At 42.5% G+C, this 137,050-nt stretch overlaps 5 protein-coding genes across 9 annotated transcripts in view; 2 read left to right on the forward strand and 3 right to left on the reverse strand.

Annotated features, from left to right (window-relative positions):
* The first annotated feature begins 3,913 nt into the window (after positions 1 to 3,913).
* On the forward strand, positions 3,914 to 49,835 carry RASGRP3 (RAS guanyl releasing protein 3). Its single transcript, XM_054279810.1, has 17 exons — positions 3,914 to 3,982; positions 21,024 to 21,216; positions 22,756 to 22,858; positions 23,490 to 23,552; positions 24,707 to 24,838; positions 25,825 to 25,972; positions 27,521 to 27,694; positions 28,109 to 28,225; positions 28,526 to 28,801; positions 34,338 to 34,415; positions 38,303 to 38,419; positions 40,646 to 40,761; positions 41,516 to 41,663; positions 45,105 to 45,141; positions 47,601 to 47,726; positions 48,243 to 48,607; positions 49,120 to 49,835. Exons 2-17 carry the CDS (start codon positions 21,147 to 21,149, stop codon positions 49,126 to 49,128), a joined length of 2,079 nt encoding a protein of 692 aa, XP_054135785.1. The 5' UTR covers positions 3,914 to 3,982; positions 21,024 to 21,146; the 3' UTR covers positions 49,129 to 49,835.
* Positions 49,836 to 57,361: 7,526 nt separating this feature from the next.
* On the reverse strand, positions 57,362 to 74,353 carry FAM98A (family with sequence similarity 98 member A). 2 transcript variants are annotated; one of them, XM_054279615.1, is made up of 9 exons: positions 74,335 to 74,353; positions 73,889 to 73,967; positions 70,865 to 71,013; positions 69,271 to 69,405; positions 66,180 to 66,364; positions 64,671 to 64,751; positions 63,202 to 63,318; positions 60,647 to 60,814; positions 57,362 to 59,220 (listed from the first exon to the last, which is right to left on the reverse strand). In XM_054279615.1, the coding sequence occupies exons 2-9, from the start codon at positions 73,939 to 73,941 to the stop codon at positions 58,474 to 58,476; spliced, it is 1,635 nt and encodes a 544-aa protein (XP_054135590.1). In that variant the 5' UTR covers positions 73,942 to 73,967; positions 74,335 to 74,353; the 3' UTR covers positions 57,362 to 58,473. The 2 variants fall into 2 exon arrangements, with proteins under 2 accessions (XP_054135590.1, XP_054135588.1); XM_054279613.1 differs by lacking the exon at positions 74,335 to 74,353 and adding an exon at positions 74,162 to 74,242.
* Positions 74,354 to 86,877: 12,524 nt separating this feature from the next.
* On the reverse strand, positions 86,878 to 112,468 carry ZNF318 (zinc finger protein 318). The gene is made up of 10 exons (XM_054279334.1): positions 112,112 to 112,468; positions 107,012 to 107,157; positions 101,541 to 102,177; positions 98,879 to 100,300; positions 96,379 to 96,478; positions 95,365 to 95,651; positions 91,978 to 92,181; positions 91,408 to 91,507; positions 90,286 to 90,404; positions 86,878 to 89,890 (listed from the first exon to the last, which is right to left on the reverse strand). Exons 1-10 carry the CDS (start codon positions 112,466 to 112,468, stop codon positions 87,146 to 87,148), a joined length of 6,117 nt encoding a protein of 2,038 aa, XP_054135309.1. The 3' UTR covers positions 86,878 to 87,145.
* A 6,639-nt stretch (positions 112,469 to 119,107) lies between these two features.
* On the forward strand, positions 119,108 to 135,591 carry ABCC10 (ATP binding cassette subfamily C member 10). Its single transcript, XM_054280048.1, has 22 exons — positions 119,108 to 119,233; positions 119,792 to 119,988; positions 120,916 to 122,284; positions 123,533 to 123,760; positions 123,959 to 124,115; positions 124,813 to 124,952; positions 125,405 to 125,484; positions 125,623 to 125,794; positions 126,791 to 126,889; positions 127,106 to 127,295; positions 127,670 to 127,747; positions 128,129 to 128,320; positions 128,619 to 128,754; positions 129,125 to 129,320; positions 130,024 to 130,367; positions 130,518 to 130,687; positions 130,996 to 131,156; positions 131,575 to 131,828; positions 132,111 to 132,256; positions 132,709 to 132,806; positions 132,996 to 133,108; positions 135,081 to 135,591. Exons 2-22 carry the CDS (start codon positions 119,828 to 119,830, stop codon positions 135,214 to 135,216), a joined length of 4,620 nt encoding a protein of 1,539 aa, XP_054136023.1. The 5' UTR covers positions 119,108 to 119,233; positions 119,792 to 119,827; the 3' UTR covers positions 135,217 to 135,591.
* A 1,257-nt stretch (positions 135,592 to 136,848) lies between these two features.
* Positions 136,849 to 137,050, reverse strand: part of DLK2 (delta like non-canonical Notch ligand 2) — a 14,176-nt gene continuing 13,974 nt past the window's right edge. For all 4 annotated transcript variants that reach the window (XM_054280390.1, XM_054280391.1, XM_054280392.1 and 1 more), the window contains one exon: positions 136,849 to 137,050. This exon is cut by the window's right edge and continues 1,425 nt beyond it. The gene's annotated coding sequence lies outside the window, so the exon portion shown is untranslated.

The raw sequence follows: 137,050 nt of genomic DNA on the forward strand, positions 1-137,050 counted from the left end.
TCCTTTAGCTGGAAGCTGTGTGTAAGAGCTGTTGCACTATTTACAGCAGCCCCTTTAATCAGACTTAGGTATTTATAAAGCATCCTGTCTGGTGAAGGCTTCCATGGTCTGCTTTCATTCACTTCAGCTGATAGTGAAGGCTATATAATGTCTGGGGCAGTGAGGCAGACCAGCAAACCAGGCAGTTTCTCTGTTAGGTTTGAGTTCTGTATGTTCCAAAATGCTGAAGTCTAATATAGTGCAGCCATTTAGGAAACAAACCCAGCACAGAGACTTGCAGTTAGTAAAACCTGACATTTATGTCCACTGGGAGTCTTACACCTGTTCCATAAATTCCAGAAGGTCATGTTAACAGAAAAGAGACATTTTCAGGCGACCCACAAAACAAAGGTCCATAACTGTCATATGCAGAAAATAACTCTATAGCTCAAAATTCTGCACAGTATCAAAGCACTGATGCTGAGATAAGCTCTCTATCTGTGATCAATTTCTAAATTAAAACACCTACAGTTAATTAAATAAACATAAATAAGACATAGCCAAGTGCATTAAAAAAAAAAAAGAGAGAAACAGTTTTTAAAAAGCCATGAAATAAAGCCTCTCCTACCATAAGGAGAGGCTCTGGACTCATTTATCCTGCATCAGTAAAAGCAAAAATCTTCCTGATCTCAACCCAAACCCAAACAGACAACTGTTCCATTTTTTAGTTCCTTGAGGCTATTCTAAAAGCTATCCATACTATGAGACACTAAAAATTTTACCTTACTCATCCCTATCACAATTCAGTGCCTTATTCTGTACTTATTTTTTGTTGCTCCTTTTCAGTATTTCTCATGTCTCATTTCATCATGACTGAGAAATCTGTGTTCATCTCTCTGTGTTTATTTGAGTCACTAATCATAGAATGTTTTGAGTTGTAAGGAACCCACAAGGATCATCCTGTCCTACTCACAAATGAATGTCCATGGAGAAAGAAATGTACCCTTTTCAATCCAGTCTTCATCTGTTTTCTCAGCAGAAAGAGAAGGCAGAATACTGTTGTATTCCACACAGCAAAGCTTTTGTCATATCTAAGATGCTATCTGATAGATGTAAGAACACAACACTTAATGTTTTGTAGCTGCATTAACTACCTGATCTTCTTTTGTATGTCGGTATTTCTTTTAAAAATAGGAAAAAAAAAGAAAAAAAGGAAAACCTCCACAAAATTTTAAAGACCTTTATTTTCAGGAATTATTTCCCTGATCTGTTTCACAATGACTTAAAATTGCCTGTCTAGCATGAGGATAGAAAACTTTATCCCACCTAAACCACAGTTTACAGCAGTATTTACAGAGCCATGAAAATTAATTTATTTGTCTACTGATTTCAGAAAGTACAAAGGCCACTTTTCTTTTTAGGGAGTGTATCCCAAGTTGTTTGGGGAATATTGCCATTCAGTCATTGTCATCAAATTATGTTCCTATGTGGATCATGACTACAAAATAGAGCCAGCTATTCAGTGCAGAGTGATGACATTGTACTCTGTGCTATTTCAAATGGCCCAGGTACCACCAGTATTTAATCAATTATATGAACGGTTGCTGATAAATGTAAAAGAGTGCAGATGATATGGCATAGTCAGAGAAATGGGCAAAGTAATAAAAATTGTATTTGTGGGCAAATAGATTATTTTGGAACACACTTCAGTCATGTTTTCTTCAGTATCAACAAAAAGTAATTTTGCTCAAAGTTGTAAAGAAATTTAGGATTTAATTTAATTTTAAAGTTGCACGTAAAATTCTGTTACCCTTGATCTCAGTGCATTTTAGGGGAAATGAAATGGCATTTATCAAGGATAACTGATTTGGTCAATGGGCTGTGCCTTAAAGCACAGTGAGTGCCTTCTCCTTTCCCTGAGCGAGGCCAGGTGTTTATATCCAGTTTTGTGATCCATGGCCAGGGTCTGCTGGAACTTCCAACTCAGTTCTGCCATGGCAGCTCTCACTCCCTTTTGGAAATTGCCATTCCTCCAGCGGCCTAAATTTAAATGAACTCATTCCTCATGGGTTTATTTTTCATTTTTAAATTCATAGTTTTTTAGAGCCTCCTCAGCAGCTGTGCTGGGTCACAGAGCCTATGCCCTGGGACAGTCTCCTGGAGTCTCCCAGGACAGCATGAGGAGCAGCTTGCTCAGGTGCTGCCCAGCCTGAGTGCGCATCAGGACACACCTGCAGCAAACACTCCCTGTTTCCAGGCCTCCCTCCTCCCTCTGCACTGACCTCACTCAGGCCAAGAGGAGGCCAGGCCTCAAGCCTTTTGAGGAGGAACCCCAACCCCACAGCTCCTTTGCCCCCCAGGCTGGGACAGGAGCCTCCCCACAGCTGGATACACCCATGCCTGGCCCGGAGAGTTCCTTCAGGGCGGGAGGTTGTTCTCTGGAAACTTGTTTCCCCGGAGAAATGGGAGAAGCTCACAAAGGCAGTCGTGGGTAATTAGCACAAGGGCTTCTTCCCTGCTCCAGGCTACGCTGGCAGCACTGCTGGCTGCATGGTTTTGTAACCATGTGCTGCTTTATATAACATGAAGAGCTGGGTAAGGTCAAAGGAAGCGACCCGAGTTACCCTTTGCCACTGCAGACTTCATCTTCAGGGATTTGCTGGCTTTCATTGGATTCTGACAAATGTGCCAACTAGATATGCTATTCTATTTTAACAATTTTAAAAACAGGCAGCTGACTCTGAGAAATTCCCTTAATTTGCCCAAATCTTGGTTGCAGCACTATCTATTGGTGCAGTTTGTATTTCAGAAAAATGCCCTACACCCTTTGTAATCCAATGAATCCATGCCGTCTTGCAGGATCTGGATTGCTTACCAAACATCAAAATACCATTACCACATCATATACTGATGGACAATTGCCTGTGTACCTTTAATCTTGCCAGTCTGCAGTACTGCCAGGATTTCAGCACAGTATATCCTATATGTGGGATGGGAATTTCAGAAATTTAGAAAATGATCTTTTGCACCTCACCCTTGAAGTACCATTGACTGTACGCCTTTGTCCTTAAATACCTAAAAATCTTTAAATGTGTGACCAAGCTAAAGGGAGTTAAGTGTAAAGTCTCAGTTGAATTTCAGTAATGTGTGACTACATATCAGCCTGGAAAATTCCATCAAAACCTGTTCCTTTCTTGACTTCAGCATTTCTCCTTCATTTGTCCTACATCTGGGAACATGGGGATAAGGATGCTTTTTTTTGCTCTCTCTATTTAGACTGATAGTCCTCGCCTCAAAGGGTCTGTCTCAGCCTGACTATACAATGTCTGGCAAAATGCAGCCACGCAATCCATGATGTAAAAATGCCAGATGCCAAAATTAAACTATCAGTACTCATCACTCTACCATCCAAACATAAAAGACTGTAATGTTACCCTTAAGAACAAGTAATCCCCAAAGGTGGGATTGTTCATCTGTTTTGCATGATCACTGGAGTGGCCTGGTGTTAAAGACACTAGGAATGCAACAGTATTTTAAATTTTACTGTTCCTGTTTAAATTGCTGTATTAAAAGGAATTTAATTTTTTCTGACTTCAGCAAAGTCTGAAGTCAGAAAAAACCTGAAGCAATCAACAGGGATGTGTTTAACTTTCCACTTGTGCTGCCCCTACTGTCGATTAAGGCTTATCTACTGTTTGGTGTTAGTCATTAAAAAACCCTACCAACAAAAAAACAGAAGTTATGGAGCACACAGCGCCGTGTTCCACTCAAATGCTCCAGCAAAGGCTGCTATTATGAAAAGGATTTTCTAATAGGGGGAATAATGATCTTCAGATTCTAACCTCCTGGCACGGCAGTGAGATTTATCAGGAGGGGCATGTGACTAGTTAAGACACACAGCCCCAGCTTGAAGGAAACAGCTGCTCATTTCATGCTTTAGCACTTGGCAGCTGGACAAGGAAGGGTGATGTTTGTGTTGAATACCTCTGCAGAACCAAGTACAGTAAGTGATTTTCCCTGGTTTTGATTTTTTTTTTTCCTAAACTGTCACTGCTTTCCCATTTTCATCCTAGACTTTTCATAAAAATACTTGAAAGAGTGAAGCATATTTTTGAAATTTCATTGATAAGCAGTCATTCATGCTCAGATTGCCTGCATTTTTCTGACCTGTGATTAACAGCATTGTTTTTGGAACAAGGCAGGTATGGTGTTTCGCCCTCGTGCTGGCCAGGAAGGGACTATGGTGCTCACTTACTCAGATGATGGAGTGAGGAGGCTGTTTGTGATGATTGCATTTTCCTTTCTCTGTAGAGCTAGTCAATAGGTAGTGATGCAACTTGAGTATAGAGAAATCTCAGTGTTTGGCTTAAAAGTAACAGTGTAAGGAATTGAAGGAGGTACTCCCTCAAAACAGTGTGATCAATCTGAGTAAAATTGCTTGTTACTTTCTGAGGGTGAAAGGAGAGCTTATTTTAACAGGAAAAGGTACAAGTAGAGAAATGCAGGAAGAGTGAAGATGTACTGATTAAGATACTATTGAGCCATTCTGAATTATAATCCATAATTAGACTGTGAAGATTGAAAAATTGCAAAAACCAGGGAAGGAGTCTCCTAAATTTCTCCAAGTTGTTAATTCAATTTATTTTTGGGTACTTGCATGTTTTGTGGTTTTGCTTCATGAATGATTGATGTCCCTGTCTGATAATTTTTGACTCTTACAGTCTGAAGTTTTCTTTCAAAACCAGAGTGTAGGATACATAAAAAGGAACTTTTGATCAATTATTTACATAGAGATGAATCAGGTTTCTTTGGAGGAAGACTTAGGAGCAGGTGGATGAGTGATGGATCTTGATATGTGATAAGATTAAGGGGCTCCGGGCAAGGTTAAAGAGCAGAGCAGTGGGGTCCTGTAGAGGAAGGTGTAAGAGTAAACACTGACAGGTTGCATGCAGTCTCTCCTTTAAAGGTGGGGAGAATAAGCTTTTCAAATATTTCTTTCATAAGAAAGTGAAACATTGCTTCTTTTTGAAGACTTCTCTTTTAAACTATAGTTTATGATTTTGACAGTTAATTGGTAATTTTATGGGAAAATGTCAATCGGTTTCAATTCTTCACAAAACCAGAAGTCTGTGTGGCTTCCTGCCTGTTTGTGTCTCCAAGGGTAGACTGCCTTTGAACCAAGAGCTGAAACGCTCTCAGCACACTGCAGCCCTCCCACAGGCATACTGTGGAACACCATTAGCAGAGCAGAGCCACAGGTCCTGAGGTCCTGGTGCTGCCCTGGGCACCTTGGCCGCAATGGGGCCCTCCAGCCTGTCCACATCTCCATTCCATCTGGGGCAGGGAGAATAACTTGTTTCCTGTCACTTTTTATTACTGATCCCACAATAAGTTTATTTTTCTTCAGAACTGTAGGAATTCTGATTTTAAGTAAGATTATGCCGTGGTGTGCTTGTTTCCAGACGCTGCATTTTGTATTTATAATGAGTGCTCTGTGTTAAGCAAACTGTCCAGGACTTGTTGCAAACCTAAGTTAAGCCCCAAATCCACCAGAAAACAGACATGAGCTCAGTCCATACCTGCTGTAACTTCTTCCTCCCTGCTTCTCCAGAACCACTGTGCCAGGGCTGGTGCAGCAGGTGGATGTAAATCCATACGGCTCTGCACCATCTGGATTGTGAGCCAGCTTTGTGTGCCCCTTGTGCAGCTGATTAATTCTCCACAGAGCTGGGAGTTAACTGTAATATAAAAGAGGCAAAATCATGATTGCAAAGTAAACATGAGATAACTGCACTACTGAGCTTGCCTTCAGGTAATAATGTCTGAAAACATCTTCTTACAGTGATAGCTGAACTGTCTCAAAGAAATGTGGTGGGAGAGCTCAGTTTTGTGCCTCTTTACTGTTGGTTATAAAGGTAATTTGCAATCAAGGAGAATAACTCATCACTTGGATCTGCAAAGTTTAAGACAAAAAACCCTGCTCTATTTACAGCTTCCAGCTGTCATTACTGTATCTGATTCTGATACAGTAATGTAAATTCAGGACTCATCATGAGACTTAAATTCTCTGTCCACAAAATGAAGGAAACCCGATCATCACAAGATTCTCAAGAGTGTAACTGTTTCAATCCTTATCACTAACTCACTTTGACATGAATATTTGCTGTTAAACACAGCTAGTGTACTTTGAGAAATAAGTGCAGTCATCAGGCTCTCCCCATTTTTTGGCTTTTCTCATGAATTCTAACTGCAATACCTGTCACTGCAACACCAGATATGGAACACCACTGGGCCACACACTGATTTTGCACTAGAGCAGAAAACACAACCTCTGTACTACCACCTTTTTACATTATTTTATAATTTCCTGATCTCATAAAAAACAATGCTCAGCTTCTTGAATATACCCCCCCCCCCCCCATTATGTTCATGTAAGTCAGGCAGGTCTGCATAGGCATGAAGCACAGTAATTAAATTTCAGCATTCTTTGCTCTGCCCTTGGATTGCCCCTTGATGGATTTCTAGAAAGCCCAATATAAAACTGAAAGTTCATCCTGGATTGGTTTTTATTACATTGTGCAGGAGCCTGGGTAACAGTGGGGACACTGCTGTCCCTGCGCAGAAGCTCAGTGCAGACCCTCTGAGAGCGTTGTAAGGGTCCTGTTAAATCTTGTCCCTTTGCTCTGAGGAAATGCTCAGGGCAGCCTGGCAGCTCTCTGAATGGGTATATTTCTGCTCTAGAGCAAAACATGCAGCTGAGAGGCAGCTGCAGTTGTGTTAGCCCCTCTCTCTAGTTGAAAATGCCATTGTACCAAGGAGCCACTCCCAGGATATTCCTGAATAAAGAGAGGAAACTACTTTTAAAAATACTGTAAGGGCACTTGTGTCATTTTCTTTTTTTCTAAGCTACCCAGGCCTGGTTACAATACATTGGTACAGGTACTCTAAACAACTTGCACTGAGTGTTTTCTTTTAACATATTTATGGCATATTCACTTTTCACTGCTGAATTTGATAAATTTGTTTTCAAGCTGGCCCTTCCTTACAAGTCAGAAATAGCAAGGTTCTACCCCTAAGAGTTTGAATCAGAAGCCTGAAACAAATTCTCAAGTTTTCTGGTTTTAGCTCTTCATTGCTTTTCTCTGTTTTTTCTATTCAATGTGAATAGCTGGTGAAGTAGTACTTTTTCATTAATTGGTTTTCTTATTGGTATAACATATCTAAAAACCACCTGACCACCAGAATAGAGGTGTTGTAACAGGGGGGGGAACTTTTCTCTTGTAATAAATGCAAAAGATTAACAGCTACAAGCACCAGCAACATCAACACCACAGATTTGGTGAGTCCAGTTCAGCCACAAAGACTAATCCTGCAAATACATAGGTATTTGCTGGGCTGAATTCATGAGAGATCCCATCAGAAAGCTCAGCTAACCCCTAAGTGTGTATGAGGTCAGGATCAACATGTGGGTGTGTGGAAATACCCACAGAGCTGATGTTTACAGCTCAGCAGAAAATACAATTACCCCTGAGAACTACTGTGGTTGTTTTGGTGGCCATCTGCTGTCTCACTTCTCTGAATAACTGCTCCCCTTGACCACATTCAAATAAGTGAAATGGTTTGGCTCTCCCTACAGAGTACTCTCCCACCTGTGATTTATGCATATGCTCCTTACTAATGATCTGGAGTTTCTCAGGCAAGGGGAGTGGGCCTCAGCATCTTGAGAACCTGCCAGGCATAATAATTTGTGCAAAATTAGTGAGACCTGAGCTATTCTTGTCCAGATACCTCATATATTTAGCTCCTGCAAAGAGAAAATAACTGTATCACCTTAAATTAACACAAATTTAATAATTCAGGAGTATGTCTGCTTTGGACTACCACAAAAGTCTTACCAAGCTTAATATACAGTAGCTGATATATACATATATTGATATTCCACATTATATGTATCAATACATTTCCATATACAACTCCTTCCACTCCTGTTAAAACTGCTTCTCTTTTCAACCTCTTCTATGGAAACCTGTTCCACTCAGAGCAGCGATGGGATTGTGCAAGGGGGTCTGGAGTGTGCGCAGGAACAGAATCTCCAAGATGAACAAGGATTTTCCATTATTTCTGAAGTATATTTTACTCTTCATGCCTGAAACAGGTTGAAGATTTCAACACAGAAATCAGTCTTAGAGACTGGAATTAAAGTCATACATGACATGGTCAAATAGACTGAACATGGCTCGTATGGGGGATATTTGCATGCTTGCCAAACATGTTGATAAGGCTGCCTTTGACACATAATCAAGGTTCATATATTTTTTGTCATAATGCTGTGTTCTTGTACATGTTTTTTAGAAAGATGAACATTTCTCCAGCTTAAACTCTGAATTTTCCTAATCTGAAGTAGCACTATTACAGAAAGGCTTCTATTCATAACTCATAATTCACTTAGATTCACTCAGTCCATAATCTTGGTGCTGGTTCATGTGGCACACACTGGTAAATTGGTTGTTTCACAGCAACTCATTGTTCGAGCCCAGAGCTTGTTTGGAAATTTCTGGTGTTGCCAGTGGGAAGTAAAAAAAACCCAGCTTATGCAAATGCATAATTGATTACAGTGGGGAAAATTACATCAGAAAAAGTTTGCTGAATTAGGGCTTGAGTCAATTCACTATCTGGATATATAGTGATTTATCCTCCAAATCAAAATAGCCATGACATTCCAGCCTTATCACACTGTTCATGAAGTAGCTTCCTTAAAAGACTAAAAATCTCCTCTGCTAAAGATGTCTTGCCTGCTTTAGCTTGGTTACTCATGTTCTACATTGCTGAATTCATGAACACATACTTCCTGGAACAGCTGCCACCCTTCCTAAAACTCTTGGTTTCCAGGCCCTGCCCTAATGACTGTCTGTATATATTTATCTTAAATGGGAATTGGGGCAGGAACTAGAATTCACCTTTTCCCCTCCTCTTGAGTGAATGCTCATCCCCTTAAATTACAGAGTCATGCTCTTGCTTGCTTGCTCCCTGCAGACCAAAGAAACTTCATTATTTCAAGTAATATGAGGTTCTGAGGATGATAAATCTCCTCTGTAGTCTCAGCCAAGATAGGGTGAGGTCTGCAATCCTTCCATGAACGGGAAGAGTTGATCCTGTGCCTCTCATAGCTTTAAGGAGTGTTCATAGCTCTTGGAAAAATGAATCTGGGCATCATGATTGCACCTATGTCGCGTGGGATTGACATGTTAGGTGTTAGGTAAAGGATGCTTAACACAGACAAGGCAGAGGACTTTCATGTGTACAGATCCCAAAAGGATTTAGGAGTGACCTAAGTAGGGAGCTTCTTGATGTTACTAACTCAGACTTAAATATTAAAAGTGCAGAGAGTGGTTACAAGCTCTAGACAGTTGCCTTCTGGGGTGAGGAGAAGTGAGAGACCAGGCTGAGAAACATACCCCTAGATCAGGCTGTAGAACTAAAAGAGAGCCAGGATTTGGGCTCTTAATCCTCCTTTTGGATCTAGTTCTCAGCTTACATTGCAGAACTAAAATAAGAGTCGTGGTGTTCAGATTAATGTATCTTAAGTTTGCCTCATGTCTGTGTTTCAAAACCATCTCCTTTTTGAATACTCAAACTGATTAAATTATATTGAATTAGAAATGGGTGGAAAATTGGACTTGAGCATGGTTACCTGGTATACTAATGCTTATAGAATTATAGTTTGCTCCTGTAAGTAAGCTTGAAAAAGACCAAGGTGTTATGAAAACTTGACTGCAACAACAGCCAGTGTTTCAATGATAAATACTGTGAGAAGAAGAACAAGTCCCTAAGCCTCTAAATCAGCTTTTAAATCAATATCTTCCCAGCTCCTTGATCCTTTAATTCCTTCTCCTTACTTGATCATATTTTTCACTTGATATTAGCTTTACTACCTACACACAGGATTTATTTTTTTTTTTTTTTAGAATTATTGGAGTTTAGCAGATCTGTAAGGAAATTCTGATAAGGTCCTTATATTTGATAACTATATGCTAAGGAGTAAAGAGTTATGGGTGTCTTCTATGAATTCAAAACAAACAGGTTTGGATTAATTCAATAAGAGTCTTTCAAGTTGCTTGGGATGGTCTGACCTGGACACTGCAACGTTGTAATATTGCCAATTGACTGGCAGGGTTTAATCCACCACTCCACAAGTGTTCTGGGTGCAGTATGTGATTCTCAGCTGTTACAGCTGCAGCAACTGCTCTTCCTGCTTTTCAAATAATGGTGAATCCCTAGCATACATGAGCTTTAAAGAATTGCAGTGTTGGATCTTAAGACATGAGCTTCGCAAACTTAACCAATGGGTTTTGATAAGGTTTGTTTTCCTGAAGTCCTATGGTAGTAGCTTGTTCTGTGGCTGTGGAAGGGGATATTTGTGTAGCTGCAATCCTGTGATAGATATTCTTTCATACAATAAATATATAACTGTCAAAATAGTATTAGCAAAATAAATATCAAAGTTGCTTGTTTGAAGTGTTACTTATTAAAGCAGGAACTGTGAGACTCTTTTCCTCTTTTTTCTGTGAGATTTTATTTTCACACTGCTCCTTCCCCTTTTTCAAGTTGTCTTGCTGTTCTGTGTATTTTTATATACAATACAATCTTAGGTTACTCTTTTTAAAGAAGGCGTTTAACTTGTTGGCTGCAAGCTGTCTTATTGTTAGGAAGGTATGTGGTTATTAATAAAGCTCACTCTGGCCCAAGAGCTTGGATATAGGAATATAGGGGACACTGTTCTCATATCCTGTACTGTGGTGACACTGCTCTCATATCCTGTACTCTGTAGACTTCTTGTATCATAAACAGCTTTAGAGGTTTGCTGTTTCTTCATGTATGTGCAAACCAGTGCATGTTTCTTAGTAGATTGCTTTGTGAGGAAACAAAGTTTTGTCAGCTCAGTGATGGTTGCTTTCTTATCTCTGAAAAAAAGAGTACAAAATCTAGTCAGACACTGAAACCAGGTAATAATCTCTTTGCTGCTCTTCTCTGTTGGAGGCTTAGTATTTAGAAAAATTCTGAAGTAGCCCAAGAAACAGTGTATGCCTGTGTTTAAAATGTTCTCTTTTCACCATTAAGAAATCTGAAGCTGCTGTTGTTCCTGCCGTCTTCCCAAGGGAAACTCAAAAATAATAACCAGAGGTGAAAAGCTGCTTACATATTTTGATGCCCAGCATCAGCTGACAGAATTCCAAAAAGAAAGATACTGGATCTCTCCTGACTTCAGGGCTGTGGTTTCACTCTACAGCTGCTTGCCTGAGTCCTGAGGCATTGGTGACTTCTGCAGCTGCAAAACCACGCAAGCCAGGCACCCTGCTTCATGTGAGTGTGCAGGAGAGAGAATTTGCATGGGCCCCAAGGGTCACACAGCAGGTCTGTGTGCCCCATGCCTGTCTGTAACCTCTCCCCAGTGCTGTTTTCATTGGCATTCTCTCCCTACAGAGCAATGCTCCCAATGGATGGCAGCTGCCACCAGGGACTGAGAAGGGTTGCTGGCCATTAGCAGCTGGCCCAGCCACACTCCTCGTGTGGGACCTATTAACAGGTCTGTGGGAAATAGCAGTTCCATGTGAACCACTTTCTGTGCTCATCAAAGGGAAAACAAAGGATTATCCCATTACAAATGCACAGTAACAGCCAAAGGAGTGAAAGCAGCCAAAGCTCTGTCCTGTCCTCTGTCCTTTTAACTCTGTCTTGCTCCATCTCAGACATCCAGTTTCCCATTACTTAAGTCTCTGAAAGCCTCTTCCTGCCTTTATTGTTTTACCAGTTGCTGCCTTCAATTTACTGCGCTGATAAGTACTTCCCAGGCTGTAAATATGCAGTCGAGACATTTGTGAAGCCAATCTAGGTTTTGATTGCAGTCACAGGAGGAAAGGTCAGCAGCAAAACTGCTCTCACTGCACTGGGAGGCCACTCCTCACACTAGGGTAGGTATAGACTGTGAATTCATTGGGAGAGATGTGAGGGAATGTAGGGGTTAACAGGACTGAAGCAGAAGAAATGAAACTCCCCTTTTCACAAGGTGATACCCTTGTTTTTAGTGGATGTACAGTAACTGCAGTTGTTCTTCAGTTTGGGAAAGGCCAGAAACCAGAAAGAGTGAGAAATCAAATATGATCATCATTGCTGGAAATGATAGCAGGTAAGCAGGAGGTGTTGAATTCTCCCCAGTGGCATCTGTGACTGCAGAGAATGATTTTGTCTTACCTTCATACAACCTAGCTGCAGAGATAGCCAGTGGAAGAGGGGGAGCGTTTTAAAATTTTACTTTTTGGGACACTTAGCTATAATCTCTACAGTCTGGGTGGCCAGCAGAAGCCTGTGGAGCTTGGTGTGCTTGAGAAGCTCCATATGTGTCTGCAATTCCTGTGGCATCATCACAAAGGGTGGCACCGATGTTTGCAGGGTGGCTGTCTCCCACTGTGGGGCACAGAAAGTACTGTTCCATGAGTAATTAGTCTACAATGGGAAACAACTGGAAATTAAAGAATTATATGGAGTGAAAAAAGCTTTTTCTAAGGGAAAAAATTATTTAGAAGCTATGGGTTTATTAGACAAGAACTTGATACCTTGATAACTTATTGAATTTTAATATGAGTTACATGCTCTTTATGACTCCTCTTTGCCTTAAAATTAATTGAAAAGTTGTGTGAAACTAAAAGCAGTGCTGATTTCTAAAACTGTCCTCGCTCTTGGAATATTTCACAGCTTCAAAGAAGTCACTACATAGGGACTATGCTGCTACTGAAAAATTTTGCCTTAGTTAAAAATAAGACATAGCAAGTGTTGTGGTAGATTTTCAAGCTGAACATACAAGAAAGTCTAGGCAGATAGGGCCTAGGATTTCTTAGTAATCTAATTAATAAATGTGATTTTGCTGGCTTGTCTTGAAGAGAACATATCTGGTTAAGGTAAACAATAATAAATAAGGTAATAACAATAAGGTAAACAATAATAAAATATTAAAATATTTTGTGACAGATATATTATTATATTATTACCATTGCTCAGATGGTAATAAATATTCTGGGGGGTTGTCTTTCTGACAAACTGAAGGGTTGATTACTTCCCCAGATGTTTTTTAAAATAACTAAAATAATTGGTTTCTACTTCGGCTGGACCAGGCTCATTATAGGCATGTAACAGTGTAAGGAGTTGTGACTATAAGATGTATTTTAACTCTGACTTGACTAGGCTAACAAAGCAAACTTACTCTTGAAAGATGCTCTATGCAAGTCTGTGAATAGCAAAGGTAATTGCCAGGAGTTTCTCAGAAGGCAGTAATATAACTTGTAGGAGGCATTGATGGTGTCTTGCTTGGCTTCTGAAAAAAGATCAAGTTCAAGTGAGTGAAACTCTTACTGCTGTTGCTGTCCTCTCCCTCAGTGCTGGAGATCTCTAATGTGTCTGAAGCACAAAGATTCCCAGAAAAGCTGCATCCCCTGGTGTCACACATGTTAATCAAATGTCTGATATTGGTAATTTGACTTTACTGGGAGTAGCAAAATAATTTTCATGACAAATATACTGAGAAATATGGCTGGGAGTTTTCTTCTTTTGAAAACAAACTAAAGTCTTCCTTAGCTCTCTCTTTTGACCTGGTGCATTCTGGGCAACTCTACTACCTTGACCCATGGAAAGTGGAAGTTGCCATCAGCATAGTATTGGAACAAACCAAGGATGTCTGCTCAGATTTTCCTGCCATTTATTAGCTGGAGTTAAATTACAGAGGCAAATACCAACAAAGTAAATACAGGAAACAAATATAGAAGTGGATGGGACAAACCTAAAGAATGGTAGATAACCAATTCCATAAAATGCTAGTATTGCAATTGAGAATGTAATCTTTGTTGTTTTTATAAATCCAGTTATTAAGCTGTTATTTTAGATGAATTATAATGAAGAAAACCTGGGGGTGGTGGTGGTGGTAGAGGTGTTAAGTTGTCTCTGAAATCTTCTTGGTTATGTTTCACAGGAAGAATGCTAAACAAAATGCTACCTAAGCAGCTCAAGCCTTAATCAATTACTGATTACTGATTTTCTGATTACTGATTACTGACTTTCTGATTACTGAGATTCTGATTTGGTCTTGTGACTGTCCATTGGCATTCCTCATGATTTCTGTAAGCTTCTTTTTTATCTTAGGTCAGCATGTATTGTACTCCATATGCTAATTTATCACCTTGTACCAGACACCATGGTCTTCTGTGTGTGGGTCTGAACTAACACCTGGGTAATCCATGGGAGTGGATCCATATATCCACTTGGTCTCTTACCTGTGGCCCCATTAATTTAACCTCTGTTTCCATAGAAGACTAGATGTCTAGGGCTTGAAATGGCTTGTATTACCCTTCTATGTTCATTGGGCGACTTGTGAAAGTAAATATTAAGCTTAGTGGAGCCTTCTCTCAAAATTAAGCATAATAAAACATATTTTGAGAATTTGTAACTTGAATATTTTTGTGCTAAGGCACAAATGCTCATCCCTCAGAGGCTAAAGTGGATGCAAATAGCGAGGGTTTGGCAGCAGAGAGTCTGCAGGACTGGGCTCTGTGGATGAAGGCCAGGGGCTGCCCTGTGTCAGACACAGCCACCTCCAGCTGTGTTTGCAAGGGACCCCATGCAGCTGAGACCATCAGCCAAGCTCATGGCACCTCTGGAAAAACATATTGAAGAAAAGGCAGAAAATTCTGAGGAGGGAAAACACGGAAAAAACAAGGGAATGGACAGGAGGAGGGAAGAAGAGAGGGAATAATAAGGTCAGAGGAGTGCTCTGTGGAAAAGCAGGTACTTCCCTGAAGAGCCTCTGGCCCATTGATAAGTTCATGGAAGGGCAAGTGCACTTCTGAAGGGACTGTGGCCCACAGAGGACCCATGCTGGAGCCCAGGACAGAGTGAGAAGGGAGCAGCAGTGGTGAGACACTGCTGAGGACAGACCCTGACCTTGTGCACTGCTGGCTGTCTCTCCAAAGGATTTGCTCCAGCTGGCCACCAGCAGAGTACCTGTCCCATCTTCTTTTCAGTCACAGACATCCCACTCTGTTGTTCAGTGTCTTTTAAAGTTCCCCTTTGATGCAAAAACAACAACAAAAAGTGAATCGAAGCAATAGGCTGCAGATAGGTGCTGTGGTTTATTGTGTAACTACAATCTGAAGGTGTGCAACAAAGGTGAATGAGCCCTGGGAAGTCAGAGGAGCCCAGGACTCCCATATTCCATTTTCATTCCTCTCCTGCCCACAGCAAGACTTGTATCTTGCATTCAGGGAGCAGTGCCACAATGTGTCCCTTGTTCTGTGTCCCTGCTCCATACAACAAAGGTCACTGGAGAGCCAGATGCGCCATCCTGCAGCAGCTGCACGCGGTGCTGAGGTCATGGGCTGGGCACAGGCAGTGGCACTGGGCTGCCTGACAGCCCAGCATCTCTGCCCTGCCCTGTGCCACACCCTGGAGATACCTGAGCCCCTGTGCCCCTTGCTCGGAGTTTTCTAGAAACAGAGCTGTGTGCACTGTAATGAATAAACTGGTCCTGCCCAGCTACAAGAAATACAGAACTGCTGGGACAGAGCCAACTCCAGGAGCCACACAGTAGGCAACCTAAGCTCTGTGCTGCCTTGAGCCCAAACAGATGTCTTGCTTGCATCTGTGAGGCAAAGGTGCAGTCCCAGCTGGGATTCTTATTATGGTAATTACACTGATACTTGTGGAGACTAACAACAGGAAAGGGTCTTACTGTGAGAGCCTCCATTACATCTACAGGGTAGCAGGTGACCTCTGTCCTCCAGAGCTTGCCCTGGATGTGATTAAGACAGAATAATGGAAAGAGGTGTAGCAAGGGAAGGTGCCCTTAAACTTTCTCATGAGACTCATGATTTCTTCTCAACTTCTTTTTCTGCATGCTGCTACTGATTAGATTTCCCTGTTGATCTGCTCCCACTTAGCAGTTCTCCAGCGGCCAGGTGGAAGCTGTTTAATGCAAGCATTCACTGATGTGTTGTGTAGGCTTGGAGGAGGGGAGGTCTGGCTTATTTAAAGCCCCAAGAATGTCCTAATCTTGTAAAGAATACAAGTCTTATGTGTGCAGGCATCTGGAATGTTTATGGATAAACTGGGACCCATAGAGGTGCCTCTGTATCAAGGTGGGACTCTTTGCATGTGCCTCTATTTATTGTCTTTAATTAGAAGGAAAATAGCCCACTTTTAATAAATGGGGAAAATACTATACGTACATTTAATTTGGCCTGAGTAAAAAGCTGCTTGAATTTAATTTAGCTGAATAAATATTACCCTGTATGTCAAATTTAAGCCTATTTAAAACTGACTTATTGATTTAGCTTGCACCTGTAACCGATACAATTTGCCTGAAATCCACACGTGGAGTGCCCACCCATGGATTTGTACAGGCTTGACATTTTAATATTATTTAAACTGCTGTAGGTCGTGGGTGTGGACCCCCCCTTAAAATAGCCTGCAGCGGTAAAAGTTAAGTCTTTTGGTTTTACCAATTTAAACCTTGGCTTCATGCTGCCCACCCTGTTTACATCACTTGGTGCTTTTGCATGAGATCACAAGTTTGCTGCCAGGGTATCCTTTTTCTTCTAAAAACTAATGTATTGCTCCTGACCACATCTGTCTCAAGAGCTCACAGCCTCCATACTTGTTTCAAGTAATATAGCAGGACAGTCCACAACAGCATCATCTCAACACTTCCAAAATGTTGAACACAAAATGCAATTACACTGCACAAAGTGCTGAGGAAACCCATCTGCTCAGATGAACCATGTGCATGTGGCTGGTGGCACTTGAGCTGATGGCAGGACTTGGGAGGAGCTCTGTGTTTTGTAGTTCAGTCCATGGCAAGCTTCTAACCTCTGAGCACATCACTGCAGTTGTTTCTGCTTTCTCCCTAGGGAGGAAGTGCACATCCCATGATAGAAATATTGCATAAAATAAAGCATGACATGCCTGACACCATGACTTGGTTCATAGGGATATTATGGTTGTTTCTATTGCCTAAATGAAGGAGAAAAAACTGGTGGCTTTGAGCGAGTGCTAAGGTCTGTGTTGGTGGCATTGCTGCTGTGGCAGCCTTCACCTATTCCTGATTATCCCTTCCCAGCATGGGGTGGGTTACCAGCAAGACTTGCAGGGGAGATTGCCATTCCAAGTGACCTGGTAAAGAAATGAGAATGAGGGTAGAAATTCTCAAAGTTATCTTTATTTGAAAGTCCAACTGTACTTTTGGCAATCAATTTGTTAATAATTGCCACATATCTCAAACGTTTTAAAATTTTTACTTGTAGAAATACTTTGTGATGATTCTATTTTATTTGTAATTTTGTGTCCTTCTTGCAGTGAACTGTTGACAGAATATAGCTTATTTAATTTGTGTAGATGAAATTTGAAGTTGTATTTTACTCATCCATCTCTGCAGGTGCTGGTGTGGGGTTGGATACCATGGTGGCATGGTTATAGACAATTCCTTTATTGTTTTAGTAGAACAGCAGTGCTTGATCACACAAGGAATGATGTAATGCTTGTGGGTTTTGGAGTCTGCAGTCAGGAGATGTGATATCAGGTTTTGACTCAGACCCAGCCAGCCGGTTCTTCACTTGGTGGAAATGCCTTATTCTTCTTTAAGAAGCATTATTATAGTAATGTTCTGACCTTTAGTGATCTGATAGGCTGTTTGGGAGGACAGGATCTGTCAGGATCCAGGTGTCTGCTACTTAAGTAGTTGTTGTGAAATTGAAGAAAAACACCAAACCTTCAATTTTACCCACAGCAATATTTGTTGATTACCATATGGCTGCCTTTATACTGTTGTCAGTGGAAGACAGAGATGATGCTCTCCTGTGCTATATTTTACATATGATGGGAATACCAACAAGATTTAAAAGCCAGTTCAAATCTCTTCCATTCCTATATTTCATACTCAACAATTTTCTAAGCTTAGACAGAAAATACAATAGTTTTTCCCCATTTAATTTTTGAAGCAGTGACTAAAAATATTTTGAAATGGAAATTATTTTATTTTTATCCTCTTGAAAGAAAACCTAAGTCAGATAAATCTGGAAGAGCTAGATAGCTGGCTTTGTGGAAATTACACCAGGTATTTAAGCACTTAGAGAAGGACTTGGGTATGGTCAAAAAGGAAAAATGTGCCCAAAGTGGGATTCTAGCAAAAGTTAAGTGTACAAGGTTGTGACCTTGAAAAAACACTGCCCAGCTGCTGGTTAACTCTGAAAGCAAACCAAACAAATGCTCTGCTTACTTTTTTATTTTTTCACTTTAAATACATAAACAGTCTTGGGAGGAAAGACTAACCCTAGGGTAACCATAGCTCTTGTGGCCTGACCAGCAGCTGAGAGAGTCACACATCTCTCTGCATTCTCCTGCTCACGTCACACCGCTTTGGGTTTCAGTGTTGGCCAGGAAGGGTTGAGGCTGCCCAGCCCAGCCCCAGAGCCAGCCTGTTGGACACCACCACCTGCTACACAGGCTTGGAGCCAAGGACCTCTGTGTACTCACTCACCTTTTCCTTAACTGCAGGCTCTGTTTGCTGTTGTGTGACGGGATTAGTTTAGTCTCCCCTCAGTTCATTGCAAGTAGCATCTCTGTGTGATTCCTAGAAAAGCAGACATGTTCTTTCAAGAGGGGGTTCTGCACCACCAAATTCAGAGGAGAGCGCTTCCTTCCACCCAGGAGGGGTGGGATCTAATGCTTGCACCTCTCTGATGAAGTTTCTTGTTGGCTGGCTTGGGCTGAGGCATCGTGTGTGCACTGCCTGGTAGAAACTCCCTGTTCCATGAGCTGTGCTTACATCCTCCAGGACCCTCTCAGCTTCAGGGGAGAGAGTGTCGTGTCTAAATCCCTTGCTGGATGAGACCAGAAAGAACCTGGCTGTAGGAACACATCTAAAAGTAATACTACAGAGCCATAGGGTTGTTCAGGTTGGAAAATACAATTTTAGGATCGTCAAATCCAACCATTAACAAAACACTGCCCAATCCATCACCAAACCATGTCCCTAAGTGCCACATCTACATGTCTTTTACATGCTTCCAGGGATGGTGACTCAGCCACTTCCCTGGGCAGCCTGTGCTTGGCCAGCCTTCCAGTGAAGTTTTCCCTAATATCCAATCTAAATTTCTCCCCTGGTGGGACTTGAGACCATTTCCTCTCATTCTGTTCCTTGTTCCCTGGGAGAAGAGGCCAACCCCAGGCTGCTGCCAGCTCCTTTCAGGCAGTTGTACAGAGTGGTAAGATGTCCCCTCAGTCTACTTGTTTCCAGACTAAATACTGCCAGCTCTTTCAGCTGCTCCTCATAGGACTTGCATCCTTGGCTGAATATTTGGAAGTTCTTCCAAGCACAACACTGCTGCATGCTTCAAACAGGCTCAGCACTGCAGGACTCTGGGTCCAGTGCAGGACACTTTCCAGGGGCTGGGATGCAGTGCACTGTGCTGCCAGGGCACCCCTGGCCAGTCAGTGGTGCCCTGAATGGAGATGAGGCGCAGGTGGCAGCCAGCACAGGCCAGCAGTGAGCAGCTCACATGTGCCAAGGCTGCCTGGGAGCTTGAGACGCTTCACTGATGGAGCTGCAGGCCAGTCTGGGCATCATCAGCAGTGCAGACCTACCCTGAATGAGAAGGGATTTCTCCTCTCCCTGGGAGCTGGTAGTTGTGTCAGGATGTGTTGGCCCTGCTTTTGCTGGAGAAGGAGCACTCCTGCCTGTGCTGTGGGTGTGAGCTGCCTGGCTGGAGTGGCACCAGCAGGGATGGTGAAGCTGCCACTGCCTGGTGTCCTTGGGTGGCCGGGCCTCAGTGACATTTGCAGGGCTGCAAGCAGAAACACAGCTCAGTGTGTCGCTCTGTGTCCACTGTAACCCTGGCCAGTGGCAAGGGGATCAGGGTGGTTTTGTAAAAAGGGTGAGGAATGTCAATCCTACCAGGACTGGCTTTGCTGTGTGAGATCTGTGTTACACTGGGTTTGGAGAACTTGGTATTTGTGGGTGAATTAAAGCATATATATATATATATATATATATGTATATATATATGTGTGTGTGTGTATATATATATATATATATATATATATAGAGTGATTTGCATGACCAGCTTTAAAAAGTTGATGTTATGGGCAATGATTTCTGAAAATTAATTTCCCAAATTCCTCTAGTTTCACTTCAAGGACTGTTTTAGTTCTACTCTTGGCTTTTTGTTTTCTGATAAGTCGCTGGATGTACTTGTTTGTCACATTTCAAACACTTGGTGTGATCAGGCAGTAGTGGGGCTTAGTCACAGATAGATAATAAAGTACTGACTTGTTCTTTAAATATAACCTGAAAAATTACTCCTGAAAACTTGTATTTATAACTTGTGTTTATATAATATTCTGTGGATCTTCAGGTAAAAGGATATTTGATGTTTAAATGCATTGTAGATGTACAATAAAATTTAGATGTTTCTCTATGTGTTTAGGTCTCTGTGACTGCCCAGCTACTGTGGGAAGATTTATTTTACTTTAAAAAGCTGATCTTAAGGTCCTTTGAAAAATTGTCTCCTTGTTTAATGTTTGCTATGAACTTCATTAAACACTTTATGTGGTCTGTGCCAATTAAGACCATTAGCATTATCATGAACCAGTAACCTCAGGGGGAAAAATGGTTATGCTTAAAAACATAAAAGCAGGGGTATTAACAAAAAGTGACTTATCAAGTGTAAATAGAGGGACTTGAACAAAATGTGCGTCACTGTACATGCAGGCCCTCATTTGCCATCTGGTGTCTGTTTTATGACCCTAGCTATGGATTTATTTTGTGCTAGTGGACAAACAATTGGACAATGCTTAGAAACACAAGCTGGAATGCAGGGAAAGCTTATGGCAATCTTTCACATGCTCTCTATCATGTGGGGAAAAAAGCAGTTTATAGAAAAGATGAGTTGAAGTGTAAGCATTCTTCCATATAGTCATATAATTATGATTTCTTTTACTTTCTTCAGATTTTCATTGAAGTCCAGCTAAGAATGCAACCAACAAAATAAAGTGAAAAAGCTGGGCATTTGAAGAAGCATCCTTCTACTTGGTGAAAATGTCTCTTATTTTTTGACAACGATTAAAAGACAATGGGGTCAAACACTCTTGGAAAGGCTGCAACATTAGATGAGCTTTTGAACACTTGTATTGAAATGTTTGGTATGCTCTTTCAATATTTTATCTTGTTGTTATTGAAATTAATCTTTTAATATAAATCCTGCTGTTCTCTGGTTTAGCCAGTCTTTCTCTTGGCTAAGAACATTTCTGTTCTGTAAAATTTTCCATGTTTTAATTTGGCCCAGAATTATGCAAGCCAGAATTTTAATCACATGCATACTTTATTAAATTTTCTTAATACAGATAATGCACAATTGTGGGTATGGTGGTTTCCACAATGCTGGCCTCTACCAAGAGAAATGTTTAGATGAATTATTCAAGGAGTTATTTCTGGCATTGATCTTTGTCTTGAGTGGTTACACAGCTGTGACTTTGACCAGTCATTTTTTTAAAGGTTTTCCAAATAATCATGCAATAATTGGTAAGAATATGACCTAAGGCTCATATAATCTTTTTACTCATATTAAAATGTGATGTACCAGGTCTGAGGGAGAGAAGTGATGAAAAAGACCTTGATCCATAACACCATTAATCATGACATATATCACATTACAGTCAAATGAGTTCATGGATGGGCTCAAGTGTTTTCAAACAGGACTTTGATTCACAAAGCTACATTTAGATTCCCTGGAGATGCAGGGCCGATTTTGATTGGAAGGAAGGACTAATTTTGTATGCCATGTGGAGAGAAATAAGCATCTAAAGGCAAGAGAGATGGACCAATTGATGGATGGACAGACCTTGCTACCAGCTGCAGTGAATCCCATACATCCATTTCTGTAGGCCACCATCAAACTGGTTGCTCTAGAACTTCATTTAAGTATTAGCAGAGCCCATGCACTTGCTGTCTGTTGGAAATAGTGTCTCCTTTTGTGTACACACTCTCTTGACAAGCACAGTCCATGTGTGGCTCCTGTTTTCATACACCACATCATCTACTGTCTTCAAAAAAAGTGACAGACAGAATAGTCCAACATTGCAGGTGCTGAAGAAGACTGATGGTCAGCCAGTCTGCCAGGGAATAACTCTGTGTAGTTTCAGTGCCTTCACTGCAAAGACACAAGGGTCTCTGTTAGGCAGCTGGAGATGTGACCTTGGGCACATATTTGAGGTGCTAGGTGCTGCTTTAACATTTAACATTGAATTCCTTGAAACAGATCCATTTTTAAAAATAATTTAACCGCTGACTTAAAGCTATAAAGCTGCAATAAAATAAATATTTGATATAGTTGTACATAAATCATCCTCCCCCTTCTTGATGGACTAATTTTTGATTTGTCCCTTAGATTACTGGCACTGTCTTTATATAAAGTTTAGCACAGTGCTGCCCATGCCCTATTTTTTTTAGCCATGGCCTGTTATCTGAACTGGTTTGGGTTTTTTCCTCTGTTTAAATAACACTCACTGCATTTTAGCAAGTTGCTGTTCAAGGGGCATTTTTGTGCTCTGGTGTTCTTTCCTACCTTTTTGTTAGATAAAGAGCCAACATTTCCACTTTTGATCATTTGTGTCTGACTGTGCTTGAAGAGTAAAAGCTCCCCCTTTCTATGATGGGGTTAACTCATTGTTTCTCTTTTGCAGATGACAAAGGAAACCCCTGCTCCAACCATTTGCCAAGAACCTTTCTTTTAATGCACCGGTGGTATCTGCCTTCTACAGAGCTGGCTGGCAAGCTGCTGGCCACATATCCTTTCACAAAGTGCTGCAAATTGGCATTGCAGTGTCAAAAGCAGATTGTTTTCCTGACTGCTTGTAAAAATGTGCCAATTAATTAATGACAAACAAGGTTCAGAGGTGAATTTTTCTTCAACTTAAAAGATGTGAGTTTGTGAGCTTCTTTATGCTCACATAATGACTTTGTAGATTTTCTACATATGTACAAGAATACTAACTGTTCATCAACTGAATAACTGTAAATATGAGCCAAGATAATTTTTCAAGTGTATCACAACAGGTTGACCTTTGAGTACTATGAATTTTCAGTGATATCTAACTACCTACATGTCATTTATACCTCTTAACTCAGTTATCTTAACTGTTATCATATTTGGTTAGCCAGAGCTGGCAAGAAGAAGAATATTTAGAATTGTAGAATAGAGGCATTTTTGATAAGGAAAAAAAAAGAACAGCCAGGAAATAGTCTCTGTCCCCTATGATGTTGTGAAAGTGAATGAAATACCAGAGGCATAAGGTGGTTATCTCTAGAAGAAAAGTTTGATACTTTTTGGTAAATTCAGCTGCTCTAGTATCAGCCTCCAGTGAATAAAGCAACATTGCTGAGTCAAGGCACACAAAGCTTTCTTTAGCTGGCATACTTATAGAGATGCTGACGGAGAGAACTGCAATGAATTCAGGTTGAAAATCTGCTACTTCATGAGGTAAATGCACTTCTGGTGCTCTAGCATTTTGGTTTTATGCTTCTGTTAATACTACCAATGTAATTTTGTTTGTTTGGGTTTTTCACTTGGTCTCCATTCTGTAGTGAAGAGGCAATTTCTGTGTGTTTAAAACAATTAAGTTGAGCCATCCAGCTTTTAAGACACTTAACTGCATCAAGCTAAAAAGCTGACAGAAAACTTGTGTTATTATTTATCTGGCTCATGAGTGTTATGATTTATCGGCCTCTCAGAAAGCAACAAGTTCAGTGCCACACAGAGGAGAGACACATTTTGCTCCCAGCTGTAACTTAGTGTGGGAGAAGAAAATTGTCTCTGGGTTGTAGAGTTCAGTTCATGCAATCCCTGGCAGTCCCTACATAATTTATGGTCACAGGAGTGTGTTAGTGATGCCGAAGTTGTTACACACTGGGTGTGTTCCAAACCTTGCAACAGCTGCTCTGACCTTGTTTCCATGGGAAAGCTTTCATGTGTTGGGCTGTTCTCATGTAGGAACATTTCTCTGTAAAAGAGAAAGGATGAATTTTTAAGGATGAATTTTAATCATGATATCGATTGCTTCACTCAAACAAATGCTTTTCCCTCCTTCCTCTGGGTGAAGTTACATCACTGAGAGGAAAATGAGGGGGGCTGATAAAGCCTTTTCTACTCCCCCTTACATAGAGGAGGGGCTTGCATGTTTTACATGTAAGCTTATGTGGCTTACACCTGATTTACACAGTTATCCTGGTGGAACTGCCACTCAAATTCATGTTTGCATTTTCATTGGAAAGTCTTCTCTGGGCACACAAAGTTGTCTCTCTTGGACAGGGACTAAATGCAAATGTTACCTGGGTGTCCTGGCAGCCTGAGTCAGGACACTGTGTGGGTCTCACCTGAGACTTCAATTTTGCATTTCAATGGAATGCTGCTTTGTTTGCTGTGGTGAGTTAAGCAAAAAAATTTAAAAGATAAAGTGGCTTTTGCCACTTCAGTGTCACAAATAATTACAGAAGAAACAAGCTGAGTTCACTCTCTCTGTCTAAACAGTGGACCTGAAATAAATCCCATAAAAAAATGTGTGTAAAATATATGCAGCCACTGAATGTTATACCTGAGTCTCTGGGCATCTCTTAACTGCTGTCTGTGGATTTCAGATACTGGATTTTGGAATTTCCTGCAGAGTTTAACTTGGATCTTGGGCTGATTCGTTTGACTGAAGAGTTTCAAGAAGTAGCCAGCCAGCTTGGATATGAGGATCACATCCATCTCATTGATATCTCCAGCATGTAAGGATGTCATGTCAAGGACATCTTTGTGTCTGGAACAGCAGAATTCTAGTTCTGTATAGAGTACAAAAATATTAAGGCCCATCTTGATCTTGATAGAACAAAAAAATGCAGCACTTGCAGAATTGTCTTAAATTTGAAGCTACTAAAAATTTGAAGTTATAGTTACACAGTAAGGAGAAGATTCCTACCTATGTGTAAATTTGCCATATAAACAGGAAATAAATTATTTTTCTGACAAGGCACAAGCCAATTAATGATTAGTATTACTTTTTTTCTGCAAGTTTTCATACAAAATAGCATGCAATGTAGTGACTGGCATGCTGTGTAAATCTCAGATCTTCTCAGGGAAGCTTTCTTGTCTTCTCATCTGTAATCTGTTAGTTTTTTGCAATATTTTCTATTATTTACCTGGAGAATTTTTAGCATTCACATATGTAGTTGCATGACATCAAAATGATTACAACAATTTCTTTGACAAGCTGGCATGAAAGTTACTTTTTAAACATCACCAGACATGCTTTTGCATCTCATCTGATACTGTAGATTTTCTTTTAAAATATGGGATATGCACGGTATTTGGCTGTCTCTGTTGTTCCATTACTTCAGGGACCTATGCACTTACTGAGGAAAAATTAATCCTTGATGTTATTCAAGTATGTTTTTATTCTGCATCAGAAATTGTTTTGAGCTGTTCTTGATTATAAATCATCTTTGATTATGGCTTCCTGTATCATGGGGAAGAAAATGTTGTCCTTTTGTTGTGATAGAAACCTGCTATTATTTATCACTTGGAGTAGTGCATGCAAAGCTCCCAGCTCCTGTTACACTCCTGAACAGGTCTCACTCTGTTTGTAATGTGCTGGATGTCACAGGGCAGAAGTGTCACGGTCCTTCTGTGGTCAGTTTTACACAACACATTCCAGCTGTGGGCTACAGTGACACTCACCCAAACAGAACTGAGACTTATTCCTATTCCTTTGCAGTCCTTCCTATGACTGGATGAGAAGAGTTACACAGAGGAAGAAGATTTCCAAGAAAGGAAAAGCCTGCCTGCTGTTTGACCATCTGGAGCCCATTGAGTTAGCTGAACATCTCACTTTTCTGGAGCATAAATCTTTTAGGAGAATTTCTGTAAGAAGCCCACAACTTTGTCACTTGCAATTAGGAGCCTGTCTTTAAAGAGTGTTCACATGGTTTCATATCTATGACTTTTTTCTCAACATTTCAGTGTAGTGAATCTTTATACTCTCTTGATATACATAGCCAGGCACTTCCTGGACCTTTTTGTGCCTGATGATTTTTGACACTGAGGGAAATTCAGGCACAGTTGCTTCTTTTCACAGAGGATTGTACAAGGGCAAGAGGCAAAAGTGGATTAAAACTGAAGTTGAAGCTAAAACAAAACAAATGAGTAAGACAAATGCCAAAAGAAATGCTGGTTTCTGCTGGCAAATATCCTTATAAAAGGGTCACATGATGTTACTGTATCAGGTGGCAAATGGAAGCAGTAACTTCTCAAAATGACAAATGAGACTTTTTAAAAATGTTCAGAAGCATGAGAGAAATCAAACTCCCAAACTAAGAAAAATGTATGAGTTTTTTTGTTTGTTTCAAGGGAGGAAGGAAAAAGAGATCAATGAGGAGCTGAGCCCAGTCTAAATAGAATCACTTTTGATGTCGCTTAATCATGTTCAAAGGTTAATGACTCTAGACTTCAAATCGTAGGAAAAGACCCTGCTGTGATCCATGCAATGCTGACCTCAAAGAAAGAGAGAAGGACAAGAAAAAAGGCATGGATTTCTAATTAGATTTAAGATGCATTTGAATTCCTTTAAGGATTCCAGGAAGAAAACTCAAATCTGCAATGAATCTTCTTTTCTTTCCTTGCTGTTTCTAGCTTCTCTCTTAATTCTTCAGCTTGAATTTTGCTGTCAGAGATGATTCTCTGCAACCAGTGAGAGTTAATTGATCTTGTACCACTTCTCTCAAAGATATGTAATTGCAGAATATGATTAGTCTGAATCCTGTGTTTGGTTTTACCTGCTTAAAAAAATGGGGGAGAAGGAAGGGCAGCATTAACTATAACGAAAAAAAAATTATCTTAACACTGAACTACTGTCTATCTGCAGCTAGGAGACAAGCATATTTTGTGTTAGAGTATATGCCCTCATGTTTTGCTAGCAGGCTGATTTTGATCAGCTAAACCCATCTTGTCTGGCATTGCTAGCAACTCCCTACACAAGCTAAAATGATGTCCTAAATTACTGAAAACCTCCTTTCAAGGGACAGCTGAAAACTGTTTTTTCAAACATTCAGGGAAATTTAATTTTTGGGATCCTATAGAGTACCATGTCTTGAAGGTGTCAAATATAACTACACAGAATAAAATGTGTTGAGCAAATTATGGGAAAGATGGAAGCAGCAATCACACTCATCTTGCAGGCTTCTGTATTTCCTGACACACAAACAAGTTGTAAGTTGGCATTTAAGGAAAAGCTGCACCAAGATAACAGCAAAAAGACTTTAAGGAGGAGACATTGTGCAGCAGGAGATGTTGTGCTGACCCTGAATCATGGTCACTTTCTAAACAACAGGAGCTTTAGAAAGAAAAGTATCAAAGTTCCAAATTGATTCTCCAGTTTGTCCACTGTTTTACTGCAAGTATCTTTTCTCTGTTAGTTCACAGATTACCAAAGCTATGTGATCCATGGCTGCTTGGAAAACAATCCTACTTTGGAGAGATCTATTGCTTTATTTAATGGTATCTCTAAATGGGTCCAGCTCATGGTTCTCAGCAAGCCAACACCCCAGCAAAGAGCAGAAGTAATCACAAAGTTTATCAATGTTGCACAGGTAAGTCTTGCAGATGAGTCTTTTTCTTCCAGTACAAAGCAGGAACATAAATGGAGATTACACTAAACAAATCAGCTGATGCTCTTTGTGTGATTTCCTCAGTGAATAGCCTGTTCAACATCACTGGAGGTTATTTGTTCAGGTGTGGTGTGCCTGCATTTTTTAACTAGCAGACATAACTTTATAATAATTTTTCTTTATTGTATTCCAGTTGGCAACTGTCACTATTGTGTGTTTCTTCTGGACCTACAATAATTAAAAAGCAAAATGCTGAACCATTCTGTTATGTGCCCTGGTTTATTGATTTGTGCTTTAGCCATGATGGGCTGTCTCCTTTAACTCGTGTGTGACATTCAGTAGCTGCTGCTTGTGTTTCATTAATTTTTAATTATGCATGACTAATCTCTCCTGCAGAAGCTCCTTCACCTCCAGAACTTCAACACACTGATGGCAGTGGTGGGAGGTCTAAGCCACAGCTCTATTTCTCGCCTGAAAGAGACTCATTCTCACCTGTCCTCGGAAGTCACAAAGGTATGATGGACTCCAGAATACATATTGAGGGGAACATCAGCTCTTGCAGGTCTGATGGGTTCTGCAGTGCGGGTGTGTCACCAGCACAATATTTGGATCATGGCAGAGCATCCTGAAAGGAATGGGTTGCATTCCTCTCAACGGAGCAGGATAAGCTCATAGAGATCCCCTGGCTGACTGCCTGTGCCAGGAAGGAAATTAACACTGTTGGCACCATGACTAGAGTTGTGTTCATTTAAAACAGATTAAGGAAATGCAGTGAATGCTTTCACAGGGACTTGCTTCTCTGGCTGTTTGTAGGACTGGAATGAAATGACAGAGCTGGTCTCCTCCAATGGAAACTACTGCAACTACCGCAAGGCTTTTGCTGACTGTGTTGGCTTCAAAATTCCCATCTTGGGAGTCCATTTGAAAGACTTGATTGCTGTCCATGTCATTTTTCCTGATTGGATAGATGAGAACAAAGTTAACATTGTGAAAATGCAGCAGCTTTCCATCACCTTGAGTGAACTGGTTTCCCTGCAAACTGCTTCTCATCATTTAGAGCCTAATTTGGATTTAATTAACCTGCTAACTGTAAGTATTGAGCATGTTTCAATTCGCTGCTGTGAATCAAATGTTGAGTGTCATTAGGAATACTCATATCTATAAAGTTAAGTGCATATTTTAATCTCAGTTTTGAAAAGAAAAGGGAAAAAATACAAAACAGAAACAGGTTCACATGAGGTGTTAAGAAAGTCAAAGAGTTTTAGTACAGTCATATGGGATGGCTGGAAGCAGCAACAGAATTGTTATAAATTACATCTTTTAAGAATGACAGATGGAGGGCTGTATTTATGCTAGAAGAAGTAAAACTTGGTTCTGACTACTTAGAATGGAGGTTTTATGTCTCCTCTGGAACAACTGGGAGACATGCTGGCATCAACACATGAGAGGAATTCCAGCCTGAGCATCATTCCAATTTGCTCCCCTGTGCTTTCCTTGTGACACAGTATCTTTCCTGTCCAGTAAATAAAAATGTGATGGATTTATACTGGGACTGATCAGATACAGAGCTTTACACCAAGGAAGCTGACAAATATGAGCCTGATCTTGGAGCAACCAAGCTGGTGTGGATATACCTGTGGCTTCATTGTAATGAGGGCTGGGAAAGTTTGGGGAAACTGGAAAGCCCCCTTCAGTTGTGCCTTGTTTGGAACAACCTGGGAACAAGTCTTAATCCCGATTAGTGGGACAGGAAAGAGCAGGCACCAGATATTGAACCCTGCAACAATCCTTTAGCTTAAAATTTGTACTATAAAGGTAGATATTTATTGTCTTGTTTTGTTTTTCTAATGACTGAGAGCTGCTTTCTTGTGACACTCTTTCCCTTCCTGGTCATTTCTTACAAGCTTGGCTTTGAATAGGGGGAAGTGGAACCTCAGGCTTTGGGGAACTGAGCAATAAAAAAGTGAGTCCAAAAGGATAGAAATTAGACAGTGTGAAGTGAGAGATGGAAGCTGAACTGCTGCTACCACTTTCATTAGCTGTTCTCTCTTCTTGGTGACAGCCTGTTTTCCAAAAGGAGCAGAAAGCTAAAGATTTTTTTAAGACCTTGCAAGCCTTCATATGTTCATCATTGTACCTGCCTGAGCTCACATAGCTTATCTGTTTTTCAATTTTTAAATTTTTCCCTTGTTTTCAGCAAGATGACAGGGATTTTATTTGTATTTTTGTATTTCTTTCAGTGTACTCCATTTACTAGGAGAAGTAATGGAGTACATGATGGCTACTTTCTCACTTGTGATACTCCAATGCATTCATTCATAACATAACTCTGCTGACTTTGTTACAGTTGAGCCAATCTGATTGTAAAAAAAATGAAGTTGCATTCTGCAATGTTAATTCCAGACTTGATCAAGAGTTATAAATAAGGTAGGCAGGTGTGGGGAATCTAAAACCTTTCCAGGGTAATTCTGTCTTCACATCAGTCACTGGAAGTGTAGTTGTGGATCAGGTAGGTTTGCGTGGCACTATTGATTTAAAATGGTGACTTCTAGAAAGGGAAAAACCAACAAATTTCTATCAAAAGTTCATGGACCAGAATTTTGATGAATATCATAATATGAATATTCTCATTTTTCTTACTGTATGTAGATTTTGTCCTTATCAGTGTATATTAATACAATACTCTTTTTTTAAATGCTAGTCTCTTAAATAGAAATAATGGATTTATATTGTAGATTAAATGCTTCTGTCTATCTTTTTGTTGAAAAGAAGGTTTTAAATCATTGGCTGGGTTCAGAGAAAGAGGGCAAGAAAAGGGTTGCAACCCAAAGCTGACAAGAACTGACAACTAAAACCAGTTGGCCTTGCTGTGTGCAAATGGTCAATTAGCAGATTTAGCCTTCCCTGCTGCCTACATCATCTTCAGTTTTCAGAGCGTGAAGAATTAACAATTCCTTTTATTGCTAGGTCTTATCTCTCTAATGTCAACTGTAAATTTTTTTCCATCTTTATCTGATTTAGAGAAACTCCCTTTCAAATCTAGTAAATGAATATAAATGTGCAGAATGATTTCCAGTTGTGTGTGAATTGGCTGACCCAACTGTTTCTTCCCTTCTGCCCTTCTGCCATTGAGCAGCTTTTATCTGGGCAAGCTTTTAGCTGGTCTCTTGTCCTGATAAGCAATGTGTAAATCTCTTGCCTGGCCTCCCTCCCTTGCAGTGCTGCCTTTTGCACCACACTTAGCAAGTGCCAGGCCTGTGCTTGCTCGACAATTAAATCACTGGGTTCTGGTTTGCTAGTCCAACAACTTGCACAGAAAGATAAAATTGGTGTTTCATGGCCATGTGGGAATTTGGCCTGCTTTTCCCCTTCCTCAGTGGTAGAGTCCTATTTGCTCTAAGGGAGATGATACCTTTCCAGTGGCTTGGAAATGGTGATGCTTGGGGACACTTTGATAGGAGCTATGAAGTAAGAACTTGGGTTAAATTCTTAGGTGAGAGGTGGGTAGTAAACTTCAGGCCAGTTCCTCAAGGGGCTTACAGGGATTTTAAAATGTAATTTTGAGTATAGATCAAAAGGGTTCATGGGGAATCAGAGGACTCTTGGTTTCAGTGATAGCTGCTGAATGGTCAACAGTTTGCAAAGTTGGTTTTCTCATGCCTTAAATGTCTGCACACAAACTTAGAGTTTGCTTTCACCCATCTCCACACCCCTCCACCCCACCCCATCTTTTTGTAAGCATAAAAAGTCAGCTTCTAGCTCACAGAACTTTAGCTTTGAGCAAGCAGCTGAAAGAAGCCAGCATTTTGCATGGAAGTTAGCATGCCACAAACAAGGGAAGGTTTTGGTGTATGGGCAGCAGGGACACCTGCCAGGTTTACTGGCACAGGAGACTAGGAAAGCTGAGAGGGATGCAAGTCTTGCCTTGGGCTGAGTAAATGAGTCTGAGTTACAAGCACAAGCCAAGTAAATATGTTACAATTCAGCTGCCAGTGAGCCAGAGGACATAACATGAAGATGGACTCATTGTTAGTGCATGATTGCTCTTAGTCTGTGATTATTCCTCTTTTCCTGACTTACTGGCCACACTTGCTCCGCCTGCACCCAACCTTGTATCTGTTTCTGTACCATGTGGAGCTAAGATGTAGTGAAAGAGGACCTAAACACAAGCTGGGCAGTGCAGCAGAGAGGAAAAACAGCTTTAATGACAGTTTTGCCTTTAGAAAACTTATATTTGGTAACCTTACCTGCTGTGCACTGGTTTGGCTTTTTTTCACATGTGAATAAAAACCTGAGGGTACATGTTTCATCACTTTCTGTGGAACAGTGGTGGATCTCAGTTTCTCAGCTAGACCACAGTGTATTTATATGAACTGTGTTAAAACTCATTCGGTGCCACCTTTTTCCCTTGCTATTTTTATCTCTCAGTATCTATTTATCTAACCTGTTCTGAGACTATATGCAAATGACTGGAAAGCCCCAGGCATTTGTACAATCTGGTGAAGAGAATGAGAACTACCTAAACAATCAAACTGAAAGTCACCCTCCCTAACTTGTGTTCAGTAAGTTCCACTTTAAAAAAAAAAAAAGTCATATGTTTCTGATCACTCCCCTACCTTTCTCAATACCCCTCCAAATTGCTCAGAAAAAGAATAGGACAGCAATGATAGTCAAATTAGAATAGAAACTGCCACTGACTGTAAAGCTCATTCTAGGAAAATTCTTATTATACTTTATTTGTTGTAGCAAAACTGTAAATAAAATATAAAATTAATGCTTACATAACTGCTTACATAACATAATCATCATGCTTGTAGTTTCTGTGCTAATGTATGAAACTTCTGACCTAGACAATACCTTGTCCACTGCATGCTTGCACATTGTGCCTAATGAAGTTATATCCACTGCTTCAGATAGGGTCATATAATTCAGGGAGGGAGAGATACAAGCTTGCTCAATAAATACTAATACATTTCCACTCCCAGATCCACACCCAGCCCATCTGGCCTGCCGAGAAAACTGTGCCCTTTCACAGAAACCAGGCAACACCTTTTGAATCACCATTTCTGCTCTCCCAGTCTGAGCTGATAATGTCCTGCACTCCACCTGAGTGCTGCTTGTGTTATGCCACCAAGGAACCTCAGAATGCAGTCTCTGAACATCTCACCACGTGAATAATATTTATTACAGCACTTACTGGTTCAATTTTGTCTTTAGGACAGGCCCTTACCTCAGCCTGTGACAGCAGCATGCTGGCTGAGTGAAGGAACCTGCAGGATGCACAGCTTTCACTGTGCCCTTAATTACAAAGTGCAAAAATCAGCAATGTTTCAGCTAGACAAAATGAATAATGTGATCTCTTAGACTTCTCTAAAGCCATGTGTTTGCTTTGGGAACCTATCTTGGGAAAGGACACAACTTGTGTCTTACTCATCACACAAAATTGTGCCTAAAAGAGGGTGGTTTCTAGAGGGGGTTTGCAGTAGGTGTCACTGGTCCCGCTTGCTACTTACATGGCACTTCAGATTCTCTAAAAATAGCCTTCTGTCCCAGTCATTTAGTCAGTAGTAATTCTATCTGTCTGCTCGGGAACAGCAAAAAATCCTTTTAACTCAATCTTAGCTTAACTGGGGATTTGCAAGGTGGATGATAACTTCAAATCATGTCAATCCTTCAAAGCCAGTTAATACAGGAACACGATCACAGGAAACATGCAGTGTTTGTTTCCTCTCATTGTCAAACATTAGCTACAGTGCTGATTAACTTTCTCCTGCTCTCCTGCATCACTGCAGAGGAGGAGGAGTTCACTGCAGACATTGATCAGTGCAGGACCGCCGCTGCCTAAGTAAAAACAGATTCATCCTACTTCAAGTATGTTTATGTACCTTCTTTTTTTTTCTCAATAAATCCTACAGGGAAAAGAATGAGAACATGGCAGGCAAATCTTTCACTTATCTAGAAAGAGCTGGAACGCAATTTGCCTGACTTGCTGAGAGGTGACCAGGAGCAGGCCAAGCTGGGCTAAACTGGGATTTAGCCAGTGGAGCACTTTTCTGCATCACCAGCAGTGGCAAACCCAGCTGGCCTCTCCCAGGCCTCTGTCTGCCCAGGGCTTTCTAAAGAGGCATTTGCTGCATAGGCTGATTTTTACAGGAGACCTGCACTACTATGACCCTTCTTAAGGAACAAAATAAAATCTGAAATCCTTCCAGCCTAGCCCGTCTACAACTACTGTCCTGAAGTTTTGGCATTCACCAGGCTGCCTCTCTGCGATCTCTCATGAGCATTGAGCTGCTAGAAGCAAGGGGTTTGTGTAGGGGTGGTCTTTGGAGCCCATGTCCCTCTGTGCATGAGCATGCAGCCCCTCTCACGCTGGGGTCAGGGTTGTTCCAGCCCTCAGGTGCAGTGACGTGAGCAGCAGCGTGCTCTTCACCAGCCTGGCTTGTGTTCACCCTGGGAAAATCCACTTCTCCAGCAGCTGCACGGGGCTTTGGCCTGTCTCCTGAGCTCAGAGTAGCAAAATGTTGTGTTTGCCTTCAGTGGGAGGTATATCTCAGCTTAAAAGCCTGTCATATCCAGACCAGTCTAGTAAATATTACTGTTTCCCATTCTTTCTTACCTATAGCTGTCCCTGGACCTCTACCACACTGAGGATGACATCTACAAGCTCTCGCTGGTGCTGGAGCCAAGGAACTCCAAATCTGTAAGTCATTTTTTACTGCATTTTGACATATTGTTTATTTTGTCTGCATGCAGTTGATTTAATTTTTAAATGACAGTTAATGTGTTTCCTTATTCATATGTAATATAAAGTTTTGTAGTGTTAGATTTGAGTAGAAAACACAGGAACTATTTAGAGGTTTTATTTAATTCTCCCAATATGCACTTTTATTTTAGTGCATATTGGGAGAAACAAATAGTGGAACATGTCAGATGTCACTGTTAATTGTTTTTCAACAAAACCTCTGCAAGTCCTGGAAAACAAAGTTCTGCTTTAGATATATAATCCTTTATAAGTTTATATAAATTATTTACTGTGTGACCCTTAGCTGATTTTCTGTATGCTGGGGCAGTTACATAAAACAACACTGAGTTAAAAGGTTTGTTTAAGGCAAGGCAAATAATTACTGTAGTATTTTAGAACTGTTTGCTTAGGTATAATTGGCTGCATCTTGGGCTCTCAAGCAATGTTTAAACAGATGAGAATAGATGTTAGTCTTTATTTGGTCATGTGCAACTAAAGCTAATGCTGTATTCATGCATTTTTCTTTATTTTTGAAAGTCAAAGGATATAGATAAACCTCATAATTAATAGTTATTACTCAATATTATTACTCATAATTAATAATTGAGTTCCACTTCAAGTATTAATTATTCACTTTCTTCTGCTGCCAAAGGTTGGGGACTCTGCTTTCCTCTGAGCATTTCTTCAGTGCGTCAACATTCTCATTACCTTTCATATCCAGCCTGTGATGCTCTCAGGCTGAGCCCTCTCAAGTCTGACAGCAGCAGAAGCTGAGAGTGGCTGGAAATGCTTCACAGGGGTGAGAGCAGGGTCCAGGAGTCTGAGATTATACATTCCAGTGCTTTTTAAGGTTTTGAAGCATTCTTAAAAGCCAGCAAGGAAGCAGAACCCTTAAATTTCCAAGTTTAGGCTTCTCTGACGTTTAAAATTATTAATCTCTTACTCTTGGAGACCACTTTGAGGACTATGTGTGTGCTCCCAATGATGTATTATAAGCTATGATAAGGAAACTAATGAATATTTCTACAGTCAACACTAGCTCAGCTTGAACATTTGAAATTTCATTACTGAGCCTCCAGTCCTTGTTTGGTACAATTTGACCACAACAGTGGTTTATTTCAGTCCTTCTGGGTCCCTCTCATTACTGCCAGCAAAGTTGAAATGTCACAGCCCTATGCTGTGGAAGGACTGACGGGCCGCTACCGTAAATGAAGAAAATTATCACATTGCTGCTTTGATCTCCAGCCTTGCTTTAAGCAGGACAAAAGCAATACAAACAATGCTGTGAACTTTAACAGTGCCCAGCAGTTGTGGGAGAGTTCTGCACAAGGATCAATGAGCAGCCAGTGACATTGAGCCATGGCAGCTCCCTGATGGGTGAAAAGCTGCAGCTGAATCGACAGCAGCCAGACTATTTGAAGCTTTCTTCTCTTTGATGGAGTGCCAGAGCACACAGGCTCCATTACAGGGGAAAGGATCTGTAGGGCTTTTGTATGTGGAAAAATTTGTCAAAGGCAACGTGACAGCCTGGTTATGTCATTCCAACTGCTCCTTGATTTATTGTTATGTGGGTACCACTCCCATGCAGGTGCGCTAGGGAGGAAATGCCTCATCCTGCTGCAATCATTTTTGGGCAAAGTGGAGCTGATCTGTTAGCATATCAGTCTTCTGTCAGCAGGGACTTGAGCAAGACTTTCTTCTGCTGAAATTGGGAGGAGGCCCTTCAGTCAGTATAACAGCCTTAAAAAACTCTGAGGAATGACCCCCAGCTGTAGTATAGCACCTCCTTGTCACAGTGTCCTGCTTTTCCACAACCATTAGTGATCTTCTTGTTGGGAGTTTTCACTGATACAGCTATTATCTAGAGGACAACTCTGCCTGGTGCAATTATACCACTCATGATGCATTTGGGAAATTTTTTTTTGTTTTCAGCAGAATTCACTTCAATGCCAAAACACATAGATGTTTGCAAACATCTGAAAATGCTTTCTCAGTCTACAATACCACGGTTCCTGTGCTGGTGAAATAAATGGGAGATACAGTGGGAATCACAAATTGCATGGCCAGATACAGTGTTCTGGAACATTTCATAAATTCAGCTTGGAAGTCTCTGGACAGCCAGTTAGCACCTTTCCTCATAGGATGCATTTCAAATACATAAATAAAATCACCATTGTTCATTTGCATCTATGAGTGCAACAGAAGAACAAATAATTCCCTTTGGTTAGTGGTCAGTAACATGAGGATTGCATTGCAACTTGTCAAAAAAAATCATAAAAATTGAATGAGACTTCAAATGAAATAGCCCAGAAATAAGAGGAAGGCTCCAGTGAATTCAGTTTCTTTCTGCCACTACTCACTCAGACCAGCAGATGTTAAAAGCTCTTTGTGAGGTCTTGGTAGTCTAGCACCACACTGACACTTTTAATTTGGATGCTTTGAGTCCATGCTTTTGGCAGATAGATCTGGATGTTCAGGTTCACTGTACTTCTTATGAAAATTGAATTTTGTTGATACAGGGGTGTTTTGTTCCCAAACTTACTTGTGCACATTTGCATGGGTCAAAATCTATCAAGGTGTTGATAGAAGCTGTTCTAACACTTGAAAAAGGAAAAGCCAAATTAATAAAGCAACGCACTAACAAATCCTTTTTTTCTTTTCCAACCAAACATAGTAAAATATGAATCTGTGACCATTTCTCATCTGAATGTCAAAGTCTGCAATACCATTGCTGTGCACAATGATACATGTAACATCTTTACATCTTAATAGTCTCCCTTTCAAGTCACAGCGATTCAGAGCGAGACAAATGAGACCCAGATTCTTTGCTCATCAACTAACACAGGGGCCTTCTGAGACTGTGGACCCTCTCCCTTCTGACACAAAACACTGAATTTTTTCAGCTTGACACAGCTTCACCTGCTAGATGTCCAGTGCAGATGCAGGGAAAGGCCAGTTTGTCTTGCAGAGTTGTCCATGCTAACTGGGTTTTTTTAATCATTACCTGAAAATGTGTTCAGGTTTGTCCTATATTTCCTACTTGAAGAATCTGAGCTACATTCCAGAGCTACTCCCAAAGCACTGTAGTGGTGTGGAAAGAGTCAGGTTGTGAAGTTTGTGCATCCAGTGAGCTGTCAGCTACTGTTCTGTCAAGACCAAGACATTTTTAAAAGAAAATAGTCTGGCTGGTGTTATCTGCAGAACAAGTCAAAGGTTAGAGTCTTTCTACTCAAGCTGCCTAGATGAATCAAGTTGTGCGTCCTGGCACATCTCAGCTGGAAACCAGCAGGATTGCTGAGCACAATTCTGCCCTGCTTCTGCATCCTGCTGTCCTGCTGGTGGCACACAGAGCAGGGGCAGGAGCTTATTCTGGTTGAGGCACTCCCTTGTGTGGCTGCTGGGCATGATCCCTCCAGCAGGCAGCTGGGGGCAGATTGTGGTGAACTACTCAGAGGTTTTACAGAGGAGCAAAGCAGGTTTCTGGGCTTACCTATTTCTGATGCCCACTGTGTTCACAAACCCTACAGACCCTCCTTCCTTCCCCCTTCCTTCAAGTCTCATTGCTGTTCAACCCTCTGGAGATGTCAGTGAGGAAAGACTGCTTGGATTTGCTTCTGAGCTCCCTGGGTGGTGGCAGTGAAGCTGCAATGTGGAGCACAGAGCCTGACTGAAGCTGTTAGTGAAGCCCTTAAAAACCTTGCCTGGTGCTTTGCTGAGCACATTTTTACAGCACAAGCACTCCAGCAGTTTGCCGTTGTAACTCTGACATTTTGAGCTGCTTTTACTGGGAAATTCACCTTCTGAATTCAGATTTGAAAATCCTTGTGTTCTGATCCATCTCTCAGCAGCCTACCTCCCCCACCACCCCCAACAAGCCAGTAGTGCCACTGGAGTGGGCATCTGGAGTGGTACCTAAACCTGACCCCACAGTCATCAACAAGCACATCCGGAAACTGGTGGATGTAAGTATTTGGAACATTACACTGGTCTAAGAGAATGGTAGGTTTGATATTTTCATCATTATAATCAGTTTCAAGCTTATAATGGCATTGTTATGGTTGGGGTGAATTTCAGACATACCGTAACAAATTTGAGCCGTTACTGATACCTTCAGAAATACTTATTTTATTCCTGCAGTCACCAATGGGACTAGTAAACAGGTTTCTGGGTGCAAAGGAGCAGGCTTTCAGAAGCATCTGGCTGCTGTTTAATAGGTTTGTCTAGCAAATATAGATTCAGAGTGCAAAGTTTATTTTCTGCAGCTCTAGCCATATAGTTTCTGCAGCTCTAGCCACATAGCCACAGCTGAAAAGAAAACAACTCAAAAACAAGGTCTCATACATTAATAGGTCCAATGAACTTTTCTGGAAACTATTTCTGGTTTTTAACTTGCTGTTAGTTTACTGTCCAGAGCATGTTGTGTATGGTAAAGATAGCATTGTCTTGATGTCTCTTTAAAAGTGTGGACATGAGGTCACACAGAATTAGAGCTGGGATCTTCTAGCTCCAGTTTAGAAGGTGATGTGTTGTTCTAGCACTGTAAACAAAGCTAAACACCTCCAGATTCCTTTGGAAAGACTGAACTTTTCTTTCTCCTTTTTACAAATTAATCAGTATCTCTGGGAGGAACTACTAAATTCTGATTTTGTTTGTGTTACAGATCACTAATTGGGGTTATGTTGTTAAGAAAACCTAAACAAACTCTTCAGTTCTCTCACCCAGATTTCAAATATAACTTGTTGTTTACTTTTTGTACGTGACCTTTATTAAAAAAAGTTTAATTTTTCTTCTAATGTGGGATGCCAGAAATGTACATGCTGTTCCTGAATTGCTTTTGTCAGTACCATATGTGTTGATAAAAATGACTCCACATCCAAACCTCTCTTTGATATCTTGTTAAATAGGAAGTCTGCCACAATTCCTTAATCTTTCCAGAATGTGCTGGGTGGGAGTTTATGTTTGTTCCTATAGTTGAGGGAGTTGCAGTTCCCCATTCCACAATTTTGGCCTGGTTCAGGACATGTGATTTGAGTTTGACAGGATTAAAGCATGGTTTGGGGCTTGTATGGATACAGCTCACTAAAAGGCTCACACCACTCTACAAGTGTTTTCACTTTGCCAGTATTTGTTGTTTACTTGCTGCTTTGAGTTGTGCTTTAGCCATTGTTTTTGTTACAAAAAGCGTTGAATACTACTTGTGTTTGTGTTTTAGTTCCGTCTTTATGATGTTTTTTTGAGGTCTGCCAGTCATTGGTTACAGTCATTTCATAGAAATGGGTTTCATAAGGTTCTTGTTAAAACAGATGTAGTGTCCCTTGTGACAGGGACACTCCAGATGTCTTTCAGGGGTCTTGGTGTATTGATGTAATGTCTTTATCAACAACATTTTCATCTAACGAAGGAGCCTGTACTTCACTGTGTGCCTCTCAGATAGCCATGTTGACTTTGATACTCATGTCTGTCCCATCAGCATCACACATGGCTTTAACATCAGAGATGTTTGCACATCTCTGCAAACAGGAAGACAGAATACAGTGACTCCTTAGCAGCTAAGGAGGGCACCCATCACTCTGTGTGACATTTAAATTTGATCCCATGTCTGTTTTTGCTTAGTGGTGGGTTGGGGTGGGTTGATGGAAGAGAATGGTTGTTAGGCACAAATTGCTCATGACTGGGGTGTCAAAATATTAGTAAACAAAATAGATTGAAACAGTACTGTGGCAGAGTAGAGGTTACCACCTAAGACAAAAATGAAGCCAAAACCATCTGAAATACTCATGGGAAAGCTGCTGTTGTTTTTGGTTTGTTTATTTCTCTTTTTTTTTCAATTAAAAAGTATACTTAATGAAGCAAAGGGAATATGTCATCACCTGGGGCAGAATTTTAGTGACATTTCCATCAAAGAAGAAAAAGTAAAGCAAGAATAATTATGTGTGAAGACATGTGGAGGATCATCACTAGATAAATGGTGATGTCAAGTTTCCTTTAAAAATCAGCAACTTTTCCCATGGAGTCCAATAATATGCATATTGAAATACTAAGGAAAATAAAAGGAATAAAACAGATGCAAGAGAGCATCTGAATAGCTGAATAAAACATTGGTTTACATGTAATTATATTGTTGAAGGGGCTGGTATAGACTCAGGATAAGCTAGATAATAGTACAATAATATCTCTTTTCTCTCCAGTCTGTCTTTAGGAACTACGATCACGACCATGATGGTTATATATCTCAGGAAGACTTTGAGAGCATAGCTGCCAACTTCCCCTTCTTGGACTCTTTCTGCGTACTGGACAAAGACCAGTAAGCTTGGATATCTCCTTGTGGTGTTTTTTTTTTCCCTTTTCCTCAATTTAAAAATTCAGAAAATACATATATTGAAGAAGCAGTGCTCCCAAATTTCTTTTGTCTGACAAGACTACTGAAAGCTGAATTCTGTTATCATTTAAATTCTTATACTCTAAGTTGGACTCCTGCTTTACCTGGTAATTTAAAAATCATTTATGTAATAGCTTAATGACAAATTCCTGCTGGGACTGACTCAAAACCCTAGAGTACTGTGAAATTACAGTGGAGAAACTCTGCTCAGGCCAGGCATCAGACTGATGAAACAAATAAGTTCTGTACAGCACATGGGAAATGAGTGCATGTAGCAGAGAGGGGGTAACAAATACTCTAGAAGGTATATATAACATCCATTTCGTAGACAGCTGGGCTTGATTATTCTTGTTATCCAGAATCTCTTGTTATCCAGTGAAGGCTGGTGGCCAGCCAGAGGTATAACCTTGTTCTGTGTGAGCAGTAAGTCAAGGTTCTTCATTTAGTGGCCTGGTCTGTGCTCTCATACCACTAATAGGTGAGATAACAAAGTTCAGTGTTACTGTTCAAAGAAATATAAGAACCACAAAGGCTGTAAGGGTTTTTTCCTTCCAGGACTCTTGCAGCTCTTTCAAAGGATGTGCTTTGTGTGCTATATGCTTTCTGCATTGAGAAAACCCCAAATTTTTCAGTGCCATGAGCAGTGACAGATCTGCTCTACTTTTTATTTCCCTTACAGAGATGGTCTTATAAGCAAAGAAGAAATGATGGCTTACTTTCTGAGAGCTAAATCACAGTTTCAGTGTAAAATGGGACCGGGGTTTATTCATAACTTTCAGGAAATGACGTATCTTAAACCAACTTTCTGCGAGCACTGTGCAGGATTTGTAAGTATGATTTTAATAATAGCATATCTTAAAAACAACTTTTAGCCTTTAATGTATATGAGGTGGAACTGGCTCCATGCATTGCTCAAGTGTCTTGGCCAAATAATATCTCATGGCATTCAGAAGCAAAAAACATTTACTCATGTTGTAGCTGTGCTATCCAGTTTTGATTTAGTGGTTTCTTAAAACTACTGTTTGTAGGAATTTCTGTTGGGGGGAACAATTATGTTGGCTAAAGGATGTTAGAGACTATATGAATGGTCTTACGTAGTTTATCTTAAATTCTTTAATTTGGCTTGATTTCCCATGTACACAAGCTCAGGGGAAAATAGATGTCTGGAGCAGAGGATGTAGATGAGGCAAAAGCTGTTCTTTCTCAGGAAATTGCACATGGCAACCTAGATGTGTTCATAATTCTCTGAGTGGCTGTAACAGCCCTAATTTTCCCCCTGTTGAATTAACAGATCTTCTAATTTGGTAAAGAAATCAAAAGTGCTTCCAGCAGTTCTGTACAATAAGAATTTTTAGAATTTATTAGTTGGAGGGGTTTTTTTAATTTGCTTTTTCTCTCAGCCGTAACTTACCAGATGTCACTTATTAGAATGCTCTTTACATAACTGGGAAAGGATTGGTTTTGTAGACATATGTGTTGCTTGTAAACCTTCTCTAAGTTTTCCACTTCAAACCAAATGTAGTGAAGAATTACTATGATATAGAAATTACTTTAATGGACACGCTTGGCTGAAATCAAATGTCCACATTTAGACAGCTAAAGCAGTAGGGGCAGAGGGCCATGTCCTCTGTTTGTGTGTGGCTCACATAACAGGCTGTAACTCAGACCCTGTCCCTGCTCTCCAGAACAGATAACTTTATTCCACGATCTTTTCCACTAAGCAATATTTCTTCATGATGGTTGAAAGTACCAACAGCAGCACTGCAGAGTGCAAAAATGTGCCTCCTTTCAGCCCTGCCCTGGCGTTCTGCTCTAGCCCATGCTCCCATTTTCCACTCACATCTTTTGTGACGTGTCAGTCCAGTTTGGGTGCCTGAAGCCCCTATCGCAGCCGCTGCCGCTGATTAGTGCCACAGGCAAGAAGGAATTCCACCTATTTCCGCTGGAGCTGCAGGAGCCCTGGCTCCTGGTGACATGGTCAGTGCTGACGTAGGGGTGTGCTGCTGGCTCTCAGGCTGACAGCTCCAGCAGACCCACGGGGCAGGGCCTGGGCCTGTTGTTCCAGGCTGCCTTGGGAAGACGTCATTGCGTTCGTGACACTCGGTGCGTGTTTGGAAGGCTTCCACGGCAAAGCAAGGCCCAAGGACTGCCCTGAAATGTTCTCTCCTGCAGATATTTTTCTCCTACATCAATTTTTTAATTGGCCATTGTTAGATTTTTCACGTCTCCCTGATTACATCCAGTGCAGGAATGCAAACGAGTAAGGGGTTGTACAGGAAATGGAAATAAGGTCATTTTTCCTGTCAGCTCACTGAAGTCATTGGCATTGTTCTGTGGATGAGTTGGACTGATAGGACAGGAACCAACTACAGAATCTGCTGCATATTTGTTCTGCATTTCAGTGCTAGTCATCCACAGGTGGAAACCTAATTTCAAACTGATGCACTGATTCACAGTCAAAATAACGTGCACTGACCATGCAGCAGGATGAATTGACATGACAGTGCAATGCACACAGTTATTAGAACACTACAAATGCTGAAGGTCAAGCTAAGACCCGATGCCATTAAGCAGCCCAAAGTTGATATGCCCATGGCCAGTCGCAGTTCCGTCCCAAAGCTTGAGCTGCACCCCGTGGCAGGGTGGGTGAGCGGCCGTCCTGCTGAGCTTTATAATCTGAATTTGCACAGATCCTCTTACCTTGGCAGCAAAGCTGTGTGAGACACATTCAAAGCTTTAGGTCAGAATTCATGACATGACACTTCAGCTAAGCTTCCATTGCAGTGTGTAACCACAACAGTGGTGCCAAATCTGAGTGGGAGGAAGGTACAGAGATAAGAAGGTGAGGAATGACTATAGAGGCCTTCACTGGGAACAGATTAGAGCTTAAATGAAATAAGTAACAATCCATGTCTCTTACAGGGATCTTGTAAAAGAAATCTGGGAATATAGGTCATCTCTGCTGTTCCAGGAAGGACTGGGGTGCTCCCCTGTTGCTGCCTGAGCACAGCAGCTGTATTAGCTGTGCACATGTATGGCATTAGCAAGAAAAGAATAAGCCACAGGCCTTCTGTGGACACAGCTCCCACTGTTGTCCTTTCTGTTCTTTTGTTCACCATTCTTCTTCCTTGTCTAATCTATTTCTGCTCTCTCCAGAGCCCCATTTTTGCTTGCTATTTCTTTTGTGCAGTGTGTGGGGTGGGGTTTTTTCCCAGAATCTTTCCATTGTGTTTATTTTACTCTTTCCTTCATTTTTAGAATGATCTTCATCTCTTCCTTTTGAACCTTTCTTTAATGACTGTATTCACCCCCTGCTCTCTGTGCGTGTGTACTTATAAATCTGGTGATGAGCCACACACAGTTTCAGTTGCCTGGATGTGCTCACCCTCCCTCGTGAATGAGTTCAGGAAAAATAAACACCAAAGTCCCCATTTTTTTTCCTTTTATGCTAGAGTTAGAAAAACTGCCCATTCCTCTCACTGCCTCTCAAGAGTGGAAATGCTTGTTTTTATAATGCTGTGGCTGTAGATACAGTGCTGCTGAGTACATAGAAAACAATTTACTAGGGAGGTTCCCTGTTTCCAAGTAATCCTGCTCATGTGGCAGTGAAAGCTTCCCAAAAATGGGACCACACACACTGGCCCTTGGATGTTTAGCATTTGGTAGTTGCAACTGTATGCTGATAAGAACAGCTTTGAGGGAAGGCAAAGATGGAATTTCATGGCTTTTCTGCCTGTTTCATTCTTCATCTGTTTGGGTTGAGTTTTTTTTAAGTTGGAAATGGCAGGTGCACAAATCAGATTGCTATGACTAGGTGTGCTAGGAACCAGTATGGGAACCAAGAACCTAGTTTTTATCCCCAGTGGTCTTTTCTTCTGCTCTGTTTGAATGTTTTGGGTCAGTGATGTATCTGGAGAATGGATGTACGCAGGAAATTCTCCTGCAGATAACATTACGGGAGCCTGGAAGCAGAATGTTTTCACTAAGCTTGATATGATAGCGCATTTTAACCCATTCCTGGAAGCAGAAGTCATCTGTGTCTCTCTTTCTCTGGTAGTCCCATTACTACAAGTAAGTAGCAGAAGTAAGGGACAAGCCACACAAGTCTTATCACAACTAGAGGGGGAGGTCTGCCTGACAGGAAGGGTGTTAAGAGCAGTTGTATCCTGTTTGTGCTTTTGTAGCCATTGGTACTTCCTCATTGTGACCTTGTTTTCCTTCCAGCTTTCTTTTCTGATTCCTTGACGTTCTTTTGTCTTTCTTTGCAGCTCTGGGGCATAATCAAACAAGGCTACAAATGTAAAGGTAAATAAATACTACAAGGATTTCTTTCAAGCTATGGGTGGTGGGTTGTAGTACAAGTTAGTCAACCATACCTTTAACTAAAATGGCATATATTCAAACACATCCTGCACTTGGTATTGTCCATGAGCAGTGACTGCTGGCACATTATGAATTTTCACTGCATTAGAATGCACATTACTACACTGGAATACAGTAGGAATGCAAAGATTCTGTGAGATAAAGGTCCAAAGGAGCCCCTGACTCCGTGACTTTCTACCAGTAAAGACCTTGTAAATTGGAAGACCAAGTGTTCTTATCCTAACACTGAGAGATCCTGAAATATATCCCCTGAGACTCAGGCCAGGAAAAAGTCTGCTGGCAACATCCATGTACATCCATGTGCATCCATGTGCCTGTAGTGAAGCCTGCATGCAATTTAATAGTGGCTGAGCTAGAAATAGAGAAATATTTAATTCCTAGACTGCCTAGCAGGTCTCATTGCAAGACTTTCTTCAGACATTCAACTCATAAGAAATGCTAGAGCTCTTACATCCCTCTCCTTTGCCTTCATAAATATTTAATTTCTTATGCAGTACTTGTACCATATTAATCAGGCCAGACCAAAAAGGGCATTATAGTGGTCCTCATTGGCTTTTAAATCCTGGACCTGTTTATTTCTCAAGCAGCCCAACTCTGGCTGAAGGGCACTGTTGATTTTCATAGCTGTAGCTGCCTCTCAGTTATTCAAAGGGGAAGATTCACATTTGTACTCTTTTCACTTAGTCTTACATAGACTCCAAGAAGAAGGATAAAGAATCCACAATAATTTTTTTTAGGATACACCATACTCCTGTCTCTCTCTCTCCAGCCACAAACCTCTCTTCCTCAGAGTGGGATGGGAAAAATGTCCATGGCTAAATTAACATATGTAATTCAGATATTCCTGATTACTTATCTATCATCTTAGCTTTGAAAGGGCTGGTTGCACTCTATAGTTTTACTGGTAGGATGAGGAAACGAAGGTAAAGTTTTGTCACACCAACCTGTAAACTCAATCTCAGATCTGAAAGTTGAGCTTCTGTCCTGCATCACTGCCTGTAGCAGTGGCCCAGTGGAGACTGAGCAAAAGTGGTTCTGTAAAGTCAAAGTTACAGGCACTGAAGCATGAAAGTAGCAGAGCAGAGCTGCTCACTCAGATCCTGCAGTGCTCAACAAGTGTGAGGGTGCCTGCCTTTTGCTGCAGCAGCTACCAGCTTTTCTGTGCTGCAGCATCACTGCAGTGTGACACCCATTAGGGGTGAGCTCTGCCTTCAGCACAGAGCTGCCATCCTCTGTTTGAGCACAGTAGGGGGCGGGAGGGAGTTCCTTCTCCCAGGTCTGCTGCTTACCCCAGCACTGTAATGAGATAAAAGCATGGTCTGCAAGTGATAGCAGGAGTCCTGCACTTCAAGAGAGATCTTTAGTGTATCTGAGGGAGTGTGTCACCTTTGAGGCAGAGAAGGGCAGAGCTGGGCATGGACTACTGCATTAGTCATAAGAACAAGGTGTTGGCAGAAAGCAGAACTCTCACCCATCATGCCAGCGCTGCTGCCCTGAGCAGAGAGGTTCCTACAACAGAGCCATAAATGGTTGATATTTAAATAAATTAAATAAACCTTGACAATGCTCACCCAGAATAAAATGTTGGGCTGTGGAGCAGCAGAAGAGAAATAAGGGAGATGGGAATTTTTAGACAATGGAAAAGCATAGAGAGGAGAGCAAGATTGGGTTTGGGGCACATTCTCCACCCTTCAGCCCTTTCTTGCATGTAAGATCCATACTCCAGCCATGCTTCAGACAAATGTACCTAGTCATGATGTATCCACAGTGATTTAAATCCCAGCAGAGGCTTGGAGTGCAGAAAAGACTCAAAAAGTCTTTTCTGAGTGGATGATACACTTCCACAGAGCTCACTCATGTGCTAATGTTGCTTACTGAACTACTTTTACTGACTAGTTTTAACATACAATAGTCTACATTGACCTCCAGCAGTCCTTCCAGACACTCAGGGTATGGATGCTCTGGTGTCTTCTAACCAAACCTGCTTACTATAATGGGCCTTGCTGGGTCAGATAAAAGCCAGCCAAATAAATAACCTATACCCCTCTTGGTGGGAGCAGAAGTTTTATGTAGGGCATACACAGGATCATATCATTCCACATCTCTTCTTTGAGACTATTTTATGATTAAAATATCATCTTCCCTCTTCTCTTCTGCTGCCATTTTTCTACTAATGGCTGTCATGGAAATAATCCTTTTTTTTTTTTTTTTGTAATGCCCTTCACACCAAATGATCCATTTCTGTGACACTCTTCACAACTTCTGTCAAACTTTTTGTTCCTTCAAAGTCCTTTCTTGGTATCTGCCTGCTAATAGCCCTGAGGGATTACCAGATAGTTGTGGCTTTCCATTTGATGACTTGACAATTTATTTTTTTACAGATTGTGGTGCCAACTGTCACAAGCAATGCAGAGACCTGCTTGTGCTGGCATGCAGGAAATTTTCCAGAGGAACTTCAGTAGGCAGCAACCATGGGTCTCTTCCTAGCAGTCCATCTCTGCCTCCAGGTGAGAACAGTTTTCTTCCTGTTTTAAACCATTTCTGGAATCCTCTCTAATGGCCAGTGTCCTTGCTGCTATTTTTAATTTTTCCTTTGCATCAACACACAAAGCAGCACCTGTCCTTTTTGCTGCACTATGGCTTGTGTTCAGTCCTTAGATTACAACATCCTTTTCTCCAGGGATGGCTTTACTGTCCTGTCTAAGGCTTACTATCCTCCTTATTGGCACCCCATCCCAGCTGAAAAGAAATGAAATGGTGTTTCTCCTTTTTTATCACTTAGGAGCAAGGAGACGTAGGGCACAATTCTAAAATTGCCTTATGCCCTGAGCATGCAGATGGTAAGACAATAAAATCTGTGCACACAATGTCAGAAACAGTTTCCAAGCAGCATGTGGATATTGATAATTATAGCACTGCCTCATACAAAGGGTTACCTCCCCACCCTCCCCCATGTTTGTTAACTTTTTGTAAAGACCTTGAAGCAGAATACTTAAACAAAACAATTCCACCCTCTCTTTCAGTCCAAGATGAAGTATTTGAATTTCCCAGTGTTGCTGCAGAACACCAGGACCTTGATGGCAGAGCTATCACCCTCGTCACTGGCTCTTCACGGAAAATTTCCGTGCGGCTGCAGCGGGTGACCACCAGCCAAGCAACACAGACAGAACCACTCTGGCATGAGCCAGGCTGGAATGATTCAGGTTCCCACACTTTCCCCAAAATGAAGTCCAAATTCTACGGAAAAGCTGGGAAGAACAAAGGCTTTGCAAAGTGGGAGAATGAAAATCCCAGCATGCAGGCTGATGTAGAGCTAGAAGCCGAGGCCCCACAAGATATACAGGATCACAATGGAATAGAAACTCTCCCAGAAACACAAGAATCTGAGGTGAGTTCCAGAAGAAGCCAAGACAGTTTAAAATCTGCTAGTCTGAAGTCTCATAAGGTTATTTGATGGATTTCAGTGTGCTTTTTCATTCAAATTTGCCATTGCTTCTTGCACAAGAGTCACTTTCAGAAGAATGCTAAATCATCCATAGATCCCTGTTTTCTACACCGCACTACACCTGTGCTATGACACTGTAACTGGCAGTTTGGGCCTTGGTGTCAGTGTGTGCTTTTTAGTAGCTGGTACTTCTTATTTTGAAAAGCAATAAAGTAGCCTGGTGGATATCTGGCCACCTTCTGTCCTGTTTTATCCTTGCATTGCACAGTTCAGGGTTCCATGAGAGAGCAACACTCACAACAATTACCATTCTGACAAATACAGGAGTCCAGGCCAGGGCAGGGTATTGATCTGATGTCTGTTGCTGTCATCCATAAAGTTTATACTTCCAAAGCCTCATGCTTTTATTGACCATCTCTTCCGGCATGTAAATGCTTATTTTCCTCTGCTTGCAGGACAGCTGATTGCTCACCCTGAAGCACAGAAAGCTAAAGATGACAACTACAGCAAGTGTTGATGGACTGTCACAGCCCACATTTGGCCATAAGGAGTGTTCCCATACCTCATCCTTTTAAAGCCAACCATTGCCCTGTTTTCTTAGCTGAAAGATGTTATAAGGCACTATTTATTTCCTCACGAGTAAGCCATTTCGATGAACATTGCACAGCCACAGCAGAACGGATCTCTGTGCTCAGTGTTTTCTCTTGTATGACTTCCGTGGAAACTTCCTCTATGTGCCAGTGAGCATATATTCAGCCTTCTTTAAAGGCACTGCATCATTTCAGTATGTCTGCCAGCAACAGCAAGGGTGAGGGCAGAAGCCAAGCATCCAAGTTTGTTCAATAACGCTCCTTTCCCAAGGCTTGTCATGATCATTTAAGGAAAGAAGTAGGTGTGTGTGTGTGTTGATTAAATCTCAAACAAAAATCTCTCCCAAAATACTCTATACTGAAATTCTTCATGCACCTGGAGTTTTGAATTTTGGCCATGTTTACATTGCTGCAGTGAACATATTGGTGTTCAGCACAGTGATATTGGTTCCCAGACTAGGGATCCTTCAAAGAGGCAGCAGCTGGCTGAGACTGAAGGAATTCCAAGACACTATGTGTTTTTCTGGTTACACCACAATGGAGAAGGGTCATTTTTGCCAGCACTGATTATGGTAACATTAGCATGCAATAAACACTTTAGTTTTATGTGTGTGTGTATTTGTGTCCATGTATGTATGTGAGTTTGGTACTTTTGTCTGGTTAGAAAGCTGTACATGTTAAGACTAAATGTTCTGAAGAGTAATCTCCAAACCAGCAGATTGCTAAGGTAGGATCTAGCACCTGAATTATAATGGTCTGGTTTGAAGTTGCTTTTCCCAGACCTGTTAAGTTACTGAAAGAGGACAGCGCTCATCTGGAAAAAGAGAGAAAAACAAAACACCACAAAGCTCAAACCTGAAAAACTGGCACACGTGTTAGTCTTCTTATCCCATCTCCCCACAAAAACAGGGGTAGGGAGTGTGCATATGTAGCACACACTCTGATTTAAAACCCAGTTATAAGATGTCCTACAAAATCCAAGTTATTGCACCCTTCAACATGTTCTAAACCTTGAAGATGAGAGTAATTTCATAGACTTCCCTAACACAAAACTGACAGCTGCACTCCTCTGTGGTAATTTGACTGTAAACTGCACTGGGACTACATGATACCTGCCCAGGTTTGCATCCTGCAGGTTTGTTTTCCAGCACAACCAGTAGCAATAGTAAATAGTAAATCTGTGGAGACAAAAAATTTTTTAAAAACCATCCTCTTTATTGTTGTAAACTCAAGAGAAATAAGCACCAGTTTCCAAACTAGGCTGAGGGCCAGGAGCACACTTCATTCTTATGCTGTTGTGGGCAAAGAGCAAGCATTAGCAAACCCCTGATGTTGATTTCCTGTGGTGGGTCAGCTGACGGGTCACAGCCACTGCTGCCGTTACAGTGCCCGGCTTGCTCACAGTGAAAATGCTCTGCTGGACAATTTGAATAGAGAAATTTGGTTACCATCCAGGCTGTTGATGGAGCTGTTGAGATAAGCCTCTTAATGCTCTATAAATGAAATGTTCATGAGCAACTTCATTCTTAACATCACATAGTTTTGACCAGCATTTAGTCTGTAGACCTCAGCTCATTTCTTGCAGACTTTTAAAAGTTATTTGTAGCTCTTGACTTGCTCATCTCATCAATAAATCTCTTGCAAGCCTGGAAGCTTCAGTCAGTTCTATGCTTACCTCAGCAGCAATTGTAGATCAAGGATAGTCAGCAGGCTCACTCAACTGATCCTGCTAAGCAAAATATTGCAGCCTCCAAGGAGAATCACAAAATCATTAGGGTTGGAAATCACAAAATCAAGGTTGGAAAAGACCTCTAAGATCAGCAAGTCCAACCTTTGACCAATCACCTTGTCAACTAAACCATGGCACTAAATGCCACATCCAGTTGTTTCTTGAACACATCCAAGGATGGTGACTCCACCACCTCCCTGGGCAGTCCATTCCAATGCTTAACAGCCCCAACCACGAAGAAATTCTTCCTGAAATTCTTCATGAAATTGAGAAGGAATGGGTGAAAATTTCAAGTACCTGCTACAGCTGGAAACCCTTTGCTTCAGGCATTTAAGGAAGGGGAACACAGAGTGTGTTGTTGGCAGTCAGTGATCGTGGCCATTGAAAACAAGAAAGACACTGGGTAGAAATGCAGCCATTTTTCTCTCACACACACCTCTCACTGCCCAGAAAGGAATAGATTTATCTTAGACAATGTAATTATTTATGAAAAAAACATTCACATGCTGTTTACAGAATGTGGATCTCCTAGTTCCACAACAAGAATCTGAGTAGGGAGAGCTCACTGGGCTTGAACAAACATTTTAAGAAGTTGCTATGAACTTTTTTTTTCCCCCTGTGGGGAGGTCTGAATATAAGAAATTTAGAAAATCTTTTTCTTTTCTTATTTCAAGTGGACATTTTTTTCTGAACACAGGAAAGACTTATTTTCACAAAAACAATTTTAGTTACCCAATGTAGGCAAAGGAACAAAGAGTTTCTTGTTTGCTCTAACTTAACAAAATGCAGAAAGCATCAGCCATCAGAGTTCCTGCCTGATCTATGTGTCTTTGCTGGTCTTGGTGAAATCCTGCCTGCTAGAACTACAGCAATTCCAGGAGAGTGTCCAGGAGAAAGTGTGTCATAATGACAAGAAGGCTGGATTAATGAAGTAGCTAAAGTCAGATACAATCCCAAATGATGCTGGATACTTCCACCCCATCCATTCTCGCCTGTCTCAGGATCTTTTAAAAAACATGGGGGGAGACTGAGGGATTGTTTAAGAAACAAACTCTCCAAAACACCACACAGAGGAAAGAAGGAAGATTATGTCAAACCTTATTTACAGCTTGGTCTGCAAACGCCAAAGAATACAAGCAATAAGAGTAGGTGAAAAATGCAAGTGCTTGGATAGACCCTGTAAGAGATTATTTGGCTGTTTGAGCCAAACCCACTAGGACTTTCTGTGCTTGTTTAAAACCTCTGCAAAGCCTCATGTTGCACATAAGAGAGATTCAGCTTTGCTTCCAACTTTATGGAGTAAAGTGCTTGAATGCTTCTCAAGGAGTCAGGGGAACATCTGGCTCTCTCAGACGGAAATGCAAGGTCAGGTTTGAACCCCAGCTCTCTCCTCTGCTCTAAACCTCCCCAGAGTCTTGCCCTCCTCTGCCCCCCACACCCAGTCCTACTCAGCTTTTAGGCTTTAAAAGAACAAACCCAGCTTTACAAAGAAACATCTTCCTAGACAGAAGCCATCTTCTCAGAGGCACCTTCCTCAGGCAGGTGAAGTCTTGGGCAGGGGGAGGGAGAATATACTTGCTGACCAGAACTAGTCTGAAGCATGGATTTTCCCCAGCTGGGAAAGGTGAGCTATTTTCCTTTCAGTAAAGCAGATGAGCTCAGCTGCAGAGCAAGGTTAGGGGCAGCCATTGCCTAAAATTTTACATTTTTCCAAAATTAAACAGCCTGTCACCTCTGTGGACTGTTGCTCAAGGACTCCTCTACAGAAGTCAAAGTGAAAGCATGTCCTACGTGCCCCCCCAAGTCTTCCTCATGGGAAGCCCAGAAGCCTTTGGCTGAGCAGCCACAGGAGGATCCTTGCAGCCTTGGACATTAGTTCTAGAAGCTTTAGGCAACTGTATGGGAAATACAGATTTCACATGAAAGAAAGCTGCATGTGAAGTATACTGTACAGAGGCTGGGAAAAACCAACAAAACAAAACAAACCCCACAAAAACAACCAACCCAAAAACCTCCAAAACAAAACAAACCTCACCAAAAACAGAGAACACAAATAACAAGACAGACAAAGAGTAAATGCAGGAAGAAACACACTAAGAAATCTCTTTCTCTATGTGACACCAAGAAGGGAAGGGAGGGAAGGAGGAAGGGAGGAAGGAAGGGAGGAAGGAAGGACGCAAGGAAGGACAGAAGGAAGGACGGAAGGAAGGAAGGAAGGTTGGTTGGTTTTGTAGCGGCAGGAGAAACAAGGGTTTGTTTGTTTTGTGACTATTATAGCACAAAGAAAACCTAATCAAGGTTTGCTTCATTCAACATCAGCCTACTAACAGATGAAAATATCCATCCATACAGCACAAAAATTAGTTCCAAGTACTTCTCAAGAAAGCCTTGACAAAAGAGCTGGCAGGGTCATTGCAGAAATGGATGCAAGTTTGGAAAAAGTTTTTGAGTTATCAGCACTGATCTGGATTTTCAAAATAAGCATTGCAGCCAACAGGGTAAACTCATTGGAAAATCCGTGCACTGCACTTTAAAGTGCTGTTTACAGCTGTGGACAATCTGGTCCTAGGAGACAGAAAAGCCATCAGCAAAAGGCTACTGCTGGGGCAGCATGAAATTTAGCCAAAATGTCTGCTTTTTCCATGAGTGGAGCTAATGCCGGAAAGTTTAAAGAGGCCTTATCACCTTCATCTCTGCTCCATGTGTGAAAACGGGTTATGACCTTCCACCTGCCCACAGCATAGGCAGACTCCCTCTTTCTTTGGTTTTACAATAGTGTTTTCCTACTTTTTGTACTTGTTTTTCTCTCCTCTGTTGTGGGAAAGACCCACGTGGACAAGAGAGGAAATTACTGGACAATAACGGGGAAACAATGACACTGACAGCAGTCAGAGCTATAAAAAGCATCAAGTAAACACAAAGGAAAAATATTTTTTTCCCTTCTACCCTTGTTTGTCAAGCCTTTAGAGCTGTGACTTATTTTCAGCCAAGGAGGGGAGAAGGCAATGTTTACAGCTGGTAACAGCACTTGCTTTTCAGACTGTGTCCCCGTGAAAAGTCATAACCTGAACCAAGCAAGGACAGGAGTATACTGAGAGCCTACACAGGGGAAACACCTTGGCATACTGCTCTCCAATCCAACACTGCTGTGGCTTAGGTAGTCTAAGGGTTTGCTAGAGAAGCAAACTTGGGGTTTGATAAAGCAAACAAGGGTTTGATAAAGCAAACTTGGAGTTCAGCATTAGCCAGCTTGCTTGGGACTGCTAAATCATGCTCAACACCTTAAAAATGCATTGATAGATCCATACTGTTCCTGTTGTCCAGGGAAATGAGAAGTTCAGAGAGAGCAGAATCACAAGCCTAACAGTCAACACTTGGACTCTCTACTGCAGTGTAAATGTGGCAAAACTAAGACTAAATTATGTGCAATAAAAAGGTAGTTGAGGACTTTTGTTTGCAGGTCTACATCAACCTAACAGGGAGCTGAATCAAGTTCCAGTACCACAAGAATTGAAACAAGCCTTTTGGACACTCAAAAGTCATCAAATCCCAGTGATAATCCTTATTCCCCACTCCATTCTTTCCACTTCAGCAGTTTAATTTTCATTTTCTAGGTGCATAAGCTGTCACAGGGAATACTCCTACACCACAGGACTTTTCAAGCTCCAACCACTTCTCATAACTATCTACTGCCGTGAATCTTGCTTCCCTTCTCCCCATTTCTATCTCAGATAGTTGACTGGTAAGCCTCTAGGCTCTAATTGAGCCTGAGGTTGGTTGAAGCACTTGCCACTTTCCTCAATTCAGATGCAAGTAACAGTTTCCTGGAGACAGACAGCTGAAGCCTTAAGGCAGGTTACCCACAGGCCCTGGCTGAGAAGCCAAATCCATAGCTTGAGGAGGCCCTCTGGGGCCATCAGCCATCATGGCACAGCACCATGGAGCTACACATTTCAGGATTTTGGCTGCTGAAGAATCTCATCAAGAGAGCAATTACCAGCCAGCTAAAGATAAAACTACTCAGGGAGCAGCTACAAGCCAAAAGGCTCTGAGTTATGTACAGTGCAAGCTCAGTTTGACCCACTTTCCCTCTTGGCTGTGGTACTCCTTTACTGACAGTAAGAAATCAATTTTTATCTCTTCCTCAGACCTGCAAGGAAAACTCAACTATGACTACAGTGCATATGGATCATGGTATTCCAAGTCAGGGAGTAATGTACCTGATGTGGGAAGCAAGTGTGCCTCTCTCTCCCCATAGTTATGTTACTGCACATTGACAATGCTTGAGAGACAGTGATCCTAACACAGGGAACGGAAAGGCAATGCAAGTGAAGCCTTTAGGAAACAAAAGCTGCTAGAGAAAAAAAGGCAGATGGAAAAAAACAGAACAAGATGCCTACAGCTTGTGGGAGAAGAGTGGCAAGGAACAGGAAGGCCAAGAGGAAGAACACTGTTCCCCTGGCTTGCTTACTTGCCTTTTTAATCTGCTGGAGTTCTGCTTTTGATCATGATGCGCAATGAAATCAAACATGTATATCCAATCCACCACAGTCTAATAACATCCACAACCCATCTCACTTCTCCCAGCTTCTATTTAAGAGATTCCTCCCAGTGCAGCAGTGAGAAATCATGTTTGGAAAACAGTAACTATCAGAACATCATACAGAGAATAACAAAGCAGTGGCTGTTTGCTTTCATTAATCAAAGCTGCTCTCTTCACATACACAAAGCTTGTTTTCTCTGGGGAACAAAGAAGTCACAGCACACTAGGAGGAAACAATAGAGTAAGGAAAAACAACAACAGCTGGCAGAAGCAAAGTGTTTTCTTTCCTGTTGGAAGAGTAAAGCCTCCTGGTGTTGACTTCTGATTTTTTTTTTAACTTTCCCCCTCAAACAAGAATAAATTGGGACTTGGCTTACCCTAAGTCCTGGAAGAGGAAGGAGGAGAAGGAGCATATTTTGATGATAAAAAGCTATCTGTGAGGAGGAAGGGGAAGCTCCTACTCCACCTCAGCATCAATTCACCATGTCACAGTGTGCAAAGGTGAGACTCTGCACTGCAGTAACAGCTACAGCCTTGCAGAGGAACTGGCAGTTCTGGCACAGAAAGCAATCTCTGAAGGCACTGATGTAACTCCAGCAGGGGCTCTCTGAAGAGCCTCCTGAGTTTCCTCTTGCTAGGAACAAGTTTACAGCACTCTTAATGCACTGACAGAAAGCACCATCCTCCTTACAGTGAGGAGTGTGAAGAAAAGAAAAAGCTGTCAGCTTGAAGAAATTACATTCCCAGCACAAGGCTCTTTTAATTTGTCAACCTCTTTTTATTTGCTAGTCCAGGACTGATGCCATTGTAGGAACCCTAATTCTGAAAAAAAACCCTACTAATTATTTTTGCAGGAATGCAGCTCATCACCAGCTAATACTCATGACAAAATATTACATGGGAGACACCTTCTGTGGAGACTGCTGCTGTAAGAAATCAATAAACCTTTGTGAAGCAGCAACATTCAGTTTTAGATGCTGATAATTTGAACGCTGTTAGGCACAGATAGATGTGTATCACTGATTCTCAAAGACCTGAATTCAATACAGAAAGCTTTTCCCTCATCAGGCTTGTTAGATTTGTTTGAAACACTAAAGGAGAAAAGCCATTAAGTCAGATTCCCAAGTGCCTTTCTCAGGGACCTTTCCTTCCAAACCCGTGAATCACTAGCAGCCTCTAGTGGCTGCAATAAATCAAACATATTTTCAGGTTGACTGTGGCATGAAATATAGGCAAATCAGTTCTAAATGATGTCTTTTAGCTTATTTACATGACTACCTTGAATTACAGCAACACCAGTGTTAGAGAGATTCTCTCAGATACTCATGTATTACTGTAAGCCAAGGAACTCCTGCCTGCATCAATCTGGATTCATCCCCAAGGACAAAACAGGTAGACTCTGCTATCATCACAGCCTCTGCTACAGTGATCTGTGCATGGCAGCAGGAACCTACATTTCCACAACGCTGCAGAGCACCAGGAAGTTGCCAGAAGCAGCATACCAAGTTCACATGGCATGCAGGAGCACAACCTGGGAGACACGTGCTCACAGAGCCTAAGAATAACTTTACACAGCAAGAGAGTACTACAAGCTGCTACACCAGGTCAGAGAGAGGAACAGAACAAAAGTCAGAGCAACTGAAGATCAGTTCCTCCCACCTGCTGCTGTTCTGACAGCCTCTCAAAGGGCAGAATGCAAGGTACAGCTGGGACAACTACAAAATATAAAAGAAGTTACAATAAAAAAAGAGATGAAGAAGACCGAAATCTCCATGAATTCCCAGCTACTGTAGCAACTGCTTTTTACTGTCAAGGAAAAGAAACTAAAGCAAACAGAACATACAGATACTTTTATTGCTCACCTTTTATACAACAGCACACCTTCAGCCATTTTCTTTCACAGCTTTTTGACAATGTTTATGTACACAAAAAACCCAGCAAGAAGCATTATGTGGCTTTCAGTAAAGAAAAAAACCCAAACATCAGAACACCAAACTCAGCCAGGTTTTGTTTTCTGCAGCAATAATAAAAGGGCTTCCTCCAGGCAGGAACTAATCTTCCCAGGCCGTAGTGCATTTCTTTAAAAAGACAACCCCCAAAACAAATTGCCCTAGATTTGCTGAGCCAGTGGTATTGAACTTGTAAATAAAATAAACTTCAGTTTGTCATTTCTTCTAGCTGATTTCAAGTAAAAATTAGGTTTGGAGGAGGAGCAACTTGTTTTGGATGGATGCAGGTCAGTTTGAATTGCTACACCTAACTACAGGCCTACACACACTATCGTTCACAATTTAGCTTAGTTTGAAATGATCTTTGCAGATTTTGGCGGCGGTCAGTCTTCACTGTTGAGCAGGTGGGAAAAGGTGGTTTAGCAGGAGATAAGGCTACTGAACATGGCATCCACAGTAGAGCTCAGATAACACAAAACCCCGTTTGTCAGAGTTCCCTGTGCGCGCACACACGCGCTGTAACAGCATCGTGACTGAAACAGGAGGTCAGCGAGAAGAAAAGCAACACTCCAGACTGGTTTAGAACATGTAACTCAACAATGATTTGGGGGAAAAATGCAGAAGTTCTAGTGTGTACTATAACAGACAAATTAGACAGGTCTTGGTATTTCTCCAAATCAAAATAGGAGGCAAACACAGCAGGCATATTTAGAACAAAAGTGTTTTGAGCAGAGGGAACCAGTCCAACATCCAAAAAGCATGGCTATTAGTTGATGTTTAGGGTGCAGGGGGTAGTGACAATGTCTTTCATTCAGACAGGCAGAGGTGGGTGGGGAGGTCTACACAAAATTGTGCTTTGCTCTATGCAAAACATCCCACCCAAAGAGATTCTACCTGCTGTGTATAAACCTGTACTAACTCAAGCAGCATTTAAGTCAGGCCTCTGAAACCAGGTTTCTATTATGTGAGCTCTGCTGAAGTGTAAATTTTTAGCAGCCTCAGCTGGTGAAGTGTCTTCCTTGTCCAAAGCCAGATTGATTATACTGATAACCTCCATGCTGGAAGTGCTGCTCAAACTGCCCTCCTTGATTAAAGTTCTGTCCACCTCTGCCCCCCCAGCCGCCTCCTTGACCTCCTCGGCCACCGCGACCGCCACGGCCGCCCCTCCCTCCTCCACGGCCACCCCCTCGGTCACTGTGGGACCCGCCATCTTGGTATCTGTTGTCTTGCTGGTAACCACCACCACCCCCCTGGTAGCCACTCCCAGAATAAGAAGACGACTGGTAGCCACCATAGCCTCCTCCTTGGTAGCCACCACCACCATGGTAGCCACCTGTTTGAAAACCTGCATCTCTGTAGTTGCTCTCCCTGTAGCCGCCATCCTGGTAGCCACCACTTCCGCCATCTGTCCAGCCTCCTTGAAGCTTGTTTCCTCTTCCTCCTCCTCGGCCACCATGATCATAGCCACCACGTCCTCCTCGTCCCCCTCGATCATGGCTCCCTTGTTCGTGACCTCCTCGCCCTCCGTACGATGAGTCGTAGCCTCCTCTTCCTCCTCGGTCGTGACCCCCGTGGTCGTAACCTCCCCGCCCTCCGTAGGAAGAGTCGTAGCCACCTCTGCCTCCTCTGCCACCGCCTTGCTGCGAGCCACCCTCTGGTCTTTTCTGCCACGGTGGCATCTCAGGAGGTGGAGGTTCAATTTCATTGGGCCTTCCTCCTCTGTCAGGCACTCTGCCCATTAGCACCTGCAAAGAGAAAGGGAAAACTGCCATAGGAGTTGTGACACCTCACACAAGAGTCGCATCTACTGAGACACACCACAGGCAGCACCCACTCCAAGGTTTTTACATCCAGGCAAATTTTGTGTTTGAATCTGACAGCCCTCTGAAGGACTGCTAACAAGACAAGTCAAACAGCAGGCACATCACCATGGGCAGCACCAACACAGTCTTTCACTTAACTCTTTATTAATGCAGGGTACTAAACTCAAATAAGCACAAGTTCAATGTAACACACTCTCTCCTAACTAGTGCTCTGAGTTCCTGTAGAAGCCATTGACTTGGTAAATAAAGGGCAAAAAATTATATTTTTCAGTGAGCATACGGAGAAACTTAACAACAGACAGGTGTGAGACAACAAGACTCTAGAGGTCTTTACCTGTCTAAGGATGGTGTGACCTTAAAAATTTAGCAAGGCAAAATGGGACAGGACATTTGTACTGCTTGAAGTTTTGAAGAAATATAACAAAGGAGCTTCAATGGAAGTAGGCCACTTTGCTATTTTAGGCTACTGTTTTGGAAAACATTTAATATTGATAATGGAGATAAGTTAACAGATTATACATCAGCAGCAGAGCAGTACTGCAGACATACAGTCTGATGCTAGGGTCAACCTGTCTTACTACTTAATTTCTTTCACACCAACAACACTAAAAAGGTGCAGAAATTATTTGGGTTGGATGGGCTGTGGCCAAATCACCACACCACTGTTCCCTCCTAAATTAATTAGAACTTTACCAGAGGTACAGTTGGTACTCAAAAGGTAGAGGAGCATGCACCTATCCCCACAATTTTAAAGCACCAAGTATGCTGCTGTACATAGCTACTGAGCTGCAAGTTCAGCACATGGATTTTTTTGAGCCTATTACTCTTGTAAAATCATAATTTTTAAAACAAGGGAAGTTGTTTAGTCTAAGTCATGTTTCTCCTATGTCATTATTAGAACTATACACTTGATTGTAATCTATTTGTGTACCCAGGGCAATCTAATTTGTGGGATCCTTCCCTTGTGATCTTAGCACATTCTATTTACACAGACCAGAAACACAGTTACTATGTAGATGTTATTTTAGACACGGTGGCAGAATCAGGTAGCAGTAGAGTAATGGCTTTTGTAATTCTGGCAAGACAGAGCAGGCCTACTCCCACTGTAAGCAATCCAAGCTATTTCAGCAATTTTTACTGCCCCAAAGAAGGGACACTGTGAACCTCAAAAGCTGAAACTGCACTATCCATAGTCTACCGATGCATTATCTGCAATACATAAACACCAAGTTTCTTATCCTTTATTTCCAAATTCCACTTAAAATCCTGGAAAAAAAATAGGATTTATTACCACATTCAAGTTACTCAAATATTCCTAAAAGAACAAGACATTTGTCCCCAAAAGTACCTTATTAATGGCACATGCAGTCTTCTCTCGGATGGATCCACTGCTTGTTCTCATAATCTTGGACAGATCCTGCCGAGCTGCCAAGAGATTTGCAATTGATATAGTGCACTTAGTAGATAAGAGGGCACGTTTTGGCTGGTAGACTTTAGCCAGTTTCTCTGTTTGACTCTGTTGGAGCAAAGAAAAATAAAACCTAGTCAGTTAAAGCAATGGGACATCTCATTAAAAGAATTAAATCAGCACTGAATAACAAGCCACTACTGCAAATAAAACAAAAAGTTAATATAAAATCAGTGAGAACCACTTTATAACTGAGGATTACTTCAATCAAACCAGCATTTGTCACGTGAATTTCTTAAGTAAATAGGAAACACAATTCTGACTGAAATGCCAAGACACCAACGAGCTGACAATTTCAACATACACATCAGACTGTATTACTTCCAGGCAAACACAGAACAGAAGTGTGCCATATAGTTATACATGAATTGCTGCTAAAATCCAGAAGCCACTGAAAGTGAAACACATTTGTGTTTAGCCTCCAGACCCCCTTCTGTGCCTTCACCCTGACCTGCACCCATTCCAGCTGGGCCAGCATCACCCCATCTCCAGCAATTATCAGCAGAAAAAGGTCCTGTTAACTCATTTCACCCTACATTCCCGTCAGCTTTGTCATGAAGACAAGGCACCAAGAGGGCCTGGCAGAGCTAGAAACGAGATCCTACACTCAACTTAGCCAGAGTGGCTAATGCTGAAAGGCAGTAGAGGAAGAGACATTGCATACAAGGCATTCTTGAACACCTCAAATGTTTTCCAGCTGAGACACAGGAGAAATCTGTGCTACCACACATGAGTTACTACACAAGTTACAGCTCTCTTCAGTCATCAACAGAGCGTAGTGTGTGATGCAGTCAGGATATACAGATTGCAATCTGAATGCAGATGATGGCAGTGGGGACAGGCAAATCAGGTTTTCCAACATATCTTAACAGTGCAAAAACTTAGAAGCACATTTTAAAATCCTAAAAAAATCTTGTTTTCCATCCAAAGGCAGAAAACTGGGATATAGACCTGGCTAAAGGTAGGAGAAGCAAAAGTATTCACCAGTGCGTTTTTCTAGTACTTGTGTGGTTTTCCCTGGTAAGTTTGACTGAGCTCTGAGCACAATATTTTGGTCCTATGATACTGTTTTAGGTGAAAATTGAAATTTTAAGTTAAAAAAAATCCCTAATAGTGGACTGCAAGGTTTTTTTCCCTGATGTTTCCACTATCTGGAGAAATGGCTTTTTAGTCATATCATTATATTCTGATACTTTTCAAATAAAAATAAAATTATCACATTTCTAAAACTTACTGTTAAAACCAACTCTTTTGTGTGTCTGGAATACTACAGCAACATTCTCCAAATTTGTATTGTTATGCTTCAAAAAAAAATTTGCATTTTAATAGATATTTGTGGGTTTTGTGAAAATATTTTGTTTAACAAGTCAAGTTCAAAAGTATCTGATAATTCCTAGGAAAAAACACAAAACCACATGGATAAAGATGCCAAAGCTGTAACACAACTAGAAATTCCTGGTTTAAAAACATAATTCACGCTTTTGCTCATTTTTATTCACTATTAAAATATTTAAACCATCAGATAGTTCTTCAGTCATCTACTAAAAAGCTTGAAGAGAGAGTACACCATTAGAAGCCCTACTCAGATGATGAAACGAAATGGGACAGGTCACAGTTTATTACTAAAGTATAGCTGCTTTTTGAAAAAACATTTATGAAGAAAAAACACTCAATGATTCTATGTGTCATAGTTTAGCACTAGTAACTGTCTCAAACACTGTCAGCAGTATACTTAACACAATGTTAGCACATCTGGTTTAGTCCTGGAAAATAAATTACATGTACTATTTTTTTAAATCCTGTAATTTCTTTCTGAGACATAGGAAATAGGGAAATCATGTAATGATTTCTAAAAGCAGAATATGTATCATGTACTCAAGGGAGAACAGATCTCATGTCACAGCCACTTGCACAGTTCAGAGACAAAAGAAGCACATAAAGCATTACTCCCTCTATAAGGTAAGAACAAGTAGTGCCTTAGCAGCTTTTCTCATCTGCATCTGTGGAGTTGTGACTGCAGACACACTTAGAGTTAAGGAAATCTGATTGCTGTGGACAGCACAAAGTAAGATAAGGGATGGTCAACAGGAAGGTGCTTTTCTACCATCACACAAGACACAGCACTTAATGGTTCACATTATGGTACTCTGAACATGGTTGTATCAGTAATCTCTACTTTTTCCAGTTGCTTTGGTGTGTAGCTACACACAGTCTGACTTCTCATTTTACAGTCTGATTTAAAATCCAACAGTTTTAAGTAAAATATTTTTACTCCTCTTCCATTGTCATAAACTTATTGAGAAACTCAAAACAAAGCCAGACAATTCCTGTGACTATTTCTAACTCATGAAGGACAAAACAATGATGCAGTTTTCCAGAGATACTTATTATAAACTGTTACCATCAACCAGGACTTCACAGCAAGCTGTCTGTACCTTAGCTCTGTCTGACCAGCCGAAGGATTGCACAGTAACATCCAAACGTTTGACTAACAGTTTTCTTCGGACTTCGTATTCGTTGGCTATGGCTTGATTAATTGCTTCAATTTTTTCCTGAAACAAAAATTTGCAAACAATCTATAGATTAAAGTGTTTCTACTTCATAAACTATGTGGATGGAAGAGAGTTTAACACAGAGATAATATTGCAATTATTAAGACTTCAATTATCTACCTTGCAGATTAAGACTGCAATTATCTACCTTGCCAAATGGACTCACAGCCAAGTTGTGCCTGCTGATGTTATTTTCCGAAGCTTCCATGGCTCATGTTCAGCCTTCTACCATTTCTAGCAGCACAAAAACTGCACACACTACTGAGACACTTCTCAACATCCACCAGGACAGAGAAACAAAGGTGAGAAGATACTACAGGCAACAAGCTGAAGCAAGGGTATACATAACTTCTAAGAAACAGGATGTTCGTGCCTTCTTAAAAAGTAGAAAGCTTAAGGATAAAGATAGAGCAAAGATAAAGGACTGAAAGTAAGTACAGTACTGCAAGAGGATCTTGATTAAAGCACAGTCTGCATATAGGCAAAACAACAGAGCTCTACAGGAAAAAATCATCATGAGAAACAGCTAGTAGCAGACGGTGTTTAGTTAGAGCAGCAGGTGAGATATGCATCATTAGAGCACATTTATATTTATGTGCATTTAAAGAGGCCTGGCTGGAGGGAGGGCAGCAGGGCCGACTTTCAGTCTCAACAATACAAGCACTGAAGGAAGCAGGCTGCTGGGGGAAGATTCACCACTTAAGTGCTTCAGCCTTAAGTTAGAGAGACAAGAGAGACCTGAAGCCTTGCAGCAGCAGCCATAGCTGTGAGCTCGGTGCAGCAGCAGTGACTAACCCAGACACCAGGCTCCCAGCACAGCAGGTGACAAATCCCAGCTGGAGAAGATCACAGCTCTGCAGCCTGGGTGTACAATGTCTCTCCCACTCCTACCTGCATACTCACTGCCTCTTGGAGAGGCTGTGAAGGAAGCAGACTACTCCAAGAGACAAAAAGAGGGGGACATTACGAACAGAGCACAGCTTAGCTAAAAAGAAGCCCCAGAAGCAGACATGCCGCCATCTCAGCAGGACGAGGACACACAGACAGGGCTGGTAAAGGGCAGGAGAGGAAGGTTTAAGCTACTGCACAAGCATGCTGGTCAGCACCACCACTGCAGGTCTCTCATTTTGGAAAGGTTTAACCTGCACCTGGACCTAGAGATTCATGAGTCTAAGATCTTATCAGTTGCTGTACATTTACTGCATTTACTGCACCAATATATACATTATCCTGCAAGAAATTATCTTCTTGTCTTCAGAAAGAGAAAAATCATTTTGCAACACACAGAATCAGGATCAATACTTTGTACACTTTAAAAAGGGAAATGGGCTTTAATACCTGCAACTACTCACCCAGTGAGCTGGTCCCAGTTGTTTCTTTAATAAAGGTTTTCCAACATGATTAGGTGGAACCTTTGCTAGAGTTTCCTTCAGCTGTTAGGAGACATATAAAAATGTAAGCTTTGGCTAAAAAAATTAGTTTTTCAAGATTCAAATTAAAGGGGATGACTGTTGGACAGTGAAAGGCATGACATAGCAACCTCCAATATCAAGTTATTTTCTCTGGAACAGAGAGCCAAGCACACTACTTCTGGAAACTAACTGTTTTTAGATTTCTGGTACTCTCAGCTATAATTATTTAAAAATTAAGAGAAGGGACTATAGAATAGATCAGCAGTAAAAACAATAACACCAAGAGGTACTACTATTCTTGAAGCCATAAGGATTATTCTACACATCATCTCTTTAATCCAGAAAAAAATCCACATTTGTATCAAAAAGCTTATTTTAAGATGATGTAAAATGTAAAATGATCCAAAGGAGGACCCCTCTTTACAATCAAAAGGAAAAAAATCTTTAGTATGAAATTTTAACTATCTTGCATTGTAGGAGTTTGGACACAAATTATCTATCCCATCTCAAAATTTCTAAGGACTTCAAGGGGGAAGTCATGGAGTGGCAGCGACAAAAACTTCCAAAGCAGTTTGGGAAGAAACCACCAACCTGTTCATTCCAGCAGGTGATCTAACACATTCAGTGACCTGGTTTTCCAATGATACTGAGCCAAATTTATTCAAGATTTTAAACCTAAGTGCTTTCAAATAGCACTGTTTTGGGGAGCTTTGTAATCACAGAATATTCTGCACTGGAAGGGACACATATCTGTTCTTTAAAGTTAGGGAATGGCAGAAGACAACCCTTATCTGCTGTTCTGCTCTCCCCTATCCTGCAAATTAAGTCACTAAAAGTGATTTAAAAGCTTTCTGTCCCCAGTCATTGGTCTGTGCATTGGACAGTCCATTCAATTTAATTTCTCTGATTTATAAAAGTTACTCAGAAGTAAATTTATTTAAAAAAAAATCACAAAATCCTGGAGAACACACACATGCAAGGAATAAAAATAAATGGAATCACAAGAAATTATGAAGTTTAGGGAGAAGGAGTTAAGTTTTACTTTTGCTACACCACCTGTTAATCAAAACATCTTTAAACATTAGGTTCCCATACAAATTTGTTTAGGTGTATTTCTTGAAAAACATTTCTCTTTAACATTCTTCCTGAGGCCTAAGGTTAGCATTTTCTATGTCTTCTGCAACAAGTGATGGCATCAAAACCTAGAGCAGTCACCCTGAAAAGCGAGGATAGCAACAGTCCCTCACCTCATGCCTTGGCATGGAAAAAGCCTTCAAAATAATTTTCAAAATTCTGACTCTTTGTATATGCAGTAAAACACCTCAACTCTCCTTCACAATCCAAACACTGGAGTTTCACAAGAGACAAATCTCACCCAGGTAGCAGAACTATTTTCCATCAAAACAACAACATCATAAATATTCAAATTTTTCTTCCTCTGGATCTTACTTTTTTTTCAATTCCACTGAAGAACTGGAACATCGTTATGTTGGCGGGAGGCTTGGACATGCCTAAAGCAATGCAGATGCCTTTCAGCTCCTGAAAGACTTCACTGCCACCCCCTTCCTGGGCTTTTTTAGGAGGGGCATTCACACACAGCATTCTGGCAGCTTCCAGTTCTGAGATGAGGTATGCTGGGGTAAGAAAAATTAGATTTGACAATCAGATATTAAAGAGTTATTTTAGAGCCAGTGAAAACTCAAGTGCTTACAACCAACACATGTGCAAAGTGACTGTTTTAGATAGAAGGAGGGATAGAAATTTTGTATCTACAAAATTTCTTGTATCTTCAAGATATCTTGTATCTTAAATTTTCTTGTATCTTCAAGAGCACTCATATTTACAATTACTGAGTTCAGTGCTAGAAACACAAAAAACAGAGGACGGTTTAGTACAACTAATTAAAGGCTGGAAAAAATCCCTATGATTCCAGCAAGTATTAATCCCAAAGTTCAACAGAGCACAGCTCTTTTCCTTCAGGTTTTGCCCAGCAAAGACAGGAAATTAGGAGCATGGAAACAAGCAGGATGAGGGACTGAGATGTGTATTTTAGGGAAGACAAGCAAGCACTTGTTGAGGCTGTAGGAAACAAGCAAGGTAACGAGTAGAGAGAAGTGAAATGTCAGATCAATCTCCTCTACTTCTCCATACAAAATGTAGAGTGGAACAATAATCCCACTGAGAAGTACTATTGAAAATTCATGTTTACAATAACTTCAGAAAGGAAGGCTGTAATGATGAAATAGAAGCTAGAATGGCTGAAATTTTCTTCAATATCAGAACTGTAAGAGCCTACCATTACATTGTAACTCCATCAAACAAAAAAAAAAAATTACAATTTCTGAACACAGTATATGCCCAAAATTTCAACATCAGATGTCATTTACAGTGATATAAATTTACAATTATAAAAACAGCCTTTGCTTGCAGGTGTCAAAACTTTAAGGTTTGAATTTTAAAAAAAGCACAAGTTTAACAATACTTTTCTTATTAATCATAGTGAGTGACCATAGCAATAATATACATAAACACTTCTAAAAATAAGAAAAACTGATACTGCAGACACACTGGTGAGCAGGGAAGTAAACCCATGGATACACAAAAGAAGCTTATTATTTATAAAACTGGGACAGATAAAAAGATTAAGAAAAGAACACAGCATTTTAATGATCTCTAGAATGTCATCTGCTAAAGATACAGAATATCTTATAAATAAAAAAACTCTTAAAATACATAAAACAGTGAAGCATCCTTTGTAAGTTCTTTCAGCAACACTTTATACAGGTTTTTCTTACATTGAACTTTCAATTATTTACACTCTTTTCAGGCCTACTGAAAAAGAAACTAGCAGGAGAATTTTCTCTCAAAAATTTAGAGATCATATTTAAGCTATCTTCAACCTCCCCTAACAATGACAGAAATTTTAAAGTCTATCACTAAGATGAATGTTCTTCAGATAGCGATTCTTTTTTTGCACAACTTTTCTGAACCAGCCTGAAACTCTTGTACTTTCTGTTTTGCAAATGCTAGTGCCTAACATTGCATTCTAGTGATGCTGCACATTAGGACAACCAATCCTAATTACTTGGGTTTGTTTGGTGCTTTCATCTCCCAGCAATACTGCTACATCTTCCAAGTGACAAACTGTGCTGCATTTCATTAAAACGTAAAATACCCTGGCATTTCACCACAGGGTTATCCTGTTTCTCCTGAAAAAAACTAGTTTTATGGCTCACATGCAAGAGGATACCTAATAAGTTCACTTAACACAGCTAAAGAAAGCTATGCTGCTATGGTGGTACACAAAAAGGAATTTGGCACTACTGCAATTTCACATTTGACAGTAAACACAGCATTCCTGCCAGATGGGATACCAGAGTTCAGCTCCTGAACACGGCCTTATATTACCAAAATGTACATCCCAAAGGACCTCTGGGATAAACTGTGTGTCACAGACAAGGCAAATTTATTGAATGGCTTGGCTTACAGAAAACAAGCTGAAGAGAAGATTGTTTGAGCTACAAACTATTCCAATGAAACAACTACCTCACTTCATCTGACATTTATAAACATACTATAAGAAATACTCAGATTAAACCTAATCATCTTTCTCCTACTGCTGAAATACAGGAATCCTGTATTTAAATAATAATAAAAATAAATTAAATAACTCTGCAAATAATTTCTTGTATCTCAGAAGAAGGCAGAACTAAATTTCTATTTTGAAAAATTAAAGAATCAGCAGCAAGTGAGGAAGCAAATAAAACATTATCTCATCTTGATTTTAAAATTAGGTTAAAATTAGCACTACAGTTTCTAACTCAAGCTTATATTTTTTTATTGTAATGTGAATTAATATCACACACCTTTTACAAATTCAAGTACTATTTCTTCTCCTCTATTTCTTCTTTCTCATAAGGAGAAAAAAAAACAATTCCGCTATTGAGCTCTGATGAGTGCAAAAGGAAAGATGTCACCATTGCTAATGTTAATTTCCTTTCAATCAGCAGAAAGCAACAGTGAAGCTATTTACTAAGGACGTTGATCAAAAGAACTGGAAGCTGGGATAAAACATTCTCTCCTTCATAACAATTCCAACTGCTGTCAGTGTAGGAAAATGCAAGTTTTGTTGCACTTTGCATCACAGTGGGAGCCTCTAAAATGATGATGCATCTGATGTTAGTGGTCATTTTTACAACCATGCTAATTAGAGTTCAGTGGCTAAACTCGGGCAGAAGTCTTCAAATAATTCCCTCTTTGTTGTGTCTTTTAAGAAGTAATAGGACAGGCTTTTTGCTGGTGAATGTGAAAAAGGTTAACATTCAAAGTATTTTCCCTCATATACTGGGTACATATTGACTGGTAAACCCACAAGTATAATACTCTGATGCTGTAAATTACAGTAAAAACAATGCATCTTTTTAGGTAACTACAGTGCAGTACACTGTGGTAAAGAAACCAGTACCTCATTAAGTGTAAGAAACAATAGTATAAATCTTGCAGAAAATCAGGTTTGCTTGCAAGCACCCTTTTAACTTACTAAGCAGCAAGAGACAGTTCTTTTGATTATGAAGGCGTTTTGTCACATCTCCTGATGTTAATGATGCATATGGACAGTTCATTTCAGACAGCAGCCCACTCATTTCAAGCTGAAATTCTTCTGCTTCATTTGGACCTTAGAAAGAAGAGAATAATTCATTCACTGCTAATATATAGGGGGTATGATTAGAATGAATTAACTATTTTTAAAAAATATTATTTTGCACAAGTTGCTATTTAACATTAAGACCCATTTTCAACGGAGGCCAAGTGCATTTCCTGGGTTCCTCCAAGACACAGCACAACCTGTTTGGATCCATGATATGCTCCATTAATATAAAATTATGTTTCACTGACAGCTTTTCCAAGCTACAACAGACACTGGCAACTTCTACAATGATAGGGGACATTAAAAACTATTGTGAATAATAAATGTGGCTTATGAGTTCTCACTTTTTTCTATTATTTCTCCCTGTAAGCTCACATTTGTCAACTGATTTTATTTCATATCAATATCCTTTAAAAATAAGGAAGTCACATAAACCAAACTTTTGACTGATATTTCTGTCAAAAATTACTGAAACTTGTCAGAATTTGTTAGGTAAAAAAGGCAGTGATGAGAAATAACATTTTTTTATCTTTTAGAAAGAAACTTCACCCCCAAATGTCTGTTATTCCTAAATCCAAGACATGCAAAATGAAGGTAGGACTTCATGGTACTCCAGCTAACATGTTTCTGTCACTGTGTTTAAAGTATTTGAGATAGGTGTTGGAAGACTTCTGGATCGTATCTTTACATAAAACAAAAAATAGGAACCTTGTACTACTAGAAGGGGTGAGATACTGTAATGTTACAGAGAAAGAATAGGAAATACACTCAAAGAAGAAAGAATGAATATGTCAAAAACAGAAAGGAAAGTAACAGATGTTGAGGTACAAGGCAGCAACCTTTGGCCATTGAGTAAATACAAAGCTAAGCTCATAAAGGCATTATGAGTTAATATATTAAATATTCAGGAATGTGGGTTATCACACCAATTTAATAATTTAAGCTGTAGATTGTCATGACTAACTAAGCAAAATTAACTTTTTTTTCTGAAAGCTGTGGTTTTATTCCTCTACCAAAATGAAAAATAATAATTTTCAGGCTCCTTCTCAAAAACTCATAGCAAGCACAGAGTTAAGAGAACTAACAGTAAAAAGAAGATATGGTTACTGCAGTCACAAGAACATTACCTTGAACAGTAGTATACTGACATCAAAATTACAAATAGAAGCATTGAAATAAAAGTATTCTCACAATCTAGTAAAAACCCCACTAGCATTAATGCTTCCCTAAATCCATCAAAGAACTTTAAAAAACAATATGGTTGAAAAATTACCGGAAAAAGCTAATTTCAGAAGAGACTCTTTGATTGCCACTATTATTTCAACCTCTGCTGGCTGTTCATCAGGCAAACTTGAGGTGGAAAGTATCCAAAATCTGGCAGTGTGCAGACAACACTCCCTGGTACAGAGATACGGCCAGCCCTAATCTCTGTGGCATGCAGGAACACACACTAAGTGCATGCTTGTGTGGCGTTATGACTACTTACTGTTGGTTGCCTGCACGTTCTCCTCCAGTTTACAGAAGAGCCGTAACTCAGACACCAGCCAAGCACAGAGTTTGGTGAACTCAGGGGAGCTGGCTCCATGGGAGACTGCCTGAGCCAGCGCGCCGTCCTCTAGCAAGGGACCTTTGTAACTGAGAGGGAAAACAAAAGCACAGTTTATTCATCTCTGCTGGGACCAGTGTCCTTGGACAGATTAATTTTATGCTGGATACATATGGAGAGTGACAACCACAACACATCTGCAGTGCTGATCTCATGGAATGGTGATTCCTGGAATGAACTGTAGCAAGAACCACACTGAAAACATCAGAGCAAACTCAGAACTTGTGTGCACCTTCACTTACCATCACAGAGACTGTGTCACAAAATACCATCATCAAAGGTTTCCTCCTGGAGAATGTTACCATGTACAGTGGCAACTTCTCTGCCTCCACCTCCTGAAGTTGTTACTGACAACAGACCTATCCCGGGCAACTGCAGTCCCAAGGAATCCTTCCTGAGCTCTCCATGTGGGATAATTACTGCTGAACAAGTGCATCTTTTCTGTCACTTCCTATCATGTATGAAAGGGTTCTTTACAAAACAAAGCCTTTGATAGAAATATTACAAAAGTGATCTGCATAAAAATATCATCTCTTGAAAAACCAACCTCCCTAAATACACACAAGAAAAATTAATGGAATTGGTTCTTTGCATAAGCAAAATAAGCCAAAACTCAGACCTAGTGTAAGAAAGCATGGGTTTATAGATGAGATCTTAGAAAACAGCTTTCAGGACATCTGTGTATTGATAACCTCTCAGAGGGAGAGTGAAGAGTAGGGAGAAGGCTGCCTTATCAACCAGGTAGAAGCTCAAGTCAGAGTTTACCTCAGTATTTTAGGAAAAACATGTATAATATTATTTTGATATACTGCCCCCAAAAGAGACAGACATCCAAGAGTGCTCATAACCAAATGAAATCTCTCTTGGGAACTTCCAGGTAAAGTCACCCACCACGTCACAACAATCCAACAAGTCCGCCAACTCTTGGCAAACCTCAGCAATAAAAAAGCATCTCAAATTGAAATGTAACTGTCCTCACTCTGTTCCTGTGTTTAATACCACACACAAAGGATTTGGCCTTCACTCTAGTGGCCTGTTACTTCAGCCAAGGAAGATGAAGAAGTCACACTCAAAATAACTTTTACCTCACAGAGCACTCAATGGTGCCACAGTTAATCTACTGGCAGCTGGTGGGAAGCTGTAATCTCACGTATTACAGCCCTACTGCATGACACAGTAGGCTGGATGCTTCAAGAGGATAATCGGAGCAAGCTCCAGTCCCACCCCACAGACGTCTCAGGCCTACATGTGTAGGTCTGGGAACATCTGGGGCTCAGAATTGAAGCACCCAGTTATAGGCCAAAGTAGAAAGGAAGCAATGGCAAGCCTTTTGTTTTGGCAGGACTGGGATTTCAGTCCCTGCTCAGATCTTCTAGAGGCATCTTTTCTACAATTTTTCTTTAACAGAGGTAATATCTTGAGCGTGTTATTTCTTAAAATTATGACTTCAGCTACACATCAATCTGGCCAATAATCCAACTTGCAGATTCCTAACTGCAAGCAGCTTTTTCCTTCTGTTTCTGCCAATGGCACGTGTTCCAGAGCTATGCTCTCTTGGGTAACATTGTGCTATCCCATCTGTTTGCTTTTTCAACAGTTCAGCAAACTGATGCACAAGACAAGAGGCCACCATCTGAACACCTCAAGCACAATTACAAAAAGAAACAGCTCTCTAACATGTAATGCTATGAGAAAAAAAAAAAATCAAGTGATATATTAGGAATATCTCCAGTATCTGATGAATAAAAGTAAGTTGAACCATGAAGACCACAGAGCTACTCCCAAAGCAGAAAGCCTCAAACACCCCAGTCTTTCCAGACAGCAATAATCAGAATTCCTTTAGACACATGCAATAGTTTCCCAGTTGTTACCAATGTTGCCGAGGTCTCGTGTCTTTCATCCTCCAAATTTTCTCTTTTTCACTGTTGTCAATTTTGCTTCAGATAACTTACTTGTTCAACTACTTTCACTGTTTGCTTTACTTATTTATGTAGCAACAGAAATCAACAACACTTTCTGTCTATAATTGCACAAATCACAACTCCTTCAAGCCACTAATATCCTTTTAAACACATGACAGTAAAAAGAAGTCAATCATTGTGGCAGAGCTGCCTTTTCACATTTTAGTCAGAGAAATAGCTGCTAAGACAGAAGCCTATTTGTCAAGCTTTGCAACTATCACCACTAACCTAGCCTGGAAATACAATCTTTGCTGGAGCATAATGACTCCAGCCACAAAGTGATTTATGGGAATGGGGCCAATGTCAGTAAATACAGCTGTGCGCATGCAATCAGCAGTAGAGGTGAAATAGTAGCTGCCTGTCCTCTGAGCTCAACAGTTTACAGCCATGGGAGCTTACAGCAGGACGTGTTCTCCATGCTCTCCCTTTCATACCTATGCAACCTTTCCTGACTCTGACAAAGTAACAGGTTTACACAGCAAAAGGTTCCTGTGCTATATTACTCTTTAAAAAATGTAAAGAAAAACACTTGCTCATTTGCAATTCTTTTGAAATTCTTTTTACTCTTCCCTCCCCAAAAACAATATGAAGCCTGAAAGTTTTCTTATTGTCTGAGGTATCTCTTTATGCTGTCCCACCCTCAGCTAGGACCGCTGTGCAGAACAGAGCAGCAAGAGAGCATGTGGCATCCCAGAATCAGGGGGACCAGCTCGCACGGAGAAGGGACTCACTGGCCAGGGCCGTGCCGCTGAAAGCCAGCCCGGCTGCCTTGGGGCACCACCACCAGCCCGGCTCTGACCCAAAGGGGCCGTTCCAGGCGCTGCCCGGAGCCGCGGCCCTCCGGAGCGGGGCGGCCCCGCCTGTGCGGGGCGGACAGCGGCGCCGTGTCCGTGCGGGGGCCGCCCTGCGCTCCCGGCCCGCACCCCCAGCCCCGGACACGTACCCCAGGTCCTCCAGCGACTCCAGCACATCGTTCTCCAGGAGCTCGAACTCCATCCTGCGGCGGGGCACGACGGGTGGACCTGCGCGACACGGCACTCAGCGCTACCGGTACTCGCATTCCCACCGCCCGCCATTCCCCCCTCCTCCCGCCCATCCCGGCCTCGTGGGGGAGACTCAGCTCTCACCCCGTGCCGTGCGGCGAGGCAGCGCTCCCGGTGCCGCAGCCGCTCTCCCCGCGCCGCCCATGCCCGCCCGGCGCCCCGGCCCCACGCACCGCGCTCGCAGCTGCGCCGCCGACTGCCGGGTTGGCATCTCAGGGCGGGGAGCGCGGCGCCGCAGGCCCCCGGCCTCCCTCTTCACCCGGCTTCTCTAGGGCCGCCCCCCCCGGTGCCTGATGGGCGCTGCCTCCGTCCGCGGCGGTCTCCGCCTATCTGCCGACCGGAGTACCTTTGCTAAAGTGGGACACGGGTGCGAGGCCGGAGAACGGGCCGGTTTTGTGGGAGAGGAGCCCGGGACGAACCAAGGATCTCACTTTTGTGTTCAGGCGCCGGCGCGGGCAGACCCGGAAGCAGGACTCCTCCCTCGCCGCCGCGCAGCCCGCGCAGGAATGTGCTGCGGCCAGCGGCGTCGCGGCAACGGGCGAGGCAGGGGGAGAGGACGGAGCGGCGGAAGGGTCAAACCGCGTCAGGGAGCGAGAGTGCGTCCCCACCAGCCAGGACCCCGCGCCACGGCTAGGACCGCAAATCCCGGCATGCCTTGCGCGCGACACAGCCTTTCGCCGAGGGCGCCGGGTGACGAATAAAATCAATAAATTCATAAAATCAATAAATGGAAGCCGTTTCAGTTCAATTACTAAATGGAAGCCGCGGGTCTCGTTTGTCCCTCTGCTCCGTGGCCTGGCGGCGCGGGCTGCAGGAGTGTCCCGGCCGGGCCGTGGCGTTCAGGGGCGCTGAAGGCAGCGCTGCGCGGGCTGAGCCTGCCCGACCACAGAAACTCCTGGAAGCGACGCTGGAGAGGCTTCCTTAAAAAAATATTTTAAATTCGGGAGGCAAGGGAGGGGTGTAACAGCGTTCACTCTTTCCAGGTGCTCAGCATGCTCCGAGGTGTGAAAAATGCGTATTGTGTGATTGGCTTCTTGCAAATATTAAAATATTATGTGTTGTGTTAGAAAGTTATACTGTATTAATTTTCTTAAGTAGTGTGTTAAATATAGTTTTAGGTTATAACAAAATGTTAAAATAGAAACTATGCTATGTAAGATACTTTTTTAAATAAAGGACTCGCAGCGAGACAGCAGCCACAGGACACCGAAATCTTTCAGAGAAAGAGAATTTATTGCTTCATTATCAGAAGAAATGAACTTCTTCCTGCCTCGCTCAGCTCTGAAGACGCCGTCAGGATTAAGAGGAAGAAGTTGACGCTGACCAGACCAAATCCTGTGTTTGAATGGAATTTATACATCATGTGTGAGATGTATGAATATGCAACAGGCTATTGTTTTTAACGGTTAATCCTCTGTTAACGTGGGTCCTTTTTGGGCTTATGCTGTCCAGAAAAAGGTACTCAGATGTCTGTAACTCTTTGTTTCTATTGTCTCATATTGTCCTAATTCAAATTGTCCAAAATTTTTATTACTCTAATTATATTGTTATTTTTGTAACCACTTCATTACTATTAAACTTTTAAAATTTTAAAAAGAAGTGACTGGCATTTTTCACAGAGGGAAAGCCGTGCCCGTGGGTGCAGATCCATGCCCAGGGAAGTGAGCTCAGTTGTGGGGCCACAGGGGATGATCCTGCCCGCTCCCTGCAGCCCTGCCAGCCTGCCCAGGACACAGCAGACCCACAGAATGCACATCAGGAAAGCAGGCACAGCTAAAAGGATGTGTTGGGATGGTTACAGCATGCTAGGGAAAGCCAAAACCACTAGCGCCAAAAATGATGCCAGTCTGTCACCAGCAGTGAGCTGGTGCTGCAGGAGGGGAGTCCTGTTCTTCGTGAAACTGCCCTTGGCAGGCACAAAGCAGAAAAGCTGCACTCAAAATATGAAGGATCTTGTAGCCTGAAGGTAAAGGAGGATAAAGAGTAGGGATCTTAGGCACCAGTTCTACTACCAAAGACATGTCAGTCTACACATTTGGAGGAAAATTGCCTCCTAAAGACTAAAAGCTTAGTGTCAAAGGAATAATGCAAGCATTCTGCTTTGTGTATTTGCTTCCAGTTGTATAGTGGTTAGTACAGTGTAGCCACAGCCTGCTTCAGTTTTTTAAAACAAAAAGAAATAAAGAGTTCTGGCAAGCTGCTTAATCACTGCTGGGATGGGAGAATGACCTGATTTTCCTTTAGTCCATTCATTTTCGATTCAAAGCATCTGAGGTGTTGTGCTTGGGAGCCTTGCCTGGGTGGATAGTCTAAACTGGAGATCTGGGCAATTGGGATTTTCCTCACAAATTCAACACAGCTGCTTAAAGCTTGTGACCTTTTGCTTATTTGGTTGACTTGGGGATTCTGTTTGGTTTTTGTTTTGTTGTTTTACTTTTGGAGGTTTTTTATTTTTATGTAATGGTTACGTTCACCTTGCTTGCATTTGTGGAAGTGTACAAATCTGGGCAGTAAGTCCACAGTCTGACCCTGCTCAGCTGCTCATGGTCATGATAATGGTTAGCCCTTATTTCTGATTCTTCTTTTATCTTTTCTAAATATAGGGTTTAAAAGCATTCACAGGAGCAAGCAGTACATGAAATAATTCATTTTGACACATTGACACTGTTCCTGTGTCCACTCCTGAATCTGCACACGTTGAGAAGCAAGGATTTTGTGCTAATTTCATGAGGTCATTTGCTGTCATCTTATATTTACTGCTCACATAAGCATTGGCACAGAAGGGCCATATTCATCTTGGCACCCAGCTGATGACATCTGCCTGCTGAAACAAATAAATGTAATTCTCTCTTGGTTCAGTTGTGCCAACACTGCAGGGTAGGGACAGTTTGGAAGGCATTTTCTCCAGTCTTATCACTCAGTTCCATAACTGCTTTTATGTCCCTTCTGTGCTGTGAGGACCAGCAGTTTCTTGAAAAACACAAGGATTTTGTGGCTGGAGAGAAGAACAGCTGGAGGTGTGATGCTAACCTGGAGCAGGCAGCTACAGTTTTCTCCTGGGGAATGGGATGAGAGCTTTGCTTTGTCATTGTCTCTTACCAGTCATGATTTTTTCTTTTCCTATCTACATAGGATTTTTCACCATGCAAATTGTGGAAGCGTCGGAGGTGTGAACAGCCACTGTGCAGCATCCTGGCCCCCCTAGAAGAAATTAATTTTGACACTGGACAGTTTTTGAGTACAAGTGCTTCTTGAACAAAATTATATTGTCTTGAGCAGTTTGCTGTTGCACAGTGAGATGCAGAGCTCTGCAGACAGGTTACTTCTGAAAGCAGCAGCCTCTTGGGCTTTTGGCTCAGGGAAGGGCTGTAACTGGGGCAGATTTCCTTAGGTTACACAAGGCTCTGCAGACTTGTCAAGCTGCAGAACTGAGCCCAGCTCCCCTTGGGTTGTTCTCTCCCTGGGGTAGGTTTGTTACATCTACTTCCCTCACTCACAGAGAGCTGGAACACTGGAGTCCAGTGTCCCTCAGGCAGCTGGACTGCAGCATCCTGGCTGGAGCCATATGTGACTCCCTGCACTGTGCCACCACTGGAAAAGCCAGGTACTACTGGTTTCTCCTATGGGAAGAAGCAAACCAGCCCAGACTGCTGCTGTCCTCTTCATGGGACCCCTGTAAACCCCTCCTGGCCCCTTCAGCCCTGGAGGGATGGGGCTGTGTGTGGTGGATATTGGTCAGGTGCTCCCAGGCTGTTAGTAGAGGGTGAGGAAGTTGGCAGCCCATGCATGGCCTGAGATATATTTATTCTGAGAGGTGTGAGGTGCTCCACTGCTTGGATTATAGTTGTCATTAAACAAAGACACTTGGTTTCCTGTGTACTTGCCTTTTGTGATTGATTGGTTTTGGCGTTTGAGATGCTGTGAGGTCTGACTGAAGATAAACAACTTCCTCCTGTGCATATTTTCTCACAGCTAATAAAGTAAGGCTGTAGCCCCTCCTTCAGCTTTGCACCAAAAGAACCTGGCACCAGTGTGCAGGCGGCTTGTTGGACTTGCCCAGGTCACTGAAGACACACACCCTGATGGTTTAAACCTCACTTCCATAGGAAAGCTAGCCAAAACCAACAACTCTAAGGCAGGCTTGGTTTCATTACAGAGTAATTATTTTCACATGGTTTACACCACCCCACCTCAGGTTGGCTCTGTGGCTGTCAAAAATCCCATGACAGAGACATGAAATATGAGATCTGTACTTGCAGAACAGCATGAAACACACAAGTGTAGAGTGGTAAAGTGCTGCTAAGCACTTTTGTATTAAAATCAATTTTAATAATTTTCTGAGAATGCTGCAGCTTCTTCAGTGTCTGGATGCAACAGAATCCAGCCCCTGTGCTGCAGCTAAAAGCCCACTGTCTGCCAGCTGGGTTTGCCAGCTATTGAGGAATGGCAGTTCTGGCTCAGAGCATGCCCTGGTTAGCCCAATGGCTGCTGGTGGTACTGAAGGAAAGCAGATACCGTGAAAGACCAAGAGCAGGACAATGACAAATGACACTTCTCCTACTACTCACCCACCTTCTGACTACTTTAATCTCTCTGGACTTTCTTCAGTCCTTACTGCTGTGCCATGAGGTTCTGCCTGAGAGGATCAGAGAGCAGAGGGTGCCAGGGCCAGCTGGCAGGGGCACTGCCCAAGGCTGGTTATTGAGCAGATCCATAGCCTGTGGGTGCTTGTTATAGATGGATAATGAGATGATTGGCTCTCACAATTAAAAGGTAACTATTGTGTGAATATTAAGAAAAGCTTCAGTGTTGTATAGTTATGTTATTGTGGTTTAGATGTCCTCTGTTCTCCCCATAGTTCCCTTCCCCCCTGTACTGTTGCCATCAGACAGGTGGGGTTGTCTAGGACGGGTAAAAAGAAGGCTGCACATGTGTCCCTTGCATGGGGCAGTTGGGAATGCAAAAGCTTGGTGCTTAGGGGGTGTGGCATGGCAACTCCTGACCTCCAATCAAGTTACAAGAAAGCAGTTTCTACTGATAAATGGCATTGGTCCTGTTTCCATTTGCAGAAGTGCTGTTTTCTGGTTTTCTATGTGTTTGTCTGTGTGCCTGGCCATGTGCACACACACACAGGTGTGTTTGTGTGCTTACTGGGAGTACACACATAGACTCCATGCTGCCTGGACCTGGTGAGACAAACATGCAGGCAGCTTCACTTCTGTTGGGCTACCAGGTTTGTCAACTACAACCTACACTTCTACTGCAGGCAGGAGGTCATTTCTGCTGAAGAACATGGTTAAAATGCAGCCTTTGTGTGGCAAATAATTTTTTCACTAGCTGTACAGACCATGATCCTGAATATTTTCTGGAGCAGCCGGATCTCTGTTGCTGTGATGTTTTAATTATGATTAAAATAGAGGCCATCCTTTCTAGGTAGGCTGTTTGAATCCACCCTGGATTACACCTCTGTTGGCCAAAGGATGTCAGTGCTACAGTAATTAGTTTACCAGTCAGCCTCTGCAACAGCAATTAAGGAAGGAGAAAGAGAAAGTGGATCTATAACACAACAGGCTAAGAGCTGACAATTCAATACTTAGGATTATACCCATGGGTATGACTGACTGTGTTAAGTTTGTGTGGCAAAAATAAGAATTTCTAAAATGTTCTTCCTTGAGCAGCAGCAGCAAGTTGGTTTGTGGGGTTTTAGTCATATATAAAGCAGGATGAGTCTATCTACACACTGTAAAGCGATCTCTCACACACGATTTTCCAGAATAATCAACAGTTATAATAAATCTTTGGGGAAAAAAATAAGCACGTGCTGTCTTTATTCTTTTACATGCCTGGCAGCTGCTGTCAGGATATTTCTGTTGGTGAAACATAACACCACTTCCCTTGAGATGAAATGCTTGTGACAAGAGTTAACAAGGCACTTCTGTGAACACACGACAAAGAAGTTTGCATGAATAATTTAACAGGGTAGCTGAGTTCAAAAATAGCTGCAAGATTTCAAATTAAGTATAGAGACAGGAGCTTTAAAAAGCCTTTTTTCCCTACTTTAAGCAGCTTTTCCAAGGGATGCAGAAAGGCCTGTAAAGGCTCTATGAATCAAGAAACTTCAGAATCCAGCACCCTCTCTTGCCACTATTAATACCTCATAGTAGCCTGCACTTTTTAAATCCTCTTTAGAGAATAATTTTTAAACAAACAACACTCAGGAATCAGTACAATTTCATAAAAGTTTAATGTTTGTTTTTAAAATAACACTATTTAATCAAGAGAAAGGAATCCACACATACAGAGTCTTCTTGGATGCTGACAAAAGAACTTAAATCAGAGACATACCCATGACCAGCAGGTTTAACCAGTAAGAATATAGAGAAAGTTTCACTGATTAGTCACATTAATGATAAGAAAAAGAATGTGCCCTCCAAAGAGAGGAGCAAAAGATACCATTCCAGTCATGCAAATCTGCACTCACCTTCTCAGAACAGGTTTCCAGAAGTCTGGCAATTCAAGATAACATTTTCTTAGCTCCTGTGGAAAGTAATCAAGATACAAAGAGGGAAAGACTTGTTACAGCAAAAGATGTTCATCCTAAAATCCCACTTGCTGGAGCATTGACTGTTACAATCCCAAATTTTAGGCCCTTTTAATTATTTCCCTCCCCTCTGCAGCAAAACCCTTCAACAGCTAAACAGCTGGTCTGGAAGGAATTTGTCAAGCTGCTGGACTGGAATGTTAATGGACAATGACTCAAACAATCAGGCACTTGGCTGCCCTTGCTGAGATGTGCATCATCACAGCTCAGGTGCAGAGGGGGCTACAGCTGGGGTTTGAGCAGATAAGGGACAAGGGTGATAAAAAGACCCTTTGGAAGTGGGGTAGCTGGGGAGGCATTGGGACATTCCAACACAGGCCTGAAGGTGTTCATCCCTCAAGACAGGGCATAAAATAGGCTGTCATGAGAGGCAGCTGTCATGTCATAAACCACAGAGACCCCCAAAGTGCCCTCAAACTTATTTCTGAGGCTTTCACCTAACCTTTCTCTCTTTTTTGTTTTCTTCATACATTTTTTACATGTTATTTCTATGCGACTGTATTGTTGTATTTCTACAGATAATAATCAAACCAAATTGTTTGATTATTATTATTATAAATATATATTTATAAATATATATTTATTATATTTATTATATCATATAAATATATATGCTATAATAAATATATATTATAAATATATATATTTATTATATAATATATATTTATATGACCAATGTTTATATATATATTTATTTATAAACACTGGTCATTTTATGTCATTTCATTCTAACCCACTCCAAGGGATGTATTATTAACAGGAACCTCATTTACCACACTTTCAGGGATGGGTCATACCACAAGCACAATACAAAATTAAAACAGCTGTCAATGAACACTGTGAAGGTAAATAGTTCCCTAGGAGAAGGGATTTGTAGGAAGTAGGATAACTAAAAGCCATGTATTTGATACTTTAGTCTAGGATGCTAAACATATAAAGCATAAGGGTTCATCTTACAAACTTGAAATAAACCTTCAACCTGTAAGCCCTTCTTGTATTCTGAAGCACAAATTGGACTCTTGGAGAAGTAATTACACTTACTATCTTGGATGATCTCTCTTCTGGAGACATTGTAGCAGCTTGAGGCAGGTTGTCCATGCCTGTTTTTTGTATCAAATGCCAGACAGATCAAATGTGAATGATGAAGGACTATAGCAATGCAAATATGGGATATTTTTTTTCACCCAGCCAAACTGAACCCATTGCATGACTTCATTCCACTGAATACATACAAGAGAAGTGTGAATTACTTTTGTAACCCTAGCTTGGACACAACAGGGACCCACTGATTTTGAACCATTCCCTCACCTTGGTGAAGCGTGTGAAACTAACTAGCAGAGAACATGACATTTAAACAGTACCTGGAAAGCAACACATTAAATGGGTTTAATTGCATTAAGCCTTCAGTTCTTAAGAGAAAATGCAGTGACAGATATTCCTTTGCTAATGGACTTTTTTTTTCCCCACTAATCAAGCATGTCTAAATACCCATCTTGCAGGTGCTTAGCTACAAGACTCCTCTCATCTAATTATTGGCACTTACATTTAATTCCTGTTTTTTTCATCTCTGACAGGGTATGAATGCAGCTTAATGTGAGATCTGATATGAAGACCATCCCTATAATTTCTTTACCAGATAGCTATTACAGGGCTTTTCATCCACCACAGCTACCATGGCTCCTAAAGCATTATTTTGTTTCTACATTCATCTAAAGTTTGTAAGGAAATTAAACAGGATGGCAACACAAACGGCTTGTAGTATTTCAGTGTTACTTAGGTTCTGGCTGAAACTCTCCCACAAAAGCAGCTTCTTGAAGAAAAACTGTATTTGATTAAGAATTGAAAACATCACCTTGTGTGCTCTACCCTCTGTAAAATGAAGATTCTTCAGTCAGGCTGCTGGAGAAGGGAATACTGTTTGCCTTGAAGCAGCTCTGATGCAGCTTTTATTTCCTGCAGGTGTTCAACTATTCTCCACCACCTGCCCAACCAATTCTAATGGCTCTGCTCTCTGCATCCATCACTGATGGACAGCTTCACGGGAATTGTAGCAGCAGCTTGACTCATTTTACCAGAGCCTAGAACTGCTACCATACAGTAATCAGCCTTCTCATCACAAGTAAGATGACAGCCCAAGAAGAGGTGGAGGTGGGATCAGAAAACAAAACCCAGAACCTAACTGTGGAGCCTTGGATTTCTGCTCTAAGGCAGAATACAACAGTCTGCAGCTGGGCTATTCTGCTCAAGTTGGTTACAAACATGAATACATCCATATTGTCTGAAAATAGCTGACAGAAAGGGTAGTCTAGCAACCAGAACTTGCATCTCCCTCTTCTTCTTCATGCCAGACAGAAGCAGAGGAGTCAAGTAAAATAAATTTATGGCTGCTTTGTACTCCCACACTGCTGGCACGTAGGCTGTTTGCACATAACCCAGCAGGCACAAAAGGACTGAGGTCTGTCTCAGATAATGATTTTGCTCCCTTTAACCTTTTGTAATGTTCTGAGAGAACATAATAATAATAATAATAATAATAATAATAATAATAATAATAATAGTAATAAACCCAGCACAGTATTACATCCGGCACCACATGAAAACCTGTCTCAGGTGACTTCTCTTGCTCTCTGCACTAAAGAAATATAGTTCTGTCATGCTTTGGGATGCACTGGTTTGGTGGATGGTTGTGGTTTTTTGCTGCTACCATCACTTACTTTCGTAAGTATTTCTAAAAACTGTTTGGGGTTTACCAGGATAAAAAAATAATTGACCTTTGCCCACATTCCCTACTGTTTCCATGAGAAAATTTAAGTTCTTTGTGAAGCTTCTCTTAGATGAGAATTAGGCATTTATTTCCACCCTTGGCAAAAATTAAGGAATCATAAACCCACAAAGATTGGAAAAGACTTCTAAAATCTTTGAATCCAACCAGTAACCCAGCACCATTGTGTTCACCACTGACCCATGTGCCACATACAAATGTCTTTTGAATACTTCCAGGGATGATGATTCCAGAAACAGCATGATAATTCTGCCAAACAGCAGAGACCTCATATCTTAATCTACTAATATAAAAGTGTAATCTCTTATACTTTTTACCACTAGAGCACAAATACATTTGGAAAAAATTTAGTAACAAAATGATGGTTACTACATTTCTTCCCTGCTCACGTGCTATTTAAAATTCTAAACCAAACAAAAAATCCCCCCAAAAGCCTATCTACTGCTTAGTTAAAACTTAGTCAAAGACAAGATTCCAGCAAAATAGAAGCAATGTTTACCCACCCAACTGACTACCCCAGGAAAATTTACTGTGTTTTGCCTAAAACATTTGAAGATTTCTTCTCCTTTCCAAACGTACATTCCAAGAGACTGGAAGATGAATTAAAAACCCACCTGGCCTTGAAACAGATTGATAGGATGACTGCAGCTTTTCTACCTCTCTTCTCCCACTGCTTCTTAATCAAGCTTGGTTTTGCAACAAACTTCATCCAGGAGAAAGGATGTGCCAGCCTCCATCATGACAAACTAAAGGTTACAGCATCAAATCATTCAAGAGTTAATCCATTGTTCTTTAAATTTACTAGGTATTTGTGCCTGGTTTGAAGTAAAGATAGAAACATTCAAACTATATTTGTTTCCTTCCTATCAGAAGCTTTCTGAAAACTAGGAAAAAGGTAACTTCTTGTGCTTTGTGCAGTTTTTAGAGAAGTATGTCAGGAAGGAGAGGTAATGTATTGCACCATTCAAACAGACAAGTAAATCCCCATTAACTCACCCCTCCTCCTGAGGATCTGGAAGAGTCCAAGGCCAGCCTAGAAACAAGGCTTCCCAGTCAGTGCACTATGCTACAGCTCTGCCAGCACAGGGAACGAGCACAGTGGATAAATCATTTACTGCAAGCCTCTGGAAACCACAGGAAAAAAAAAAAACAAAACAGGAAAAAAAAGAAAGAAAAAAAGAAAAAATACATAAATAAAAATACATGCCATTTCATGAAATTACAGTGTTATTGCCTCTGTCTGCCAATCTACCTAGATGTCATCACCTACACCACCCATTATGTTCTTGGCCATTCCAGAGGTTCAAGGATTACCATTTACTTCTTCCCCAAAAGAGACCAAGTTAATCTTCCTTCCAGGAGTAAAGAGCCCTACCTGCTCTCAGAGATAGACTAAAGGGCGTGAAGAGAAGTGGTATTTAACTTGGACCACAGGAAAATTCATATTCTGGAAAGCTTTAGACACATATGGGGTAACAACTTCCAGTTTCTCCTTTGCAAAGCTCTTGCTTGGCACTAGCTCCTCTCCATTCATGGCCAGCCATGTTCAGCACTGACCACAACCACTACTTGTAGAAGCAATTGTAGAGCACAGAACAAGGATAAAAGAATTATATTGTCCTTTCCCCAAAAATAAAGGTAATTTTTAAAATTAAGTTCCACACAGATAACACAGCATTAAATAAGGTTGTCTGAAGGAGACTGCCCACATTACTGTTTGCCACTGTATGCACTGAAACCTTCAGGAAAACCAATCTGCAGAAGGAAACTAACCAGAAAGCATGTACTTCAAAACAGCACTATCTAAAGTGCAGAACTCTAGAAAAATTCAGCCTTCCCTTCAATATTTCCCTTCCCTGCAATTATATCTCTCAATATAAGGCAGGTAAGAAAATCAATTCCCCTCCTCCTCTGTGGATTTACAAGAAACCAAGCACTTTACTGAAAAAACTGGGAAAAACATTGGGAAAAATTTATCTGTCAAATGTAAACAAACAAACTCAAGTATATGACAAAAAATACAGGAGAAAACCAAGAAGTAACTACAAAGGACTTTTTTATAAATCGGGATTAAAGTAATCTCTACTCATTGCCCAACTCCATTTTAAACTATCAAAGCATGTCAAACTTTGCTTGCTTTGGTTTTGACAGTCAATCAGCTATCTGATGAAAGTAGGGCAACAATACTAACAAAGATTTCCTATATTCAATGCAGTAACTGCTTAGCATCACAAAACCAGCTCAAAGAGATTTTCTCAAAACTCTCTTCTCTTCTGAATTACCCTTTTACTGTTGACTTGATCATTTATACTAGATTTCCAAATTCAGCTTAGACAGTTCTTATATTTCTTGTATGAAAACACTGCAAGACTCTGAGAAACATTTCATACCTTCCTGACACACAGTCATGGAAAACGAAGACAAACGGTGATTTTGCCTTCTCCAGAGGTCCATATGCAGGCAGTGATTACAGAAATTCAAGCTCTGCTGGGGTCCCTCCCTGATGCCCCACCTCTGGTTTTACACAGGGTTCAGGACTTCAAACAGACTTCCACTGATGATGTTGACAGTAGTTCTTCCATTGACTTCAGCTGGGAATAAACTGGTTTTTACTGAGCAGGCTAACTGTTGAGTATCTTCTCCTCTACAGTTTCTCAATTTTATCAACTACTACAGGAGTCAGAAACTAATTGAAAAAAACCACTTTTACTGAGTTAAGGAAAAAAACCAAGAAGAAAGCCTTGTTGACCTCCATATGTTTATTTTTTTAAACAATTTACAAATAAAAATGTTATATTTATCCAAGGAAATACATTTAATACTTTAGTCTTTAACAAGCTATACAAATGAGAACCATCACACTCAATAGTTCAGGGACCATTCAGGGTAGACATGCATGTGTCTGTATCACATGAAGCGAGTCCAATTCCTGACACCAGGGTTCTGATCTTCTACTTCTTCAGAGCTGGTCAGCTGCTAAATGATTTAACACAAATAGTTACTGGATCACAATAAAATGAAAGCAAGCCCATTTCAAATCATGTAAGTGACCTCAATATGTCTGGTCCAGGTGTCAGGCCACAGAGCCTTACCGATTAGTTTTCTTCTCCAAAAGCCAGTCGGGACAGATTTTCTCCCCTTGCTTAGTGATGTGCCATCCATACATGTGCTTATACAATACACTGAAACACCTTAAGTACAGATGTAATACAACAGGAATTACAAAGCACAGAGACAGATAAAACAGACAAATAAAATCAACTCTGAACACATTCTTGCATTTCAAAACAACAAAAGTAATCGAACCCATGCATTACAGTTCAAAGAAATTTTGGGTTTCAGTTCTTCTGAAAGTCTCAATTTCCTCAGTTCTAAATTGCTGTTCTTGAGCTTGTCTCAGCAGCTGGGCTACTCACGGTGCTACTGACACAAACTGGGTGAGCTGGAAATCTTTGACCAGGAATGGTCAAAGAATAAAAGCCCCCAAAATAAAGAAGACGCACGCATTATAAACGAGATTCCATTTTAATAGCAGAGTGTAGAAAAGAAATTGGCAACAAAATTCACATGAAAAAACATTTTACACAATTAATTATGTACAGAATAAAGTATGTGACTGCCTTCTGATGATTTACGTTTCACTTTAGTCAAGTCCTACCACAGAATGCAAAACACACCCAAAACTCTCAGCTGGAACAAAAAGAAAAACAAATAAAAACCATATACATAATCCCAGCTCTGGCTCCTCAAATATTGGGACTGGCTGGATTTACTTCAACCCACTGGGCTTTCTGCTATGCTTTCAGAAATTCCTGGTTTCATTGTAGCTTCCAAACTACTGTCAGGAGCTTCTGTTTGCTCAGTCTTCTTGCTCTGGATGGTGCACATTCCCTTGCCTCCTGAGCCACCCACCTTCCCATGTGTTTCTTTGAGCCCAGGCATTAAAGTTTCCATGCACCCAGAAGCCTGACTTTCTGTGCTGCCTCTGTCACAACTCAGAGACAGCATTTCAACAGTGCCACCTTTGCTCTCCTTCACTTGTACAAGTATCTCAGAGGTGGGAGAAATGCCCTGCATTTCTACAACTGGCATGACCACTTCTGTAGTGTCACTATTTGAGGTCTGTGATCCAGGCTGCAGCATAGGTTTCTGAGAAATCCGTGTGCAAATTTTATCTTCACAACTATCAGAAGTCAATGTAGTAAAATCAGTAATCTCTGTTTCATTCACTGTTCTTTCAATGCCCTGTTTTTTAAGTTTAGTGGACTCTAGCCTAATGGACGCAATAGTTTCTATTTTTTTTACTTCTTCTGTATTTTCCTTTAAAAGTCCTTCTGAAAGGATGCTGAAACATTCATGTTTTACCTTATTGTCTCCCAGATTTAAATCAGTGCTTTTCAGTTCAAGCTCTGCTTTCTGGGAGGGAGTCTTCATGTGTTTCACATCCTCTGATGGTCTCTTGAAAAGAAAATTATCTAATATTGCATCAGATCCAGTGTGTTCTAATGACTTTTTTTCATTTTCAGCTACTAATTCAAGATTGGATCTGAGTTCAGCAATGTTTGAGCAGGTATTGACTAACCGTTCAACGCCCTGCTTCTGGGTTTGGTTATCTAACACTGTATTGCCTGAAGGTTTAGGTTTAACTTTTTCTTGAGCTTCTAATAGGGTACTTTTAGTTTTTGTCTGTCCCTCTGTCAATTCTGAAGCATCAACCTCATTCGAACCAGATTTTATTTCTGGATTTGGAGTATTTGATAGATCCCAACTACTTTCAGAACAAGAATGAGTTGAGACTATCTGTTCTTTTCCATTACTAGTTCTGGAAGTGCCCCAGAGCAAGTCTGGACTATCAGTTTCTAAGTGAGTTCTACAGTTATCATTTAACTTCACCAAATGGGAATTTCCCAAACTTTTAATTTCACTCTGTGTCTCAGGTAACAAAGTCTTTGTGTGCAGACTATGCTTAGGCTTTCTTGCTTTTATTTCCCAGTCTTTTGTCTCTGTCTCCAAGGTACCAGGAACATTTGTGTTTGTAACTGGAGTTTTATTTCCATCTTCCTGTCCAACCTTCTCTTGGACCTCAGATTTCTGTAGATCGCAGAATTCCAGACTGCCTGCCTCCTCTCCACCTCCTGTATCAACAAGTCCAATTTCTGTAGGCATCTGGATACCAGAAACAGGTTTTTTTCCTGGTAATTCTGTGACTGACATTTCTGATAAGTGAGGCTGAAGTGATTTCTTGTTCATTTCAGCCTGATTTTCAACAGGAACCAAACTCCCTGTCACTTGACTATTACACTGTGAGGAATCCACAGCCTCAGAATCCTCTTTCAATGAGGATGAGCTACTATTTGTTCTGTGATTTGCAGATGAATCTGCAGGTTTTGTTATGTTAGGGTTTTCTCCATTTGGAAGCGCAGAACTTGCAAGCTTGCTGTCAGCTGAACCCTTTCCACCACTACTGTAGAAAATATCATAGAGATCTTTAGCATTGGCTGTGGCCAAGCAAGAATTTCGTTTCTCTATCTTTTTTGCTTGTTCACTGAAAGCAGTTGAAGGTGGTGGTGGTCTCACAGGCATTGCCAACATTGTCTGTTCACTTTCAGACACACCTGGAGCTACTTCATCTGCAGGGATGAGAGCTGCTGGCTGGACTGCTGGTGGAGGACGAGGTGGAGGTAGTCTATCTGCAGGCTGAGAAGACTCATTTTTCTCTGCTGCTTTCAAATCCTCCCCTGAGCCTTTTAAAATTACTTCTTCTCCTCCAAAAGCTTTTGATATGATATCTGGAGGCAGCAGAAGATCTGCATTTGTTTCTTTTACCACTGGCAGTGGTTTGGTGGTAGTTCCAGAGGATTTTATGGATAAAAAGGTGTTCAAAGGCGGTGGTTTACTAACTGTTGCAGTATTAGACTTCCTGAAAATCATGGTGGGGACTGGTAAATTGGGAAGAATTTTTGTTGGTGTCGGTGTGGAAACAACTGGTATCCATGGGCTAGTGTGTGGAATAACAGTTTTCCCAGACAGCTTGATTTCAATGGGCTTTATATGGGATTTCACAGATTGACACTTGTTCTCCTCTTTGTTTCCTTCTGTATTCTCTTCCTTTGCAACAGCTCCTGGCGTTTTATCATCTCTCTCAGTCTTTTTCCAGCTGAATTTCCCAAAGGAGGTCTGGCTTGGTGATTCCTTTTTCAATTCCTCTTTCTTTTCTTCTTTCTTCTCCTCTGCCTTCTCTTCCTTCTTTAGCTTTACCGTAATACCCATTTTTCGCCCAGAAGAATCTGTTTTGCCTTGGGTTTCATTATTCCCTTCTCCTGACTCTGGGATGCTCTTTACTTCCTCCTTCTTTATTAGTTTTGGGGTTTTCTCATCCTTCTCCTCCTTCTGTTTCTCAACCAGTTTCCGTTTCAGCTCGTTTTGCCGCCTGCGCTCTGTCTCCAGAACCACAGCCAGTCCAGCCTGACGGTCCAGATTTCGCCTCTCTTCATAGAGTGGGTTTTCATCTATGTATTTCTGTGGAAATAAACAACAACATTTTAGCCACCATTTTTCATTTCCATGAAAAATAAATAAATAAATGCAGCTCTCTGACAATTCTGACTTGCTCAGTAAGTGCCGTCTCAACACTAGGAGAACAGCGAACTTTCTCCTACCAAGAAACTGAGGTATTACAAACTGCTTGCAGCAGTGCTGTCACTTTACAGTAGACATGTTTCAGCTTCATGCAGATAAAATATCTCTGTGTACTGGTGTAGTGGGAAGTTCTGCTTATTTAGTTCAGTAGAATGCAGTGAAGATAACCAAATACATATACTTCAAGAGTTAAATGTCATTCTTCAGGAAAGGAAGACAGAACAAGCAGAAGCTGAGGTAGGGAATGTCTCTTTCCTAGTACATCGGTTACCAACCTTATACTTCTCATTGTGGGGATGACTTTTCACATGCTGCTCTGCTGAGATCTGATCTCCAAAAAATTCATGACAGAGCTGGCAATAATATCCAGTGATGGGAATCAGAAACTCAGAGCCTGAAAAGGCCAAAGAAAATTATCAGAGAAACAAAACCTAATAAATGCCAAGCTCTTAACAAAGTTGGTCAAAGAACAACAGCAAAACCTCCAGCAATGTTCTTTTTGGAACAGTTAATGCTGCTCTCCCTACAGTTACATAGGAACCCCCACTACCAGGAACAAACATACAAAGTGAAGAAGTTTATTACTATGGTTCAAGATTTAAGTGCTCTTCATTGAATTAAGGTAATCGAGTATTCAAGTAGGTTAACATTTCCTACAGCCTTGATCTATTTTCCATCTTTCTGGTATAGTCTGCTTAAATACTAAACACCTGGTTTATAAACCAAACACAAATATTTTCGTTGAAGTTCAGCAAGATTGCATCCTTGTGCCTACAGAACCTGCTACAGTTATCTAAGACACTGCAGATTCTTCTTTACTGGACACTACCAGAAATACACAACAGATTAATAAAATGAGTTGATCACTGGCAGGCCTTTTAGATGTTCATATTTTAAATCCTATATTAATTTTCAACTCAGTTACAGCTCCTTCCATATGTGTCTCAGATTCTCTGTATCTGCACTATAACAAGTATTCATCGGTCAATTTTCAAGGAGACCTCTGCTAAAAATGTACTGAATGGAAAAGTCTGCTACAAGACTATGTGGAATACTGAGCAAGATCTACCAAAATACTGCCAACTATTGTGGTCATGCTCTGAATTCTAATATGTTTGCAAAAATTATTTCAGAACTATACTGAAAGATAACTGGTATTCAAAATAAAAAACTAATCTCTAAAAAGAGAAGAAACCACACTTTTCCTACACTCTTGCTTCAAGACCTTTTACACAAGAACCATCAAGAAACTAAATAATTTGCCTTTTTCCTAATAATACATTATCTATATGTGGTCCTATACCAAGGTAAAGTTTTGAAAATTCCTTTCTCTGAGCAAGTGGGACTTGCTGGAGGGCAAAGAGGGATGACAGCCAAGTTAATAAAAATCAACATACCTTTGGCAGGAACCGTTATCTTATCAATGCGTTTTATGGACTCTTGTTTGGTCTCACTCTGGGTCTTCGAAGCCCAAGGTCTGTTGTAAGGATCCAGGGTCTATTTGCACAGTGACAGAGGTATATAGGCTCATATATTACACTAGCAAGTCAAGTACACTTGTCTTTTTCCTTTTTAATATTCTTTTAGAACACTGAACATTAAAATCAATGTGCAAATATTTACAACAACTTATTTTCCTCTCTTTTCCCTCCCACTTTGCAATTTACAATGACAAAATAACCTGTAAAAAGTGTAAAATGTAAATGACTGCAAAGAACAGGTAAACATGTGAAACACAAGTGGCAAACCCGAGCAAACTGAACACAGGCCCCATTTATACTATTTGGAATCCACCAGTAGCTGAACAACTGCTCAAGCCCAACATTAGGGGAAAAGAATTTATAAGTTACTTCTTGGGTTTGTTATTACTTCAGGTTCTCTTGTAAATGTAGTTCTGTGATGTATGTTTTAGTGTTAATATTCACAGCAATAGGAAATGCACTTAGTGAAGGAAGCCTGCAACATACCTGTCTATGTTTCTTATTATGCATGTGTGTGAAAAAGTCAAACATGGTCCCGCAGATGGTATTGCAGTCTTTGCACCAGTGGTTCCCTGCATCATAATATTCATAAATATTGGCCAACTGGAAAGGATGTTTGGAGGACTGTGAAGAGGATTCTGCTGGCTTCGGGCTTCTACCTCTCGATTTTTCATTAGTAGTTTTTGATTCCTAAATTGAACAGAAGGAAACACTTCTCTAAGACAAGGCAGGACAGACAAAATGCTCTAGAATTCAGAACCTGCCTCCAGCAGAAGCCATACACACAAAAAAAATATATCACCTGCTTTTCAGCGCCCAGGTTAATTCCAGTTTCAGAGAGCTGGTATTGCCGACTAAGATGCTGCGTGGCTGCAGTGAAGAGGTTCCAATAAGGGTCCCAGATGCAATGGCTGGATGGTTGCAGGTAATCAAGGAACCAAATGAACAAATTCCCTGTGGCATGCACCCTTCCCACTTTATTGGTTTCACATAACAGTTCCAATTTACCATACTAGACAAACAGTGTCCAGAAGACCTCAAATAGTTCCCCTAGAGGCATTCAGAAGTTACTGTAAAAGTAGTTTGGATGAAAGCAGAATGGAAAAGGAAGCAAAAATAGGTGACTAAAAGTATTTAACTCCATCAGTTTTATCAGATTATTTGAGTGTTCCTAAACTCTCCAGAAAACTTACTGTTTAATAATAAAAGAAAGATGCTGTTTTGTTAATTACCTAAGCATATAGGGTGAAGGATCTTGTGATTTAAACATGTGATGTTTGCACTTACATTGACCTGTACAGAAAGACGCCATATAGTGATATACAGACATTTCAAGACTCTATCCAAAATTAATACTAAACTAAACTTGTAGCAAAACAAATATTATCTGAAATATACCATGAATGAGCCCTGGTAATTTGGATTACAATAGTACTAGATGTATTTTGAGTTCTGAGTGACATTTTTAACAGCATAAAGTCCATCATGTTATCATTTTGCATGGCAGTCTGGAAAGAACAGCATGTTAATTTAGCAGACTCGAGTTGGTTGCATGATTTCCAAGTCATTCACTACCAGCACTGAACAAATTTATTTAAGCAGATTCAAAATTGTCAAATAATATCTGCCTTAAAACTTTTAAGTTCCTTAACACCACCCTCCACAACATGCACTGTAAATCAAACAATGAAGAGACGGCCAGGCCACTATGCACCCCACAGATATCTATATCCCAATATAATCTGGTTCTTGGTAGCAGAATAAGAAGTGACCTCAGGAATATTTGCATATATTCTGTCAGCAAGAACATAGCAGACATTCTCTTGAACAATGAGATCAGCTTATGATCTGCAGGAGGTGCATAGAAAGATGTTCACAATGTCACACAAGCATCAATGTTTATGTTATTTATAGACATAGACTTATAAAAATGCTATCTCAATCAAAACTTTAAAAATACAATACTTCTCAGACAGACAGGTGACAGCCCACTCTTAAATCCAGTTTGTTCATTATCCCAGCTCAAAGATGTCTTTATAATTTGCTAGTATTTAGAGCCCAGCCAGAGTGATCTGTCTGTTTAGCACAGTGACACTGGCTTCACCTCTGCATTGACTGTGTAACTACAACACACAGACACACAGGGTCAGCAGCAAGGAACCACAAGGTGCCTTGCAAATAAGCAGAAAGGCAAAAGCTTTTGCCCTCAGGTTGGCAGAGTCAACCAATTTCAGTGTTGAAAGGCCAGCACCATCCTTCTTTTCATGAAAAAAAGTTAATCAGAACTACAACGTGAATTGTACAGCCTGAAGACCATGTCATATGTGCCTACATATGTATGAAAATACTCAATGTTCCTGTCCAGAACTCACAATTTCCATGTTAAAATAAGGAACTATGAAAAGGGGATCAAGTCATTATGGGTTTGGGTGACAGAGACAATGCAAATTAAAATAATGAGAAGTATATTCACACACGCCATATCTCAAGGAAAGAAAACAATATAACTTAATGCAATGTAGGACTTAACAAACATTTTTGCCTACTTAAGTTCTATGAAGTGGTGACTGAAGCAAACAATTTGTTAAAGTAAGTGAACAGTAAACTTCAGAGATGTTTCAAGAAACAACAAAAAAAACCCAAAAGCAAATCTTTAAATTAAAGATACCTAATGAGTTCTCAGACCACAATAAAGCATAAAGAAAATTTTACAGGATAAACAGATTTGAATGGCTTTGGAGAAAATACAGAATCACAAAATGAGTAAGGTTGGAAGGGACCACAGTGGGTCATCCAGTCCAACCTCCATGTTCAAGCAGGGTCATCCCAGAGCACACGGGACAGGATTGTGTCCAGGAGGTACTGGAATATCTCCAGTGAGAAAGACTCCACAACCTCTCTGAACAATCTGTCCCAATGCTCAGTCACCCACACAGTGAAGAAGTTCCTCCTCACATTCAGCTGGAAGTTCCTGTGCATCAGTTTCTGCCCATTGCCTCTTGTTTTATTGCTCAGCACCACTGAGAATAGCCTGGCTCCATGCTCTTGACATCCTCCCTTCAGATAAATTGATGAGGTGCCATTGCAGTTTTCCTTATATCACTTACCCTACTAATATTTTCCTCTCTGCAAAAAATATATATGCTAAGATCTACACAAAATTAATCTACAATTTCACATTAGCTGTTTCTGTTACATATTTGAATAAACATCTGAAAAGCCAGATACTTGATTTCCTGAATACAAGCATAACCTTTCAGATGGTAGTATCCTTCCTACTTTCAAAGTAAAACTATCTTCTGGAATGCTGGTACATCCAGCCCAGAGTAGTACAGACCACACCAGAGAGACCATACTGATGCATACTGACACTTCTGAAGAGAGAACATGTGTACAGAAAAAACATCTTATGCTGACCATCACCTTTAAGTCTTGTGATTTGTTGCTATTATTACCAAGTAAGAAGACCAACAATGCTCCCAACTTCCAGAGAGCTTTGCTGCTATAAACACTCCTATAAACATGGTCTGAAAGGCCATGACAGAAATTCTGTAGAGAAAAAAGAAGTCTGTCCTCCTGGCATGGTATTGAGACCAAACAGCAATACACACTCATGATACTGCTCAAGCCAACCAACACCTCAGCAATATCAAGATAAAGATTAGTAAGTGGTGCTGAACTGCACAAAACCTGAGGGACATTATGTACACTCATACATCAACTCTACCTGCATGCACCATCAAAGCCAGTGTATGAGATGTGGTAACAAATGACACCAAATGATCCTTTAGCAAATGTCTGGGACCAGCTGTCTGCCCAGTGCCCTCTTCTCTTAGTGGGAAAATCATTAGCACACAAACTTGAAGACTTTACCTTGTTGGAGGAAGATGTCTTCTCTACACCTTTTGCATTTTCTGACTTGCTGTTCTTTTCCGAGGAATCTTTAGTTTCCACAGACGGTTTCCGTGGTTTTTCAAATATGTTAATCCCCAGGATTTGTGCTACTTTGTCAAGCTCAGACTGCTTCTTGTCAGCTGCATCAGATTCTTTATGCAGCTCTGCAATCTCCTTCATAATATTCTCTTGTAGTCTGTTCACCTCAACCAACAAGGGGTCTTTGTGTCCGTCCTTCTCACGACGTTTTTTCCTCAACATCTCGCCTGAGCCAATCAAGGAAGCAGAAGGGTCAGAAATGCAAGAGGAAAACTGACTTTAGATTTGTACAATAATTCCAGCAGCAAGTAAAATATTAATACAAAATATTATGGCTAAATCTTCACTATGAAGTTGTAAAGATGGAATTGACTCTCAGGTACAGTATAACTAAATCTGCATGATGTGCCTCCATAAGGATTACCATTAATCCTCCAGAGTATCAATTTATAATTACTATTTCCCTGTGTGACAAAACAAGCAAAAGTTAATTGCCTATTCTAACCTGAAAGTATCATTTTCCAAAGGTGAGGGAATTAATTATTCACTCGGACCAAACACGTTTTAAAAACACAAAAAATCAGCTCTCTTGAGAGAGGACTTTTCCATCTCCAGATAAGATTCATGAAAAATTGAAAGGCACAATAACATCTTCAGTCACTATTTCTCACTTCTTCTAAAGAAGCACTAAAATGCATAAAGTACAATTCCTATAGCTTATCAAGCCAAGAAGATGCAAGAGCAACTGTCTGCTCAAATTTTGATGTAATTGATCTTAATATAGTAACTAGGTCACTGCTTTTTCAAGAGTTGTGCATTGCCAGAAGCAGGAAAATACATTATGGACAATTCTTATTTTGGTTCTCCTTCTCCTGCTAGATACCAGGCCTTGTGACACATCCCAATGGGGGAGAAAAAAGAAGGAGGGGCTGGGAAGGTGGTAATGCACTTTACCTTGCTGTTTACGAAGCCTGTCCAATTCAGTCTTGAGATAGTAGAGCTTCTTCTGCCGTGCTTCTCGATCAGTCTTCAGTTTTTCTCTCTCTTCTATCACCTAAATAAATTGGAAGGTGTCTGGATTTTCTTCTCTTCCCAAGTTAAACAGTCTTGCAAGAATAACAGGAAGACCTCAGCTTTCCAGACACAAAACATCGCTCGCTATTCCCAAAATGTTCTTGAGTATTTTAACACAATAAATAAACCTCTCCCTCTGTATCTGAAAGTAACTGTATTGTGTGGTCATGCTTCAACCCAGTTTGTAGGCAATGTTTTTTGCTTTTGGGTAGTGTATTCCTCTAAACTGCTCTGTTTGTTGCAACACTTCCCAAGGCCCTTAGGCTCAGCTGACTATCTTCTACAGGGCTAATTAAGATCAATGACAAATGACTGTTCAAAACTCATGCAGAGTCTCTACAGCTAGCATGCTCCATCAGATTACACAGCCCTTCACCTTGCCTTCTGCTTTGACTCTAGCTCCTTTTAGCTGTTAGTTAGGTTTTGCTTCAATCTGACAAAAAACATCAGGATGAAATTTGTTTCTTGTTCAATAAGGTAAAAACTGTGGCACAAGGAGCTCACAAATCCTTTTTTCACTGGTTTTCATTGATTCTCATAGAAGGAAACAAAGCAATATGCTACAATGAAACCCAAAAAGTTTTTTCAGTTTTTTTTCCAGCTTCATTCAAGAGACAAATCCCGACTTTTTTACCTTCACAAGGCTCTTAAAGCTTACTACAGACTCCTCCTTTAACAAACAAGTCATCTTGACTCCCCTAGATAATCACTTCTACAACAGCAATGTTGGCAGGATCCCTGAATCCTTCCTGAAATAGTTCTACCAACACAGTTAAGCTACACCTTAAATAACATAAGAAGTTTTTTTATTATTGTTTTGGCTTTGTATGCTATTTTTTTATCATCAAAGCACCATTTCCTCCTCCTGAGTTTTTTGCAGCATGGGGGCATCAAGTGGAACATGCAAATTTTTATACTCCAAACCATCCCAGCAAAAAACCAGTGGACTAATCCCTAGACAAAGATTTCTGTAGCACAGACAAAGCCTTAGAAGTTCTACCAAGATGCACGGTTGAGCTACCAAGGTATACAGGAGAAAAGCACACACCTTTAGCCAAGAGAGCTCTTCCAAAAGTACTAAATTTCATTAAGAACAAAATTTCAGCTGTGTCAGCTGAAGAAATTATTATTCCTGCAAGAAGTGGAAGCTCCCTTATTTGCTGACATAGCACTTCATACAAGTGAAGAAAAGGCTCTTAAAATAAAAGATGATTATTGCAGCCTCAATACCTAAAGGGGGTTTGAAAGAAAAATGGGTACAGATATTTTACAAAGGTCTGTAGTCACAGGAAAAGTGGCAACAGTTTCAAACTAAAATGGGGTAGATTTAAACTAGATATAAAGGAAGCATTTCTTTTCAATGTGGATGGTGAGGCATGGAAACAGGTTGTCCTAGAGACTGTGGACTCCAGCCCTGAAGTCTTCAAGGCCAGGTTGGATGGGGCTCTGAGCAATCCGGTCTAGTGGAATGTGTCCCTGTCTAAGGCAGTGGGGTTGGAACAAGATGATTTTTAATTGTCCCCTCATACCCAAATAATTCTATGCCTTTATTTTAACAACAAAGACCAAGTGGACACCAGTCTGAAAACTCAAACAACTTTTGGGAATCATCCAGTTCTTTGACAGTTGTGTAACTACTGTTTCCTATTTTAAAATGCATTCTTCCCCACTACTTTCTAATTATTGTACAAACCAAGATAATTAGAAGAGGAAAACACTAACACATGTGACCTGAACTGGTGTCAGAGCCTCCAAGTAGTTTCCCCTAAATTCTTCTAATTTTGTGATTTTTGTAAAAGAATTAATATAAATGTAGAGGGAAGATTGTGTGTGATGGTGATATGCTTCAGTATGTATTAAAGAATGTCTAATACAGGTATAACTGTGGTATTTTGTACAATGTAGCACGTCCAGATGGAGCCTTCTGTGTTTCAGTGGCCTCTTGTTCTGCCACTGAACATCAGTAAAAAAAGCAATTTCATTTTCTTTACACTGTCCCTTCAGACTTTTACATATCCCCAGATATCTTCAGGTATTTCAATACTTAAATCTCAGCAGAATAAAGCCAAGCTGTGGCCACCATGTGTTTTCTCTGTAAGATTTTGGCTGCTTCAAAGAAATGCAACTTTGTATTTGATACCATCTGTTCTGCCATAGGCAACGGCATGCAACTTTGAGAGATTTAAAAATGCATTTTTTACAGGTGTCACTGAATAATACAGACAAATGCTTAGGAATATTTAATGGGAGTAAACTAGGTAAAACTATTTTTAAACTGAAGCAACTCAGAAAAAAAAAAGGTGCACCTTTAGAGAAAAAACTTCTACCCCACCAATCATGCAATCCAACACGACCTAAAGTATCAGAATACCTAACATACCTTCTGCTTTTGAGCTGCCCGGTTTTTTTCATCCGACATCCTTTCTGTGGTAGTTTTGAGAGTGTGTGACGACAGACGAAGGGGTGCTTTGGAATGAGAAGGAGTGGTAGGGACTTGAACAAGCACAGAACCATCTCTTTTTACATCAGGGACATCCTTTCCCAGAGAGACTGTCTCAATCACCCGCAGATTGGGACGCGTGGGGTTCGCTGACATGGCCATCGTAAGAAGACCATGAGCTTCTGGTAGCGTGGGATTAGGCTGCTGGGCAGGGGGGTACATGGGCCAGCCAGGGGCTGCATATGCCATATAGTGCCCATACGCATCATATCCTGGAGGAGCCATTGCGGGAGGGGCATAGTTTTGGGACATTTGAGCAGCAGTGTAGTGGGAATAGCTGGGAATTTGGTATTGGGAAACAGAAGTAGGTGTAGGTGTCAAACTAGCAGGAGTTGGTGGAATTGAAGGAATGAGAGAGACAGAAGGAAGAGGCTGTTCTGGCGCGTGTGGAGGTATCTCCTGTCCCACCGGCTTGCTCTTAGCATAGTCTGATTTGTGAAGAGAGGACGCATCTTTGGGCTGCGGGAAGGAGCCCGGAGGCGACGCTGAACGCTGCTGGCCCGACTCAGGAGACCGAGTGTCACTGCGGCTGCGGCGCAGCTCCCAGGCATCCCGCCGGCGGGCGTCCGAGGAGCGGCGATCCGGAGAACGAGACGCCGGCTTTTTGCCATGGAGGCGCTCCTGGGTGCGAACAGCCAGCTTGCCAATCTCAGCAACACCAATGTCAAGCCCAATGGTCTTGAGCAAGTCGTGGATCTTTGCGTACTCTGCGTTCGGCTCTTCTAAAGGATCCATCTTGACAGCTGGAGCAGGAGAAGGAGGTGGGCTCATCTTCTGTATTATCACCTCATTGCCACAACTCACTGGGGGCTTCTCTATGGGGAGAGATTCAATTTTGGTCTCTTCATCCTCATCGCCATAAAGAAATTTCTCTTCGTCCTCAATGTCAGGAAAGCTACGCCTCCTCTTCTCCTGAGCACTGACAGAATCAGCCATCATGCCCAGAATTCGGGAGAAACCACTGCCATCCTGACTGGCCCGCTCATGAGGCAGCAGGAAGTCAGTATGGCGATCGGTGGGCTCTGACTTGGGTTCTACTTTTTCTTTGTGACTTAAGAAGCTTCCAAACTTCTCAAATATCAGAGTGTCTTTGGGGGGCCCAGAGAGTGGGTTCCACTCACACAAACCTTCATGCAACTCCTTGTCTGAAGCCTCCACAAGAGAGCCTTGGTTAAATCGTTTGAGAAAGTTTTCCACTTCGGAAGCAAAAGGAGCCACGTTGTTGCTCTGGGGCAAAGAAGACTGACTAGAAAGAAGAGGAAGATCCTTGCTGGGGGCTGGACTGCTTGAAAAGCCCTCGGGCTGAAAGAGAGAAGATACTATTTACTTCTAAGGCACTATGCACCTCACAGAACAAAGGAACGCATTCATTTCTCCTTCAGTTCACAGCTGAATAAAAGTGTTAGAAGAGACAGTTGAAAGAGAACACAGAAGATTCCAAACCAAGTTGCCTGATGATTCTGGAATGCCCTGTCCAACAATGAATGCTTATCTCAGAGAATACACAAAACAACAATTATATTTCAAACTTTTTGCAAGCATAAGAACTGAAAATTTAAAACTGAAACCCTGTTACATCATTTTGGATATGCTTTGAGTTTAGTCATAGTCATATAGGATTTCAACACCTTAAGTCAGATAAAAACTACTGCATTGAGGTTATTCACAGTCACTTCTTCAGATATTCATAATTAATGCCTTATTAAATAGCATTTCCAGAAATAGGTATGGAATGGGATGCTCAGTATCTGAGCACTCCTGAGATAAATATGTCACTGTCAAACCAACACTGATCAGTAAAACAGGCAAATTTTGTGTTAAAACACAAAAAGTCAGTTTATCACAGTAGTCACAGCCACTTATCTGTCCATTGCTCTCATTTTGAGACTCAGTTGGCATAGGTTTGGTACAAATTAAGTAGGGCTGATCCCAGCCTATAGTTCAAAGGGAAAAAAGTAAGGAAATTTAAAAGTTGTTTTGAAACAGAGGTACTGAAGAAGCATTAGGCAGTTCTCTAAGTCTATAAAGAAACAAGAAAGAGACACTGCTATGGGGGAAGAGCTTCAATCAATATCCTGACTGTCTGTGGTAGTATGAAAGCCAGTTTTTCTTTGAAAGCTGGCCCAGATCTCTGCGTCATGGGTTAAATTTCCACAAAGACATTTGATTCTGTCTCAGATATATGTGTGTATATATATAGGGGTGTATATATATATATATATATATATATATATGAGGGTGTGTAAATATAGGGGGGTATATATTTTTTATATATATTTTTATATATATATATATTTATATAGGGGTGTATATATATATATATTTTATTTTTTTTAATATGCTTCCTGATTAAATGCCATAACCATTTAAAGTTTCTAATGCTCTTCAAACTTTTACCGCCCTGCAGAAAGATACCTGTCCTCTTAAGGAAAGGGAAACAAAGATTTGGCTTTCCTATTTCGGAAATCAAACTAAGAGTCTGTATCATGAAGTAACTGCTTTGGAAAGTAGAAGCACATGGACAGACACACAGAGACCAAACCTGAACAGCAGACTCTACTTCCATCTCTACTCGTTTCTTCAAGATAGATTTTTTGGGCATGGGTGGGATTTCTTCAGGCCTGTATGTATAGCGAGGCTCAGAAGTCTGTAATGTGTTAGTCAAGCCAGGGATCGTGTAGCCAGTGCCTGAAACATCATGATTCAAGTTTCTGCTGCGCTCTTCCTCTTCTCTTTTCCTCCTTGCACGGTCAAGCTCTCGGAATTCTTCATTCAAGTACGACGGGCTCAAGCTTCTACTACGGCTGCGGCTGCGCCTGCGGTAGTTCCGCGTTCCTGATGAGAAACCCTGATGCTCTGCACTCACACCATGCATCTTCTCATCCTTTTCGTACCGTGGGCGCTTTATTTCTCGGCCCCTCTCCTCTGCCCTCAGAGGGTAGGGGGACCTCCTCAGTTTGTCTCCATCTCTGTCAGATGCACGAGGAGGCAGCTCCTCCCGGCGGCCGTAGTGCGGGCTGTAGTCTGAGCGGTGCAGGAAAACATCTCGGCTGCGGTAGTCCTCATCGTGCCTCGGGATGAAGGGACTGGAAGGCTGATCTTCGTGTGCTGGGTATCTCTCAAGGCTGCGAGGACACGTGAGGCCTCTAGTGAATATTGGACCATCAGCCACATCATCCCTGTGTGAGAGAAACACAGAAGTATTTGAATCAGGTGAAATAAAGTCTTACTCCTACTCAAGGGTAAGAAATTTCCAAACCAGGTTCAAAATAACATCTCCCTTACTAAAGAGAACCAACATTTTATGTACTTAAAATGCAGGGTAGAGAGGGAGAATTATTTTTAATGGTACTGTACATCCCTCCTAGGAAGTTACCTGCAAATGCAGTGACATGAACAATTCAACTCATACTGAGGAATTAGAGCCTTGAAAAATTGATAGGATGGATTCGTTTCTGTGGATGTGAGAGACCACACATTTTAAAAAACTCTTACTATCATATTTCAGACCACAATCCCTTTCCTCGCCTCTCCCAGTCAGATGCCAAGGTCAGATTTCCTATGAATTATTCAAGGTATAATTCAGTTTCACACTGGCAAATGCAACCAGATCCTTTTTTTATCTTCAGCTGTGGACAAGGACCACAAATTCTACCAACATTTACTTTTGCAACAGATATGCAGACAGCACTGTCACTAATCACATGAACCCCATAACTAAAAAGAAGCACAGTTTCTGGTATCTATAAACCAAGGAGATTAAGTGTAATGGTACCATCTTCTGTGCCAGCCTCTCTGTATTATTACAGTGGCTAGTGCAACTGTCATAACATCAGAATAACCAGCTTCTTCTCTTGGAATATCTACTTTTGGACCAATTCCTACAGACACCTACAATTAGGGGTACTGTTTTGGCTAAGGCCTTTTCCTTGATGCCTAAAACCTTTTCTGCAACTTCTCTTCAGATAAGGCGGAAACAAACCAAACCACTTTAAAAGCTACAATCTGCTGGTTTTACTTATTGATATTTCAAAATCTAGCAAGATTGTCCAAGAAAGAAAATGTGCTCCCTAAGTGACATCAATGAGACAGACTACTCTTTCCTGAGTGAATCAATTTGAGATAAACTATGTATAATGGCCTGAATCCACAAAAATCACCTCCTCCTACTCCAAAAGGTCCCTCCATAGATTTGAGAAGGGACAAAATCAAGTCATGCCAGAAGACATCTTCAAAAAATCTGCAAATAAATTACAGCCCCAGTTTTTCACAACTAAAAAAAAAGACTAAAGAATAGCAGAGATGCAAGACAAGGTCTTTTTCCTGGGTATTTTCATAAATTACACATGCATATTTAAGAACAAAATCAACACAAAACTTTACCTTGCATCATTGCAAAGCATTTATTAGATACTTTACCAGTCCAACACATCTTATAAAACAAATCTGGCATGCACCTGTACCCATTGTATTACATGGCATCTTTCCAGTTTTCAGCAAACTACACATATCCACCTCCTCTAAAAGCACAAAAACATCTACAAATAGCTAAATTAAATTTCATAAATAAATGTTGTTTTCACAACCTAAGGTATATCTATTCCCAGTGGCACATTTTCTGAGAGCCTGCTAGACCTGTACAAGCTGCATGAACACACCTGATGGAGTAACAGATGTGTTTCACCATATACCTTCAGCTGATTTTTGTGCAAATAAAATTATTTAGATGCATTTCTGACAGCTGTTGCCTACAATTCAAACTGACTGCAGCGACAAAGCACAGGAATTTTTAATCATACTTTGGAAAGAAAGGAACAGCAAATCTACTGCATTTAAAATTTGCAAGACATTCCAAGTACACTTTGAACAGCTAAAATGCAAATTTAAAACCTGAAAATTAAATACAGGTTTGGGAAAAATTATTACTTGCCTTACAGAATTCTTTGAAACATGTTTTCTGTGCATACAGTCCAATAGAGTTACATCCCTCTAAATTGGTTTGCATGCTTTCAGCCAGTGATGTCCACTACTAGCTACTGCATCCTCGAGAGAGGATACAAGGTGGTACCACTGTGACCATCCCAATTCCTTCACCAACAAAGAATCCATGAATCACTGGAATTTGCAGTTTCAGAGATGGAAAACAGACCACAGGCTACACACACATGATGCCTCAGAGACCTACAACTAGTGTAAGATAATTTACTTTTTGGTATGTTTATTCACATACACAGAAATAGAAATAAATAGTGGCATTCTGCTGTCAGCAATCAACAGGACTCCACTTTAATACACAGTCCTTGAACAGGGAGTCAGATGAGCTGTTCATATTCCAGCCAACTGTTACTTTTGATATCATGCCAAAAAACGCTATTTCAGAACACAGCCTAATGCAGACCAAGTCTCTGCAGTGATTTGGTCTATCTTTTGTATCAACCTCAGATGAAAGAACTGGTGGGATGCTCTCTAGAGCTTGTGCCAGCACAGATAGTAGTAGAATGTCTTCAAAATACTGAGAGCTGGACAGATGGAAGATGGGGAGAGAGAAAAAGATTTATTATTTTTCACTTTGACAGACTGAGATTCTGGAAGACAAAAAAAACACCTATTGGTCCAAGCAGGAAACTGAAGCTGCTCAGGTGACCTTGACCTCACAGTCCAGCAGCATCCAGTGTGCCTATTTAGACACGTGCAGGAGACCAGCTTCCCTAGAAACATGGGGTAAGCTCTTACAGATGTTTCAGGACAGACTTGCATGGGAACAAACACCCTTCGAAAGTCTCCTGGGGCATCCTGAAAATCCACTGCTGCTGGAGACTCTAAAAGCCTCCCTGATTTCTCTCCTTTGGTATTTTATTTCCTTTATAGACTAATGAACCTCTCTACCATCCCAAGGCCCTGTAAATTACAGAGAATAATGTGTCAATGTGTCAAAGTGATTGCTTGAAATATCAAAGTAGAGTAGTTAGCAAAAATAGCTGAGAATAACTAAATTCAGAATTATTTGCTCTAATTACTTCAAAATTTGAAATGACATCTTTAGGAAACACTTTTTTCTTTTGGCTTTTTTTTAAATTAAAATGAGAACGTACCACATACAAAATAAGAATGTGATAGAAGCAGTAACAATAAAGACCATTTTACAGCCCAGTGATAGACATAAAGTCAGTGTCCCAGTACCAGAGCAGCCTCTCAGGGAAGGGAAAAAATACATGATGAAAAATACTTGATCAACAATGTTCTTAATCAAAACCCAAGTGTCTTTTGAAAACAAATAAAATGGCTAGCAGTGAAGAAACTTAGAATTCAGAAGCAGTACCTAGACAATTCAGGAAAAGCTAACAGGTGACTTGGTTGTCACATGCTTTAAGCTTCTGGACAATGGGCAACACTCAGAAAAGTGCAGCCAGCACAGACAAGACCAAAAAAAAAAAAAAAAAAAAAAGTAACAACATGAAGTTCTTGTATACTTACACTACAAATACAAGGAAGTCATTTAATGATTAAACTCTACATGGTCTCACTTTATCTTCTTCTCATTCTAACTCATGTCACTTTTAAACCTTCTCTGGAGTCTATTCTTACCATTCTGTTTCGCATCTATGGGTTCTGTAATAGAGAAGTCAACTTTTGTGATTTCTCACTCTTACATTAAATAAACTGCACTATACCTGATGTTATTTCTAACCACACATCAGCCCCACAGAAGAGGTTAAATCTAAAATCTCACCTGAGAACATGAAGCAATGGGACAAACACCACCATCCACTGCCCTCAAATGTACCTAATTTGCCAGAGAAGTGCCAGTTCCCAACATATCACTGCCTTTTCCTTCCAACCACTGCACTGTCCCTGAGCATACACACTCATTTCATTTACAAGACTGCAGACTGCACAGAGGATTTACAGATCAAGCACTGATGCCAGGAGAACTGAGGTAAAGGCATAAAAGTGACAGTACCAAAACCCAAACTCTCATTTGGTTTTCTACACCTGCTGAAACTTAACTTTACATCTGAGAAAGGCAGGAAATTAATTTCTTCTGCTCACTTCCCTCTCTCTCTTTTTTTTTTTTAACAGTTGATGATATTTGTATCAAAAATGGAAGTGGTAATGGTTTTTGCTGTGCTGGATGCTTATCCCTGAGCTGAAAGTGCAACTGTATGCTCCAGAGCACAAGCTATGCCATCTTTAATTTTGCAATTCAAGACAAAGAGAACGAATTATTTGCACAGTTTTCTGATTTTCTTTCACCAGATTATACCGGTTCTCCTACTGAAGGCAAAGAGTTCCTAATTGTATCTACTAATATTTACACTTCACTGTTCACAGCAGTGAAGTATTTTAACACAAAAGAATTCTCTCCATTAACTGTGTCTCTCCAATTTCAGTCAAGGGATCCTAAGAATTCTAACACTTCCTTTATAATGTATGAGACTGTCTGACCATGTTCTCTTCTGCAAGGTTTTTAAAGTCAAACTAATAATCTCCTTCAAGCTGCTTTCTAGTTTTCTTCTAGACTAGTCTCAAAAATCGGGAAAGTAGACAATTAAATGAGGAAGTTGAAGCTTTACACAACCTTTATACCAAACAACCTTCCTTTCAGTAAGGACTCGGTAGGTTCATAAGAAACAGAAGGTGGCTGAAGCAGTGAAATGTCAAATGAAGATTCTCCATGTGACATCCACCCTTAAGGGGAAGGAAGCACGGAGGGATTGACATCACATTCCCTCCTGCAATATATGATGTGCATGCTTAGTTTATATGGGATTTAGAAGCAGCTGACAAAATTAAAGAAGTATCTCTTTAGAGTTACACAGGCAGAGACTTTTGTTCAGGAATTCTCTGTACCACAACTTGCGAGAGGCTGGGGGAATACTCCTGGGAAGCATCACTACATGCTTACCCTCCTTCCCCGGGATTCAGTGGGCTAATGAGATGTTTGATCTCATCCAGCAGAGCCATTCCCACGCAGTTTCACCCAGGTGGATCCCCACGAGCAGAGGAGCATACCTGTCACTCAGGTTATCAATAGGTGAGCCCAGTCTATCAGGCAGCCTCCTCCGCTCCGGCGTGCCAACGCAATAGCGGTCATTGCCAACAGTAATCCGCAAACTGTGCTCCAGGGAAGACTCAGAGCGGAGACTCGGAGAGCGCCTCTGTAAAGTGAAGAGAGAGTGCAAGCCCATCAGTCAGGGGGTTTTAATCTCAGCCACAGAAAGGAAAGTGATTCTGCTCTGCTTAATAAATTCAACTTGGGGGGATGGATCAATTGAAAAATCAAACTAGAAGAACAACTGTTCCAAATACTTCAATTCTATTTAGTTACTAAATAAAGGGGAGGGTACTGACTGCATTTAACTTCTCATCCCAGGTGCTAACAACATGCTCCATATTTAAATTACCTAGAAATTCTCAACTCAAAAATACATTTCATAAATCACCATTTTGGAAGATGTAAAACCAAAGAGAAAGTCACAAAGTCACAAATTTGCTGCTGTTCTTCTTTCTTTGTAGTGAAGAAGCAGCTAAATAAACATTGCATAAAAACCAGCGCCAGGAATTTCTGAATAAAGTGTCTGGATTTCTGGCCCTTTACAACTTTAGTAACAACATGAACCAGTGTAAACAAAGATTTTCCTAGCAGTGATGTTTTTAACAGTTTTCCTCACCTCATACTGCTTTCAGCAGGATAAGCACAACATAATACTAAAAACACCAATGCCACTAGAAACATCTTCTATAGGTGTCTAAAATTCCCATTACCATTATTTAAAGCTGGTAGAGATAAACCAGAGTAAACTAAATAAAGTTGCCTTGGAAGAATCTACAGCAGAGAAGACCTGAGCTCATTGCCTCTGCACAGACCTTCCTTTGTACACATACACAGTACACAAAACACCATCACTGGTAAATTATGCTTAACTAGTTATGCCTCACATTATGCTAAAATATAGCACCGGAATACAGGACTGACCAGAGTTAAGGGGAGTTCCCTCAAAAGCAGGTGAGACTGCCTAAAGACAGAGATCCTTGATTTGCTTTTTTAAACCAACACAACATAGATTCTGCCTAACAGGAAGCAGTGAACCAGCTTCAGTTCTGCCAAACCAGTCATGCACTGCACACTGCTTTTACTGCTGAAAACTGCAGTAGCAAGCAGCAGGTGCACTGAATGTCCACATCCACCCTGAGAGCATGCAGCAGGTTCAGCTCAACCCTCCAAGAGACCAAAGCAAAAGAATTCTTTTACAAGTTTACCTAACAAAATTCCCTTGCAGTACAAATCTGTACTAGAATCCATTGTGCATATAGCTTTATTCTAAGCTAACATATTAGTGATTTCTGTCTTGTTCATTAAGCTGAATCCCAGCATTTATCAAAACACACTTTAATTACTTTTGAAGACCAACTGCCTTGTCCAGCACAAAATGATCCGGCAACAGCATGACTGAGATCCAACACATTCGAGGTGCATATGTCTCATACAAACACGTTCTGACTTGTGCCCATTGTAACACTGAATTTTGAGGGCTGCCTCAAGAAATTACTATCTTCAAGGCCATCTTCTAGGCATCAAGACTGTGGGCATACAGACGACAACCACCTCCAGTGAAGACAGAGAGGTGATGATTACATATCGGAACAAACTCTGGGCAAAGGAAGGAAATAGTTTACATTCAGAATGTTTGGGACATTTGGATTGCTTGTGACTGATCTATACAAATTGCCCAGAGAGAGCAGTTAGGGCAGTAAATATTTGAACTTCATGATTTTTAATGTATTTTTTTTAAACTGGAGAAGTTCCACTTTTAAAAGGTTTTTGTATCTGGAGCGCTGAACACCACCACTAGTCATACCTATGTATGCACTGCACTGCATTTTTCTCCCTTCCTGTTCTATCACCTAAGCCACAGTTACCACTGCCATATTACTGAACAGGTTGCATACCTGCTTGTCATTTCTCCATCCTCTGTTGACCCCACATGCTCCAGTCCTCTAATCTCAGCCAGTTTTCTTACAAGAAAGCAAAGAAGCTAAAATAAACCTTTAAAAAGAACAAGCACGCAGATCAGCAGGGATAAATAAAAGCAGCATGTGTCAGCCTTGCAAGAGCAAATGAAAGTCTGCCAAAATCTCTCACTGTAAAGCCCTGACCTTCCTCTCCTCCATTACATTTCTCGGTACTCACCCCAAACCTTTGCTGTCACTCCATGTTCTTCCAATCACCAAAAAGTTTTCCTCAGCTATTAGGAAACTAACACCATCCCTACTTACAACATCCAGTACATGGCTCCACTGCCAGCACCCCAGTTATGCATAACAAAATGTGCAACAATGCTGTAACCTGGAAATGCATGTACTCCGTCTCACAAATAATAAAAAAACCACAACAACAAAATATGAAACCAAAACAACTCCTAGAAACAAGAAAATTTAGTAAGAAATCTCTGAGGCTGCTGCTTTCATACCTCAATTCATATATAGGACAGGGACAATGACCTGTAACTTGTACTCAAATTTATTTTCTCCATTTCTATCCCATGCCCTTATCCCAACAGTGTCTTCATTCTAGATATTACATCTCCCACCCTTATGCATATATTCCCCCCTTTCAAGTCCTCTTTCCTCATTGCAACCTAAATTCCTCTTCCTTGGGCTTCTGAATTCATGTCCTTTCTGTGACAGCTCCAAAATCCCACTTACTAATATATTTGTGTAACTTCCCACATCTGCACATTTCATATTCTCAAGCTTCTGAAGAGAAGACAGGGTCTTAAGTCATAAAATCCTAAAAATTTTATTAAAACTTTACCCTGACCAGTCACGATAACCCAACATATCTGCTGTCTGCTCTGTTTCCATCACATTTAGTGCCACTCTTTGGGAAATGACAGCGTAATCCCAGCTTTTATCTTTCTCTAATTAACCCTACTTTTGTAAACAGTACTTTTAAAAAATAAAACAAACCTACATACGTATTTTATGCTTTGTAACATCAATTTGAAGAAGTAGTAGTGTCAGTTGCCAGTCAAACACCTGTTGGGGGACAAAAGCTTCCATGGAAAAATTGTGGATGTTACACTCTAAGAATTACTTACGCTGGGCTTTAGCAAACGCAAGAGTCAGCACAATATAGGTTGAAGAACTCTATTTAATTGTCTCAAGATCTCTTATTGTGACAATTGCTTCCTACAGAAGGGCTTTCCTTAAATGCAGTAATCCTGTAAATAAACAAAAAATCCATTTGGCTCATCAGTACAGCATCAGCTAACCTGCTCACGCCTAATTTCTAGGATAGTTTTTCAATCCTTCTCTGAAGTTAGAACTGGCAAGAAAAAATCATCAATCTGTACCAATTTGCTGAGATGACTGATTCAACTTGAGCCAGGAGGGTGTAAAGTAACACTAGAAGAGCAGAGTTTGTCAAAAATAATGTTCGTGTAAAGTGGATGTTTCTGGTGGCATTCCCCCCCATCAAAGAGGGAGTGGGAGGCTTCTAGTCAAAACTCCTAGATCAAATTTCTCCAAGTCTGAACTACCAACACAGTCAGCATTGAAAGTTTTGTTACAGCCAGCACAGGTTCACAGCCTATCGAGGATACAGTGAAATGGGAGACTGAGTGATGGTGACGGCAGTTTACGAAAGTTCTGTCCTGTATCCCAGGTTTGCCACCCATCAGTTGTGAACATGCAACTGTCCATCAAGCCACAACACAAACTGACATGAATCAGACAGAAAAACATTTCCTCTTTAAAAACTACTTATTTTCATCGTGGATATTATTAGTAATGCAATTTGCAACGGCACCACACAGGAAACTAAAGAGGATGGAGATAAGGGTGAAAGACAACGTGAAAACAAACAGCCAGAGGCAAGTTTTGTAGCCTGGCTAGGCTTAACTGTTCAAGACCACATTATCTTCCTGCATCTCCAGGGCAACTCACCTTTCATAGGTAATAACACCAATACCTGAATTTTAATGGCACTATACAATCACCCATGAGCTCTTCTATGGCTGCAGCTCCAAAGAAATCCCTTAAGAACCTGTATCACCACGAGAAAGGGCAATCCCCATTCTCCCTTGGGAGTGTCCCATCAGGCAAGGGACCAGGAGATAACACACTTTTGTTGGACTGATTTTCAGCTACATTGTTTCCTCACATCAGCCCACTCTGCCACTCACAAATCCACGTCTGAGCACACGGGAGAGGGCAGAATATACTGCAAAGCAAGAGGGAAAGGCGAGCACACCGTTCTTTGCAACTGCAGGTGCGCTGGATTGAGTGACTATGGAACCATCGCCTAGAGTACCCCAGTACGAAAATCTCTTCTTTCACGGTAGTACAAATGCACAATGAACTTACTACACACCACAGCTCAGAGTCACCAGACAAAACAATCACTGCACCAAGGAGCAAGAAGACAAAACCTAGGTGAGCCAATCCCACTCACAAAAAAAAAAAAAAAGTCTTCACACTTTGATTTATTACGAAGGTGTCTGCATCCAAGATGCCATCCACCACCACAGACACCAAAACAGAGCTTGCCCAAATCAGACTTTGCCAAGACAAAGTGAGAAGACTGGGACACCCTGTGCACAGCCCCAGCTACAAAGCGGTGCGTAGCAAAGAATCCCTCTCAAAGACATAAATCAGTAACAGCCTTCTTTGTACGCCCGCCGTGACAGCAGAAAGAATTCAGACAAAGTACTCATTCAACATGCTGTCTAAAAAGTTATATTCCCGTAAGTTAAACGATATTTATGCACTAGCACAACCCAACGTGTTAAACGGATGAAAATGACATCTTCTGCCTTAGCGAAAAGACAGCATCATCTTCGAACCTTCTCTAAAATGGCTCTAGCCAGTAAGACAAATAAAAATGCAATGGAAACTAGTGAGAAAACATCACTTAAAATGGAAATCTATTTTTTCCTCTATTTGGCTCTCTAAGGAATAGGGGGGAATTGCCGCTCTCCCTCAGCACCGGGAGAGCCCGGGGCCGGTATAATTTTGAGAGGAGCTGGCCGCGCCGGGTTAGGGGCTCTGACAGCCGGCCGGGCGAGGGCAGGGCCCGCACCGAGCCCCCGGGTGCACCGCAGTATTTACCCGGCTGCTGCTGCCGCCGTCTCCGTGCTCGCTGCCCCGGCGGCCCCGGGGCCCGCCGAGCCCCGCTCCTCCCGGCGGCGACGGCAACCTCCGGCTGCGGTGCGGCGACGGGGACCGGCGGCAGGGCCCGCGGTGGCCCGATGGGGAGCGGTGGCGGCGCAGCGGCGGCGGACGGGGCGAAGCGGAGCGCGGCGGCGAGGCGGCGGCGGGCATCGGCGGGGGAGGCCGGCCGTGGCCTGGCCCCGGCCCCGATGTGCTGAAGCGAGAGGTGCGGGACGCCGACGAGCCGCCCTCCTTCAGGCGGTGGGAGGAGGACGAGGACGAAGGGCCGGAGCGGCCGCTGCTGGAGCGGTACATGATGGCGCCAGCGGCCCGGGGGTCCCGCGGCTCCTCCGGCCCGGCCCCCCCCGGCGTGCGCGCTCCCCGCCGCCCTGCGCGCTCCCGAGCCGGGCGGGGGAGGGGGAGCCCAGGCGGGGGGGGCGGTGCCTGGGGACGCCCGTACAAAATGGCGGCCGCCGATCGGGTGGGAGTTGGGGTGTGCTGCTGCTGCGTTCGGCTGTGCGGCTCCTCTTTGCCTCACTCCGCGCCCCAGCGGCCGTGACTGGGGCACGCTCGGCTTTGGTGTTTTTTTGTCGTTTGGGATTTTTTTCGTTTGTTTGTTTACTTGCTTTTGTTGGGTTTTGTTCCCTCCCCTACGCGCACGCACGGTGCTGCCGAGGTGGTCGGTACAGGTGGTGCTGTCTTCAAGCAGGAGTGTGTTGGAAAGAGAGCCTTGCCTGATCGATCAGGGGTGCGGAGGCTGAGCCTCCAGCTCAGAAAACTCCTCAGCCCATTCCCGTGCTCTGGGCTGCCGGGAGCAGGGATGGCAGGGGAGGAAATGGCTTCTTCCCGCCGCCTCCCTCTCCTACCTGGGCACCGGCCGCGCTTCCTGCGGGACAGCGGCTGGAACAGCGCCAGGGACAGCTGCGGCTCTCCTGCCACGGCTGGAACATTGCCCTTACTCTGCTCTGGGGCTGTCTCCAGAGAGGAAGGGGGTTTGGGTTTCAATTAACTAAAATGGGGGAGCGGTCAAAAGAAGTGAAAGCAGAGAAATTAAGGTTCTCCTAAAATTCTTCAGCTTCATTTCCAAAATCCACAAGCATTTATATCTTGATTTGTAATTTGTTCTTAGCTGAATGACATGTGAGGGATTTTATTTGAAGAGCCAGTTGATTTCTGGCTGAAATTCTGCTCGTGTGTTTGGGAATGTATTTGCTCGAACATCTCACCATTTTGAAGCATACTATTAATAAGTAGTAGCAACAAAGAGCAGCAGGATGGTGATCTGTCTGATAAGATATTTCTGCTGGGAGTGGTTTACTACAATTGTAATAAAACTGACCCCCTTTAAGATTTTCTGAATGAGTGCATCACTACCCGGGCTCAGGAAATGCACTCAGTCATCAAAATAAGCATGAGCTATTTAAAGACTTATTTTCTGCTACCATTGTCCTTTTCTCACCTTTCAGTCCTAAGGCTTGCAGTGTTCATCAGCGACCTTAATTCAACTAAGAATTCGTGGGATAAGAGCTTCATCTTTGAGGATGTGCAGCAGACTGTGAATCTACTTCCTGTGGGATCAATGGATGCTCAGCCTGTTCCAATCAACTACCCTAAGCAGCAGACTCAGTGACACCCAGAGAAGCAAAACACTTTGACATAACCACAAAACTGATGTGTATTTTGGAACTTCCCCTCTCTTTTTTTGTGGTAGATCACATGCAAGTAGCTTATCACAGTAAGGAATATACTGTTACCCAAATATGTTCTATTACTTTAATCAAAGGAGGAACATGTTTTCACGCCTTAGTGTCAGGTGTCTGCATCAAGCACTCAGTTTGACCAACTGAAGTAAATAAAAATAGCTGAGTGTGATAAAGAGTGAGAAAAATTGCTTGTTTGGTTTTGGACATCTCTTCCATGCTGTTGCTTTATTTACATCAGTTTTTAACTATGGTTTGGTTTTAAAATGGACAAGTAAAAAGCCACAAACCCAAGAAACTCTGCAAAACATTTTTAAATTCAGTTTTCTATAATAATTGGGCATCTAGTACCTAAAAAACTTTGCAAAATGCCAAAAATAAATTTTTTAAAAACTTTTTTGCCTTGCAGCCAAAGGAGGTCTACAGGAGGTATTCTCCTGGTTTCTGATCATAGATTTTTAGTGGCATTTGGAAGGTGAAAGAATCCAGATAATAAAAACTCCAGAGCAAGTTCCTTAAAGTGTCTTATCTGCACACCAATAAGAAAAATGCTCATGGGAGAAGTGGTAGAAATAAAGGCAACACCCTGTGTGTTGTGATGTTAAAAGAGTTCCTAAGAGAAACATTCAATTTGTTGGAGACTGACCAGTGCTCGTTAGCATTTTCTAGCACCCTGTCATCTCACTGAGCATTGCCCTACAATTACAATTTATAATTGCAATTTATAAACTAATTTTCATCTAGATGTAGTATCATCTTTTAACCACATGCCTTATGAAGCTAAGTTTTTTAAGGGACTGAGCATCCCTAGTGGGATCCAGCTAAATTATTCCTAAAATCGGTACTGAAATCTAGGCCCAGTGCTGCAGAGCAAATTGAGACTTCTCTCATCTTAGGAAGAGGAAACACTACAGTTTGTCTCAGGGATTGAAAAAGTCAGGCAAGGTCCTTACCTGCTTTGCAGAGGTTTTTGTAACATCCCTGCAGTTGGTGCTCTAGGCTCTCACTGGGTGACAGAGGTGCCAGTCAGAGTGTTCTGGTAGAAGTTCAGCTCCCAAACTCATCTTTGGAATTCCAGAGCTCATAGTTGAACTTGCAATTAGCTGCTGCTTGCAGAGGTTTCAGCTAATTGGATGCTGAGGTCAATGTTGGGATAATAAGGTATCTCTGAATTCTCATTAGGCCCCAAATAACAAAGGGGAGCAAATGGCATTCAGAAAGAACAGAATAAGAAAAGCAAGGAGTAGCTTTGTATAAACAAGTAAACAGAAATCGGAATTGAAGTTAATCCAGGTTGGACCATTAGGTTAAGAAGCAGACCAGTAAAACAGAAAAATGTAATACCTTAATTAAATTTTTTTACCTTCTTGTCTGAGTCAAGACTAGATCCAGGGGCATGAGACAACCATCTACTGTGGAATGGCTTGGCTGTGAGTAACAACAAAGACAGTTTCTGTGTTTCCATGACAGAATTGATGTTCTCATGAGGAGATGCAGTAGAAGATACTCATCTGTCTTCTGAAGTTGGCATTAATTTTTTTCCCTGGAAAACAGGGCATAATATCTATCTTGTGCCTTCAGGTCCAGGCAAAGCAGCCTGTTCATGAAAAATTTTGGACTGAGCCAAGGAATCAAACCTTCCTCGGCTGTGTCGTCATGGAATTTGAGGATGGTTCAGCTGATAGCAGAGTCCTGGCTGGGAGTACAGAAAACACATCCAAACAGACAATTGCTTTCAGAGATTTTACAGCTATAATTACAAGGTTGATATTTCTGAATTTAAGGCTTGTCTAGGCTGGCTTCTGTTTCAGCTCAATATTTACTTATAGCTGGGAAATGGAATGGGCATGCAGCCTACACTGATTCCCTGAGTCCTGGGATTGGTATTAAGTAATCTGTTACAAAACAAACTCATCAGAAAAGGGGGGGCAGTCTCCCATTGCCAGATAGTGCTTCCTCACTGGGGATTTATCCATCTAGAGCATTAACAAACTCTGGATAATAGTGAATAAAATCTGGCCTGCATGGCCTGCGGGGGTGGATTAAATTAAACCTAACGTTGGTGGGGTTTTTTTCAATTTTGAATGCTTAGATTTTTTTATAATTGCCATGTGTATGATTGTTTCTAGTGCCCAAGGTACTTTGTATGCAGTATAGCCACCACTCCACATGCCCGCACATCTTAAATCTGTCAGATATGTAGCAGTAGATGGTGTAGGCAGCAATATTCAGGAGCAGGAGAAATAGCCAAAAGGAAGCAGGAAAAGGAGGAATGTCTACTTAAATTCTTGCTGTGACACTATTTAAATGCACTTATGCAGAACAGGCAAAGTGATTTCAGATCAGTTAGGGTGAGTTGGTGTTTTCCTGGAGTTCCTTTTTTAATACCCTTTGTGTTTGTTTTCCCATGAGTGTAGGCAATGCTGTCTGGACCAAGAAGGAATCTGTGGCACCTGAAAGTTTTCCATCCTTCAGGTGAAGTGATAAAGTTTATGGTTTTGAACCTGAAGAGTTTAGGAGAGATGAGCAAGCAGGATGCAGCACATGAAAAAAGAAAATGCTAAAATACAGAGTGGCTGAATGGAAAAGCTCTGAGAGTGAATAGCTCAGGGGAGAAAGGTTGTTCTTTGTTGATATCCAAGAACTTCTCTGGTATCTTATTAAGACGTGGAAAGTACTTGTTTGGTTAGTGTTGTGGGTAGTTTGAGGGTACTTGTTTGGTTGGTTTTGGACATTTCTAAATTGTTTGGGTTTGTTTGTTTGTTTTCATTTGGAAATAAATAAGACATCAGAACCATGAAATCTGAAATCAGGTTCACTTGTGTGCAGTTTAGTGCTTCAATTTCACGCAACCCCTACTTGCTGTTTTGAGAGTTTGCTGCTTTCACAGCATTTTCGTTGAAGGGAAGCTTCCCTGAGCAGAGAGGATATAAAACTTACTCTCAAGACCCCCTCAGGAAAGTTTAGTATAGAAACCTTTGGATGAACTGTGGAAAAGAGCAGGCTGGCCAAATACAGTGTACAGTATGAGTAGCTTGGTCGTGTAAAGGCAACCTTGCAACTGACACACAAAGATTGATGTTAAGCATGTGAGAAAAGATTATTAAACAAGGAGGGAGGGGGAGAGAGAGCCTTGCAGAAAATGCACCCTCCTGCTCCTTTCAAGGAAGCTGTGATCAGAGAGTAATGTGGCCACTGAGCTCTTGCTCTTAGCTGCTGTTCCACACTCCCTTAGCCAGATTGCTCTGTTTTCTCTGGAAGGTCACTGATATTTTCCTTCCTCAGCACTGCATTGAAAACACTTCAAGCTCAGAGAATGCTTTTTGTATCTCTGGTGAGCTGCATGTTGAAAGTAAAGTTTTCTACTGGTAGTGGTTATATGTTTATTTTCCCTGGTAACAGAGTACTGGGAAGGGTTTGGTACAGTTGAAACATTCAGATCATCTGCTATAAAAATCACCAGTAGCAGCTAAAATTGCTAGGTAGTGTGGTGACATTTACAGCACCCTCCTGTTACTGTATAATAGTCCAGAGCAGATGGAGCTGGATGTCCTCTCCAGTTTGCTTTCTCTCATCTGGAAAGTTGTGCATTTACGCCCCCTCACCCCAAGGCAACATACTCTTATAGGAAAGAATGAGTGTCACATTTGGGGGTGCTGCTTGCATGCATGGGTGTGTTTGTGCTCCAGACAGTCACTGAACACAACACAGGTGAATCAGAGAGGATTTGTTTACCCTGTGTTATTCAGATGGTTGTGTTAGGTTAACATCAGGACCTCTCACTATGCCAGGAAAGCTCTGCCACTGTGAGTAGACTGATGTGTTGTTGGCAAGGTGCTCTTATAGTAATGTTATTTTCATCTTGTAGTCTTCTGTCTTACAAGCAAAGAATGCTGTACCTGTAAAAGTAAATTTATACCATAAAAGCACCGCCTGGGCTATACCTGCTGATGTTTGGATAACACAGTGGCCCATAAATATTCCTGTGCTGGTTGACACGGTGACACTGCAAGTCTGTAATGTGCATCAGGTAGGTGTGAAAAATGTGTATTTTATGATTGGCTTTTCACAAATATTAAAATGAATATTATATGTGTTATGTAGAAAGTTATGCTGTATTAATTTTCTTAAGTAGTGTGTTAAATATAATTTTAGGTTATAATATAATGTTAAAATAGAAACTGTGCTATGTAAGATACTTTTTTAAAAGAAAGGAATGAGGTACTTGCACCAAGATAGCAGGACCACAGGACACAAATCTTTCAGAGAAAGAGAATTTATTGCTCCATTATCAGAAGAAACGAACTTCTTCCTGCCTTGCTCATCCCTGAAGATAACGTCAGGATTAAGAGGAAGAAGTTGATGCTGACCAGACAGAATCCTGTGTTTGAATGGAATTTATGCATCGTGTATGAGATGTATGAATATGCAACAGGCTATTGCTTTTAAGGGTTAATCCTCTGTTAATGTGTGTCCTTTTTCGGGCTTATTTTGCCCAGAAAGAGGTACCTGGACTCTCCCTAAGGCTTTGTTTTTATTGTCTTGTATTGTCCTAAATCCTAATTGTCCAAATTTTTATTACTCTAATTATATTACTATTTTTATAACCATTGTATTACTATTAAACTTCTAAAATTCTAAAACCAAGTGGTTTTAGAATTTGGCGTTTTTCACAGCGTGCAAACAGTTCAGGTGCTGTGAGCCAAAAATCATAGGAAAAGGAAGGGAGGGATATGATCACCAGGACAGAACTAGAGGAATTCTGGGGGAAATCACGTTCATGGCTGGAGCCTAGCTCTTAGTTTGGGTAATTTATGTTTTTTAACCGGAAGGTGGTTACACTGAGCGGGCTGTGCGTGCTGCATTGGCTCGCTGTTGCCCCTCAGCTCGGCCTGCTGCTCCGGCCTGGATTGCTCTCGGGGCTGCGCCGCGTCCTCCGGGCCGCCAGGGGGCGGGGCCTGCGCCGCGGGGAGCCGAGGTACCGGGTCCGGGGACGGCGGGGACGGCGGGGGGCGCGTCCGGCCCGGGCACGTGGCGGCCGCAGCGCCGCCCCCGGCGCGGCTGGGAGCTCCGTGCGCTGCTGCCGTGCCGGGGTGCTGCTGTGCCGGCTTGCTGCGGTGCCTAGGGCCGCTGTGCCGGCTTGCTGCCGTGCCGGGGTGCTGCTGTGCCGGCTTGCTGCGGTGCCTAGGGCCGCTGTGCCGGCTTGCTGCCGTGCTTAGGCGCTGCTGTGCTGAGGGCCGCAGCTGTGCCGTGGTGCTGCAGTGCCCCCGCTGTGCCGAGCTCGGTGCGGCGCCCGGCCCGTGGCGCTCGGCCGGCCACGGGCTGGAGATGGGACGGGCTGGTGCGAGCGGAAATCCCCGTATAGCCGAGGCCTTGCCAGGTGTGCTTCAGGCCGCCGGGCGGCACACACAGGGCGCTGGCTCGCCCGTCTGTGTAGCTTTCGGGTACCGCCTGCTCCAGGATGGGCACCAGCATCCTCCCCTGCCCTCTGGGGGATGTTTCATGTTACACGCTGCCTCAAGGAGTTCCTTGGTGGGAAGTGTTGTGAACATGGAAATACAATGAATAGGTTGTTGTTTAAGCAGCTCAAAATATTTTTCATGCCAATCCATAGACAGGAAAATACTTCCTTATCCTACTTATAGAGGATAAACTTGCCATGGGGAAAAAAATTCAACCTGGAAATAAGAAAGTTTCAAATTCACAGGGCATTGCAGTCCCAGGGTGACTTAAGGGAATAAACAAGATAATTTATTTTCAGCTGGTCCTTGATAATTTTCTTAAGTAGACTGTATGATAGTGAGTGAACAATAGCCGGGCTTGGACTATGACCCAGGAACTTCCTTCTAGCTCTGTTAATTACTCGTCACTCCATCTTGGACTGGGGCTGTAGTAGTTCTTATGTTTTTTACCTCATGCTGCTTTTTCTTTACCCTAGGACATCCTGTCTCTCAGACTGAGTTACCAGCAAAGGATGGAGAACATCCTGGCTAGCTTGTGTGGGACCAGCCCAGAAGATCCACTCCCTGTGTGGGTTCGTGGCAGCGTTGGCCATTGCTTTAACCAGCTGACACTAAGCGTGATTCCTCATGTGATCCTTGCAGTGGTCAGTGCCTGCTTCCTTGGCACTCCGAGGTATGACAACTGACTCCTCTGGCTCTTGATTGCTATGCAGGACTGGAGGTGGGGTGGAAAGTCTGGAAATTGTATCTCCCTATCACGTGCTGAATATGTATTTAGGGAAGGACACAACATTATAATGCTATTATATTTGTCAGCATCCATTTTAATTCAGTGTACAGAAAGGAATGCAGAAAGAATAGAGGGGATTGTGGGCATAAAATCACAGAAAGTAATTAAAAACTTTTTCAGTGAATGAGGACTGGGGAAACTGGGAGTATTCTGGTAGAGGATATAAATCCAAGGTGGCATAGAAGTTGTATATAAGGCAATAAGGAGTTTAGAGAAATGCAGAATTGTTTTTCTCTTTACCCTCATCTGAAATTCCTAAACCTGATAACATTCACTGATCCTGAAAGGCCACAAAGAATCCAGTGATAATGAAGTATTTTCGTGGGCAATAGATTATAGACCTTGCAAGCACAGCATCACTGAAATTCACAGCGATAAGAATAATGTTTCTAGAAAAAATATCTGACAGACAAAGAAATCAGGGATCAGACATGTGACGCAGGGAATTTCATCATCCAAAATTTGTGTTAAAGAGGTTAAATATACTTTTTCTTGCTGTTAATCCTCAAGGATGGGAGTCTGACTTGACCACAAAATATCATAGTTTGCAAACAAATTTCTGTAAAGAAATGCGTTTCTTTGGTAGCATCTAAATCTCTGGTGTTGACCAAAGAGTGGGCTATATTGACCTGATGTAGTTTAGCAATGCTTACAGTCAGAAAAAGTTACAGATCTAGGGAGGTGTATCCAGAAGGTTAAGTAGGAGTGGATGTATAAACATGGGGAAGAGGAGAGGAAGAAAGGACAGTACTGACCGAGAGGTAGTGGAATTCCAACTGTAATTTATTTCACTGCTCTTTCCTCCTCAAGGTCTGGCTCTGGTGTGCCTTGCAGGCCAAGCTGGGGTTGGAGAATCGCTGCCTCCTTCGTACTTGCTGGCTTGTTCCTTGCTGACACCATCCCAGCCACCATTTCCCAGCAGGAGCTGGGCCCTGTGTACCTGGAACTGCTGGCCAATGGCACTGCTGCCCTGGCATGGCTGGTGCACGGCTTCGCTCTTCTCATGCTCCACAGATCCACTCACGGCTTTACCAGGGGCCCTGCAGCCCTGGCTCTCCTCACGCTCTTACCCCTACCTTCCTCCATCATCACCCTGCTGTGGTACTGCCACAGTGGGACAGCTTGGTCCCCGGCCCGCCCCGGTGCCTCCACCAGGTTCGCCATTCTGTGTCTGCAGCTGGCCTCTCTGCTTGCCTACGTGGTCAGCTACCTCTTCCCCACTGCTGCCAGGCAAGACTTCCTCTCCATCAATCGCTCCTGGCAAGAGGACCAGCCCGTCTCAGGGCCAGGGATCCCTGTGCCTGACCAGCAGAGAGTGGCAGAGGATGGTGAGAGCTGGCTCTCCCGCTTCTTTTACACCTGGATGAACCCCCTTATGAAGCGTGGCTACCAGCACAAGCTGAACCAGCCGCAGGACGTTTATGTGCTTCCTCACCAGCTCCAAGCTGCCCGGGTCTGTGACCGGTTCTACTCTTGCTGGCAGAAGAAGGCAGCTCTTCAGCAAGCAGAGGAGGAGACAGAGTCTCTTACCAGCCCAATCATTGCTGGAGATGATGGGAGCAGTGATGCTCCAGACAGCTCATACCATGCCCAGAAAGCTGTGCGCCTCCTGTCAGTCCTTCACGCCGCCTTCGGGCTTCGTTTCTACACCCTTGGACTTCTCAAGCTGGCTGACAGTCTGCTGGGTTTTTCAGGTCCTCTGCTTCTGAACTTGCTGGTGAACTTCATGGAGTCACGGCAGGAGCCCCTGAGCCACGGGATTCTGTATGCCCTTGGGCTCTTTGCTGGCTCCTTCCTGGGCGCTCTCCTGCGGAGCCAGTTCAGGTACGAGATGAACAAGGTGACGCTGATGGTGCGGGCCGCCGTCATCTCCGCCATCTACCGCAAGGCTCTGCGCGTCAGCGGCACCAGCCTTGCCCGCTTCACTGTGGGGGAGATTGTCAACTTCATGAGCACGGATACCGATAGGCTGGTCAACTTCTGCTACAGCTTCCATGAGTTGTGGAGCCTGCCTGTCCAGCTTGCCGTTACCCTCTACCTCCTGTACGAGCAAGTGGGGATAGCCTTCCTGGGAGGCGTGGCCCTGGCGCTGCTGCTGGTGCCCATCAACAAGATCATAGCTAACCGCATCATGGTGAACAACCAGGAGATGCTGAAACACAAGGACACACGGGTCAAGGTGGGTGAGGGGCAGGGGTGTCCCTCTGAGTTTGTAATTTTTCCCTGTTTGTCCCAGAACTTTGGCTTCTTGGCCACTAGTCATGGTCCAAAGCAGATTAATTGAATCACAGCTGTTGAGAAAAATGCCAGAAGGGGCACACACACAGACACACACACACACAGACACACACACACACAGACACACACACACACGCACACACACTTTGGTCAAAAGTGTTTCAAGGTGATGTAGTTTAACCACCCATAAGATTGTGAACCTTTAATACTTCTCTTGTCCCCTGGGCTAATTTATGTTGCCTTGCAAGTTTCTTTTCTGTGTGTAGTAAAGGTCAGATTCCCAATGGCTCCTCTAGATTTGCATCCATCCTATTGCTCCAGTGATGCCATCAATGATGAAGTGGCTTTCAGTCTGGAGAAGGGCAATGATCGTGGATGTAATTTTATATGGCTCAAGGCTTGGTGCTCTCAGTCATCTTTTCCACTGCTTTTCTCCTATTTGCAGTGCCATCTCTCCTCTCCACATTTGATTCCCACCTTGTAGCATTTATCTCTAATTTGAGGGGACAGTAGTTTTACTCATGCTTTGAAGCATGAAACTTAGGTCAACTCCCTGTCAGAACTGTTGGCAGCTTTAAAAATACATATTTTTCCAACAGTAGGTGCATCTACTAGAGTTGTATCTGATTATGCTAAACTTTGTCCAGCTGTTGTAAGACTGGTTTGCTGAATAAAGTCTCTCTTGTTAGTCTTCTTTAATGTTGGGCAGAGACACAGTCAGCTTGCTCTACATATGCTGACCTGAGAACAGAAATGAGAGGACTGCATCCTGCAGGGACACCAGCATTCTGGAAATGAGCCAGCCAGGCTCTGGATACAGACCAGCCGTGTCAGGGCAGGACCAGGCCTGAGAGTCAGATGTTATCTCAAGGCACTGTCAAGTCAGCACAAGTGAATAGTATCCAGGCTGGAGCTAGCAATTCCACACATCCCTTCGCCTGTGTTGTTTATCTTTCACTTGGAAAGTAGTGTAATATTTTGCCATTTCCTTGGTTGTGCACAGCATGGGTGGATTAAGAAGCTGGTGGTATGGATGAGCACAAAGTTTCCAATAGTTGTCACTTAGGTTTATGCCTTTGTTAGCAATAAATGGTTCCTGACATCTCTAGCTTGGCCCTTAGCAGGAGACAGGCACAGCCCAGGTTGGCTGGGCACTGTTTGCTTGATGTTCTTTTCTGGTTGCCTGCAGCTAATGACAGAGTTCCTGTGTGGCATTCGGGTGATCAAGTTTTACGCCTGGGAGCAGCACTTCAGCGCCAGGATAAAATCCTGCCGGGCGAAAGAGCTGCAGAAGCTGCGGGCCATCAGTTACCTGGATGCTTTGTGCGTGTACCTGTGGGCAGCACTCCCTGTTGTTATCTCCATTGCCATCTTTGTCACCTACGTCCTGTTGGGTCACCAGCTCACTGCCACAAAGGTGAGTCGGTGTTAGGGAGAGCTCCAAACTTGTGCAGAGCACAGTCTATGCTGGAACTGCAATGCTGAGGCGTCTTGTCTGGGAAATAAACCCAGCCCATGTCTCTCCACAGCTCTTCAGGCTCTCACTGGTGAAGCTGTTTGGAGGATACAGGGGAGGTGCTAGCTCCAGCTCATGGCTGTTTGCTTACCCATGCAGGTGTTCACAGCATTGGCCCTTGTTGGGATGCTTATTCTACCCCTCAACAGCTTCCCATGGGTGCTGAATGGGATCTTGGAGGCCAAAGTTTCCCTGGATCGAATCCAGCAATTCTTTGAACTCATGGACCAGGACCTGGAAGCTTATTATGCCCTAGGTAACGGTTTAGGAATCTGAGATATCAGCAGACACTCAGAGCAGAGAGCTGAGGTGCGAGGCCCAGGGGCAGTGCTGGAGGGCAGCTGGCTGTCACCCTGTGATTCAGGATGTTCAGTTGGGTAGAGGCAGAGTGGATACACTTCTCTTAATTTCTGTGGAAAGCAGGAGACAAGGCTATAACATTCCACTTTACTAACCATAAGCCACTGCTTGCTTGTGCCAACAGAGCCATTAATGTCCCAGTAGAACAAGCAGCTCTGTCCTCTGACCAAAGCTCTTCTGACACTGAAGCCATCAACAAACATGGCTTCACATGGCAGAAAGGCTTGAGTGGCTGCCCCTCTCCTGAGCCACATTAGCTCCCTTTCCTTCTTTCATTGCCTTTGGCCAGCTCCCTGCCATTCTTTTACCTTCAGCAATAATAAAACCAGGTTGTATCATTACAGTGTCTTCCTGACAGCCACATGTGTCTGGTGTGAGCTGGAAACAGAAGGGTTGGAAGAAGGGATGTGTAAGTTTAAGGGCAAGTCAGTAGTCAAGAGTCTCATTCTGTGGTTGGGTTAGGGGCATCATGCAGTGCCTCATCCATGGTCTCTGCATTTGGGAACAAAGCTGATGATATTTGTGATGCCAGGTGCCTTTAATTTTCTGGTCTTCTCATAGCAATGCTTTGCTGTTTGGGTTTTCACTTGTAGATAGCCCTTCAGATACTGCTACTGCCATGGAGATGCAATGTGCAGACTTCTCATGGGTATCAGCTGAGGAGGAGAGCACCAGGCAGCCCTCATCCACAGGCAGTCTGCAACTGCACATCGAGAACCTGTCAGTGAGAAAGGTGAGCAAGGACATGGGAGGTAATAGAGAAAAATGCATTCGAGAAAAAATACTGGAAACTAGAAGTAATGGAGCAGAGGTGGCATGTTTTCCTCAGTCTAGGAGCTGTGCATCAAAATCTTCTCTAGGTCAAGAGGCACAGGACACTGAAAGTCTGAAAGGCTCTAGAGAACATCCATGCCTTACAGACAGGAGATTAATTAGTTCTCTGTGCTTTCTACTATTGCTGCTGGAGACAACTGGACAGGGAACAGAGCAGGGCTCTAGAGTTAACACTCCTTGCAAATCTGTGTCCTGTCATATCAGGAGTCTGACATCTGTACCCAGCTGCACTGCTGAACATGAGATGGTCCTAGCAGTCAGCTTCCTTACGGCCTACGTGTGGCTCAGGAAATCTGGATGAGCTACCCTGCACTAGCACATCAGTTTGCTTCTTTCCCTTTCCCTTTGCAGGGAATGCTCCTGGGCGTTGTTGGGAAGGTTGGCTCTGGCAAAAGCTCTCTGCTTGCAGCCATCACTGGAGAGCTCATTAAGTAAGTAGCCTAAAGAGTTTTCCCTGCCTGGTCCCTCCATGTGGGAATTGTCCAGTGCTATCCTGACTTGTGGGTAATTTTGATCTGCCAGCTGTTTTCCTTTGTTGTCCTTTATACCCACTTCTGTTGTGCTTGCAGACAAGGTGGACGGGTGTATGTTTGTGACCTCGAGCAAGGATTTGGTCTGGCCACCCAGGAGCCTTGGATACAGTTTACCACTGTCCGCAAAAACATCCTTTTTGGGCGGGAATATGATGCCAGGCTGTTCGAGGAGGTGCTGGAGGCCTGTGCCCTCTCTGAGGACCTAAATGTGAGTGCCTGGGCTGGAAACCTGCCTGGGCCTTCTTGGCAGGCTTTTGCATCCATCCTGAGCCTCATGGGATCAGTGTTTATTGTTTCAGACTGCTGCTCCAATGTCCCATCGCACAGTGTTGCTCTGATTACCAAGCCCACACCGTTCCTAGCGTGCCCATACTTCTTTAAGGTGTGAAGTCACTCTTGTAGCACTTTGGGTGGCTTCTTCTGCTGCTGAGCCAAAAGCTCTTCATGCTGGGGAAAGGAGTTGTTGTTGCAGAGCTGATGACTGTTGGGTTTTTCAGGCAGAAGCTATCAGCAGCTGATGGTTTTTTGGGGGGAGGATCAGAAGCAACTTCTTTGGGGTTTTGAGGGGCTAAGTCAGGACTCCTGACATATATTCTAAATTTGAGGTTTATGACTGTATTAGCCAGTAAACCTGGCTGTACGTATGGTATATGTAGGAATCTAGCCTTCTCCCAGTTTATAAGCTAATGCCTGATTTTCTGAAGTACCAAGCTTTAGCAGCTCCTGTTTATTTTGGCCAGAGCTATGAACACTCTGTAAAGGCACGATTTCTATTTGAGATTTTGTAAAATACACCTATGCTACCAAACCGAGAGGAGACTTATTTCCAGGTACTGAAAATTGGTAGTTTTTACTGCTATGCTGTTTGGAAGGACCCTGGCATAATTTTGATGCAGACACAGCCCTTGTTCTCACAGAAAATTACTGTGTGCCATTACCTTGGACCAGAAGTTGCTCTCAATGGGTAGTTAAGATGTGAACACCCTATTCTGGAGTGTAAGAGATTTATGTTGCATAAATAAACCTTGCCGGTTGTCTGTAGAGCCAGTGTATAGATTGTTGGATTGTTTAATTGTTGGTAAGGTGTCAGCCTTAGAAAGCCTTAGAAATTACTGCCAGAGGCTGGAGAGGGGCTCCTGTGTCCTGATTTTGGGTCCCCAGCAGTTTCTTGTCCCTTTCTAAATTATGTTCTTGAATATTTCAGATTTTACCAGCAGGTGACCAGACAGAGGTGGGTGAAAATGGTGTGACACTCAGTGGGGGACAGAAGGCTCGAATAGCCCTTGCCAGAGCTGTTTACCAGGTAAATAACAAGGGCATTACTGTGTGGCGATCTTGCCTAGTCAAATATAAAGAGTCTGGAAGCACTCAGCTGGACAGTTCTGGCAGCATGTCTTTAAAGCACATTGTGCTAGCCTAAAGGTGCTGCCACACAGAGACGCTTGGACTTTTCTGTACAGCACTGCCTGCTCCAGCAGGGCCAACAGCTGTATCCTTTTTTCTTTTTCCCCCCTCCCAGGAGAAAGAACTTTACCTCCTTGATGATCCCCTGGCTGCTGTTGATGCAGATGTAGCCAAACACATTATGTGGAAATGCATTTTCGGAGTTCTCAAACATAAGACCAGGGTCCTTTGCACTCACAGGACGGAGTTTTTGGAGAAGGCCGATGCCTTGTTGCTGATGGACAATGGCAGGATAGTTAAGACAGGTACACTGTCTGTCTTCTCAGGCATTCACTTGTGCCTGTGTCTTGGAATGGCTTGAGGGGATTAGGATTGACTGGTGGGGAACCCAGTGATAAAAGAGCACACTGAGAACACTGCATGTGTGCAAAGATGGGGTGCAGGAGGATGTGCAGATGTACAGATAAAACAGGACAGCCCTAGATGTGGGGAGCTGATAAGGCAGAAAGAGTAACAGGTTGAATGGAGCGGAGCCTTCAAAGGTACAGTTGCTGTATAACATAGGGAATGTTATGAGGGAGCAAAACTGGGTCATTTCAGAGCAAGAGGCAGTGGGAGGGTGGAAAGTTGTCACCTGCTCCTCATGGATGCTGAAGAATTTGCATGTCTCTCTTCACAGGCACACCAGCTGATATCCTGCCACTTGTTGAAGCCTTCCCCAAGTTCAAGGATACAGACAAGAGGGATAAGGATAAAGGTCTGTTCCTGATGAGCTTAAGGATGGCTGGGGCAGCACAGCTGAACTTCCAGACAGAACCTGTACCTGAAGGCTTTAGAGCAGAACTCCCATCATCTTGTTCTGCTGTGGCAGTGCTGATATGTGGGTGGTATATACACAGAAGGACAGAAGGCCCACATATCATTGGGTATTGGTCTGGAGCAGTATTTGAACCTCTTGTTCCACTTGTAGTCCAGTTTTGGATGAAGAACTGCCAGGGTTGGTGCACCTGTCTTGAAGAGGAGAGAGGAGGGAAAAAAGTGTCCCTCATAGTTTAGACTTGCTCTGTTCACATTTAGGAGCAGCTGCAGGAAGAATTTAACACTGCACTGACCTTTGATTTTGCATCTATCCCCACAGCCCCTAATGAACAGGGACAGGAAGAGGCCATAAAGACAGAGGCAGAAGAACCAACCCAAAACCATAATCTCATCCACAAGGAGGAAGAGAAGAAAGAAGGGGCAGTGGCTTTTCAGGTGTACAAGGCCTATTGGATGGCAATGGGCAGCTGCTTAGCAATATCAATCCTCTTCTCACTGTTCCTGATGCAAGGTGAGGCAGTGACCCAGCAGCACAGCTCTCTTTAGACACTTCTCTCCTCTTGTTTCATTGCCTGGCTGCATGGAGTCCAGAAGGAAGGATGCCAGGGCTTTAACACTCACCTCTGTATCAGTGCTGTGTCGCTGCTGCCCTCAAGGCTGTTCACTTGCTCCTGCTCTGCTACTGACAGGGGAAAGACTGTACTGGGCAGTGAGACTATGCAAAAGTTGTCCAGCAGCTTCCCCTTCAGCTTCATGTTTGCTGATTCAGAAGCAGAATTTCTCTTTACATAGTCTGTCTTTCTCTGTAGCATCCAGAAATATCTCGGATTGGTGGCTGTCATACTGGATCTCCAGCATAACCCAGAGAGCAAATACCTCTGTGATGGCCTGCTCAGCTTCCCTGCCTTCCCCAGAGCTGCTTCTCTTCTCCACTGCTGGGCTTGTGTAAGTAAATATGGTCCAGAGGTGCCACAGGGAGCAGGAGATGTCCTTAAGTGCATTTCGGGTGAAGATCCTGGAGAGCAGGGATGGATAAACTGACCACTTCAGGGGATGTGTGTGGCTGCCTTGACAAACAGAATCAAAATCCCTGACCTGATAATGTGCCAGAAAGGCTTCTGGCTGGGGCTGATGGAAGACCCCTAGCTGCATAGTAATCAGAGTATTTGATTACATGCTAAAGGGGTGTAACAGGAGTATCAGGCTAAAGTATCCTGATTTCCCCTGGAGTATGCTCTGGAGTTCTCATGCCCTGTCTGTGAGTTTACTGTCAGGAGGATGTTGGCAGATTCATTATCTTCTTCCTTTTTTCCAGTTCCCCCATTCAAGATCTGGACAAGACGCCAGCCCCTCCCAATGGCTCAGTGGATGTGAATTTCTACCTGATAGTTTATGGGAGCATTGCAGGGGCCAATTCCCTGTTCACCATTATTCGGGCATTCCTCTTTGCTTTTGGTGCTCTCCGGGCTGCCTCTGTCATCCACAACCGCCTGCTCCAAAGGGTTCTAAAGGTAATGGGCACAAAGTCCAGAGCTGGCTGAGGCTCCTGCCATTCTTCTCATAGCTGGGAGTATGGGTGTGGGAGATAGATTAAGGTTTCTGTTGGTATTGGCTGGGAGGACTGTATTCCAAAGGACTGCACCACAGCCAGCACAAGGGGCCAATGAGTGAGGTTCAAAATGTGTCCTGTTCATTCCATGGAAGGATGATTTACAGCTCCCACCTCATTAGCCTTAGATGTATAGCCAGTCAAGTCAAAGTAGCTTTTGCAGGATGGTGAGTTCAGATTTAGATGAGATTAGGAGTTATTAAGCAAGATCTGGGGCTGATGCTGGCATCTGTCAGTTAACTTTATGTTTTTGGCTTCCTTGGGTCCTCAGGCTAGAGTTAGGATTAGGAGATGGGAAGTTCAGGTTAGAGGCTAGATTTGCCTTGCTGCTGTGGGGCCATCATGGTGTCTGAGTGCCTGCTTTCTCAGTAGCTGTCAGCCATTCGATACAGAAGGAGTGCTTCCTTTTTCCATGCAAACAGTATGTGAGTTGTTTGGCTGCTAGTGGATGCTGGCTTTGGAGGCTGAGGTAAGGAAGTGGGTTGTGGTGGCCACCTCCTTGTGGCCTTATCTGCTCCCCTTGGTGCTGCTCTCCTGCACACTGTTCTGTGGTTGGATCTCACGGCACCTGACTGGCTCTTACTGTCTGGTTCCCTTACTGCCAGGCCACAGTCACCTTCTTTGACAGCACACCAACAGGCCGCATCCTGAACCGCTTCTCCTCAGACCTGTACTGTGTGGATGACAGCCTGCCATTCATCCTCAACATCTTCCTAGCCAACATCTACGGGCTCTTGGGCATGCTGGTGATAATGACCTATGGCCTCCCTTGGATTGGTCTGGTCTTGCTCCCTCTGGCTGTAGTCTACTTCTTCGTCCAGCGCTATTACCGATTCACATCGCGGGAGCTGAAGCGCCTGCACAGCATCACCCTGTCTCCCATTTACACCCACTTCTCTGAGACCCTCTCGGGACTGAGCACCATCAGAGCCATGCGGGCAACAAAGAGGTGAGCAGGGAGCACAAGCACCCAGAGAGACAGAGCTCAGAGCCAAGGCCTTCCTCTTGTGGGGCTGGTATGGGGTGGCTGGAATGCCCTTTGTCCGGGGCAGCAGGAGAGGAATTTGAGTGATGCAAACCTCTGTTGTGTGCCTGACAGGTTTGAGTTGGAGAATCAGCTGCATCTGGAGCAGAACCAGCGCTGTCTCTTTGCCAGCGAAACAGTGATGGAGTGGCTGGACATCCGCTTGCAGATGATTGGGGTTGCTGTGGTTACTGCTATAGCAGGGATTGCCATCATCCAGCACCAGAAGCAGCTGGGAAATCCAGGTAGGCTGGCAGGGACTGATCTATGTCCTCTCCTAGGCTGTGCCCAAGGGGTTTCTCCTCTCCCAGCCCAGAGCTACACGTTTTCCTACACTGGGGTAAGATCCAGAGCTCCTGCTTCCTGGTGCTAGCAGGTCACCCACAGTGTAGTGCTTCAGTTCCTGTCTCTGCTCCTGTGTGTCCCCAGCCTCAAGTGTGACTCCAGACTTCAGAGTCCTGGCTCTTCCTTTGTTTTTTCTTTTTGTCTGCCCAGCAAGATGTCAGCTCCTTCCCTGCCACTAACATTCTTGCTTTTGCTTTTGTCCTCACAGGACTTGTGGGCCTGGCACTGTCATATGCCCTGTCTGTCACGCACCTGCTCTCAGGCCTCATTGACAGTTTCACTCACACAGAGATGATGATGGTGAGTGTGGAGCGGACAGAGGAGTACACCACAGACATCCCCATGGAGCCTCAGGATAAATTGGTCCAGGTAAAAGCTCAGATGTGTTCTCAAGTAGTGGCCCATCTTCTGGCTCTTTGCCCTGCACTTGCCCCCCAGGGAAATCACAGGGTTCCAGTGAATGGGTGGAGGGCCCTCTCCACAGAAACCACCTTGATCACTCATCATTTATGAGTGTATCTCCTGGGGAAGCTGAATCTCTGACAGGAACTGGTGAAGGTGGGAGTGAGGGGAAGGAGTAGGGAAGCAGAATGAGTGCTAGATACAAGCTGTGATGGAAGAGCAAGCCTAGGAGTGGGCTGGAGGTGGGACTGGGCTATGTGTTGGTTCTTCTCAGAAGCCAAGCAACCATCTAAAGGGAAGGGTGGGGCTTGGACTGTGGGGAAGTGATGCTGAAGATGACAATCAATTGTTATCATACCCTTTCTCACCTGTGTATCCCTCTTAGGTTTCTGCTGACTGGCCAAGCAAGGGGCTTGTGGAGTTCCAGCAGGTGGTCCTGGTGTACAGACCAGGCTTGCCTAATGCACTTGATGGTGTGAGCTTCACTGTTTACCCTGGAGAGAAGCTGGGCATTGTGGGTCGCACAGGATCTGGGAAATCCACCCTTTTCTTGGCCCTTTTCCGTATGGTGGAGATGAAATCAGGCCAGATTCTCCTTGATGGTGTTGACAGCCAGCTGGTGGGCTTGGAGGAGCTGAGGTATGGCTGAGCAGAGTGAAGGGTAGCTGTCAGTGGCTGGATGCCAAAGTAAAGAGTGAGGAGCAAAGGACTCACTGTTGTGGCATCCTCTTTTCTGATTGTGGCAGCTTTTTATGAATCTCTCTGTTATTTCTTGATAGTTGTGCTAAGGAAACCAGGCTGAATGTCTCTGTGCCTCTAAGATTTGTAGCAAACTAAGACACCCCATGAAAAAAGAAGTAGCAGATCTTTGCTTTTCTGCAGAACCTATCCCATGAGCCCTCAGCTTCTGTTTACTTGCAGATCTAGGCTGGCCATCATCCCTCAGGATCCATTTTTGTTCAGTGGGTCAATCAGAGAAAACCTGGATCCCCAGGGAAAGCAGACGGATGCTGAGCTCCAGGAGGTGCTGGAGCAGTGCCACCTGTGGGATGCTGTTACTCAGATGGGTGAGCTGGAAACCAGTGAGAAGCAGCTGATGAGTGCTGGTTCTGCAAGAGGAGGAAAGGGCTTAGCTCAGGCAGGGAGCTGAGGTGGATGCAGCAGGGAATGGCTTAGGCAAGGTTAGAACCAGTGTAGGAACAAGTCTGTGGGACCCGGTGGCATTACCTGACATTTGGAGGCAAATGGACTGGCAGATGATGGATTAGGTGGCAGAAGTTTGCTGGTGAGACCAGACCTCAGTGGGTGTTAGGGGAGTAGCTGAGAGATAAGCCAGGCCTTAGTTCTGAGGGAACTGTGCCAGATATTGCTCGTGTCTGAGTGTAAAGACTCCAGTTCCTAAGGCCTGGGCCCGAGCAGAATTGGGATTTTGTGTGCCACTGGGAAAACCTTGGTCTGGTGGAGCTGTCTGGGGCCCTGTGTAGGTGATGCAGGTGACTGCTGATCTTGTTCCCTGCAGGTGGACTGGACAGCGAGCTGGGAGAGAGGGGAAGGACTCTGTCTGTGGGACAGAGGCAGCTGGTGTGTCTGGCCAGAGCCCTCCTGACGCAGGCCAAGGTGAGTGCCCTGCCCCCGTCGCAGCAAGGGGGAGGGTGACCTGCTGGTGGCTGCCTGGGGACAGCAGAGGAGTGTGCACAGTTGGAGGTGTAATGGGGACAGATATCCCGTGCTAACTTCTCAGGCTGTCTGTAGCCAGGGAGGGGGGTCTCTGCTGTGGGAGCTGCCTTCACTCCGTGTCCCTGGCAGGTGCTGTGCATCGATGAGGCCACAGCCAGCGTGGATCAGCAGACAGACCAGCTGCTGCAGCAGACCATCCGCCAGCGCTTCGCCGACAAAACTGTTCTGACAATTGCTCACAGGTATGGAAGAACCTCTGTGCCTAAATCATCCTGCCACTCTCGGGGAGAGGTGCCTGCACACTCCATGCCTGGGCCTCAAGCTGAGCATGGAGGTCTCTGTGATAAAGTTTTTTATGTGCCAAAGCTTGACCTTGCCTTTTGCCTTTTCTGCTGGGTGCTGGAACAACTGGATGTGAAAAGAGGAAAATGTTGTACCCAGAAGTTGGTGTCAGCAAAAGGCAAAATGCAGCATCATATCACAGATTTCTCTTCCTGGGCACTGCCTGCTGGTAGGGCAGGTGAATTGTTCTTTATGGTTCTGCCACATTAGGGGTGAGGAGTAATGGAGAACTATCCTATGGAAAGGGGCAATGTAGAGACAGGGGAGGAGCAGGTGTCCCTGGCTCAGTAGAGGGCAGTGCAGGACAGCCAGCAGCAAAGGGCTGCAGCCAGCTCCTGGATGGTTCTGTCCTTTGAGGTTTAGTTCCAGCCTGCGCCTCATGCCAGCGAGATAGACACTGCCCAGGCAGGACAGGACAACAGTGATTATTGCCTCCCATCAGAGAGATTAGGAGTAGAATCAGTGCATGGTTGCAGCCAGAGGGAGGAGGGCAGAACATGAATAGTGCAGAGAAGGGATGGATCAGCATTAGGTGGTGTTCTCTGCTCTTACTCTTGCCAAGTGGAGGAGCGTTTGGAGGAGGGTTATGCAATTGTATGGAGGGTGTTTTCAAAGCACAGAGGTTACCACAAAAATAAAAATCAAATGAGCAGGTGGCAGAGGCTGGTGTCCTGCTGCACAGGAGTGGGAGTGATGGATGACAGGCTGGGTGGGCTGGGCCTGGCAAGTGAATCAAGTGGGTCTTGTTAAATACATTATGTAGGAGGGAGGCAGGAGGGGTGTGAAGGGAATGTGGTTCCTACACTAGGGATGTTAGGCATAAATAGAGTAGAAGTGCAAGGGCACTGTGGGCTGAGGTGTATGTTTGGGTTGGGTGTGGGCAGGCCACCTTTGATGGGGGAGTAATTAAAGAGGAGCAACAGCAGAGGAAGGAGTGGCAGAAGGCAAAGCAGCAAGACTGAGATGAAGATGGCCCCAGCCCCTTTTCCACTGGAGTGAAAAGCAATAGGGGGAGCAGTATGGAGAGAGAGGTGATGATGGGGTTGATTTGTATCCATGGTTTTCCGCGACACTCAGCTTTGGGTAAAATCCAGGATGGGAGGTGACTCTGTACTTGTCTTTTTCCCCTCCAAGTCATTTCCAGTGCTGCAGTCTGCACTCTCTTGGAGATGAAGGTGTAACCAGAGTCTTGAATTCCATAATGCCTTTACCTGCTCAAATCCTGTGTAGTGTCTTCCTTGTGATTTGCAGCTTCACAGGGCTGTAGTTTCACACTGAATGGTGCATGGATGTGCAAAAACATTCCTGCTCTCCTGTGTTCCCTATCCAGAGCCAGAGCCTGCTGTTCTGCTGGCAGTCTGGGCAGACCTGGGCACATATGTGTGCAGTGGGTCCTGTGGTTGGCTGTCTGGCAAGGACAAATCCAGTGGTGGTGGTATCATAAGCAAAGATGCTAGACTGCAGAGGAATAACAGCTGATGCACAATTTCTGCTGCCCTTGGGAGGGGGCAGGTGAGGAAACGTTGGGGCAAATAAAGCAACTCACTAACCCCTGTGGGGATGGAGACATTTTGTGCAACCCCAGAATCAGGCATGCCCTGAGCTTCCCCCACAGAACTTCGCTCTGTGCTCCTGGTGCCCTGCCATGCCCAGCAGCTGGAAGGCTTCCCAGTGCTCTCCTAAGAGGTGCTGCACTTCAGCAGGGAGCAGAGGCTCTCTGGGGAGCTGCACTGTGGCCTTGAGTGCAGAGGGAGATCCTGCACAGCTCCTGATGTTGGCCATGTCTTGGGCCACCCTTCCCAGCAGGGGAAGCAGTATCCAGAGCTTCTCCTCAGATCCAACAGCGTGTGTCCTGGCATTTGTTGTCCACAGGCTGAACACCATCCTGGACTCGGACCGCGTGCTGGTGATGCAGGCTGGCAGAGTGGCAGAGCTGGACTCACCGGCCCGCCTCAGCCAGAAAGATGGCTCCTTGTTCCAGCATCTCCTGCACAGCAGGCAGCAGTGATCTCCCTCCTGGGCTCAGCCCAGGCAGCCCTTCCAGCTGGGTGTCTGGCATTCCTCGCACCTCAGACACCAGCCCTGTCCCTGCAGGGCCAGGAGCTGCTGAGCTGAGGAAGGGGCTTATTCCTGCCTGCAGGCAGCAGCTGTGTGTCCTCAGGCACAGGAACGTGGCACTGTGGCCTTTCCTTTGATAGGGAAGATGTGACCTGCTGTTCAGAGTTATGTAAGCCTGGTTGGTGGGATCCTGCTCCCCTCCAAGGTTTCCCTTTGAGATTACAGAGGGATTTTCTACTCACTGAAGAATCAGTAACTCCTAGTTTGACACTTAGTCTGACATATGCAATGTAAAATAAAGTGGAAATATCCTTGTGAAGCTGTTGATTCAGGTCCTTGGCCCTTTTAGTCACCAGACACTAATTTCCTTATGAGACACAAGAGTGATCCCCTCTCTACTTGAAAACAGCCCTACCTACCTCTACTATTCCCAGAAGGCTTTTCCAAGCCAAGAAGGTTGCACCCAGGGACTTTACTACTTTTCCACTGGTTTTCAGTGGAAAAGGCCTTTCCCTGGAGGGGCTAGAATGCAATTGCATTAAAGGCCTCCAAGGCTAGTTCATTTGAAGACCACTCCCTCAAGGGAAATTCTCTATCCCTCCTGCCCTGCTCCCAGTTGCACAAAACCCACAGCTGCTTTCAGTTTTAGGATCTTGCTTTTGCCATAGGCACCTGGGACTCCTACTTCCCAACACTCTTAGGGAAATGCCTAGCCCACACCTCTGCTATGCTGTCCAGGGGTAGGTGCCATTCCATTCCCTGAAGCTGTAGGAGCCATCCCCATCCCTGCAGATGGAGAATAAGGCAGGACAACTCCTGTGTCACAGTCTGGGTTTGCATTCTTGAGGGAAGTGATGGAGATACTCAGCAAGTTGCTGAGCAACCCGATCTACTTGCATGTGCTGAGAGCAGGAGGTTGGTGTTCAGAGGTCCCTTGCAACCTAAATTGTTTTATGATTCTCTGATACACTGTTTCTGAGCTTGTACTTGTTTTATTTGATAAAGGTACATAATCCATCCATGTATTAAAAAAATAATCTTTCTGATGAAGCCCCAGTCCCCTCTCCCAGGTCTCACTCCTGGCCTGAGCAGTCACCTCTTGGCTCACTTCACACCACCTTGGACCCAGCTCTGCAACCCTACAAGCCAGTAGTAGGGTTTGGGTTGTGGGGAGTTTTGCCCCACTGCTTAGCCACCTATGCCCATGAGGAGGCACAGAAATCCCTGGTCCTGGGAGAGAGATTCAGGTCTTGATGCTGCACACCAGACCAGCACAGGCAGGAACAGGTACAAAGGCTAAGTGACCTGACCATCTGCTGCCTCTCAGCCATGCTTTAGCAATGGTGGAGAAGGCAGTCTTGTGTCTGTTTCCTGTGTTCATCCCAGGCTCACATCCACTGTGGGGAGTTCAGCCCTTGTTTCGAGGAACACTGCAGTGACTGATCTGAGGTTAGAGCCAGCTGCCTGCCTCAGAAGGAATGGGAGAGGAAAGGAGGACCTGGATCCTGTATTGCTCCTGAACCAGCCACAGCACAGCCTTATCCATCTCCAGCTTCACCTATGAGGACATATGAGAAGGCCCAGAGGAGAGCAAATAGTGAGGCAGAAGTGCACACTGCAGAGGCAAAGGATCTTGGTCATTTGTGGCCAGACCAGAAAGGACGGCTTAGTAAGTGAGTCAGAGAGACTCCTGGATTATCAGGAGCAAAGTGTGGAACACGTTTGTAACCCCAAAGTCTGACAGCAAGAGGAGGGTGCATCAGCCAGGGCAGAAGAAGGGCATG

This window comes from Melozone crissalis, unplaced genomic scaffold (assembly GCF_028551555.1).
Source record: "Melozone crissalis strain CALT ecotype California unplaced genomic scaffold, PUWL_Pcris_2 ptg000027l_1, whole genome shotgun sequence".
Taxonomy (NCBI): Eukaryota; Metazoa; Chordata; class Aves; order Passeriformes; family Passerellidae; genus Melozone; species Melozone crissalis.

Excerpts from the sequence above, each read along its gene's own strand:
- RASGRP3 (XM_054279810.1), top strand. The coding sequence starts at position 21,147 with ATGGGGTCAAACACTCTTGGAAAGGCTGCAACATTAGATGAGCTTTTG. Across the intron at positions 22,859-23,489 it reads GCTGGCAAGCTGCTGGCCAC|TTATAGAGATGCTGACGGAG; the intron begins ATATCCTTTCAC and ends TAGCTGGCATAC. Across the intron at positions 23,553-24,706 it reads AAAATCTGCTACTTCATGAG|ATACTGGATTTTGGAATTTC; the intron begins GTAAATGCACTT and ends TGTGGATTTCAG.
- FAM98A (XM_054279615.1), bottom strand. The coding sequence starts at position 73,941 with ATGGAGTTCGAGCTCCTGGAGAACGATGTGCTGGAGTCGCTGGAGGAC. Across the intron at positions 71,014-73,888 it reads GAGTCGCTGGAGGACCTGGG|TTACAAAGGTCCCTTGCTAG; the intron begins GTACGTGTCCGG and ends TTTCCCTCTCAG. Across the intron at positions 69,406-70,864 it reads GAACGTGCAGGCAACCAACA|GTCCAAATGAAGCAGAAGAA; the intron begins GTAAGTAGTCAT and ends CTTCTTTCTAAG.
- ZNF318 (XM_054279334.1), bottom strand. The coding sequence starts at position 112,468 with ATGTACCGCTCCAGCAGCGGCCGCTCCGGCCCTTCGTCCTCGTCCTCC. Across the intron at positions 107,158-112,111 it reads ACGGCGGCAGCAGCAGCCGG|AGGCGCTCTCCGAGTCTCCG; the intron begins GTAAATACTGCG and ends TTCACTTTACAG. Across the intron at positions 102,178-107,011 it reads ATTGATAACCTGAGTGACAG|GGATGATGTGGCTGATGGTC; the intron begins GTATGCTCCTCT and ends TCTCTCACACAG.
- ABCC10 (XM_054280048.1), top strand. The coding sequence starts at position 119,828 with ATGGAGAACATCCTGGCTAGCTTGTGTGGGACCAGCCCAGAAGATCCA. Across the intron at positions 123,761-123,958 it reads ACCAGCTCACTGCCACAAAG|GTGTTCACAGCATTGGCCCT; the intron begins GTGAGTCGGTGT and ends TTACCCATGCAG. Across the intron at positions 124,116-124,812 it reads GGAAGCTTATTATGCCCTAG|ATAGCCCTTCAGATACTGCT; the intron begins GTAACGGTTTAG and ends TTTCACTTGTAG.